The 144,179-nt window shown below is 45.5% G+C and overlaps 1 protein-coding gene across 1 annotated transcript; it reads left to right on the top strand.

Annotated features, from left to right (window-relative positions):
- Window positions 1-35,354: 35,354 nt before the first annotated feature.
- On the top strand, window positions 35,355-101,825 carry LOC142576859 (nose resistant to fluoxetine protein 6-like). Its single transcript, XM_075687054.1, has 15 exons — window positions 35,355-35,955; window positions 42,703-42,914; window positions 63,234-63,345; window positions 63,664-63,748; window positions 63,851-63,942; window positions 65,167-65,346; window positions 80,802-80,895; window positions 81,990-82,076; window positions 82,623-82,794; window positions 87,700-87,782; window positions 88,598-88,720; window positions 91,347-91,467; window positions 94,151-94,340; window positions 98,864-99,006; window positions 101,289-101,825. The coding sequence occupies exons 1-15, from the start codon at window positions 35,643-35,645 to the stop codon at window positions 101,583-101,585; spliced, it is 2,304 nt and encodes a 767-aa protein (XP_075543169.1). The 5' UTR covers window positions 35,355-35,642; the 3' UTR covers window positions 101,586-101,825.
- The last annotated feature ends 42,354 nt before the right edge of the window (window positions 101,826-144,179 follow it).

Below are 144,179 nucleotides of genomic sequence, written 5' to 3' on the forward strand. Positions count from 1 at the left end.
CCGTATGTAAAAATACTGAAAGATACCTATAGCAGCTCCACAGCCACCGTAGTCCTCCATAAAAAAAGCAACGAAATCCCAATAAAGAAAGGCGTCAAGCAGGGAGATACGATCTCTCCAATGCTATTCGCAGCGTGTTTACGGGAGGTATTCAGAGACCTGGATTGCGAAGAATTGGGGATAAGGGTTAATGGAGAATACCTTAGTAACTTGCGATTCGCTGATCACATTGCCTTGGTTAGTAACTCAGGGGATCAACTGCAATGCGTGCTCACTGACCTGGAGAGGCAAAGCCGAAGGGCGGGTCTAAAAATTAATCTGCACAAAACTAAAGTAATGTTTAACAGTCTCGGAAGAGAACAGCAATTTACAATAGGTAGCGAGGCACTGGAAGTGGTAAGGGAATACATCTACTTAGGGCAGGTAGTGACGGCGGATCTCGATCATGAAACGGAAATAATCAAAAGAATAAGACTGGGCTGGGTTGCGTTTGTCAGGCATTGTCAGATCATGAACAGCAGGTTGCCATTATCTCTCAAAAGAAAAGTTTATAACAGGTGTGTCTTACCAGTACTCACGTACGGGGAGAATCCTAGAGGCTTACGAAAATGGTTCTACTTAAATTGAGGACGACGCAACGAGCTATGGAAAGAAGAATGATAGGTGTAACGTTAAGGGATAAGAAAAGAACAGATTGGGTGAGGGAACAAACGCGAGTTAATGATATCTTAGTTGAAATCACGAAAAAGAAATGGGCATGGGCAGGACACGTAATGAGGAGGGAAGATAACCGATGGTCATTAAGAGTTACCGAATGGATTTCAAGGGAAGGGAAGCGTAGCAGAGGGCGACTGAAAGTTAGGTGGGCGGATGAGATTAAGAAGTTTGCAGGGACAACATGGCCACAATTAGTGCATGACCGGGGTAGTTGGAGAAGTATGGGAGAGGCCTTTGCCCTGCAGTGGGCGTAACCAGACTGATGATTATGGTGGCGGCGTGCAAAGGAAGGTTAAAAATTCCCCTAAAACGGATCCTCAGGGAAGAACAGTTGCCAAAGTGAAGTCTTATACATGCCTAAAGGGCTCGACAACGTTGCGCTTTCGCCGCAAAATTTCTAACATGCACAGAGAAATCTATACTCGCAGGAAGCTTTGAACAGACAGTGCCAGAGCGATCGGTGGGCAGCCGTCTTTTATTCCTTTCGGAACTGGACAGACTCAGGATTTTCCGAAAATTTTTCAGTTTTGTTAGGCATATTGATGGATCTTTAGTGCGTACCTATCATTTGACGTTGTGAGCTTTTGCGGTTTTGTGACGTCGCGTGACAGAAATCGGAAATGGGCGCAGCCCGAACATCTTGACCAGTAGCCTAGGGCTCATGGCGAAAGCGGCGTAGGATCGTAAATATTTATGTTTTCTTTTGTTCGGCATAATCATGCATAGTCAGTGTGTACACTTCGTATCAGACGGGGAGTTATCACGGTTTTCGTGGCGTGGCGTGACAGGAGAAGGGGGGCTAGCGTGAAAATTTTCTCACCAATCATGAAGGGATATATAGTGGCAGAATTGGAACAGAAACAGATTGGAATAACTTTACATCATAGCGGCGCAGCTTTGTGAATTCGGGCTGCTGTTAAGGCCGATCCACACGACGGACCAAGTCTGCGGGCCGATCAGTCACGTGATGCGACGTCACGGCCCGCCGCGGTCCGGTTCGGCGCAGAGCACATCCACACGGCGGATCGCCATAGCAGACGGCAGAGCAGACGGCAGAGCAGACCAACCAGCTACACTGTCGGCCAGAGTGTTATCATTGTTATCATTCCGGCTCGAGTCCCACAAAGCCGGGAACTGCTCAACTAGATATAAAATGAAAAAACCTACTCGTCACTCCAAGAGGACAGGGTGTACAAAAAATATACCATGCTGCACGCACGTGTAGGCGGAACGGCGGACATGAAACGACTGGCTTTACTGGCTTTTGCTGAGCCGAAAACTAGATTGGATTTGGCTGAAGACACTCTGTTGCCGGACAACATTCGTTGGCTAAGCCAAAATCGCTGCGGTTTGCATGCGGTCCGCCGCCAAAACGGCAGCGGGAAAAGCCTCGGCGATTTGTTGGACCGCGAGGGCCGTGGTCTTGCGCGGGCCAACGGCGGTACGCACGAACTGGTGGCGTCCTATCACGTGATGCGCGGACCGCGGTCCAAAAGAGCAATTTGGTCCGTCGTGTGGATCGGCCTTTACGATCGCCAGCGAATGCCCCCAATGCTGCGCGTTATTAGCGAGCCAGAGGGGAGTCTGACGTCAGAGGTCACAAGCGACGACTGCCCCGCGGCGGTAATAACCCTCGCATAAGCGGCAGTTTCTTTCCGGCGCGTCTCACAGCGCCCCTGGCGGTGAAGATGCGAGAGGAAACAAATAACCGCGAAAGCTCAAGAGGCGCGACCTTCGAATATAAAGGCGCAAATGCCCCTAATAAAGGCGAGCTGATTCCAGACGATTTTTCTTGTTCGAGGCGGTATTTGTGCGCGGCCTTTCCCCTCTGTCGCCTTTGGACATTGTGCAGGTGCGAGCATGCGTGCGCGTGTGTGTTTGTGTGTGTACGTGTGCTGGCGCGCGTGCGCGTTTGTTTTCCGGGTAGCAGTTTTACGTAGCCACGTGGCTCACTTCGAACACTGATTTTCCGAAGGAAGAAGTTGCTTCTAATGGAGCCGTTCTTCATTTGTGGTACGCTGCGCCGTTCAAAAAATAACTTCCTTGTTTGTTGCTTCACGCATTCGCTGCTGCGAATACGCCCCCAAGCCTTGACGACCTGCTATACAGCAGCATCTAGATTCCATATACTATCGGTGGTGGGGCGCTGACCGGCACTAAAGGAAGAAAACGTTCATGCGCTTAAACTGCACGGTACGGTAAGCAACGCGCTGTATCTATGGTACAAATACACGGTCGCGCGCCGCTGGGATATATAATACCTAAACAGTGCCGTACGTGCTCGAACATTCGTAGCCTCGAACAAGAACTATGCAGTTATAGAATGAAGGGGCAACGAACGCTTCATTGCAGATTGGCTGAGGAAGAGGAATTGGCAAATATTTGGTTTTGATTTGCATACAGCGGGACTTCCATCTGCTTTCTGCCCCTATAGACTTAGGTTAGTGAACCTCTCGGCCGTTTCCTGAATAATTCTCTCTCTCTCTATGCCAAGTGCTTGCGAATTCCACTACCGGTAAAGTTCACAACAAACAAGTAAATGATATTGTGTAAGTGTTTGTCAGCAGTTTGTTTCTTCGACGCTTGCGTTCCAACTCTTTCCAGCTTTTTCCAAATTTCTATCAACTTTATTCACATCGTATGTAACTTTACTTCCTATTAACGCATGTTACAAGAAAGTTGGTAGGCTCCGTTTTTACTCTCGTTCAAAGAAAGTTTGTTGAAAGAAAGGTTAAAGGAGGTTGGTAGGCTCTGTTCTTATTTTAGTTTGAAGAAAGTTTGTAAAGTAATAAAAGTTGGTAGGCTCTGTTTTACTTTAGTTTGAAGAAAGTTCGTTGAAAAAAAGTTGGTTGGGGTGTTTTTATATTTGTTTAAAGAAAATTTTAACAATTTTATTCATTCATTCATTTGCTGACATAACACTCCCATAAAGAAGCATAACACGCAAAATTGGTGAAACAATTAGTGTGAATTCTTGCAGTTTAAAAGAAATCAAGGAGACAGAATATTTTTTTCTCTTTCGCTGCGCATGCATATGTAATCATCAGAAGCAAAGGTAAGATATATTTGCCTGGTCCAGCGAAAGTGTCTATTTGTAACGTTTCTTCTTCCGTAAGAAAAGAGTATTTTATGCATTGAGAGTCGAACCCTTTACTTCTTCGTGTGAGGCGGAGACGCTACCTCTGCTCCACCTTTCTTGACCCTTTGGCGTATTGCAAGGCTGTTTATTTTTGTTCGCGACGCTTTCTTTTTTCTTTTTTGACCTCACTTCGTTAAGAAACCTGTCCTCTACTGTTCTATGCAAGCTATATACAAATCTCGGCTGTCTCACAAGTGCAGTATCCATGGTAGCTGTTTGAAGCATCTTTCTTTTCATAACTGCGGGTGATCGCTGTGTTTAAATTGGCGGTCGAAGAGAAGTACGGCAGCAGGAATACCGTGAATGCTTGCTTGGGCGTACAACTGAATTGATTCTCAGTTGGCTGAGTAGTAAATGTTGTGTACCTAGCACGGCTGTACCTGTTTGTCTACACGTGCGTGGAAACAGTACGCCTGTGGCACTTCAACCGAAGCTCCAGCTACTGTATCACGCCGGCCATCGCCACGTTTTGTCGGCTATTCCTGATGCTAAGAGGAAATATGGTCTCACCAGTTCAAGATGAGGGCACATATTCTCGAAAACACGACACTTGGCGCCATAGGAAGCGTGTATATGGGCGGCGATCATGAATGTGTGCTCGGTAGGTGTCAAAGAATCCCGTAGGCCGTCCGCCATTGCAAGGAGACGGAGCTGCGCGGCCAACGCGTTGATTGTCTCGTGTTCGCCAACTAAATTTTGCTCATGGTTCGGCTTAAATCCCTGTATAGGTTTTATAAATGAGGAAGCCTACGCAGGTACTGTAAGCCCAGCAAGTGGGGCCTAAATACCTGCCCTCCTCCAAACTTCCACTTCCTTTGAGTAACAAAAGCCAATCTCGAAGGCTATGCTTTGGCAAACTGCATGCGCCTGAGGCGAACGGGGATCTTGGAGTCAAGATCCGCTTCTTTAACCGTAGTGTGACGCTGCTGCGGTATTTTTTATCTGATAGAAACAGGCGGCTACGGTAGTAAGCATGCAGCTTCCAGGTTTGTTTTATGCGGATGACATTGTGTTCTGGCCAACAAGCAAAGTGATATGCAACGTCTGGCTAATATCTGTGGAAAGGAAGGCGGGAATTTAGGTCTGAAATCTATCGTTAGACAATCAGGTGTTATGATATATATATATATATATATATATATATATATATATATATATATATATATATATATATATATATATATATATATATATATATATATATAATCTTAAGAACAACATGTCAGCTCTTGCAATCATAGGTTAGGGCACTACCTTGCAGCACCGCCTAAAGAAGTCAGAACTGCGATTTTGTAGCGGCACTTACCACTGGATTCTATGCACCACTTATCTCTCACCGTTAACGGCCGGCTATTCCAGTACGTAACACGAGTCGGGGCGTCGGTCAGACCACTGACGAAGAGCGAAAATGAATAGCATCGCTACAGAATCGCGGCCGAACTCTAAGAATGCTTTTCATGTGCCCAATATTTTTTCTTCATCCAATGCTCTATGTTTTACTACATATATGCGTTTTGGTTATTATTGTCGTGGTAGTCTGATATTTGCTGCTGATTTTGTAACTTCTTGAAATTTTACTTGTAGCAGTGTAGCAGTGTAAGTAGTAGCATTGTAACCTCCTGAGATACAACGAAGAGACATTAGTAGCAATTAAGATGTAGATTGATGCAGTTGCCTCTGTGAGGATCTTTTTGCAATTCCACATGGCACTGGTAAATCACAAATTTCCAGATTTACAGCGCAATAAATTAAACATTTCTTACGGTTGAAGGCTATGCGGATACTGTGGGCATCCCTACATCCCGCAGGAAGCTGGACAGCGCAACGATAAGATACCATTTGCGTGCTTTCATAGGTGTGTAAAAAATTGTAGCTACCTTGCGAGTCTTAGGATATGTTTGTGCAATATGCAATAATTTTACTGTATGTGTTTACTTCAGGATTTCTAGTGGCAGATCACTTGAATTTTATCTTTTGGTGATCTGGAGTGGCCGTCACTTTAATCAACGTGCCTAATGTAGCCTCCTCTAAGTTAAATATAATCGGGGGCTTGAGTAATTATGTGTGTATTATACTCCATACAGACTCTATTGAGTATTATACTCCATACAGACTCTATTGGTCTAGCCAAATTGCCTGAAACCTCGTTGAGATGCATGAGGTGTCCAAACGTGTATCGTTTTTGTCTTTTTATTCTGCAGCCTTATGGAGTTCACTTCTCACACTTTTGCCTGTGTGCCTATATTGTTCCCTCCAATCGATCACAGTTATGCATTGCATACTATACTTCATCCCCTAAAAACATTTGCATAAAACAATAAATTTTGTCCCTTTATTAGGTAGCTTCTGAATTCCTAGTCACAGTATGAGAGTTCAATTCCTCAAGCTTATGACAAACAATTCACCTTCTATTGTGACAAGCTCACTATGAGTCCCAAGTGCAGGTTTGCTTCAGGCTGGAAACTGGTCTCCTTTATACATTACAGAAAGTGCACTTAGATTTAGGTGCACGTTAAAGAACCCCAGTTGGTCGAAATTTCCGGAGTCCTCTACTACGGCGTGCCTCGTAATCAGAGAGTGGTTTTGGCACGTAGAACCCCATAATTTTTCTAACATTACAGAAATTTGAGGTGGTAACGTGGTATAAGAAACTGCTGAATCATATAACAATCAGCTCAGTGCCCTAGTTCCTAGCCACACTATGACAGCGCAGCTGAACGCTGAGCATTCACTGAGCATTCACTGTTACATGGCCATTTTTTTCTCCCTTTCTTTGCCCTTTTCCAGTTGGCGTGGGATGAAGCTTGTTCCTTGTAGTCATTTATCTGAAATGCGGAGAATCTGTTTTACTTTCCCTCGGATTTACCGAGATGTCACAACGAGGCTTGCTTCGAGCTCAAGCTGCCCTGCACTTAATTTTTGAAATATTCACTTTTTAATGTACTGTAATTATTTGTTGCACTCTCAGCTAATTGAAGTTTCGTACTGTAATCTGTAATGCGCTCTGGAGCGCTTATAAAATGTGTTCTATCATCTAATTGCATGGTTTAGGTAAAAAGTACCTTAATGCCTTCGCGCAAAGATTCTATCATCGAGAGTTTGATGGAAGCCTGTCTGGTCGGGATGAAAGATGACAAACAAAGACATAGACCAACTAAATAAGACCCCAAAAGGAGACATTTCGGCTTCCATATAAAAGCCTTGTTCACAATGGGGCAAAAAAGTAGAAGTACCTATTTAAGCAGGTTTTCGCATATGACGCAAGAACCGCGCATAAGACGGGGGAAGAATACTTTCGTTTTGATGAGCGTGTGTCCTGTTGATTGTATCTTTAGAGGCTCGAGGCACAGGCGTGGCTTCCAGTTTCTTTCCTGGCCAATTATACTAGAGTTCATCCAGTCAGTATTGTACTTAATCGTTGCTGTGTGCTCTGCCAAAGCATTTGACACCACGAGTTGCCATTTGCTTCAAGCAAACTGCTCTTCAGCTGCCTGCATGCCATAATTCAAGCTAGCTGAGCAAAATGCAAAATTGCATGCGCATTGTACTTTTGAGTGTACGGCAAGTAATTGCGGAACATTGCTGTAAAAGTACATATATATTTCTTTCGTGGTGTATTTAATTACTTCAGTGTGCAAGTCAGAAGATATAGAATTTGGCAATTACTGTTTTCGAAATTTGTTCATAATTATATCTAATATAGAGCATTTTTTCGAAATACTTGTCCTGAGGTAATCTGTCAAATACAATGTAGAATGCTCTTTGTAAGACACTATTGGTATGGATATTCTATAGCTGAGCCGTCCAGGCAGTTGCATTTATTACTGATCAGTTTACTGTTGCTAAATACAAGAAAATTGTAGTAACAAGGACTGTTTGAAGGACGTTTCAAGTGTGACTGTAAAACTGTATACTGGAAAAGTGATGTCATCACATTTATTGACAAGCATGTCTGGCTGAAGAAGTTCTAAGAACTTTGAATATCCTTTCTGCCACTGACTTATGGCTACTTCACACAATTGTATGATTCCTACTTGTAACAGCTGCATATTCTGTCCAGCAGTACCACTTCATTCGCTTTTTGGGTGGTGTTCTATCGCCCACAAGGGTGTCGCCGAAAAAGAGGCCTTGGGCCCCAGATGTATGAACGCCATTCAAGCATATGTGGCAAGGCAGTCAGTTGAAATCATCGCTATCATTGTAGGGCACTCCAAGTTAAATTCTTTTGCTTGACGGCTACATGCTGTCTCGTCCACATACAGTGACACAATGCATCAGGCTATTCTATTTTTGCAGTCTTTCCGCCCTTAGGCCGCGGGGATATGAAGAGTTCATTATCGTCGTTGCATGCTTGTGGCTTCGAAGGACATATATGAAAGGGTTGCAAAATAAATATCAATGTGTGAAAATAGTGTTGTTTTCCTAAAAGATGTATTTATATCTACTCATGTTCAAAGTTACATCAGAACAGTACCAGAATATTTCAAAAAATTCTGGAGAAAGCGCGAAATGTCACCAGGATATTTCTGAAACGTACAAGAAAGTTGCAAGGGTGTTTCTAGGGTGAGTGACAGAAAGCTGGAAAAACGTTGCTATGATTTTTCTAGGTCCAGGAATAAAACGTTGGTAGAATGTTACTATAAAGTTTCTAAGAAGTATGAAGACGACTAGTAAAACCTACTTTTAATGTTTGAAACATGTTCATTTATCGTTTAAATAAGTTTGTAAATAAATTTCTTATTGAATAGCGGTGGCCAACACTCGACAGGATGTTGTTATGAAGTCTGTAGGAAGCTTAAGAACGGTTTGAATGCTTTTAATAAACTGTTGGTAGGTTCTAGTAACATTTGTATGAAAGAATTTTATTCAAAGTTACTAGAATTTTTTGTAAAGTTTATATAAACAACCGTGGGCCAGTTTAATGTAGCGCTTATCATCCACCGTTTGCGGCCAGCTGATCCCGCTGATTACGCTGTTGGAGCACCGCTCAAACCACGGACGAAGCGCGATGAGGAATGACCATTAACATTCAATCATTACATTATTCCGGCCCTGATCTCTACTAACAAGGCACTTCTAGTGGCGTCCTCAATGTGGTTGTCCCTTGAATATACAAGCACTGATGTTGTGTGATTGTTTCGAACACATAATTTTCACCATCCGCTTATTTCCTGTACATTGCAAGATGTTGGCCCTACCCAATAATCCCCAGTGACAACCTTGTCTTAGGTAAGCTGGTTCCACCCTATATGCCTGGAAATTTACTAATCTCATTAAAAAACTTAATCTCATACCGTCCTCGTGAGCATTTTCTTGCCCTCGGCACCAGTTCCACTGCTACAATGAACGACTTGTCTGCTCTACTCACTGCATGATTGGCCCTACTTCATTTCTTTCTCTTAATTGCAACAAAAATATCAGCTGCCCTCGTTTGCTCTCCAATCCCTGCATTAGTGCTCCTGTCCCTTTTACGCCTATCATTTTGCGTTATATCGCTTGCTGCGTGGTCCTTAGCTCCTTGTTAAATTTCCTTGTTATACTCAAACTTTCAGCCCCCGGGGCTAGTACTTGTACAGTGCACTGATTGCGCACTTACTTGTCAATCAGAATGGTAAGCCGCTATTCAGTTGACAGTGCCTGTCGCACGTGCTCCAATCAATTTTCAGACATTTGGAATTTTACTTCTGACGATCCGAGTCCTATATGACTATTTGGTGGGAGTCGAACCACGACCATTTTTGGCAGTCAAACCCATAGCATTTGGTGATAATGAAAGCGAAGTTAATTAAGATATATTTAGTTAAGGCACTCGAACCCGCTAATTTTGGTGGAAGTCGGAGCCATGAACTTTGGCGTTAATTGAGGCGACGTTAATTCAGGTGCAGTTAATTAAGGTAGAGATAAGGCACTCGAATCCACGACCTCTGGCGGGAATCTGAAAGGAAAAAGGAAGAACAAAGGAGGGTGCTTATGACAGCCGAAAAAACGGGAGGGGGCAGGTGTACATGAAAAATCGGCTCGTACCTTTGATATTGTTACGCGCTATGAACCTTCTCATCGGGCGAGGAGGAAAGGGCGCGCGGCGAGCCTGTCCTCCTCTCTGGCTTGGGCGATCCGGCGTGGCGCTGCTTGAAAGTATTGCTGTCGCGTGCTGCGGAACGATTTCGAGATGTTTAAGATCGTACTCTGGGAAGTTTACGCAATGTCCGTTCATATAAGATCACCAGGAAAGTCTTTCTACGCATCTTACCGATGCATAGTACGCGCAAATATCTCTTGGGAGCGCAAGCATGTGACGCGCATTATCAGCAATATCAGTGTAGGAGTTGGAGCGGTCGTAGTTGTCGGGAGGACCTTGGGACGACAGGGCTAGGCGAGCAGGATTTTTTTTTCATATTAACATTTTGAACAGGACATATATCGACAGTCTAGCGTGACTCCCATATGGAGCCCGCAAGACTAACATACAGCAAACAGCTCACGAGTACATTTCTAGCATGACAACGAGCACTCAGCTCCCGACGACGAACACACTAGCAGCCGGCAAACGCTGCTTATAAGCACTTGATCCCCCCTTGATTCCCAGTGGACGGAAACGTTCGTCCAGTCATCGTTCGACGTCACCGTTCGACGTCACCGTAGATGACCCGCCCTTTTGAAGGAGGGTTCACAAACACGTGTAGCACAGGTTTCAGTGCCGCACATACACACAGGTGTAAAGGTCCGGAGGCGACGTCAGAGGGGCTTCGTAGAACTCTGCTTCGTCCCGGGTGGCGCGGCCGAGTACCACATTCCTGAGCTGACCTCGCGCCACGTGGCTACCGGTTTATTCGCAGATCCCTGAAGTGCGCCCCGTCCGGTTGGATAGGAACACGTGCAGCGGGCACGTTGCCACCCCGTCCGGCCATTCCTAACATCAGCCGCGCTGTGTGTATGTGTTGGGAACCTTTTGGCGTATATCGGTTTTAATTCAACGAACAGAACCGGTGTGTCTGTATTACCAGCATGAAATGGTAAATCTGCTCACTATCTGGTCGCTTGGCGCAGGGACCAAAAACATGAAACATAAGAGCCATAATATATGAGAGCGATCGCATAAAAAGAATGCGATCACTATTTTGAGGACAACATTTCCGTAATACGTGTGAATGTTTAGTAGAGAACGGAACGAACAAAACCGAAAAAAAATTCGGTTATCATCCTCTTTCTCGAAAAAGAGGGAGAAAATGGGCTAACGTCGCAATATGAGCTCGCATGGTCACGCCGCACAACGTTTATAGATCTATAAACGTTGATGACGCATGCTTGGACCATGCGCTATATAGAACAAAGGTATTTGTAATCCAGAACCGACCACTTCTTAGGACGCTCGCGCAGTTTGTAAACGGTCGCTTTGCTGGACAAGTATTGTTCACCCTGTAATGCATGCCGTTTTTACTAACCAAAACTATCTTATTCTAACTTATATGAAATAAAAGCGCTTATCATTGCAAATAATTATCAGTAGATTGTTCCTCATGAAAACGAAGCGTATTGAGTGATGCTAGAGGTAGCTTAGCTAGAGGTTAGCCTCCCTTTTAACGAAGCTTCAAAAGGCATCTGCTTCGAACATGCTCATACCCTTTATTTGAGCACGCTTTCCATAAAACACATTCCCGCAGGATTCTTTCATTGTAGGCAGGTTTTTTTACCCCTGAAGTGGCCATCTCGTTGCTGATAAAAACAGCAGCTTTGTCTCCTTTTTCCGCTCTTTGTAATACCTGAAAAAGGACTGAATTTCGTTTTTGTTTTCATAAACTAAGAGGCGGTTTTTCATTTCTTCCCATTCGGACTGCAATTTTTTCAACTCTTCTCCTTGACGGGCAACTTTCTTTTTCAATCTCTTGACTGCTTGCTTTGACTGTTCTAGGACGTCCACATTATCTAATGTAGTTTGGAATGCCTGGTCAACAGAAAAACTGCGTTCAGAGCATGATTCCAAGGCAGTCTCTGGAACTAGAGCTTCCACCTCGTCGCTGAGAAACTGCAAGGCACTTTCGATGGTGGGGGCTTTCTCCTGAGCTGCCGCAATTATCGCTTGCCTCAACTACTGCGTGATGAGTAAAATTTCTTCGATGGCGTTTTTGGGCAGCACATTCTCTTTTTTCAGGTACTGTGGATATTTGCAAAACACGGTCGGTACCGCTTTCGGACGCAGGAGCCTAGGTTTCGTGTTCGTTTTATAGTCACTTTCTGTAAAGTGCAGGGAACATACCAGAGACCTATCGCTCGGTTCCCACTTGCTTCCTTTTCCCGACACTCCTTGGCGAGAAATATTTTTAGCCACGCTTCTCGACGCTCCAAGTGGCAGGGGAACTCGTGATATTTCACAGGCGGGTCCTTTTTGGCATTTGTGTCGTAGAGTGGCACACAACAGTTGCGCGGCATCGCGCCACATGAACGAGGCTGGCTACGGCACACACGCACACAGAAGAGCCTTAACAAAGCACAGCAAGCACAGGCGAACTTGCTCACAGACACGCACGCGAAAATGCACGAGATTAATGCATGTCGCATGAGGCGAACACGTTCTGACGCGAACCGACTTGCTCACACACACGCACGCGGAAAAGCACGAGATTAACGCATATAGCACGAGGCAAACACGCTCTGACGCGAACCAACTTGCTCACACACACGCACGCGAAAAAGCACGGGATTAGTGCATAGAGCACGAGGCAAACACGTTCTGACGCGAGAACCAACACCCGCTTAGCACCGGCGCGAAGTCGCGAAAGCATCCCCGAGCAGTGGCGCCCTCACCAAGAAAAGCGGTCGCAACTGTAAACTCGGCCGAGACGCGCCCGCCTATTGTCCGCGGCGCGACGTAGCTGGCCGCGCCTTGCTTTGCATCGAGCGGCCGTGGTCCTGCTCTTTGCTGTAGTAGCCTAAACTTGGTCACACAACAACAGCAAGACCAACTCCCTAACCTCAAACTGATTCAGTGTTATCGGAATGTATGGTACAACCCGTACGCAGCACATGCGTTTCTTAAGGAGTGTGAGGCGGCAGTTGCGAAGGCAACCACAGCGTGTGGAATCGTCCTGCTCTTTGCTGTAGTAGCCTAAACTGGGCCACACAACAACAGCAACACCAACTCCCTAACCTCAAACTGACTCAGTGTTACCGGAATGTATGGTACAACCCGTGCGCAGCACATGCGTTTGTTAAGGAGTGTGCAGCGGCAGTTGCGAAGGCAACCACACCGTGAGCATCGCTAGGTTGCATACATGCATACACGCCGTTGTAGTGTCAGCAATGTGTGCTGGTCTATTCGCGTTTTCCAGATACGCTAGCGCCGCTGCGCGGATTTTTTCGGAACCCGGGAGGGGGTGATGGATTTCGCGCTCACGCAGTTTCTGAAGATGTGTTGGCGTTTTGTTACTCTTCGATATGTAAAAAAAAAACAGTCGTCGAGCGAAGAGCAACCACATGGGCAGTGTGCCACAATGCACAAATCATGCAATATTGGGAAAAGTAAGCCTGCACCGCTTTACAAAATAAAAAAAAACGGAGGAAGTTGCGGGCGATCAATCTCCGCATCAGGAAGCAAGTGAGCTAAGAAATGGTCGTATGTAGCGAGCATTTCAACAAAGACTTCTTTTGGGGCCACCTTGGTGATTGTAATTGAATGTTGCTCAATGATTTCATATTATTTTTGTGGCGAGCCCTTACGACAGCGGCTGAAGAGAAACGCCGTGCCTTCACAAAAGATCCGGCTGCGGTCCCACGAAGCAAGAGTGAGACCTAGGGTTGGCCGAAGAACTCCCTCTAGATTCCCAAAGCAAATTTAGGTACGCTAGTGTCGCCGTTTATTAAGTTTTCTGCCTGCACTCGCGCTGTTTCGACAAATATTCTGCGACGGTGCCTGACGCTGCGTCGCGAGCATTGCAAACTAGAGAACGTATTTCGCAACTGTTCTTAGTCGTTTTGTGTGAGAATGAAACAGGCGGTCTATGCACAAGGCGCTCGCTGATTTTTTTGGCCGTAGTGAAAGGTGTGTACCGATAGGAGGTCGAGCGCATGCGTTTCTGATTTTGTATTTTTGTTTAGTCTTAAAGCATCTCTTCTGTAACAATGTTGCAAGAAACAAGGGCCAGGACTACGTACCTGAAGCGGCCATTGATGAAGATTGCGCATGCGAGCTTCCCTACAGCACGCGAAAACGCTAATCATGCTGGAAACGGGGCGCGCCGGCCCACCCCATCGTCTCGCTCATATATTGTAAATCGGCACTACTGAAATGTTTACATGTTATCTGGCATTATTAACAAGCATTCCGCATCTAAGCCGGTGCATGGAGCCACTTATCTCGTCGCGAATGCACACGTTTACTTTATGCAGCGGCATGGGGGGTACTGCGCTTTGTTTACATCCGAGCGCTACCGATTAACTGCTTGGTGTCAATTCTTGTACATCGCGTATATATTGTCACGTGGTGGTGACGTTGAAGAACACAGTAGCAATACTGTGAACGACAAAACTAACTTTTATTGGGCGAACCTGTGCCCCCAAAACAGGCTACACTTATAGCACAACAATAGCGGCGAACACGGTCGGCGATCGTCGAAAATCTGATCAGCGGGTCAAGTGCGTCCGCTTTTATACATCAATCGTCGAATGTTCCAGAGTAATCGCTGGGACCCGCGTGCCTTCTACAAAGTTCTACATTATTCGCGTCGCGCACACATGCGATCAGATTACACAAGGTTCGGTCACAGACAGCGAATGGAAGCATCGATAACATTCCAGAAACTTCCCGCACATGCAAGCGCGTCCTGCGCTGTGCGATAACATTTGTTAGGCAGTGAAACGTGTCGCCCGATGAAGACAAGTACATGTGTCAATATTATAAAACTTAAGGATAAATATAGTGACCTTTACGGCGCCGGCTACACTGCAGACTTGAACTTCTATAGTATGCGGCGGGCCTCTCACGACGCTTGTCTGCAGGCCTGCAGAATGACTCGACCTGGACAGCCGCGCTTGTTGTCACTCGTATTTCACACCATATTATATAGCCAGCGTTAAACGTAGCATCTCCCTCTACAACACATCTTTGCGTTCCCTTAGCAATTATGGCGGGGATAGAGGTGATGGAGGCAATACGAAAGCGTGCGCATCTCCAGAAGCAGGCGGCTTACCAGAGGCCCGTAAGCCGCCTGGCTCTGGTAAGCCGCCTGCTTCTGGAGATGCGCACGCTTTCCTATTGCCTCCATCACCTCTATCCCCGCCATAATTAAACGTTCTCCGCACCACGTATAGGCGCTCGAAAGTGCGAATACTTGCGGACAGCTTATCTCGGCTATGAAGTGAAAGGTACGGGGGCGGAGCTTCTGCACATGATTGTATTCGTACGCAATGTAGTCCGGGCGCGCTCGGCACCGGTTTCGGCTTCGCCAACCTCTCACAACCTCTTTACTTTAGTGAAGGCAGATACAAATAACTCGGCGTAAATCAATGTTTGTTCACATCCGATATGTACAAAGTTCTTAACAGCGAGCATCGCAGCCGGCGTCGGAGCTCCTAAGCATCCGTATGGCGTCGGTTAGGACTTGGACGCGCAGCCGACGTCGGTAAAACCGGCGCAGAAGTCGGCTCGTTCACTCGTTTGCTTATGCCGAAGGTTGCGACTTCCAGATGCGTTCGCTCGGTTTCCGCTTTTTTTGTGTGCTTCAACAGTTTTTGGTTGCTAAAGTTGGTCAAGAGCCTCTCAGGGGAGTTGATTGGCGGGACAGCAAGCGACGAAGACTCGCCAGAAGACACGGGCGTCATATTGCGTTTGACGAATGTGCAAAAGGTGCGATGGTCTCGGGAGTGCGAAAACTCGAAAGAGCAAGCTAAAAATACCATAAAATACCAATAGCTGACTGGTGAATATTACGTATCGTTTCAAATTAGGTGCTGTAAAAAGCAAAAAAAAAAACATATTGTTTTCTATTTCCCACGTAAGGAAACGTGAGCAAAACTGCGGGACTACTTTCAGCAGCGATGAAAGAGGCGCGCTTAGTTTCCCTAGCCGTAACACGCACCTATAAGGCGAGATATAAGAAGCAAGAAGAAGCATGTGCTTGCTGCGGTAAAGCTACGGAAACTATGGAGCATGGTTTATTAGAATGTGAAGACGTCTTCCCAGTGGTCGAATTAGGCACCGCTGGCCTCCTTGAAGCCCTTGGGTTCAGCGAGAGCAGTGGAAAAGCAAACATGTCCGCAATAGGGATTAGTGAGAGGCGTTTGGAGTATTGGTGGAAGAAAAGTAGGGAAACGACAAAACACGGAGACGTACAAAAGCAAAGTTCGCAATAGGGGATCATAAAATTTGGTTGTGGGATTTCATAGTGTTTTTTTTTCTTTTTTTCTTGTTTAGCCTAGGTAGGACATTAGGCAGTATAATAGCAAGAGCTTGGTAGCGCAACCAACCGCCCCGTTCCAACGTGGACGCTCATAATATCCATCCAGCCTTCGTTTCATAGCCAAGAAAAGTTCTCCGCGAGTATAGCAGATACCAAAGAATTGCATTGTGCACTTAATGCTGTGAAATTTCTGACACAACATTTTCCGTACTCAGTTGTAGCTTGTCCGCATAATGCAAATCATTCATGTAGAGAAATATAAAAGTTGTCTAGTCAGAGGTTATGTCGAGCCTACATTTATGATAAGTAAAACAAAGTATTTACTGGTGGGATACAAGACTGAAAGCAAAATAAAAATAAATATCTTTTAAAAGTGTCTTCTCCATGATTTCCTTGCTGCTGCTGTCGTCACCTAGATGCCCTGTGTGCCGTCGATGTCGCCTGCTGTTTTGTTTGTAGCCTTTTTTTTTCCTTACTGCTATCCCTGACAGGTATCGGCTCCCCTTATGCAGTGATGGACACTAGCGTTCGTGTCCTCGCTTTCTACTCGAGCAGAGAAGCTCACAACAGCCAAAATGCACAGTGCACGTCACACCTTCCACCGCCCCTCGAACGTGCTGTTAAACCCTCACCTTCTAGGTCCACGACTATTTTCCCTCGCAGCAACCGCAAAGTTTCTTCCTAGTGACGAATATGCTGTCAACTGGTCATCCAACATGTCAAACGCTGTGGCTCCTGTAAAGTGTTTTCACGCATGAGCAATTGATAGATTTCAACAAAGTGCCCTCGCTTATTTGCAAACAGTAGGAGCCAATAACTAGAATTTTACACAGTAATGATTTTACAGTGCATGCTAGCACTGTAAATGTAGTAGTGACATGTAAATAAAAGCATTAAACGAAACTGCAGCTTTCTTTATCATTTCCGCCTTCAATCTACAGCCCTTTTTTTAAAGTAAAACGAGTTTATGTACACATTACGTGTAATAGTCTCTATATTAAAGAACTGTGAAAACTATCAGGCTACAGTAATAGAGACATAAGCAACATATCAGAGAGACATGCTGCAATTAATATCACATCACCCTGTAGTTGCATCGAAAAAATCACAGGTAAATGCCGCATAAGTTATCACAGATAAATGCACGCGCTGTTTATGAACACTATTGTGTGCTCCACAGTTACACAGAAATAGCATCTGGTTTAAACGGTACCACAAAATATGTACATATGCATAAATCATCACGCACAAACAGAAAAATATTTCTCATAGCCAAATGTTTAGGTACATAACTACATGTGAAAGGTACATGCTGTCGTGGAGTTCCATACAGAAGGAAAAACCCATAACATCATACTTTGATATTCATAAAGAGAAACTTCTGCATAAACATTGCACACAGACTGCACCACGAGGGCTAAACATACAATGCATCACAACCTGTCAAACATCCCGATGAAAACACGATATGCTGTGAATGAGAGAGTTGCACAAGAAAATAGACGTTCAAGGTCTGTATAGCCGTAATAAAAAATTATAAAGATGCAAGGAAACAAACACAAAATAGGCAATACAAATGAACTGAACAGAGCATAGCCAAGGAATTTTCATCACTTTTTTGTGTTTGTTCATAGGTTACTTTCGACATTATATTAAGGTCCGGATTCCACCGCCACTCAACAAGCGATTGTTGCCATTTGATGAGAGAGGATGAAATAGTAGAACAATTGTGGTGTGGTCCTTAAGGGTTACGGACTGGATCCCAAGGGAAGGGAAGCGTAGCAGGGGGCGGCAGAAAGTTAGGTGGGCGGATGAGATTAAGAAGTTTGCAGGGACGGCATGGCCACAATTAGTACATGACCGGGGTAGTTGGAGAAGTATGGGAGAGGCCTTTGCCCTGCAGTGGGCGTAACCCGGCTGATGATGATGATGATGATGATGCTGATGATGCTGATGATGATGATGATGCGGTGTGGGCTCATGCTTACATTGACATGACAACAATCAGGCACCTGGAAATTTTAGTGTCACAGTCAGAATGCCCGAACCACCAGGCTTACTGGCACTTGCGCAGGTGAGCCTCATGGTGTGGATAAGGCTATTACGGCAGTATCACTTCAAGTGCAAAATCATGTTGCATCTGATATTCTATTTGTGGTTGCATTAAAGGGTAACATAAGCAATTATTTTTTGCAAACGAGCAATCGTCGGGCTTCATATCATGATTACATCAGCAACTTTCAAGTTAATAAAACAAATGAGATGGAAAATGCCTTGCCTGTGCTTGCTACAGTTATCATGAAGGGGATGAGAGGGCCTAGGGGCTTGGCTGCCACCATGAGCAAGTGCAGCCAGCAGCAGCTGCAAGAGGCATTATTTTGTCTACTGGGACTGGCGCTCCTGCTCGAGGCGCTGCTTCTGGGTGTCCGTTCAAGCTGCGCACTTCTTGCGTCAGCTGCCGCAGGCCGGCCATGTGCGCCCCATGATGCTGTTTGCAAAAAAAAAAATTAAATTAATTTTATTACAGAAGCTCAGTAACAAGGACGTGGTATGTTGTATTCGTCCGCATTCGGAGGCTTTGGAGTTACGGCCATAATGCTATCGTCATTCTATATTTAGGCACCGAAAATATATTTCTGGCCCGTCAAAATTGTGACGTCCCATTTCTTTACGATGCCTTACATGGCTATATCTGCTTCCTTGGACTTGACGCAACTTCTTTGTTTTAGTCCCCATAAGTGTCTAGATATTGCCAGTTATCATGTCATGCAAATGTGCACATCATCATCACAGCACTACGTGTAAATTTTTATCCTTGTTTACTGATCGACACAATCTATACAGAGGTAATATTCACTGCAATTCCATGCGCAAGAAATCCATCTGTGCCCTCACACATGCCTGCCGGTTTTGTTGAAGCAGCTTCTGGCGGAAACTCGGCTCCTCTTGGGCCCTCGCCTCCGACGACCGCCCTAGCCGAACATACTGGGCAGTCGCCCTGCTTACGGCGTCTATCAGCTGCTGCTACTTCGGCTGTCTGCTGGGCGCCTGCGAAGCTGGCAGTGCTTGGTGTGGCTTTGGCTGCTGGGGGGCCACCTCAGCAGATGGTTGGTCTTCGTGAAATATAACAGCAAAGATTGCTCATTTAATGTTATCCCACCCACAAAGCTTGATTATCCTAACAAGTAACTTTGAAACATCATTGTAGTCACATAGCTACAATAGTAATGCACAAAGCAGCCACGTAATTAGAACAAAAAGATGCCACAGAAAGTTGCTGGTAACAGTAACCTATAAGAAACGCAAGAAATCTCTGTTATAACATAATACCTTACAGCTAGTATCTACGCATCATGCTGAACGATACTGGCAGCTACATCTTGTGATTTCTAGGGTTGCATTTCTACTCCATGATTAAGTGCAGTAACTTATTCCAGACATGAAAGTGAGAGCAGATTCCCAGTGGAATACTTCATAACAAGATCATAGAGCAACTACAAACAATGCTATTACAATAGTTAGTTAACTGCCTTACGTGCAAGACCACTCGGCCCTGAAAGAGCACCATGGGCCCGACATCACAAAGAAGTTTGTCACTGGCATCTCTGTGAGGGAAGCGCTTGGTCCCGCTGCTTCTTCAGCGCTCGTGTCCTGCAGTCAGAATAGAGTTTAGACATTGTGAACAATGTGTACAGTGAACATCGTTTACACAAGTCGCTTCTGAGAGTACATAACCTTAGTATCAGTCGCACGAAAATGAAGGAAACACTTAAAACATTTTGCAATCTTGTGTTATAATCTACTGTGCAGATATACGATTTGTAAAGTCACAGGTAACACATACATTACTTTCTACATCCAAGTGTACGCACTTCGCTATCGGCTAAGAACTGGGGAGGAGACACGAGAACGCCACCCGTCCTCCCGAGCACTACGAGGACGCATCTCTCGATGCCAACCCCTTTCCCGCCTCCCGTAGCCCTGCGAACACGTCAACAACAACAACAACAACAACAACATGAAACGACGTTGCTCTCAGGATTGTTATACAGCTCACTTCCTTCCGCTCGGCACCCTGGCAGTCTCCTCCCTCGCTTTATGGGCCATTTTGGTTCAGCGATTGCGCCAGTGGCTGGTAGTTTTCACCTCTGGACCTTTTCATTCGAAACCCCCGCGATCTCCTCCGACAGCTCGTTTTTTCGAGAAGCACTCATACGCGGCGAGAGCTCTGTAAAAGGTCTCGTCATTTATGGGTGCTACTCGATAAACTGCAGCAGAATAGCGGCCTGTTCTTTAGACACACATGGGCCTTTTGCCGGCATTCTGCAGCCTTTCTAAAACCTCGCAATTTCAGCCGGGCTGCATCTCAGTAACAAAGCTAGAGGCAAACATTTTGTCTAAGCTCAGATCCCGTACTTCGATTTTATTACTTGATGTCTTACCTTTTTATACCATTATTGAAAATAGTTAAAGTAGCTGCTCACACTTACCGTTGTAACAGTTTCATTCTCGGAGCAGAACCGCCAGTACAGGCGCGTGTGACTGAGGAACGGTTACCATCACTGCGATCACTTTGACGAAGCTATTGTTCTGTTGTGGCGGTGCCCTATTGAAGCGTACCCAGTGCCTTGACAGTTCTCGATCCATTATGTCCCGAATTTCGTCCTCTGGTGTTATGAATAATTCTTGCTGGCTCTTTCTAAAAACAAGGATCACACGTAATACAATAGATGCAGCGAAAACCACAGAACAATGCCAGCACTACACGAGCAATATTTATTCAACTCACTCTTGTATCTCACGGCTTCCGGAAGAAGCGTCTTAAATACTTCTCAGACGAAAGTACAGCGCTGTGGGTCGCAATTAATTGCGCTGCAGTACGGACTACGATCCCCGAGACAGCTGATCCCCTAGCGTGCAGTACACGCTCAGGGATCAGCTGCACGGCTTCAACAGAGGCCACCATTTTGCCTGCGCTCGACAGCATGGATTGGATGCAGATTCGACAAATACTGCTTCAAAAATAGGAGCACTTGCGTTTGCGTTTATTTGAGCTGTCGCAGCTTTCGTGTTGTAAGGTCATAAAAGAAATTTGCTTTACGTAGCATGGAAGTATGCTCTTATGAAATATGGTTTTACAAAATAAATTTGTTTCACAGCCCCGAAAAAGAGAAGAGAACGCGAAAGAAACGTTCGGTCAACGAAGGTGGCTTTTCATTGGACTATTCAAAAAACGTCGTGCATACGCACCCATCATTTCCAAAAGCGTGGACGTCACGCGAAAAGGCATTGGCATGAAAACAGGCATTCCTACAAAATCGCCCCCCAGACAACATCGGACTCAGCAGGCCGCTGTGCAGAGAGGAGGACAAGCCGAAGCACACGCCGCAGCTCGACGTCGACGCCGGGTGGACAGTTCCGATAGTTCTCGTGAAAACAGCGCAAAGAGACTTCGCCGCGAAGACCCTCTGGTGTGTGGCGCTGAAAATGGAGCTCCTATAAGCCGCTCCTCCAGATTACGCTGTGACTGTGCTGTGTGTCTCGCGCAGGCCTGTGACTTTTTGTTACTCGCACACTGTCCGGCTGACCGGCTTTTCTAAAACCACAAATTCACGCTGCCTACGAAACCTTCGAAAGCTCCTTAACCTCTCGCTGCCCCAACAGCCCAAGCTTCCTATGTCCTTGTCTTTCCTATTCTCTCTTTTTCAACTTCTTTTTTTTCTGAGCCTTCCTACTCTTCCGCTTTTGTCCCCTCGTCTTAAAAACCACGCCTAGAGACTTCAAACGACAGAGCTCATTTTCTTTTCAGTATCTCCCTTTACAGCCAGTCGACACCGGCAACGACCGTACTTGACCTCATTCTACTAACCTGTTAAAACTAAGCTGCCGAGTATGACGAGGCCGCCTTTGACGAAGAGAGGTCCTTCTATCGAAACGTTGGTCAGCCTTTCTGACGCTGCTCATCCCTGTTTCAAACCTTTATATCACGTTTCTTCCTCTAGAAGTTCTAACGCGCCGTACAGGATTCTCGTATGCCGACCCAAACCCACCGTTATGTTTGGGAATCGCAATCGTGTCGGCCTCAGTGCACAGCGTGTAGGATATCTTTGGCGGTGACAACGCGGACGCTTTTATTCCGCTTGTTTGCGGCTGCTGCGGAGCTCGGCCAGTAGCTTCATCGACTGGTTAATACTCCTCTGATTAGTATAAAACACAGATTTAGGAGAACACAGTCGGTCGTTTCGGTGTCATTGTGTAGGTAGAGGTCACAGTAAGAAGTTCCATCTCACTTGTTTTGCCAGCGCCGCGTCATAACTCGGCAACCTTTGTAGCTGCTGTCAGTAATCGCCAGAGGTTGCCATGCGCGCGATCACTATCGCCGCTGCCGCCGCTGCCGCCGCTGACCCTCGCGCCTCATTTAAGGTTTTTTTCATTTAGTTTTGGAGCAGGGCAAGAATATCAGGGAATCAGCACTCCGAGAAGTAAGAAGAATAGCGTTGTCATGATGTATTCATAAGCACGATCAGCTTCCACGTCTTGCAGATGCCGTCTGGCATCGGGAATTCATCAATATAATTTCTCAGCGCTTTGTTAAGCTTATCAGATAAGGAGCTCGAAAGTTTGATACTTAACCTATATCGAACGTCGACGACGCACTGAATTCATATCGCATTTACATTTTATATTCTCTAGTTTATATTAGTGCAAAATAGGATACTTTAGAGTTATTGTCATTCTTGGTTCACACAATCAAAAAAGCGTACAAGAGCAAGATAACAGTATTGTAGATAGCTGTGTTCACAGAAACTGTCTTCGATTAAAACATTCACGCTGACAGATGCCTATTTTAAAGTATCTACAAATCATAATGACCTTGACGCTAACGACGCAGAGGGAGATGGCGCCTTTTGACATAAGTGAAATAAAAATAAAGCACAAAACTGGATTCAAACAAATAGCAGAGTCTAGTTGCACATTCATTCGAATTTCCACTAAGAAGTGCAGTACCCAAAACACAGGAAAGTAGGAATGCTTTTCCCAACAAACAGCCCAAAATAGAGTCCTGCTGTAAAGTGCCTAGCCGCACAGCATCGTTTTGAAGCGAATAGCGCCAGCGACGACCGCTTCTCAAAGGGAAACTGATGAATCGCCTAAAATGGTCATTCGGAACGATTACTAAGAAGTCGCGTTGTGCTCATCATTGCTGTTTATTGCAAACATACCGTGAGTGATGGCATATTCCTTTTTGCCCCGGCACCAAATGAGACAGTGCAAAAAAAAAAAAAAAATACGAGCGCACCCCAGCTAATGTACAAATGCAAGAGAACAAAAGACGTTGCGTCATCTGTTCAAGCGACGGACCGACAAGCTTAATGTTCTGTGACAGGCATCTTTCGCTACCTTAATTATCTCTCACGCTTTTCTTTTTTTTCCTTTTTCTCTCCCTTTGTGTCCCACCCTCTAAGACATTTCTTTGGGAAACCACAGCAATTTGGAGCGCGTCGAATGCAGTTTTGATGAAGCTGGCGGTCATAACGTCTGCACCCACTTCCGCTAAGTGAGCTGGCCACAGAGGCAGACAAGAAGTGGTGTTGAAATGGCTTCGTGTGTGTGTGTATATATATATATATATATATATATATATATATATATATATATATATATATATATATATATATATATATATATATATATATATATATATATATATATAGTGTATATATTAGTGTATAGTGTATTAGTGTATATATATATATATATATATATATATATATATATATATATATATATATATATATATATATATATATATACACACACTAATGAGCTTGATGCTAGCCACGCAGAAGTAGAAGGTGCCTGCCGTACACAGTCGGTTCGAAAAACACACAAGGACGCCAGCCTTTATAAACACATACTCAAAAATGGCCGCTTGCGATTCTCTGCATTTTCTTCATCATCTGTTCATCCCAGCAATCAGGTCGGGCCATGGAAAAGTCGTGGCTTTGTGTGATCCTGTAACAAAGCGAAGGCCACTTTACAAATAAACTGGAAATAAAAAGTAGTCGTTACGAAACACTGTCCCTAGAATTATACGTCCAAAATCCACAAAACGCGGTAGTGGGCGACTCCGGAATAACTTTCACTGTCTGATGGTTTTTAGTGCGCCCCAAATGCATAGTAGCGGAGCGTTTTCGCATACCACCCCGCGTTGAATGCAGCCGCCGCGGCCGGGACACTCAAAGCCAAGACCCTGTATTCAGCAGGACACGTTCTGGTGCCAAACGTCATGGGCAGTTAGCTAGTGCGGCGGTTTAAAAAATACTATATGCGCAAACAGTAACAAAGAATCGGTTAGAGCGGCGTACCCGTCTATCAGACATGCTTGCTTATAAACACGCGACCAGCAAAACAGTAATGCAGAAATTGTTTACGTTGTAATAAATATTTAGTACGCTGCACTAGGAAGCTGGACAGCCTGCTTGGCAATTCCTTTCCTTTCCTACAGGAGCAATATTAAGCATGAAATCCTACTTTTGTCATTCCAGGCAGATTGGGAGAAGACATAAGTAGTTTTGTGACGTGCAAACGAATTAAGTCAAGTATTCCGCTTGCTTTCACCTTTTGTTATTCGCCTCTCCATCGCCGAAAGACAGGGCAGCCTACTGGGATTAATTCTGCTCAGTTGCCACCTTTCTTTTTTCTCACCTCTTACTTTGTTATTTTTCTCTCGATAGAAGTCATCGGTTCACCATGCAGCAATGTAAGGCAAGGTTTCGTTCGCTAAAGTAGCTAGGTTCGATCCGACGGTTATGGATGCTAGGCGGAGCTCTCGGCCCAACCCGCTAAGCTATATTAAGCTATATGCAAGTTATCACCCAAGCGCACACTACGTCATTATAATAGGACAGCGTGGCGTGGGCAAATCACAGCTACAGCGAGGTACATTTCAGCCGTTTGAATTTCACATCCGACTTCCGTTAATTCAGCACCGGCACGAACGCACGAACGCAAAAAAAAAAAAAATCCGCGTGTTGATAAAATTGCACAAACAGGCCTGGAGTGTGGCCTGATCCCGGTGACCTTAACCGGTAACGCACTCACTCACCAGAGCAGGATTGGCCACCTTGGTGCAGTACTTGGCCACAACCTCCTATGAACACAACGAAAAGAAATGGGCATGGGCAGGACATGTAATGAGGAGGGAAGATAACCGATGGTCATTAAGGGTTACGGACTGGATCCCAAGGGAAGGGAAGCGTAGCAGGGGGCGGCAGAAAGTTAGGTGGGCGGATGAGATTAAGAAGTTTGCAGGGACGGTATGGCCACAATTAGTACATGACCGGGGTTGTTGGAGAAGTATGGGAGAGGCCTTTGCCCTGCAGTGGGCGTAACCAGGCTGATGATGATGATGATGACGAACGCACGACAAGTTGCTGGAGTAGGAATTAAGTGGCCAGGAAATACGAAAAGTGGCCAGGAGTATAAGTTAGGGGAAGCGAGGAAGCATCGTGGCGTCGGATACAGGGCGAGATTGGCACTGTAACAACTGCGTTAAATAAATTACAACTGCAAACTTCTTGTTTGTAGCAAAAAAAAAGAAAACGAATCCAGCGATTATTCAGGTCAGTTTTCTGCTTCTTTTTTTTTTAATTTAAGAGCGCGCGAGGACGTTGGCGCTTCTGAACAATAAACAAGGGCAATTCGTGCTAAACAATGCCACCGTCTTTCTTACGCATCTGCACGTGACGCGGAGTATGCGCTGGCTAAATGCGGACAACTTACCTAATTATTAGCATTTAGATTGTTCACATGTCCGCACTTTTTATTACTGCTTGCTCTCTTTGTATAATTACTCTTTCTATGTATCCATAGGCGGTTCATCTGTCAGTGTCTTTACTAATCTCTGAGGCCTCCTGCAGTAATACTTCATTCAGATGTGATTCCAACTACTACTACTGCTGCTACTGCTACTGCTACCGCTACTGCTACTACTAGTACTACTACGACTACTACCACCGCAGCCGCCATTGCTGCTCAGCCAAGAGCGGGCCAGAGGATGACAAAAAAATGTAAATTGTCCCGAGAACAGACTAAGACCAAGTGGTATGCCGGGCCGCTTCACCACCGACGCTTTCCTTCATTAATAATTTTAATGAATGTGGCCGTGGTCGCCTTCAGTTCACACAGTCATTTGCGATATTTTGCCTCGCTTCTCTTGTTTCACGACGCTTCTTGTTGTTGAATTTTAGAAGATAGACCGACAGTGGCCGGTTTGCATTCCCGCGGCAGCGCAGCGTGCTGACATGCGCCTCGGTGAAAAAGGAGGTGCACGAAAGTAAGAATGATGATAAGCGTGCCTGGACTCTAGCATGGACGCATCGCGCCCAGCGAACCCTACTACTACTGCTACTACTACTACTACTACCACTACTACTACTGCTACTACTACTGCTACTACTGCTACTACAAGGAAACAAAGTTGAAAGCACGCACATTGTGCTCCGGTAATTATTTGTATTCTGCCTGTAGGCGCCAAACTGACGTTAGATCATGACACGTAGGCAACATAGGTTTTTTCGTGCCATTTATAGCCGTGGTGGCTCGCACATTGCGAAGGTGACGGCATCCACTAGCAACCGCAGCGTTATGGTTACAAGAGGCTGTGCTACTGAACCTGGTGGTTTTCCCATTTTGCCTTCTCGAGGACATCTCCTTTCTGCCTCTCCGTGTATTCTGGCGTGTGGTTCACGTTTCTTTTTTTGTTCTAGTAACAGTAGCGAGCTGACCTCACCGCCGAATTGGGAGCTTCAACAGAAATGGTGATAGCGCGAAGACCCTGAAATAGTGTTTAGGCAGCGGAAGAAAACTGACATTGCTGAGTTCCAAATTGCAAGCGCATCCGGCTAGGTGGCAGCAGTTACCAGCAAATACCTATCGTCTATCCTTATTGTCGCACACAACGCAACTTGCGAGTCGTAACAATCTGCCAGTGGGGTATGCTGACTGAAGAAGTAAATATTTCAGAGAATCGCTTACCTATTGAGCACCCGTTTTCTGACCCCTATTTTATGATGCACGCAGGTTTTCACAACACCCTTAAAATAGCAATCAATCCAAAATAAACTTTTCTAACTTCATTACGTTTGATCCTTTTCAATCACAGCTAACGAAAAGGAAATGTGCGCAAAATTACACACGCTGGAAGTATTACACACGCTGGAAATGTGCAAACAGTTTACACACTGATAATGAATCAATGCATGCAGCGATAATTTTAGTATTACAAGCATTATTCGCTGCTGACTTGGCGTTCAATAAACACAAGCAGGATGAGAATAGCTTATCTATTAGCGCCCGCTGTCGCCCCATATGCTTGAACCTTTTCCTGCCAAACCGGCAGCCGTTATTAACTTTTTTTTTTAGTTTGTGTTCGGTTCGGATTCAGGCATGTTCGAAGAACATCAATTCGAGTTAGAGTTCAGTTCCGGCTAAAGATTTCGATTCGGGTAGGGATTCGCTTTGACGAATCCCTACCCGAATCAGCATAACGCCTTCGAATGAAGTCAACTGGTCGAAGAAAAGCAGGGTACCTTGCCTGCTTGTCTTCGATTGTGGTAGTTTCCATCCACCATGGTACAGAATGAAACCTGTCCTGAAAAAAAAAAAAAGGCACACACCCTGAAAAGGCGCAGCAAGGAGCCTCCGGCGAGCGAGTGCATTGACAGTGGGGCAGAGTCGCTGCTGTCCTGCAGCGTTACGGACGTACAAGGGGGATTTCCCCTTGCGATGCGCTGTCCCTCTTGCTTACGACGAGCAAATGGAGCGTGGAAGGCGCCTTTGGGATGGCGTATGCGGTCCGCTAACGAACGGATATAGTCTTCAGGAACAATATAGGCTTCAGGTGGCCTTGCTTATGATCTTGTGTTCGACATCGCGGTTTAAATTTATTGTCAACTTTAGCTTTGCACTGGAGGAACAAAGGACGTAGCTTTCATGAATACATCTAACAAGGAGCCAAAGAATAATGATAGTGCGCTCGGTGCGTTTAATATCAACGAGAACTGCACATGTAGTTGCTCGTCTCGTGCACGAGACGCAAGTTCCTTCCTTTTTTGCTACAGAGGCAATACGAATATAGAGAGGAGCCTACTACACTTCCCGGGATACTCCCGGCTCAAAACTCGTGTATGCAGATATTTAATATAACCGCTGAGAAGGAAGAAAGCAAGCATTTTTTCTTTTGATGCACGAAAGGAAAAAAAAACGTGGCCATGATCCAAAATAGCGAAACCTTGCCTGCGGCGTGCGCAAGGCATGGTGCCCCTTTTGGCAGCACAACTCCTGTGCGTTCTCACGCGCGCAATGTATTCATCGTCAGCACATCTCCCTTCTTCACTTCCAAATTTAGCACTTAAAGTTATACCATGCCTGTGAGCGGGCGTTATTGCATCAGTGCTCTTATGGGAGCGCGCGCCACTAAATAAACAAAAAAAAAACGCGCTTGACATGCCTGCACAGGTACAGTGGCCTCGACACCAAACACCACCGGACGCCAGCTGTCCACGTATCCGGCTTACAGACATCCAGCACGCCGTCCTTAGACGTCAGCATTCAACCCATACTTCGACCGCCGCGAAACAGTCGGCCCCGTCCTCTCGACTCCTACAGACTTCCCAGCCTGACTCTCCCTTCGACTTCGCGGACATCATGTGCACGGCGTTTATGTGCCATCACGCACTACATGTAGGTATACTGCACATAGCACACTTAGTATATACCCTCACGTTTAGCGAGTTTTTTTTTTCTATATTCCCTACACCACCGCAAATAATTTTGAATATAGCGCTGCGTGCAGGGCGAGAACAATTGGTGGTGGCGCTGCTATCACGTCAGCCAAGAGCGTGCCAGATGATGACGAAAAAAAATGAAGATGGTCCCTAGCACCGACCAAGGCCAAGTGAGGCGCCGGGGCGCTTCGCCACCGACGCATTCCATATTTAATTTATTTAATAAATGCGGCCGTGGTCGTCTTCAGTGGCGACCTTCACGCAGCTATTTGCCATATTTCGCCTCGCTTCTACTGTCTCACGACGACTCTCGTTGCTGCATTTTAGAAGTTAAAGCGGCAGTGGCCGGTTTGCATTCCCGCGGCAGCAGAAGCATGCTGGCATGCGCATCGGTGAAAAAGGAGGCGCACGAAAGTAAGAATGATGATAAGCGTGTCTGGACTCCAGCATGGATGTATCGCGCCAGCGAAACCACCCTTGTATACCATCCAGTTCGTTTGCAGAGACATGAAAACAGGGAAGGTCTCAAAGACAAATAAAATGCGTACATGTAGGCGGGAGCATAGGGGCCCATTTTAAAGCCGCCCATATAAACGTACACGCACGCGCGCATGCGCATGCAGGCCCATTCAAACCCACAGCACGAATACTCCAGCACACTCGGACATGAAATTCGCTAAGTTGCCGTTGCATCGAGTGGCGCGCTACCTGTCATCGTCAGCGCGGTGTTCAAAGCTGCCAACGTCGCCAGAGAAGCACGAATACAGACGTGCGTCACTACATCGCTTGGTCTTCTGTGAGTCACCGCCTGCGCTAACGAGACCGCTGCGTTCTCCCCACTGAAAGGCTGACAAATTTTCCTACTTACCGACAATGCCCGACAGGCGGCGCTTGATCACCGGCTAAAAGGTGGTAGTTTATACTGTAGAAGGATCACCGGTGGGGTAGTTCATAGTGTTTTCGTTTCTTTTTTATTGTCTAACCTAGGTAGGACATTACGCAATATAATAGCAAGAGCTTGGTGGCGCAATCCACTGCCCCGTTCCAAAGGGGACGCTCATAACTGCTATCCATCCACCCAAAGAAAAACAAGGCAACCACCAAGATTACGAAGGCCGCGAGCATCAATTTTGTGGAGAGACAACCCACTCCTTGTTTACGCGCCTCGTGGTCCTTCTCTCGTGACCCCCATTATCGTCCCTGCATTTTCGGTCAACAGCTGCGGCAATTATCTGCTTCGCTACATTTATGAATAAGAAGAAAGGGAACCGAGGGGGCCCGATTTTTAATTAATCGTATCGTAAGAAGCGAACAACCAAATACACCAAGGACAACGTAGGGGGAAATTACTCGTACTTTACTAATTGAAATAAAGAAATGATAATGCAAACTAAACTGTAAAAAGAAACAGCCGGCCGCAGGTTGGATACGAACCCACGTCTTGGCATTACGCGTGCGATGCTCTACCAATTGAGCTACCACGGCGCCGTTTTGCCATTCGCTTTCTGGGCTTTCTGTTTTCACTACGAGAACTAAACCTAGGAGTGCTAGCCAGCGCGACCACCGACAAACCTAGGCTGCCGATGTAGAACATCCGTTCTGCCGCAGGTGTCACGAGTACGCGATCTATTTGAGCTAAATCAGAGAACAAAAGGAGAGAAAGCTATGAAACTTGCGCTTTTATTCTTTTTCTGCAACAGCTTTATACAAAGTAAATTATTGCTTCGAATTAAAAACTTAACTCCATAATCATCATCTATAATATATACAGGGTGTTTCAGCGAACACTTTCAAATTTTTTTAAAGTTGCCTGTGGCAGATAGCTCAATTCAAGTTTATGGGCTGGTCTACTCGAAGCGGCGGACACTACTTGCACAAAAAATTGATATGCAAAATCTACTAATTAACAAGGAATTCACTAACTTTATTTTTAGCTAATTACATTATAAGCCATATTGCAAGTTACAAATTGTAGCAGTGGACTTCGCAAGGCGGATCCACTTGGAACGAATTCTGAGGACGACACAAGTTTCGAAATTTAAATTCCAGAACTTTGCGGAGAAATGCATTGGGGTTCCAGTTACCTGTGTGCTACTGAAGTACTAAAGCGCCAAGCAGACGACACAAGAAGAGACACGGACCTGTGTGATTCAGTGCATAAAACAGCGTTTTTTAACCAAATTAACTGGAACGACAAGGCATTTCTCCGCAAGGTTCGGAAATTGATATCTGGAAACTGGTGTCATCTTAAAAATTCGTTCCAAGTGGATCCGCCTTGCGAGCTCCACGGCTATAATTTGTACATTGCAATATGGGCCATAATGTAATTAGTTAAAATTTAATTAGTGAAGCTTTAATAATTATTCGATTTTGCGTCTCAATTTTTTTTTGTGCAAGTATTGTCCACCGCTTCGAGTAGACCAGCTCATGAACTAAAATTGTGATATCTGCCACAAGCAACTTTTTTTTAAGTGTTCGCTGAAACACCCTGTATATATATATGTGTGCGTATTTTTTTTACCTTGGTCGGCGTCCGTTTTATTTTCTGCCATGATTCTTCCCGACCTGACGAGATATCGTCACACACTCGAGATAATGATCATGTCAACAATTCAGTGCCATATAAAAAATTTCATTTTCGCAACCTACGGTGTACATTTTGCTTAAAAAAATTTGCACCGGTTCGAGAGTCGTCATCATCATCATCAGCCTGGTTACACCCACTGCAGGGCAAAGGCCTCTCCCATACTTCTCCAACTACCCCAGTCATGTACTAATGGTGGCCATGTTGTCCCTGCAAACTTCTTAATCTCATCCGCCCACCTAACTTTCTGCCGCCCTCTGCTACGCTTCCCTTCCCTTGGAATCAATTCTCTAACTCTTAATGACCATCGGTTATCCTCCCTCCTCATTACGTGTCCTGCCCATGCCGTTCGTGAGCGCCCTTCGACAATCAAACAGCAACGCTTCGCATTACGTGGTACTCAAGTGAACATGCCGCTGCGAAATTTTTTTTCCCGTAAATGGTATCACTCGAATTGTCACTGTTATCAGGTTATGGCTAGCGCAACGCGCGTTTCCTGTATCGGAAACTTGTGAACGTCTTTGACCATTTGACATCAAGACAGGCGTATCTTGCCAGGTTGCATGGGCTGCGCGAACAGTGTTGTGCGATCCCGATATTATGGGAGCGTCAGTGATTCCTGTGCAATATATGTGCGGTGACGTATGTGTGACCGACTGACTTCGATCAGTTGTACTATAGATTCGACGACCACCTATCTTGAGCTCCACTATCTTGTCGTCACTTGAGCGTTGTTTCTCTTTCTGGCCACAAGTTCCCCCACTAATGAGCTAGACCCTTAATTTACTATTCCTGATATAGATTGTTGTCTTTTCGCAGTCACTATCTCGTTAAAATCTCTGGTGTAGTTGCTATGCGGCACCTGGCCTTTAAAGATCTCCTTTGGCTGACAGCTGCTTCGATGCAGGAACAATAGCTTATTGTAGTCAGTAGCTGTACAGCGAGCGGGAGCTCTTTCTCTCTCGCTCTTGGCGGCGCTGGAGGTCGCGGTGGGTTGTGCCTGCTGAAACTGGTGGCTGCAGTCCTATGGTTTTGAAAAAAAAATATTCTCAAGTTCAAACAATAGGTCCGTTACGACCACGTAAATCAGGGGCGGGCGAAGTCTCGAAGTATGTTTGAAAACTAGTATGTGGAAAACTGATTAGCATTGGAAAAGTTTCGCCAGAAAACCGCAGTTTCTAATTGATGGGAAGCTGACGACCACGCTACGAGCGATGGGGTGATTAGAAAAGCGATAGCCGTAGCATTAAAAAAGCAAGTGACGTTACTGTGAATGAGAGATCTAAAGTGAGCAGTTAGTATTGCAGTTGATATTAGGAGAGTACTAATTAAGAGGTTAAGATTATGTCGAGAAGTTTCCGGCAATGTACCGAAAGGTGCTTGGTCACTACAGGAAGGAACGAAGGAAATATCCACAACCCCTCGGGCGGCTGGACAGGTCCCAGGCGGTCGACCTGAGACGGTTGCAGACAGGCACTTTCACCAAACCCTGCCACCTGCACCACCTGTGGCCCGCGCTGCACCCATCTCCCGGCTGCCCGTGGTGCGAGCACGAACGGATCTATATGTCCCATGTGCTTTTGTAATGTCAACGCCATGAGGAAGAAGGACCAGGAGAAAAGGGGAAGACAACAGCAGGACCTTCTGAAGCTGCGCGCCTCGCTGAGAGATGGCAAGCTGCCCTCCTCAGCGAGGCACCCGAAGACCAGAAGTAGGCCGTCCAGCGGGCCAAGGCCGTTGCCGAGGATCTCGGAAGATTTTCCTCGGGCGATGGACCCCTGGCAGCCTAGCCCCGGGCACCAACAGCAATGACCGTTGGACAAATAAAGTTTATTCTTGTCCTATCCTAATCTGTAGCAGTGAAGCAGAGTGTTTACCTATGGGCCATGTCGTTACAGGAACCTATGATCAAGCTGTGGAAAGCTTCAAGAGAATTGAAGTGAAAAAAGTTGATTTGGTATTCATGAAGACCAGCTTAGTAATAGCCTTGAAAAATAAAGTAAACAATCGCTGCATTCTGCCAATAGTGAACTAGGAGGCGGAAACTTGCAAAATAATCAATAATCCTGACGGGAAGCTGAGGGAACACACTACGAGCGATGGGGTGATTAGAAAAAGCGATAGCCGTAGCATTAAGAAAGCAAGTGACGTTACTATGAATGAGAGATCTAAAGTGAGCAGTTAGTATTACAGTCGATATTGGGAGTGTACTAATTAAGAGGTTAAGATTATGTTACGTGCTGAGGAAATAACCAATGGTGTATGACTGAAAGTAACACAATGGGTTCGTGGAAAAGGAACGCACTTGCGCGGCAAAGTGACGAAACTTTACCATTATGGTTCGGTTCTCGCAGAAAATAGGTGATCAAGTGATTGATTGATTGATTTATTTATTGATTGATTGACTCCACCTATCGCCCTTTTCAATTGATTGATTGAATTTCACGTCCGACAACGATGCAGAAGTTAAAATGATAATTGCAGATTTCAACGAAACTATAGGCTGCTGAGGATACACTGAATGTGAAAAATGCGATAAAATGTTAGGTGAATGTATTACACAATTACGAATACATTTCTTATTGCACCACACTGCCACTTCTTCACTAGAGGATATAAAAATTGTGCAATGAAAATGTTCAACAATACAGAAATATCACAGCCGTTTCTTCGGTACAAATTACCCGACTGAAACAGAGCGCCCATTAAGAATGAATGAATGAATGTATGAATGACGCGAAAAGATATTTTACAACTAAATGCCTAAGTCATTCTTCTACCATCCTCATGTTAGAATTATTGCAAAAAACATTGAATGAAAGACGTCGTATAGCAATGTTTTCAAAATGGCATATCTCAGTGCCACGTATTTTTTACCTGCACACATCGAATATCCAAGAGCGACGAAGTTCAAGGTCCCCCCCCCCCCCCCCCCATTGCAGACTTTGAATACTCAGTCCCTTTGACAGAACGATGGCGTCAGTAAATTCCAAATACAGTGTATAATATACATCAAGTGCAACGATGTTTACTCACGGTAAACGACGTCAGTCTGTCACCGAATCAACAGTGGCTCTTCTTCCATGGCTGAACAAACCTCTCATCTCGATGCATTCGCGTGCAGCGTAAATAAATGATAAAATTTCTCTCGAAGAGGTCATCGAAAAAGTGCATGATGCTGTTATTCGGCAAGGCAGCGCACCTTAGACGCGAAACGCAAAGCAAAAAAAAAAAAAGAAAGAAAGAAAGCAGCCGCTCAATCGAATTGCAAACTTTCGATGCCTGGCTATTGGTGACAGTGTGGAAATAGAAGGAGCAGATTGCAAACATTATGCGAACGGGCCATTTCGAGACTATGACCGCTGACGAGTTCTCGTTGAGTGAGTCAAGAGCTGTCAAAGCTGTCTTTGCTGGTTCATCGCTTTAATGCGAGCAGGCTCGGAGGACGGCGGACGCAAGACGCGAGCTATCTTGCGCTGCACGTGGTGAAGAAAACACGGCGGGGTTCAAGGCTTGGCACGCTAGGCACGAGCCAACGCCGTCTCGCAACCGCCGCCTCCAGAAGGTCACCACCGCGCGAAAGAAGGCGAGAGTGAGAAAAAAAATAAGGAGAAAGGTGATCGGTATGGCCTGTGTTTCCGTGTTTCACGTGGAAAGGCCATCTCGAGGGGATCGACGCACCTTCCTGGCGTCGTGACGACATGCGTGGTTATAAAAGAAGGTGGGCATCGAGTCCACGCGCTGCTTGCCATACGTGAAGTCGCTCTGTTCAAGGCGCCGGCTATTGAGAGGTCTGCTGGAGATGCGACGGGGCGTCTCTTTTACGCTCGGACTCGGAAATGCCATTATTATAGGTGGTAACGAGCGAACAATGTGCACTGTGCGGTTTAGTTCGACGAGCTAATATCACGTTTAAGAATTCAGCGACTTTATTAAACGCCCATGAATAAGCAGTGTGGTCTTTCGGCACCTTGATCCGGGCTTGGCGTGTTTGGCACACACTCTTTTTGGAGTCCGTCATGAGTTTTCAAAGGAGCGCCAGCTGTTCGTCGACGACGTCGGCCTTCTTTGCGCTAACTGTTTTTCTGTGCGCTTTGGCGACGTCCTGCCTCTGTGATGGCGTGACGGACTCGGACCTCACGACCGCAGCGACGGCGCAGCCGAACGTGAGCTACGTGGCCAAGCTCAGGGAGTTCATCGGCAATGCCATGGACGGGGCCTCCCCTCGACTCGCGCGCAAGGTCCTCGAGGCGGATTTATCGGCCGACTGCAGCATCGGCCTTTTCAAGTTGGTGCGTGGCATCCGGAACCTAGAACCATGGGCGATGCGATGTGAGTCCTTCAGCGTGCATGCCTGGCCTTCGAGATGAACGGAATCGCTGTGTAGTTTCTATATCGTGCTGACTGCACTGTTGGAGGATAAGGGCATCATTGCTAGACATGCCCTTATCCTCTGCTTTAGACGCACGACACCCAGCACATCATGTAGAATGGGACATGTGTACGTTATGCAAATTTGAAACGGGGTCGGGAAAATATAGCGACTCTAAGTGCTACTCTGTTTTCGCGCTTCGACAGCAGCTCGAGCGGCACTCCATCACCGGGATCTATCGGCGTATGTCGATGGTGATCGCGAGCAATGAATAGAGTCGAGCGAAAGGAATCCTCACAGTGTACAGGCCCTGAGGTGGTATTATGTGGCGATTTTCTCTTTGTTTTTTATTGTTTCTGACCTTCGCCATTAGTCGCAGGACGCCACGCCTACACGTTGTTGCTGATATCGGCCACTCGTAGCGATGGGTGATCAGAAAAAAAAATTGAATCAGCGTAAAACAATCCTTACATACAGCCCCCGGGCCAGCATAATGTAAAGAATCCTTTCACTCGATTTTATTCATTTGTTATCGCACACATTAGTCGATGCTGGGAATATCACAGGCGAGCTGCCTGCTGGGGGGCTCTGTGTGCATGCATGGCTATCGACAATTAAATATTTTGGTGCATATGCGAGCTACTAACGCTATCTTCTCAAGTATATCTAATGTTCTGAAGTGCCAGAACTACTCGCGGAGTGTAAACGTGGTGTGATTAACAATGTTTCTGTGTTCTATCATGATCAACCTATCGCTTGTCAGCTGCGGTATTATAAGTGTTCTCCTTCTTCGCTAACCATCACGACACGTATGCTCGTAAAGGTTCTCTAGTATTTGTGGCTAGTATTGAGGACGCCTGTCAGCCTTCATAGGGATGGGTGTCATAACGAGACGGCCGCCTCCTTATCAAGCCACCCACTATCATAATTTGTGGCCGCCTGGACGCCGGCCAATCAGAAAAGGCTCCTATAGTGAGAGAAGTTTGTGAATACGAGCATGCAGCTACCGCTCGCTACCAGCTTGAAAGTGAATGCCGTAGCCCCACTCTTTTTCGCACCTGAACTGTGCACTTTGCTCGGTGATGACACGCTTGACAGGGCTCCAACCGAGGCGTGCAACTGACATTGTGACGTTCTTTTTCTCTTTCTCGTGCTTTAAGGATTTCGCTTAGAACCCGGAAAATAGAACCGCTTTAGAAGTCTATATATAACCAGTCAGGAGGAAATAATTAGAATGCGTGTGAACGTGGTGTACAATTTTGTCGAGCGACAACTGTGCCCCTGAAAAAAAAAACATAAAAAATGTTAATCAAAAAGTTTGCGCAACTGATTGCCGCATTGTGCACATCGACTTTATCGCTACATTAGTGTTATTTCCTCCAGACGGTGGTCAACAACGTCTATTCGGCATCATCCGGCTACTCTGTAACATTTATTTTTTTTAACCTGGGAAGATCTTTACGTAATATATACTTCGGCCCTTACAACGTAAATATTCCTTTCGCTCAATTATATTCGTTCCTTATCATCCGTCATTCCCGACCGGCGGATCACGGTGATCAGGCGCGCGGAGTGCCACTCGGGCCACAGGGTAAATCCTGAAATGAAATAACTCGGAATGGAGTAGTTACGAATGGAATCCCAGCCCTGTATTCACTTCCCGGTACACGTAGTAGAGCTCGCGCGCCTCACTCTCTCTCTCTCTCTCTTTGTGGTTTCGAGCGCGCTGCTACATTAAATCAAATCGCGGTTTGTAACTTATGAAACTGCACAGTGAATTATGAGGGACGCCGTAGGGGAAGGCTTCGGATTAAATTTTGACCACCCGAGGTTCCTTAACGTGCACCAAAAGTATGGTGCACGAGTGTTCTCGCACTCCGCCGGCATATCAGTGCGGCCGGCACCGAACATGCGACCACGTGCTCGGCAGAGCAACTCCGTGTAAACCGCTCAGCCACCGCGGCGTGTATCAGCCTCTCAGACACCGCTAGCAAGTCCATACGTGTACTTATCGGTAAGCCGACACGCAATGGAGCTCACAAACAACTATGAGCAACAAACTTAGCATATCGTTATCCAGCGCGTGCATTTGTCCCCCCTCCACTGCCTACTCAAGCGAATGGGCAGTGCGGTGGGCCGCTGAGCTATAACGATACGAATGTCTTTAGCATAATAGTCAATGACGAATACAGAATGGAGCATTGCCAAACAGCAAAGAAGACGTAAAGAGAATAGTTTCTCTTTTGAGCATTAACAGCGAAAACACAGTAACGAATGATTCACTAAAGGCCTGCATCCCAACAATCAAACACGTTCTTTCCTCACTGCGGGGTATTTGACGGGTCCACCGCCACGCAAGGAAACGTTGTAGAGAAAAGCATGCGTGGGCACACGAAGCGTGAGCCGTGCACGCTCCGCAGGCGCGTCGTGTCGGCAAAAAAAAAATAAATAAAATAAACGCAGCGGTCTCGACTCGGTGACGCGCAGAGGCACAGAAAGAGGAAGAACCTCGACAGGCCGCAAAAATTAGAAAAGAGAGCGCATTGAACCGTAACACTTTTTTTTTCTCGACTTCACAGCGCGAAGCGCGCCAACGACTGCTCCGAGAAAAACACGTATTGTCACGGCGTGGTCACGGAATAGTGTAGCCACGACAATATTCGGGTGGTTTTACGTCCATTTGGTGCAGGTGTGCACGGGCAGAGCACGCGTACGGGACATTTGAGGAAGTCTGTGGGTAATCGAAGCGAGCCGGAAAATTAATCGGGCGATTCCGCGAGGTCCCCTACGTGCGCTCGCGGAGGCGACGTCGTGCTTGTGCCCCTCCGAGGGTCGTGTACGTATACGACCTTGGCCAAGTTACATTCGCCGGCATGCGGGAAAGGCCCCTGAAGCTTGACAGACTAATATATGCCACCCTATCTCAAATGAAGACGAAGACTACGGGCTTAATTTATTCGAAACCAAGAGTTTAATCGAAACAAACACGTATTTGAAAGCAAGTGATGAGGCCAGCCTGCGTGACGTGGCATTCTTTTATTCAATTTAAGCTTCTACGCTTTTTATAACTTTTGTTTTAATCCCTCGCTCTGGTTTGATTTTCTTTTCCTGACTTTCACCTGGACAAAGTGGTCTCGGTAAAAAACATTTGGTGCCTGTGCAGTTAGTACCGCTTGCTTTGAAACATTTTTTTTCGTAACCTTTCAGTAGCGAGTGAGGGTCTGTGGCGACATTATTTGTCGCGGTACCCGCATATCACCATGGATCTCAACCAGTTCGCCCAAATCTTTGTCTAATTTTGCTCGCCTCATAATCTGTTTTTTTTTCTTTTTTTTTCCTGTTTTGTCTCAAGTTGGGGCCCTTCGAGAACATGCCCTGTATTCGCGCGCCATAGGCGTTGACCTTCTTCTATGCGACTGTACTCCTTAAGATGCAAAGAGGCAATCACTCCGGCCCGTAATCACAAACGGACGATTGTTCTTCATCCCCAGACCGAAATTCTCAACGCATAACTAACCTTCTATGGACGCACAATGCTCAGGAGTCTCTATGGCGCTTTTTTTAATATCAGTGCACCTGTGTAGACGCCTCTGGCCAAATTACCCTATTACCTCGTGCGTGCATGTGTGCAGGAAATTCTCTCTTTCTCTATATCTCTGATCTTTACATTTTTTTCTCTCTATTATCCTGCGTATGATAGCCTATCGTACGCTGTTCTAGTTAGCCTCCCTAGCTTCCTCGTTTTCTATTATCTTTCTCTTATATAACAATTAATCATCAGAAGCCTATTTTGTGTCCACTACAGGACCAAGACCTCTCCCCACGATATATAATTACCCCTGTCCTGTGCCAACTGATTCCAAATAGCGCCCGCGAATTTCCTAATTTCAGCGCTCCACCTAGTCGTCTGGCGTCCTCGACTGCGGTTCCCTTCTGTTGGCACCCATTCTGTAACCCTAATGGGCCAACGGTTATCTAACCTGCGCATTACACGACCTGCCCAGCTCCATTTTTTTTTCTCTGAATGTCAATTAGAATATCGGATATATCCGCTGGCTCTCTGATCCAAACCGCTCTCTTTCTGTCTCTTAACGTTATACCTAGCATCCTTCGTTACATCGCTCTTTACGCGGTCCTTAACTTGTTCTCAAGCTTCTTTGTCAGTCTCCAAGTTTCTGCCCCATATGTCAGCACCGGTAAAATGCACTGATTGTACACCTTCTTTTTCAATCATAATGGTACGATTCCAGCCAGGAGCTCACGATGTTTGCCGTATGCGATCCAACCCATTATTATTCTTCTCTGAATTTCCTTCTCATGATCAGGGTTCCCTGGGATTAATTGACCCAGGTAAACGTACTCCTTCACCGACTCTAGAGGCTGACTGGCTATCCTGAACTCTCGTACCCTTGCCCGGCTATAACACATTATCTTTGTCTTCTGCATATTAATCTTCAACCTCACTCTTACACCCTTTCTTTTGAGGTTCTCAATAATTTGTTGTAACTCGTCTGCAGTGTTGCTGAATGGAACAAGGTCATCTGCAAACCGAAGGTTGCTGAGATATTCGCCGTTGATCCTTACTTCTAAGCCTTCCCACTTTAACAGCTTGAATACTTCTTCCAAGCACGCAGTGAATAGCATTGGATAGATTGTGTCTTCTTGTCTGTCCCCTTTCTTTATAGGGATCTTCCTACTTTTGCTTGTGGAGAATTAGGGTAGCTGCGGAATCTCTGTAGATATTATCCAAGACATTTACGCAAGCGGTCTGTACTTCTTGATTACATAATGTCTCTATGACGGCTGGCATCTCTGCTGAATCAAATGCCTTTTCGTAATCTATGAAAGCCATACAGAGAGGTTGATTGTACACTGCGGATTTCTCAATTACCTGATTAATGACATGGATGTGATCCATTTTAGAGTATGCCTTCCTGAAACCAGCCCGTTCCCTTGGTTGACTCAAGTCCAGTGTCCCTTATTGCAAATTATATTGGTTAATATTTTATTTGATACTGGAAGTAAGCTAATGGGACTATAATTTTTCTCATCTTCAACGTCTCCCTTTTTGTGGATTAGTATAATGTTTGCATTCTTCCAGTTTTCTGGGACCTTTGAAGTCAATAGACACTTCGTATAAGGAGCCGCCAGTTTTCCATGCATTATGCCTCCTCCATCTTTGATTAAATCGACTGTTATTCCATCCTCTCCTGCCGCGCTTCCTCATTTCATGTCTCACAAGGCTCTTCTGACCTCATCGCTAGTTATAGGAGGAGTTCCTTTATGCTGTTCATTACTGTTTCTAATTGAGGTATGCTGACTCCTCTGGGTACTGTACAAGTCAGTGTAGAATTCTTTTTCTGCTTTTACTATATCTTCGAGATTGCTGATGATATTACCCTGCTTATCTTTCAGTGCATACATCTTGGTTTGTCCTGTGCCAAGTTTCTTTCTCACGGATTACAGGCTGCGTCCATTATTTACGGCTTCTTCAGTCGTTCTCACGTTATAGTTTCGAATATCCCTTATTTTCGCTTTGTTGACCAGTTTTGACAGTTCTGCGAATTCTATTCTGTCTCTTGAGTTGGGCACTTTCATTTTTTGTCGTTTCTTTATAAGGCCCTTTGTTACTTGGGAAAGCTTGCCGATTGGTTGCCTTGATGCCTTGCCTCCCACTTCAATTGCTGCCTCTGAAGCCAGCCTAGTTACTATTTTATTCATTACCTCTTTGTCACCTCCATCTCTTTGTTCTAAGGCTGCTTATTTGTTTGCAAGTACCAGCCAGAATTTGTCTGCCTCTACAGTTACTGCATCTAGATTGGCCTGTTTCTTCTTGACCAATTTTACTCTTTCTCTCTTCAAATTGAGGGGAATCTTAGCCCTCACTAACCTATGATCACTGTAGTATACCTTACCTAACACTTCTACATCCTGCACTATGCTGGGATCGGCAGAAAGTATGAAATGAATTTCATTTCTTGTTTCCCCATTAGGCCTTTTCCATGTCCACTTTCTGTTGCTATGCTTCCTGAAGAAGGTGTTCATTAATCGCATCTTATTCCTTTCTGCGAATTTTACAAGCACCTCTCCTCTGGCGTTCCTAGGATCGACGCCATAGCTGCCAATTGCTTGTTAGCCAGCCTGCTTTTTTCCCACTTTTTTCACACTTTTGCACTGAAGTCACCCATTGCTACAGTATACTGATTTGCACTTTTCCCATCGCTAATTCAACATCTTCATAAAATTGATCTACTTCATTATCGTCGTGACTGGATGTTGGAGCCTAGGCTTGTACAACCTTTAATCTATACCTCTCATTAAGTATGAATACGACTACTGCTACCCTCTCAATAATGCTGTAGAATTCGTCAATGTTGCTTTCTATGTCCTTATGGATTAGGAATCCTATCCCGCATTGCTTCTTACCTGGAAGGCCTCTGTAGCAGAGGATATGGGCGTTAGTCAGCACTGTATAAGCCTCGCTAATCGATGCATAAATGCTTAGAAAAAGGATTTCATGGCACTTTTTACGACACACGAGGGTATAAAAGCCACACGACAAGCGTTGTAGCTTTTACAAAGAGCTTCTGTTCTGAACTTGTGCCTGTCGTTTTTTGATGAAGACCCCTCTTATGTGGTCTTGATAGTTTCAGCAGAGTAAAATCTTTATTATTATTATTATTTTTACGAGTCACCATTCCTCGCAGTGTTCGACGCCTCTGGAAAGTACCCGACCGGGGCCCTGACGACGACGCGAGTCGATCTAGGTGCTTTCGACGAGTGCGTCGAGACCGTGGTGCGTGACGACTACGGCCACGAAACGCTGCGCGCGCAGTACTGCAACCTAATGGTCTACGCCGGAAACAGGACGGACCTCGACGACCACATCGCAAAAGCCGTAACGCTATCGCACCCGCGGGTGAGCTGGCACTTCGGCCATTTTTGTTGCAGTTACTCTTGACCCCGAAAAAAAAAGGAAATAAGAAGGAAAATAGCTCTTACGCTAAAACTCTTCCTAAGAGCAGCATCGAGCCAATCATGGTGTTGGACGTATCATTAGAGGCGGCGACTGGCCAATGGCAAACAGTGCTTACGAACAAAAAGCTTTGTGGATTCAACCCCTTTTTTCTAAGGTAACATCGGCAGCCTACAGATCGCAAACGGGTCCTCGCGCAATGCGCTATGCTTGTTTTTGTTTTTACAGTGAAGCTATTAGCCTCTATACGCCCTTTCATACATAGCAGTCAACGCTGTGGAAGCTACGCAAAAAGTTCGGTCAAGAAAAGTTGTCATTCCGCGCGTTCCGTCCATGCTTCGCTGCGTGCCAATTGCGTTCGCTCGCGCAAGCATGCACGTGAGGCTCCTCGCAACGGGATGCAAATAAAAAGCCCGAAAAGAACAAAAAAATAAAAAATGATCTAAAACAACGCATTAGCAGCGGCATACCACAGTGTGTTTGTTTCTAAGGGTTGAAACTTGTTTCATTCAATACTGATCCTACATAAAAAACAGTTGCGCACAATTGCGGTCAAAAAGCGTCCAACCACATCCGAGTGCGAACGAAACCACTGCAAGAACTCTCTCTAGCCACCACAGCGTTAACTGCTATGTATGGAACGGAGCATAGTTGATCACAAATTTCTTGTCTGCCAGCAAAAAAAAAAGAAGTTAAACAAAAAAATTCGCATATCTCTTTTGGAATGAGGCCCATACAACACACAGCTCAGTATTCATTTCAATAAAGAAAAGCACTAAACAAGCGTCAGAACTGCATGATGGATGATAAGGCGGCTGTGAACAATGCGAGGCACGTTCCTTCTCCCTGCGTGTGTTTCCTGGTAAAAATTACTGTTGCAAAAGCTGCACCAGTGGGAAAGGCAGTCCAATAAAACATTTCATATGCCCATTGACGTCATTTGCGTGGTTTTCTAACAGCTTCGCTGGCCATCCACTTTCGCATGGTCGGGATGGCGAATCGATTTTTTTCAGTTAATCAGTATCGGTTGGCACAAAATACCGCTGAACAAAAAAAAATTCTGAGAGCCCATCGACGATGATTGTCCAAGTTATGACAGCACCACGGTGGCAGTGCCCTTTCGATGTCGCCAAATATCGTCTGTCCCGAGAAACATCTCGCACATTAGTGGCCTGAGAACATACAAAATGCGAACTTACTTTTGTCCTCTCTTCCTCTTTCTTAGAGCCTGACTACTACCGTGAGCGCACTGAAACTATACCAAGAAAAAAATATGCAGATCCAACGCACATCTTGGAATCTATGTGAAGCGAAGCTTTCGTGAAGTGGTTAATCAAATGCTATCCATTTGTCCCCTTCATTCCTGCATCAATGGAATAAGGGAAACAGGTGCGGGCACATGTGCGCATGTGCGCGAGAGCACAACGCCCACTAGCTCACAAAACGCTAGTGGGCGTTGGCACGGTTGACATGGTGGCCTAATAGTTAGAGCAACCGGCTGCTGTGCAGGGGCGCAGAAGCTCGCTCAAACCATCGGACACATAATTCATTTTAAATGTGTGAGCATTTCTATGCCTATCCAGTGAGGAAACCCGTCCGTCAGTACGTCACCTAAGACGATCGTTTTCAAGATGGGACACGCAGCAGCGAGCGAATTCACATTCGTGTTGCCTCTCGTTTCAAGGCTAACTAAGCGGCAAGATCACAGCGCGCAGGAAGCTATCAGCACTCGGCGCACTGCGTCCCATCGCCGATCGCTTTGAAGATACGGCCCACGCGTCCCGCTTCAACGCGAACTAAGCGGCGATAATACAGGCACGCATGGCCTCGCCATACGCAGCCGCCGCCGGAGTACAGTTGGTCACAGTTGATAATGGTTCGACGAGGATGGATAAGGCACGAAAGAGCGATAACGGCTTATATTGATGGGAACATCATCAGCACACCTTGCGCCACCACCTGCAGTAGTTTACTTGCGTCATCATTTCACCTTGCGCTGCCGTCAGCAGCCATTCGTGCCGCCACATCGCGCTCGTTTATACTCGTCGGATCAAGTTTCATAACATCGCTAATGAAATCTGGCTACGTAGAGATGAGGTAAAACTCTTGCTTGGGCTAGTTGGTTCATGCTTGAAGTAGTAAAGGCAAGCCGCAGAAGATCAGGACTCAGGAAGAAGTACACAAACGACAGGACCGGCGTCACCCACAACTAAGTTTATTTTCGCAACAAGCCTGCCTTATGTAGGTTATTCACGCCGAGTCACGCACAAAACTTTAGAAGCAAAAAACAGCAATCTATCGACCATTCAGGAATGTTATCGGCACATATTGTCGAATGAGCAAACGAGAACCACACGTGGATCAGCACAGGAGGCAATCGATCTAGTATAGTCTTTTTCCAAGCCAACGGGGACATAAAACCAGACATAAAAAGTACCGTCTACACTTCACTACCAACGATTGGTTGGTAGTGAAGTCCCCGTTGGCTTGGAAAAAGACTATACTAGATCAATTGCCTCCTGTGCTGATCCACGTGTGGTTCTTGTTTGCTCATTCGATAATATGTGCCGATAACATTCCTGAATGGTCGATACATTGCTGTTTTTTACTTCTAAAGCTTTGTGCGTGACTCGGCGTGAATAACCTACATAAGGCAGGCTTGTTGCGAAAATAAACTTAGTTGTGGGTGGCGCCGGTCCTGTCGTTTGTGTACTTCTTCCTGAGTAGAGATGAGCAAGTGGCGGAACGCTTACACATACTTAGACAACTCCTAGAGGAGTTACTGCGTGAAAAAGCATAATCCATGCCGCAAGGCAGCAGGAGCACACACTGTCAACAAAGTACGGGAGGGTTCGCAAAGGAAGGTTCGCTTTAAGTAAAAGAACATACCTCGGGTAGTGCATTTGTTTCTGTGCATCTACTTGTCTTCGTCAGGACCTCGACGAAGACAAGTAGACGCTCGTAGGGTCTTCGGTGTAAGGCAGAAAACAAACAATGTAAAAATGCCTTGGTGTGACTAAAAACACACCATTTTTGAGGTGGCTTCTCACGAATCATGTGAAGCGTGCTACGAAGAGCAGCAAGCTCCGTGGCTGTCGATGTCGTCTGATGAGATGTCTTGAACTTTACGGTGGTGGCTTTCTCAGGAAAAAAATCACTGATCCTGCAGACCCGTCTGGAGGTTGAAGCATCATTGTACAGATTGGTACGATCATTGTATTTTTCGTACAGTAAGAGCAGTGAAAGTTGCTTGGGAGCTTGTGATAAGAGTTGTGCCTTCGTTCGAGTTCCTGGTACTGTCAGTCGAACTTGTGGCTGAACCAACCACCAAGGCGGAAACAGAACTATTGCTGCAGCTGTGTAATCTTATGGAAGATATACACGATAAGGCAGTATCCTCTAACAAAAAAAAAAGCGCGTGGTTGGTCTTCTGGCGGTGACGCGAGATAGTGGAAAGGGGCGTGAGCAAGGCCTCTAAGTGTACTCTGAACGCTTCCGTAACAATGTGAATTATGGTTGGGTAGTCATGCGCAATAGCAATGGTCTCAGCTGTTGATGAACATCGTGATAACCCTACAGAAATCCTAAGCGCCTGGTCCTGAGCACTTCCGATTGTACGGATGTTAGTTCTGCAGGTATTGGTCAGCACTGGCAAGTTGTACCTCAGATACCCGAGAAAGAGCGTCCTGTAAACTTGTATCATGCCGTGTACTGAAATACACCAGGTTTTTTCTCCAAGAAACTTCAACAGATGAGATATGGCTGTCAGGCCTTTTTTAGGTAGGTCACGTGGGGACTCAAGCAGAGGTCACGGTCAACGATTACCCCTAAGAGTCTGTTTGTCCTGACATGGGAATTTTGTCCATCGTTGGATAATGACGTTCGAATTCACTGACTTCCGACTAAACGCGACCAATGCCCATTTTGCTGGGCAAATCTTGAGGCCTTGTTCGCTAAGGTACGTCGATATCAACGTCGCAGATTTCTGGAGGCTTGCACGTACCTGAGGAAGTGTCATGCCAGATGCCCAGACACAGATGTCATGAGCACAGATTGACAACTTCACCGTGCTGTACCGTCTGTGGCTAGGCGTTGCGTTTAGGAGCTCATATGCTTTCCTTATTATTATGGCCAACAGCCCCACGTGCGACACATGCAACAGCGATGAGACGCTCGCACATATTATCTGTGTCTGCCCGCGATATAGTGCCCAGAGACAAGTGATGTGCAGAGTACTGGACCAGCTGGACATTCGCCCAGCATCAGAATTCAAAGCTTTATGAGTACTCCAAAGGACATCCGCGCTGAAGGCCTTACTGGCGTTATTAAGGTTCCTGCGGTCTACGGGGATAAACGATAGACTTTAAGAACGCCGCCTCTACCGCTATATAGTCTACGTGGTTTGTTCGTGCTCATCTCCCTTTCTCTCTAGCTCTCCCTTCCGCTCTCTTTCTCTTTTTATCCCCCTTAACCCTTCACCCCGTGCAGGGTAGCCAGCCGGAACTACCTCTGGCTAACCTCCCTGCCTTTCTATGCATCCGTTTCTCTCTCTCTCTCGATACAAATGAGCACAAGCTTGAAAAGTGTGGGGCTCAAGACACCGCCATGCGGAACTCGATGGCGTGTGTAGCGTTAAGAAGTTGGAACGTCTTCGGTATTCACAAAGAGAGACAACATATGTAAATAAATGCGTGTCCAACAATAGAGTCGACTGCCGAGGCCAACCATTTACAGAGCCTCAAATATAGGCTCATGAAGAACTTTGTCGTATGCTCCTTTTATATCGAGAAACATGGCGACAGATAACAGCTTACACGACTTTTGATGTTGAACGTATGTAACAAAATCGATCACGTTGTCAATGGAGCATCGGTGACGTCGAAAACTAGACATAGCATCTGGGTAAACTTCGTAACGTTCCAGGTAGCATTCTATTCTAGCGAGGATCTATCGTTCCATCACCTTTCCAATGCAACTAGCCAGTGCAAGTGGGCCGTATAAAGTAATCTCTAGAGGAGACTTGCCAGGTATAAGGAGCGGTGCCAGGCGACTGGTATTTCATTCCTGAAGAGCATTTCAAACCTGCCAGGACTCATTGAAGATGTGCAGCAGTGCATTTCGCGCCTGTTTACCGAAGTGGCACAATATACGGTAAAAGGATGATGACTGATTAGGTGATGACGACTGATTACACAAGACAATAAGCGCCGTATCAAGCTCTTAAGTGGTGAATGGCAGATCCATGAGTGACTCCCTTGCTTCCGTAACGTAGCTAAAAGTAAAAGTAAACAGCAATGTAAGCCGAATCACAATTACTTATGGCCACTTTCTCTTCCTCCTCTTTTCTTTCTTTATTTTTTAACGTTTACTGTTTTCCTCAACTTTTTACGAATACAGCCACCATCTAAGGCACACATATTAAGGACGGACGCTGACAGGTAACTTCGTCTGCTTGCACGCCAAAAGTCACAAGCTTTCTGGAGTTCAAGTGCCTTCAATTGCCATTGCGTAAGCTGGACCTCTTGCTACGGCTACAGCGGCCATCTTGCCTTTCCCGCGGCGAAACAACCTTGCTATTCCGCTTGTGGCTGGGAGTGACGTTCACGGACGCTTACTCCTATCATATGGGAATGACCGATAGCTCTATGTGCGACTCCTGTAGGGGCCAGAAAACCATCCATCGCCTATTGTGTATCTATCCTCGCTACGATGCACAATGTCTCTCGCTCTCTCAGGACTCCTTTAAACCCACTGGAGTCGAGACCGTTCTCTGAGGGAAAGGTGCTCAAGCCCTGGCCGCACCCATGACTGGCACAAAAGGCAATTCCTGCGCTAGTACACTACTTCAAGTGCACCAGTTTAAGAGACCGCTTATAGTGTCCCTGTGCATCATCCCACCTGCACTCAGTGCTCACTTTCTCCCTATTTTCCTATTGCTATTCCCCTTTCCCTTGCCCACAATGTAGGGTAGCAAACCGAATGCTCATCTGATTGACCTCCCTGCATTTCCTCTTCTTGCTGTCTGTCTCTCTCAAGGCAAAAGTATATTATCCATGGAAAAACCTACCACGCTTTCGAACTAGGTAATTGCTTAGTGGAACATTACTGTTTCTTTTTTTTTCTAGCATTTTTGAAGACAACGCGACGATTACTTGAATTTTCTGTAAGACGGGTACCGTATATTCACCCGCTCTATAGTCTGATTATCATTGTTTCATTGATAAAAATAAAAGGGTCGCGAAGCACTGTGTCTTCTGTGAATTAAAAAAAACGAACAAGAAATAACCAAAAATTCAGGCACAACTAATTTACGACGACTACCCAAGCACGCGAATATCATTCTTTCGAGAAAAAAAAATAATTTCGGACAAAGTTTTGAGGATCGTTCTTTTATTTTTTTATTGAAAAGCTATATGAACCAGGTTAGGCCGACATATTTAGGCACATTATCTTCATTTGAGATCGGCCCGTTAACACGATTTGGAAGATAGCCGGAAAGAAAACTGGTCGTATAATGGAAAGACTGTTAATCGCATTAATTTCACCGACGATTACAATACTCCTTGGTGGGAATTTCTTGGGTGTTTTAAGTACGCGTTATATTATGGCAAGGAATTTGATTCTGACGGACAAGGCGCTCTCAGTAGCGACGCTGAGCCTCTGCTCGGGCATCTCGTTTAGCAGTAGAGGCAGACGAAGCATTTTGACCGGTTGCGTCGCCCATTGTTCAGAAAGAAAGCGCGTACACGGGAACGCGTGGCTCGCGGGAACGCATTCTCTAGCGGCGGTGGCGCCGCACGCGAAGCAGCGTATGTGCAATTGGTCCGAAGCCCATGCTAGCGCTTTGATTCGTCGCTGGCCGCATACCTGGTCGTGCCGGCTCTCCGTCTTCCCCCTCACCCTTTCGCCATACCCTCCTCTGCATTCCACCTCCTGGTTGCGCTGCACCGTCCTCTCCCCTTTCGTCCTCGCGTCTTTCATCCCCCCACGGCGCTCCGCGTTCGCTTTCATCTTTCGCTGTGCTCGTTCACTCGGTTACGCCGACGTCGAGGCCGACGCCGACGCTCGCAGCAGGAACGGGTGCCCCACAGTTACAAGAAAATTTCGCAATTACAAGAAAATAGCACGGAGAACAAGCAATATAAGGTGTAAGCAGGCCCAAAGGTTATAAAAAAGCATTCATTCATAAATTCATAAAATAGTGTAAACGCGCGCATACTATGCTTCCCGTGAATTAACAGTCGTTTTTGACCTCGTGCGACGCGTTGATGCGCATGGGTGCGAATGGGCCATAATTGGCTTTGTCCATGCGTTATTGAGGATGGACACCAACATCGTGTCGTGTGTACCGTTTACTTCGAGAAAACCTATACCGTCTCTATATTCAAAGTTTCGAGGTCACAGCGCCCATGACCGTAACGTCATGTTATCAGGCCCTGAAGTGCATGGCCGAGCTCATTCGATATTCGCGGCCTTCCGAAGGAGGCGTGAACTATTCCTCTCAGGCTCTGTTCCCTTAGGTCTCTAATGGGAAGCACTTATTGGCACACACAATTCTCGTCAGTGCGATCTCGCCCAAAGAAGCGTATTCATACAAATTAACGCTTATCTTGCCTTCTGTCTGTCCCTGGCTCAAATTTTTTGGGCTATAATCACACGCAGACTTCTCTATCATTTCATCGGTGACTGCTTTTCACCGGCTAACAAATGTTAAAGGTTATGGTTCGGCGCAAGGCGCGCCTGCGTGTATCAGGAGTTTCTCAAACGTTATCGATAGTTCTGGACAGTGGCTGTCGTCACCAAACCTTTTGTAACCTGATTGTATGCGCGACGCGAATTGTGTAGTACTTTCTGGAAGCCACGTGGGTACCAATTACGCTGAATCTTCTAGAAATTATGAGTAAAAGCCGACACGCTTGACCTGCTGATAAGATTTTCGACGGCCACCGACTTTCCTCACCGCTACCTTTGTGATTCAGTTTTACTTATTTTGCTGGCCACAACTTAGCCCAATAAAGAGGCAAATTTGTAACTCACAGTTTTGACATTTTCTCCACCGTCAGACAGCGTGACAATACACTAGAAAACCATGTCGTTTCAACAAGTTCAAAACTGTATCCTTGGAAAGTTTAGGTTCCAGAGACTATATTGCGTAGCCCTTATTATCTTGTACCAGCAAATGTTGGTTAAGGGAGCCACGACAACGAATATATGTTGACAATTGAATAGTGCCTTGCGTAAAGCAGCAAGGAAGAAAACAACAAGAATATATGCAGTGCAAGTATACACTTGCAACAAGGCAAGCAGCTATGATATAACAGTAAGTCCTGAACCTCTAGTAATGAAGAGATCATATAGCAGAGCGTAGCCCGCGCATGCATTCTGTAACACTGCCCAAACTAGTTTCACAAATTTTATTCTTCACATATGACGTATACTGCAGCGCCACGGACTGACAGCGAATATCTTTTTTTAATTTTTTTTCATTTCTTAAGTATGCATGGGGGGGGGGGGAGGCGTACCAGCTTACGGCGAAATTTGCTAGGTATACTTAGCTAAACAAACCACTTCGTTCAGTTATATTGGGTATCACCGTACGGCATCGTTATAACGTGTCCTATGTATACATACCTCTTAACTACTACGTCAAGGAACCCTTCAAACGCCCCCCAATGGTCTCCTAAATACCGCACACATTTTCTTTCCGCTATACGAATACATTATTAGGATGGTCGTGTCATTATGAATCCTTGTTGTATGCGTGTCTACCAAGTAGTTAAGAGGAGCTTTAGCTCGGGTGCTCTTATCTAAATACACGTAAAAGGAGAATTCGTTTTTCTCAGCAACCACTGCACTAAATTTGCCGAGGTTTGTTGCATTTAAAAGAAAAACTTAAAATCTATTGACTGTTGGTTCGAATTTGTTATTTAGGTCGTCAATTCTGTATTAAATATGGGTAAAAATCGAAAATTTCTCAGAAAACAAAACTATCAAGTTTACAACTCGTCAATTCAGCAATGAAAAATGATATCGCGATTCTGTGCAAGCATTGCACCTAATAGTAAACTTCAAGCGGAGAAAATTGATATGTTGGACATGAATCTCAAAAAATTTAGTGGTATGAAAATACAGCTTTTTCAGAACCCTTGTACAAAACGTAACAAGTTCACATAAGATATAAAATGACATACAGAATTTGTCCGCTTTATATGATCTAATGGGTGCAGTTTACAGAACCGGGATATCTATTCTTGATGCAGAGCTTTTAATTTCTAAACTTCGTGCTTCTATTATTTTCTAACTGGTGAACTTTTGAAAATCTTTTTGACAAAATTCAGGCCCTAAATCGAAATTCCGCTTCCATCTGTCCCTAGAAATTAACTTTCTCTCTCAAGTGCAACAAATATCGTTAAAATCTGTGCAGGTGTTATCTCGGAAAAAACATTCTTGCGTTTTACATGTATTTGATGAGGACGCAACGGAGTTGAGCCCAAACTGAAGCTTCCTCTTAAAGTGAATTCGGGCGGGAAGTTCTCTAGGAAAATGAGATTCTCGTTCTGCTTAATTTTGCTTTTTTTCTCTATTCAACGTAGTTTTTCGCTGGACTGGCATACAAAAGTTGTTTTTAAGGGGACGTCATTTGCATTCTTTTCGCCATACACGCCTTTCTTTGAGGGAAGTTCTTGCAGCCGCACGAAGCTCTTTATGGCGCGCCTAAGCACATGGGGGCACGTGTCTGTCGCTGTTTGGCTTCTCGGGAAATCTCATTCGCCCCTAAAGTAGCAGCGAAATTCGGCTCAATTCCGCTGGAATAGTTGGAGGTAATTGGGCAAACAACTATAAACGAATTCCCTCAGATACTATGTATCCTACAGGGAGAAACAGGTGCGTTACGCTCTCGTCTTTTAAAGGCCTCCGGCAATAAAGTTCAGGGCCGGAACGGTGAGAACCGCCGCTGCGCTTAAGCATGAGCACGACTTCCATGATTGGGCGACGACCGCGGCGTGCTCAAAATCTCAGAGGTGGTTGCATGCGATTCAGACCGTAGCCTCTAACCACCAGATACCCTGGTGGCCTGCTTATGTGCTATTTAAAGGCTGTTAATAAGAAAAGTAGACATTTAGCAGCCCAGCAGCCGGAATTGCTTCAATAGTATACGTTTACATTCGACTCCGGTTACTTCTAACTTTGCGGGGCTGCTAGTTTTGAGAGAATTAGCAAACGCTGGCAAAATTAACCAATTCGAGTGGTTATTTATTGCTTGAACTATGCCGTCATCGAAATACTACTGCAATACAGTATCATAATAAGCGTCATCGTTGATCAGTGGCCCACAGACCTCAACACTATGTCGTCCGCGCGGACAAAATCGTCATATGAGACATCGCCCACGGCATAGCACCGATCATCATCATCGCTGCGGAATGGTTGCTGATGTCACTGTTGTCGCTAAATTTCTTAAGCTTTCAAGCTTTTAGTATACCGCTCACATAAGGGGGCTCCAGCGGGTGGTCGAATTAGCCGACGCGATAAATTTTCGCATTTGAACTAAACGAGCTTTCCTTCCATGGCAATGTATCTCGCTGATACTTCCCAGTCCATTCGGATTGAGCAAATAGTCGAATTAATCGAGGTGGTATTAACCGGAGTCGATTGTACAGTACTCATTTTAAGATAATTTAGCCAAAGGGGCATTCTATTGCAGGGCGCCTTTACATGGACACTAAGGAGCAACACTGCATGAATTTATACTGGCAGAATAGTCTATAAAAACTCCATTGCTATTATTTAGCGGGAAAACGTCGGTTTTTACTCAAGAAAACAAAATCCATACTTTAGCCTATTTTCACGCTGCATGCTCCGCGCCGGTTCAAGTTCTTGAGACCCGCCGCACTGGTCGTGGCCGCGGGTTTGGACCCGGCCGAGGCGGTCTGATTCCGGTGGGGACGGAATAAAAAACAAAAGAAAAAAAGAACGAACAAGATACTCGTGTACTTAGATTTACGTGCATGTTAAAGAACGCCAGGTGATTAAAATTAATCCGGAGTACCCTATTACGGCGTGCCTCATAATGAGATCGTGGTTTTGGTCCCTAAAGCCCTAGAATTTAATTTAAGTTCCTGACATTGACTGGCCTACGTTGTAGATTCTAAGGACGCCTGCTGCTGCTGTTATATAGTGTGTGCAGTTTACTTCTTTCGGGGGGTGCTCGTCTGTCTTTCTCGTCCCCTACCCTTACTTTCTCGCTGTCATCAAACTGCCTTCCCTCCGTGTGAGGTAGCAATTGCGCCTCTCGCTAACCTTCTTGTTTTTCTATACATTCTTTCTCTCTCTCAATCACTCTCTCAGCACTCAGTGTGACCTCCCGGATTTCGGAATATTTCATCGTATTTAGGCCATTTTGGGCCAGTATAAGTTCTCGAAATCTGCCATGTTCCGTCTTCGGTTCCTTCCATATATAATTTAGTCCTTCTTTACCGATAAACAGTTAGCTAGATCCGAGTAGACGCCTACCCAATGACGTCACGATGAACTTGTGTGGCAACTTAAGGGCAGCGTCGCCACTTTTCCATCGTTACCATGTGTATTCTGGCCGACTAAGTATAATCTCACAGCAAGAGTCGCCCTTTGCTACTAATGTAGCTCGGGAGCGTAGATGTATGGGCGGGCAAGGAGCTATCAGTGTGGCAACCACTTGTAGCTACGCCCACTAATGCAGCTTAAGTTACTGTTCCTCGTTAGACTCCCCTTAACATGATAAAAAAAAGAATTGTTCTGTTATGATCACTTATTAAACATTTCCTCCTGCTCCACTGCGCGCAAGACCTTCATTACGTTAATGTTCGGTTATATATATTACATACAGAGTTATTCATGTTCGCTTCTTTTTTTCTTGCTATGCTACCTTCACAAAGCACGCATTTGTTGTTTTGAACGCACTGGTTTAGTACCTGTACGAGCATAAACGCTGATCACCCTTCCTACAGCCATTGCGTACCTTACTTTACGTATATTATCTCTGTAGAAGGCACTAAAGACGTGGACCTCTGTGGCTGGATGGTGGCATGCTCTGAGGGTACATACAGATATATTTTTTTCTCATTGTTGCCATACAGATTTGTATAAAAAGTTTATGAGCCTAGCCAACGTGCCCGCTCTTGCAGTTAAGTTGTTCAACTTCTTCGGCGAGGCGCACCTACTTTGCCGCTGATAACGTGAGCATCTGAAGACTAATTAACAAAATAAATAACGTTTTTATTTGAGCCTCGCAGACAGTTCTTTATGTGGCAAATTTGGAGCGAGTCACATTATAACGCACCGGTGTTTTTTTTTATTTCTAAAATTGCGCCTAATTTGAGATGTTCCGCGTGGAATTTCGAGGCTCAATCCGAGGAACATCGAAGCCGAGCACACCCCGCAGTTACGCCAAACGGAAATGCGCTGCGACGATATGGGTAATGAGGTCTGAATGATGGCATGTCGCGGCAAATGCGAATACAACGAGTGGCGGTGTCACGTGGTATCAGTATCTGCCGCGACTGGCCGTGACGTTGTTTCAAACATCGTCGCGCTTTTCGCCACGGGGCGTTTCCGTCTGATATGATAGCAAGGTCACATTTTCAGTGCTCATGGCACGCTCGGGTTTGATATTCGCTGGATTGTGGGCTCAAATTCGACCGTTATTTTTTTTTATTACGTGCGATTTTGAAGGTAAAGAAAATCGGGTGTTCTAAATGTGGATATCATCAAATTTCTTATATAGACAACTGCCCCCAAGGCTCTAATAAAAGAGTTAAACAATTTTTTTTGTTAATCAGTCTTTTGATACTCACTGACTTATCTGAGAAAACGAAGCGTTCGCTACACTATTAGCCTTTTAATAAAAAATCTGTACGGTATAAAAAAGAACAGCCTGTATAGGCATGGCTAGAGTAAAGTCGGACGTCTTTCAGCTATGGCAACGCACAAGTTTACGAACGAAAAGTTACGGTAAGAGAACTTACGAACGAAAAACTCCGTGACTTTCTACAAAGGTTTTCGTTCGCAGGTGCTACTAGCCATTGGCCAGCCGCCTTCGTTAATAATATGTCCAAGACCTGGATTCGCTGGAATGTGCTCTTCTGAACAATTCTAGCATATAAGAGCGCTTTATCAATGCGGGCCTTAGAGAAAAAAACATAAGTTCAGCAAGGTATCGGTTTATCTATACTCGATAAACAATAAACGCTCGGCTACCGCACACTCAACACTCGCTTAGCGTTTAGTTCGCAGCTGACGCCAAATAAGGCCGGAAGCTATGGAATAAATTCGAAATTTATTTTCACCACGGGAGATTTCAGGCCCAGTGCTGCTGTCCATATATATCTGCCCTACCACATACTGCCGGCAAGTTTCACTCAAGCAAACATACTTTTTTTGTGGATCCCCTAAACGTCAATTCAGCGGGTTATCATTGTAAAACAGCCAGTGTCTCTGTCGGTTTCCTGTGATAAGAGGGACAACCCAGGTCCGCCGACGTCAACTGTGCGGTATAACTGCCGAAACCGCGCCTTATATTGCTGAAACGGCCGAGGACTTTCCGCGGTGTAGGCGTTCACACGCGTATACGCACTAACAAAAATTTTTGTAGAAAATACATATAAAGTTTTTAGACAAGAGTCTGTGAAGTCAATAGACTTTCTGTAGATATTTATTTAGACTAGTCTATAGGGTATCTAAAGACTTACGGCCTTACACTTTTTGTAGACTAGTGTGCAAAAGGTCCGAGTCTATTCGACTCACTATATATGGTCTATAGATATGAAAATTGACTTTTATAGACAAATGTCTGCAAAATGTCTATAGACAAAAGTGCGTAGGCTTGTATGGTTTTACTTTTGTACACTGAAGTCTATGAAACCTCTATAAGCAAATGTCTAGACGGCTCATAGCTTTGTACGCGCCGTGTTCTCGCCGCTCTTGCGTCGAAGCGATAGATAAAGATCGCTTCGCTCGCTGCTGCTGCCACGCTTGCTCTCACCAGCGTTCTGACCGTGAGTGTTCGCGCTCATCGAGTGGGATGTGTTCATGTTTGCTGGCGCGCGATGACACCATGCTCCTTTATTGAGTTAGTAAGCGAGTGTCTCCAAGTGTATGCGACCGATAAAGCTGTCATCCTTACTTCGTGTAGTTGTCTACTAATTTGCTATCGCAATCAATGCTTCGATCGTCTTTCGGGCGAAACTGTGACTTTTCTGTCTCTCTAGCTCGATCTCTCTCTGCGTACCATACGCTCGAAACGGGTTGCTTTCTCTACCATTTTTAATTATTTTTTCTATGGAGAAAGGAAATGCGTTGGATCGCTGTATTACAAACGCTTTAGGCTATCATATGCAGCTGGAACGCACACTTGGATGAATGCACTGTTTGCAAAAGCTGTTGTAAGGCACGTCAGGCGCTTCTGTTATCGCCAACGACGATGAGTAATACAGTGCGTTTCTAACATATCTTCAAGTGTACCACCAAATTGGATACCAGCACACAGGTTAGTGCCCATTTGTCTGTTCCGCTGATTTCTCAAAGCAATCAATACAGTAATGGCGTGCGCACATGCTCGGCCACACAGGCATATCGCCTGCGAAGGACTGGGTGGACTCAGAGGATTTGGCACATATTTTAAGTGAACGAGAACCTTTGATAAGTTTAATATACCGCATATCCGTCTACGAAAACCACCCGATGTTAGTGATGCAGCCGAGATATGAAGACAACATGAAAAATATCTGAAACTCGGATGACACATTAGGCGCACACCACACAAGTGGCATCACTTCATCTCACACCTACAAATTCTGCGTTGTCAGCAACAAACATTACGAGTCTCTGTGCTGTTAGCTTGATGTCTGTTTGGAATGCACTTGTCGCTAAAGTTGGCGTTCATAACATCTATTATCACGATTGGATCGGTGTTTTTATTAAATTGAATGGCATCAACAACGCAATCACTGGCGGCTGTTCGTTGTACTGGACAGTGAAAAATATGCACCTGGTTATTTTCGCGTAGAATGGCCCATTCATTTAAAAAAAACCCGATGCATGATAGCTGCGACAGCCTGTGTATAATGCGACGGCGTGAGACTCACCGTGATAGAGTGGCAACAGTTGGACGTGTAGATGAACGCATTCCTCTGTGTGCCGAGTTGGTGGGTGACACCAAGTCATTTCGCTCGGCTGGCGCGCAGCCAACTTGTGGCACTAACGACTGTTGTCGAGGAAAGTGTGAGGCTGGTAGCCACGCAATATGTGGCGCGTGGGTGACTCTCTTGACATAACGAGAAGCAGAGAACGCGGCGGGCTCCGTGGCGGGAGCCCAAGGGAGCATTTCATGCGTGAACTGTAATGCGGTTCCACTCGTCGCACACCTGATATGCACCGCAGTTCGTTACACACTCAGGTCGCACGCAACGTCGTCAAATGGGGTCGTTATTGAGGCTCCGCTCAAAGAGATCGGCTGCCAGGGTGCCTGCATGGTGCCATGCTTCGAGCGTCGCGTTCTCGCACCGAGCGCAATGCTTATTGGACGGCAGATTGACGCATGAACTTTTCAAAACGGGTATCATGCAATTGTCGAAAAAGCTGTTCAATGAACAACATGGCCGTTTTGAAGCGCACGGGATGAAGGAGTCGGAGCACTGCGGCGTTGAGAGTCTGCAGGAGATGCACAGAGAGATACTATAGCTACCACTCTCCTACACACGTTATTCTGTCGTCGCGATGCCACAGAGGCTTCTGGTTTTAGAACGTCGAAACGAGAATAGCAGGAATATTATAAGCGTCAAACTAAAAGAGGACCGTTTGCGAGAATTTTAAGCCGAAATTTCGCCGTAACTATATAAATTATATTTCCATCGACCGCCTATCTTAATTACCGTGAACGACACCTTGGTCGAGTCACTGTGGGCTTCGACTGGGGATGTGCTGCGCTCCCGTTGTCAAAACGAGTACATTTGTGTTTGCACTAACAGATACTCCCACGTCTTCCCCGTTTATTCTCCTCCAATGACAGTGTCACACGCCGCATTCATTGGACAGTAGGTGTTTCGTTGTTTTGTTTTCTATCCGAGTGAACTGTGCTCTTCTCTGTATAAGCGGCAGTTGAACGAGGCAATCGGGAGGCGCGAGCCAGCCCACGTGAGGCATGCCATCACGCTGATTAGCGAGTCTGTTGAACGTCTTTTGATGAGGCCTTCAGAAATATTCCTCCAAGACAGGCACACATGATTTGTATAAGAAAGGTCTAGCTCTCTAACTCGTATAATGTGCCGACATATGTGTAGAGTGGGCCACTCCTGTACTATTTGTGTTCCTCGGGGCACTGTCGTTGTGCGTTTCTGTGCGTAAATTTCACGGCGCTCCCATCGCATCTTTTCTATTGCGAGTCTGTGAGTATCTTGTTGAATATTAGGTGAGGGGACGCGCTTCTTCATGTAGTTGGTACAATCATTTACTTATACACCTGTGTTGCCTTGTCCCCAAACATAAGCATACACAATTTCGTGCACACTTGCTTTCAAGTGCGTAAGCATTTCTATGCCTACCCAAGCAGGAAACAGGTGCGTCCGTCCCTCCGTCCGTCCGTCGCGTAAAATGATTGCTTTCAGGACAAGGCCCGCAGCAGCGAGTGATTTGGCCTCACTGACCTTCGTGCTGTCTCTCGCTTCAACGCGAACTAAGCGGCGAGAACACAGCGTGCACGAAGCTATCATCACTTACCGCACTATGTTTCCATCGCAGATCGCTTTCAAGATAGTGGCATGCGTGGCCTCGCCATACGCAGCCGCAGCCGAAGTACGGTTGGTCACGGTTGATAATGGTTCGACGCGGATGCATAAGGTGCAAAAGAGCGATAACGGCTTATGACGATCGGAACGTCATCAGCGCACCTGGCGCCGCCACCTGCAGTAGTTTGCTTACCTCATCAATTCACCGTGCGCTGCGAACACACGTCTCACGGCAATTTTGCTTGTATTTGCGAGCTTCTTTCACGCTCGAAAAAACGCTTTTATGCAGCGCGTATCAAGCAACGAAAAGCTGCATCGGCAGTTTTTGATGTTGCTCTACAATTTTCTCATTGGCACTTGTAATCGAAGTATAATATTTGAGAAATTGGTTAATTAATTAAGACTAATCATCTAATTAGGCTGAATGCAAAAAAATAATCTGAATATTTCTAAACGACGGCAAACAACATTACCTTGGTCCTGTCCAGCTACGTGGCATTTGCATATATTTAATGTTTGGCTCAAATTACGTGGGACACCCTGTATATTTACTGCTTCGTTACATAAAGAGGGAAGCGCTTATCCGTTTTGTAACACGTGCATTTGCCCTTATACTTAGCGGAGCAATATGGCTTAACTCGATCTTCATAAATCTTGTTCAGGGTGAAAAGGTGGGGAATTATAGGGGTTTGCCTGAAAACGAAGAATCCAAGCATATGTAGGTACTGGTGAATCGTTTACACTAGACCCGATAAATGCCTGAAACCTGTAATTATTTAACGAAGTTGTAAGGGACCTTTCAAGCCGTAGCGGTACATTCCGATGAGCTAACTTTCGGTTTATCCCACTCGGAGCGTCACCGGACGCGTATACAAAAACTTCTGGCCGCAGCAGGATAGATGGATCGAGGTGAAGCTTTGGAGGTTGGGAATATACCCGGTGCAGATGCCAGTAAGTGCAACGTAAGTTATCTGGTAAAATACTGAAGATTGACTATAACAACAACAAAATTATGCGGATTCCGCGCACTGCGGTAATGAATGTCAGCGACACTTTTTGTACTTTCAGGTGAATGTTTAAGCTCATCCTCGTTTAGTGCAATACTAGAGTGGTGAGGTGGTGTTAAACATTACCTGAGTGCACCGCGTGGTAAACAGAACACACAGCGAGACGTGTTTGCTCGAGGCGTTGTGCAACATTTTTCATAGCCCGCTAGAAGGCTAGCACGGTCACTGCCTCACAAGGTGCAACGCATCGTGTCAGAAGTGTTAAACATTCATTAAAATAGGGGACATTACATGCCAAGCCCACAATATGCTTATGGAGCATGCGGCAATGGGGGACTCCGTTTTAATTTTGACCGCCTGGGATTCCTTAATGTGTACCTAAATCTCAGTACACGAGCGTTTTTGCATTTTACCCCCGTAGAAATGCGGGTGTAGCGGTCGGGATTGAACCAGTGACCTCGAGCCACGCCATAACGACAAATCTACCAGGCGGGTACAGATTTGATGGGCAGTCGCTTCCGTAGTGGGGCATAATATAATTATAAAATGTGGGATTTTACGTGCCAAAACCACAATCTGATTGCGAGGCATGTCGTAGTGGGAGGCTCTAATAATTTGGACCACCTGGGGTTCTTTAATGTGCACCTAAATCAAGTTACACGGGCGTTTTCGCATTTCGCCTCCATAGAAATGCGGCGTCCGTTACCTCTGGCTTAGCAGCCCAACGCCATAGCCACTAAGCAACCACGGCTGTTCGTAGCGTCGTATAGATGCTGATGTGCTTCAATGCGGTTTTGCGTACGCATACCCATCAGTTGCCCGCGGTTGAGAAATTTGTACGGTGTTATACTTTTGATTTCGGTCGCCCAAAATTATCTTCGCATTAGCACGCGAAATACAACTTTTGAATGTACTGCAGTGCAGTGAACGCATCTCGCCAAGTAAACGACAGTCTTTGGATACTATGGGCCCTGTAAGGAAGCACTGCTGCTGCGATTGCGCAGTTCATATTTCGAGCTGCGCTGCCAGTGTATGTGCACTCTCAATGAAGTATACATTATCACTCACCGGTGAAACCAGCCTAGGCTGGAATACCAAAGAAACGGCACGGGCGAATCTGGATGCAAGCGGACATGTATACCTAGCGCCGAACTCGACAATGCTATTGTGGCGCTAAACCGCCAAATACGCACGTGCAGACTCAAATTTGCCCGGAACCACCCATAGGCAGAGCAACATTGGACAGAGTCCCACTGGTCGTGTGTTTGGGCGAGTTTTGATTTAGCCGCGCGTATCCGTGCTCCGCATATAAATTAGCCGCGCATATCCGTGCTCCACTGCAAATTATGTATTCGCACTTAAGTGTGGTTGTGCTACGTCAGTCCGCGACATTCAGAAAGTTTATGCTAATATCTTTTACATTGCTGTCGTGAAGTTACGCGCTGTTTTGACACCGTCCCATTCTGTAAGGGAAGTGCGGCGCTCATCTTCCTTACATTTCTTATAAAGTTTCGATAATCTTGGCCATTTGGTCTAGTTGCAAAACATCTTTGGACAACAAGAACGTATATACGTGCTGACGTCTTCATGCGTGAATGTAACTTCTAGCAGTAGGCTGTGTTGTTAGCGTGCCAATTTGTACAACATTATTTCCTCTTAAATCGAGTGTCTTCATAATTAGAATATTTTAATATGTACTTAAAGTAGACGTCAGCTATAAAATGTAGTGTCTATTTGCATCACACGCATAAGACTGTGATCACAGAAGACAGATTGATGCTGAAAACCAAATTTCGCAGAACTCTAGGGAAATCTAGGGAATCATTTTATCCGAGTTGAAGCAAAGCTGGCTTTGGAGGTGGGCAGCACTGCTTGTAATTGATGCTAGAAGACGGAGGACCCACGCTCTAATGGTTAAAATTGAAAGGCTACCCCGCATTTGTGTTGCGGTGTGGGCTAATGTAATCTATGCTGATGGAACTCACCATCGATGCATCCTTGTCTTCATCATGTTTGTTACTCTCACTTTTTTCATTTATTTTTTTTCTGTAAAGTACAGCAAAATGACGAAACTGATGTACAATTCCACAACAATCTCTTCAATGCAACCAATTTATTACCGAATAGAACAGCTCAAACGTTTTTTTTTTTTAATTAAGAAAATCGGAAAGTGCGTTAGATATTCTTTGGAAATCCTAGTGGGTCTTTAGCGGCTTACATTGAACAGCTAATACTAATCGTGATGTAAGCCTACAAAGAGATTGCGTAGAGCTGATAAAGGTTTTGTTGTTGTTGCTGTTGTTGTTGTTGTTTGTCTCTCTCTGGCTTACCGAACTGCCACATACGGTGTGTCGTGTTTTGTCTAGCAATAGAGTTGACCTAATAATTGCTTTTACGGTGATTTTAAGGAACGAGAATCTCTTCTATAACGCTTACATTGAAATGCTCTTGAACAAATGTTTCTGATTCAAATATATTTTTTGTTTCTTACACAGGTACCGAAATTTAGAGAGCACGTTTACGAGCAGAGGGTCCCGATACTTCGATTAGGAATCTGCGTGCTCGACGCCTGCAGCGAGCAAGAACTGAACTCCCTGTTAAAAGCAGGTGAGTTCCTTCAACCCTTCCCACCCTTGAATTTCATCTCTGGCTTCAGCGCACATACAGTATAAGAAACAATATGAGCCAAACGGTGGTATTTATTGTTAAAAATGAACAATAAATCCGGGGCTTTATGTGCTAAAACAACGATCAGGTTACCAGGTACACCGTACTGCGTAGACGGGCACTCCGAATTAATTTTGCCCACTTGGTTTGTTTAACGCGTATCTTCATTGTATTGGGGACATCATGCGTGCTCAACAAGAATCGAATCCTACAAGAACAATCGCCGCATTCACGCTGTGCATCGCTTTACTGTTTCAGTGCGTACTGGTCTTGTAGACTCCATTATCACAAACTGCGTCACATCTCTACCTCCTGTTATTACGAAGACACAACTTATAATTCTGTAAGTATGTGCAAAGGCCGTATGCACTGATGCTTACTGATAGGCGTGGTAAACGTCGAGCGACATTCTTCCGCCATTCTCGTGTGTTTTTCATTTTGGCAGAGCATGTCTCGGGGCTCTTACCTTGCTGATCGCGCTTGGAACAGCTGTGGACGTGTGCTGCTCCGGCAGCAAGGAGAAAGGGCCAGCCAAGAGTGAGTATAGCGAAGGTAGCGTAACTGATCTCGGGCTAGTTTGTAACGCATTATTCTTTGTCTAAAACGCGAGCGTTTAACAGAGAGCAACGAAGACGAATACGAACGAGGACGAGCGCTTGTCCTCGTGCATTCTTCTTCCTGACTCGCAGTTAAACTTTCTCGCTTTATACACAGTGCAAAGTAACGAGCGTCTCACTAATTACTGACCCCATAAACACGCGCTTTATTATTTATTCCTCTGTAAGACATTAGAGAGGCGGCTTTAATGTCCAAGTGCACGGACACGTAGCCTCGAAGTGGAGAGTGTTTATAAAAATATCATGACTGCATTCAGACACACACTTACGATTCTTCCTGTTCTGTTATTTTTTTATTTGTTGAAGCACGGTTTATCACTTTGATAAGACATTAGGTGCACTTAATCACGAAATGCCTAATTCCATCTTAATGCAATATTTCTACTTTGCTTTTCTTTTCCCTTTGAAAATCTGGATTCTTAATGTCTTTTGCACGCAAAAACGGTTTGTAAAAACGTGCTCCGGACAATAGCGTTATCGAGCGATGTTGTGCCGACGACGCTGGCCGATGACGCAGCTCCTCCGAGCGATAGGACTGGTAAGCTGACTGTTTGGAGGGCTGAAGAGGGGGAGGTGTAAGTGAGATATAAGCCAACATAAGCTTCATATTAAATTATATTCTATCTCATATCTATTTCTAGTGAAATTTCAGGCATGCGGGCTTCGTTCTTTGGAAACAAGCTTGAAAAAGCTGCAATCCAAATGCGCAAACTCGCAGTGATACTTTTTTCTTCATATTGTGCAGTCTTTTTTGAAAGCCACATAAAATAAAACGTAATAGACACAACCTATTTGATGTTTCTTAGCGCACACTACAACTTTTGAAATACTAAAGTTCTGCCTTCAAAGAAATATGTATAAAATTGTGTGTAATTAAACTTCTAGTTGTATTTCCAAATTATTGCATAGTCTGTGTAAACAACGCCGATTACAAATAATTTTCCGTTGGTCTCATTCCCGTAAGGTGCACAACATTGCTTTTTTTTTTAAATACCACGAAACCCCCGATATTGCTGCTCGTTTTTCTGCAATAACAATTTGCCGCAGCTCAGTGGTCGTCCTAAGCAATTTCATCTCTGTTCTCGCTGCTCGCGCTTTTGTTAACAAATATTCCCTCTCTCCCGTTTTTTCGTCTTGCTTTCAGATATGCTACTTTCAGTTCTGACGCCATTTTCTGTGGTGTCCAATACCCGAATGATGCTCCACATAGCGACAGACAAGACCTCCGACTCCTACAGCATGAAATTTCTGCATGGCATTCGTTTCTTCAGCATTGTCTGGATCCTTGTAGGACACAGCTATGGTGCTCCTTCGGATGTCTGGTGTACGTGAGTCTTCGATTATTTTAAGTCACTTCTTTGACAGGAACTGAAATACTAGAACACTGGAGTTGTTGTTCTTATCATTTCGCATGTAAATTTCAGTGGCAAAAATAAACAAGCACGAAACAGAGAGCTAGTAGAGATAGACTACGAACTGGGATTTAGGCCCAATCAGGAAACATGCTTTGTCTGTTTCGTTTTGCCTCATCTCGCCGGCATCATACATTTTTGTCTATGTACACATGTCACAATAAACAGTATTTATTAGTATTTATCATTATTAAGGCAAAGCGCTGGTGTCGTATTATCTTCCCTACAAAATATTGTCACGGGATCGAATCCCGGTCACGGCGGCCGCATTTCGATGGAGGCGAAATGCGAGGCCACCCGTGTGCTTATCTTTAGGTGCACGTTAAAGAACCCCAGATGGTCCACTTTTCCGGAGTCCCTCACTACGGCGTGCCTCATAATCAGGTAGTAGTTTAGGCACGTAAAACCGCATAATTTAACAAAAAATGCAGAAAAATGTTTGAAACGTTATTGGTCAACGTCAGCTAATGACATTGAAAGTGCACTGAGGTATTGTTATGGCATCATTGAGGAAGTTGCTGACAAGTGTTGATAATTGGCCCGCGAAATTTTGTCGAAACATCATTGACGCATTTCAATTTGAGAGGTCATTGGCGTATTATTGAAACCACCTTGAATCTCAATATTAAAAGCCCAATAAAGCATTGTTGCAGATGTGTTGATTGCCAACACTGAACTACCAGTAAAGGATTGTTGAATATGTTGCGCGTCAGTATTGAAAGCCTATTGAAGTATAGTTGGAGCTGTATTGTACGTCAACGTTGAAAGCCCATTGAAATATGCCTGCAATGTATATTGAGCAGTGTTGAAAACTGCATTTTTCTTAAAATACTGCTATGTTTCGTCACATAGAATTACCTTTGATGTCACGTTGATACAGTCCTTGTATATGAAAGGACAGGACAATTTTAAATACAGGCGCTTCTCTGTATAGCAAGCCTAGGTCACCCGCGGCTCAAGAACATGCTCTTAGATTGCCTATAATAAACTATATTCTAAAGCTGTTAGCAGAACAATCATGCCAGTTTTTTAATTGGCTTAATACAGCAAAGCCAATGCTCCTTCGCGAAATTAACATTGCAAAATTTATACGGACAAAAAACAATTTTCTAGGCGAAGTTTTTATTTTTAAACAACCTTTTGTGTAAATATACAACTATTTGTAGCTTGAGAATATCCAAAACTTCTTAAAAAGTATTGCAAAGTACAAGCTGGGGGGGGGGGGGCTGCAGCTTGACACCATAACAAAGTTGAATATTGACAAACGTAAAGTTTGTGTAGCCTTAAAGTAAAAAAAAAACATTTCGACATAGAAATAAGTAGCGAAAATAAGTAAATAAATAAATGATTAAAAATGAATAAATAAATGTGCTACCACACTGGCACGACAGCAAGCAAGAAGACTCATAAAAGGTGCTTGCTTTATTTATTAGGTCTCCAGTGATAGTAACCATGACACGATTCGCTCGAGACCACGGCAGGCACTTGTATACGGGGTGGTTATTTTAAAGTTTTATGGAATTTTTACAGATTGGCTGTTGCAGATTGCACAATTCTCGTCCTTGAGCTCGATTATTCAGAGAGGCAGACATTACTTGCACAAGAAATCAAAACCCATATTCATTTAATAAAGAAAAATACAAATTAACTTCTTAATTACTTTACGGCACCAAGTGCAATTTACCAATTATAGCCGGTGAGTTCAGAAGGCGTATGTACTTGGAATCAATTTCCAGAATGACACCAGTTTAGAGATACGCGCCATCAAACTGGTCGTAAAAATGCACTCGTTTTGCAAAATGCAAAAGGCTCTTTGATGCATTGAAGCATAAAAGTAACTGGAATCCTATGCATTTCATCCCATATGTTGGAAAATACCTGGAAACTGGTATCATCCTGGAAATTCAGTTCAAGTGGACAAGTCTTGCCAACTCACCGGCTATAATTTGTAAATTGCAATATGTACTAGGAAGTAATTAATTAGGCAAATTAGTAAACTTGCGAGAATTTGTTAATTATGTGTTTAGAATGTGCTAGTACTTTCCGCCTCTTTCAAGAACTCAGCTCAGGTACAAGAATTACGCTATCGGCCAGAGACGAATTTTAAAAATTTAGTAAATCTCAAAGATGTTCTCTCTGTATAATCCTCTTATTTATTGGTTCAATGGAATGTGCCAGTTTCACCAAACATCACCTACCTTTGAAACAAAATGGCAAATGGAATAAGTGATGCCATGGTATCAGTTTACTGTGCTGCATTGTTTGTTGCATGATCCAGCTGTATTTTCTGTCATAATTAGTAGGTTCCTGAGTGGATCATTCTCTACCAGGCGGTTTATTAATTTTGACTACTTCAGGCTTTTGTATGAAATACTGTGGCCATTAGTGACCAGCTGGAAGCATTTAAGAAATTATTCCTCATGCGAGTTCCATTTCAATCTTGTTAAGTGTGCCAAAAAGGTAGAATAAAAGAATTTGAAAAAAATCTGGTTTCATGCATACATGACCGGCACATCATTGACATTACAGCAAAGCTCTTGTCGCACTTTAATATCAAGCTAACTTATACCTCTTAATTCTTACTCATGTATTGGGACCACAAAATAAAGTATTTGTGCGAAGTTGTGTAATATAGTTTTTCTTGAACGGAACCATTCTAACAAATTCAGAGATGCATTTTCATATGTATGTATGAAACCAAAATTTTCGTGAAATTTTTCGTTCTACCTAGTTTTGTTTCATTATAAAAACATGAAATGGTATGCCATGTGGAACAGTTTCCTACAAAAGTGGGTTGCTTGGCATGAAATGACCCGACATACCAAAAAATAAATAGTAACAAAGCAACATCTTTGTTGGAACTACATCAACAATTAACATAAAAATGTAGTGAGAAATTACAAAGCACAACACTTGTATGTTGGTTTGAGCCATCCTACGTGGGCTTTTCAAGAGACTAGAATAATTTATTTAAATGAGATTACCATGAAAATATACAAAAATTACAAAGCATAACGCTTGTATTCTGGTTTGCGCTATCCAACACGGTCTCTTCAGGAGGCCTGCATAATTATCATCAATAAAGTTGAGACGAAAATGTCAAGAGTGACAAAAGCACAACATTCGTATGCTTGTTCGAGAAATCCTAATTAGGCTCTTCGAGAGACTAACATAACAAACATAATTGAAATAACTATAAAAATGTCGAGCGCTACAGAAGCACAGCACTTGTGCTTTGGCTTGAGCTGTCTAACTCGTGCTCTTCAGGAGACTTAATGTCTCATGCGAGAAGCGAGACAAGGATGTTCGTTACATAGGGCAGGTTAGTACCAGGAAATGTGCGACAGGGGAAGCCTGCAAAAAAAAAACACACAGAACGAGTTTTAAGAACCAAGTTCCACATGCAAGAGTGTGACTTACATTATACCATCATTTAACGAAATTGATTTATTTCTTTGGCTTTATATAAAGTTTTGGCAGGTAGAACTACAGAGCATGACCAGTTCATTTTGTCCAAAGTGGAGTGGCACTGGACTTCACTTAGTACGACAGACAGACAAACAAGAAACTTTAATTGGTCCAAAGGGACTACGTTGTCGTAGTCGCGGGCCGCACCCGCACCGCAACTTAGTACGACATGCAAAAGAGCGCAAAGAGAAACAGCGCACACCCTCGATGTCATAGATCTGGGGCGCTATAATGTAAATCTATTAGGAACTTTTCTATTCCAATTCTGCAATCAGCCCTTCGCGATTGGTCACTTTTTTGGACTACTGCCCCTTCGCCTGTCTGTCATTCGACGGCACAAAAACCGCGCAAGCTCCCAATCTGACATGACGTGTGGACACTGATGGTGCATAATTCGACCGAACAAAAGAAAATGAATTATTTATGATTCGATGCCGTTTCGCCATTGACCCTATGTTATTGGTAAAAAGGTTTCAGGCTGCACCCACTTCACCTGTCTGTCACTAGACGTCACAAAATCGCGTAAACTCATTGCGTCCAAGTGACGTGTACGCGATAAAGATGCATTAATATGCTGTACAAAACTGGATTTTTTGTTCTGAATAGCCAGAGGCTGCCCCGTTCCGAAATTAATAAAAGATGGCTACCGCCGATCACTCAGGCACTAGCTACTCGCACTTGCCGGAGAGCTTGGGTTTATTTTCGTATTTTAAGCGCGGCGGTATAACGTTATCGAGCACTTTCGGCACGTATACGACATCGCTCTGCCAACTCTTCCATGCTGAGGAACCACTTTAGCGGCATTTCTCACTGTCCGTTGCACGCCGCCCCTGATTTTAGACAAGCCACCCCAGTCTAAATAACGGAAAGCGGACCAATCGCAGAAGCCGGCACCTGCCTCCTCATCCGGTTATCGATCTTCAGTGCAGTGGCTCGGCCCTATCGAATCCCTCTCTACTTGAGCGTGCTCCTCATTTTTTGTCAGCCAATTAGATAAGGAAAACCGCTCAATGGAGCAATGGTATTCATTTTGAAAGCAAGCAAAAGTGACCTCCTATAAACGAGGGGAGAGTTTGATTGGGCTGAACTGTTCAGGCAACACTGCGGGTCACCGGCGGATGCTTGCGTCAGCGCTTACGTAAGTTTGACGTCAGGAGATTGTAATAAAAACATATTGGAATAGTTTTACTTTATAGGGCCCATGAACTTTGCTTGCTTAGAAACAAAATGATAAAAAAACGTCATGTCTTTCATGAAGAAACCTAAGGGGAGACAACTAACAAATAAAATAATTTATCGTAACTTCCATAATTACAGTGTGCAGCACTTTATTGCGTTTTTCCATGCTCCAAATACAATATTGTCATGTCCCCAGAATTAGGTGCGGCTTCATTGGAATTTACGTTTTACTAGCTGACATGCAGTTTGAGCGCACATTTCGCCTTACAATGACTCTTCTTAGGACTCTATTTAAACGAAAATACTGCCTATAATGAAGTGTATTTCCTGCCTCATTGACTCTGTTATACGGAGGATTCTCTGTAGCTGTGCGCCAAGCTGGTTAGACTAACACATGCAGAACCTTACAGCTATACGAAGAAATACTCCGTCTTCTAAGAGCCATATGCAAGTGGATTGGATTGGCCCTTTGAGGGTCACCGACAGGTGACGGAATATCTGAAAAAACGCGCCTTTTTAGAACCGAAGCGTCACCTTGCATTACTCTGGAGGTGCTGCAACCTTCTGGGGCTTTAAGAAAATATTTCTACTGTCCTGTCGCCCCTTGGCTTTCTCCAAAGCAGATTTTTCTCTTAGCTCCATGGTGGCTGTCACTGCAGTAGTTTGCGACTATTCCCGCTTCACCTAGTTTACTAAAATAAGTTTTGTAAATTTCATTACCTTAGAAACAGTATACTACTTTAACCTGCATACAGCAAGAAACCATGTTTACAACTGCAAACACTAAAAGGTTTTGTGAGTGTATTGTCACATAAAAAACTATTGGCCCATTTTTTCTAGAAAAGTAACCCCAAGGAACTCAACTCTGCAACTAAAATATTAGGGTTACGCGAATAGTGATTTTTGAGACCGAATAGATTATGAATCGAATAATGTCAGAAGCAAATCGAATAGAACATGGAGTATTTTTCGAATAGTTTTTGAAAAATTAACATTTGTTATCACAATTAATATAAAACGATGATCACATCCTAGTATTCTTGAAGTTAGCAAGATTATAGTACGTTATGAAGCGTTGTTTATTCAAAGCGCGAATGGAGCAGCAAACAAGTAGTTTCTTCACGTGCACAAGACTCTTCAGTAAGAGTGAATGATCGCTGTATAGACTATAAAGTAGGGCTTCCTAAACGATGTAGCCTGCTCTACTACGCAATTTCTCCTTTTTTATGGCTATACTAAGCCCACGAAGGTGAAAACTGACCGTGCTTTTGCTCGAATTTTATATTTAATAAGCGTTTTGAAATATTCAAGAATATTGGAACTTACGAATAGTGACTTTTCGATTCGAAGGTCAAATCAAGTAGAACACTATTCAGTTCTTTATTCGAAAGTTTCCAATATTCGCACACAACTAAAAATATGTTACTCCTAAATTGAGACGCATTTCCCCCCAAAAATGTGATCCTCAATAGGGTAAACTAGAGAAACTTGAAAGCCCATTCATCTGTTCCATAAATTCAAACCCATAAGCAGTTTGAACTATGGTTTGTAATAACCCTGTAAACACGCAAGTGCTCCCTTGAAGTAAGAAAGCAGCATACACTTCCAACGATTTCAGAATGCGAGGTGACATGTCCCATGGCCTGGAAAAAGCTCTAGATAGCAGCTGCCAAGAAACTAGCCAGTGCTGCTCAATTTATTTAATCATGTGAGAAAAAGTCGCATAAATGTATTTTGTTTTAGCATATCTTAGAATACAAAGCTATAAATTGCATGTTAAGAACAGCTTAGGTGCCTAGATTGAATTAATGTTCGCTAAACATAGTAATGTTGACAGCGATGCTGGCAACTCTGTCCCCATTGTTGTTTTTATCCAAATAACCAAACAAAAACGCCACGCAAAAGTTCCCTCTGCTGAAAGGCTGCTGCCTGGCACTTCTGTGGTCTGTTGAGATAGGTGAAACCCCACTGCGTTTTGTGTTACAGAACCTTGAGGGTCATTTTGATTGCTGAAATCTGGTGGGAGTACTGTCCCTCGACTTGAGCAGTAACTGCATTGATCATAGCTTCTCCATAACTCCTATATTACAGTAACACTTTCAGGTTACTTGAGCATGTCTTCCACGCTACTAGATTGCTAGCGGGCTTCACAGACAACTATCCATTGCAATCACAGTCAATTAGCATTACTAATGCGCAAATGCAGCTCATTTGCACTGGTGGAGCCTCCAAGGACTTCTGGATCTTGAGGCTTTTATCCAGCACAAACAAGAAAGATAGCAAGTAAGCCAAAGCACAAAAAGCATTCAGGATTTTTTAATGTGATTAGTATTCTTTGGATACTCAACATATTGTCGGGTGTTTGTCTCTAACCATTTTCCCGCGAACTTGTGTCACTGTGTAGTCCATGGTCTGATGGGTATAGTATGGGACTGCTATGTTGAGGGAGGCGGGTTCGTAAGCAACCATCGGAACAGCTTGGGTCACTGGGTACGTGACCTTGGCTTTGTGCCACTCTTCAATTAACCTCTTTCACACCATCTCCGTAGCTGCTGCTTCTGTTGGCAAGCAGCAGTAGGAGCTAGAAGAGGAAGATGACTGTGGACGTTAATGCGAGTACCACTGCAATCATTCTCGCTTGCAGTGCCCCAGAAGTAATCTGCGAGGTTCTACTCCGTTGTACGGTGTGTACATGAGCCACAAACGCAGAGTGCGCCTTCCGCCACTTCATCATTTAAATGAATCACCTAGCGAAGCACAGGCTGCACAAGGTAACAAAACGAACTCCGTAGTTTGCGGACAAACACTACTTTGAGAAGCACCAAACCCTTGCCGCCATCAACTTGGAGTCGCTCGATGTCCGCAGGCGTCACAAGTGGCCCCTGTGGCAGAAAGGATGTTCCACATCCGCCGCCAAGGTTTGGGAGTGGTGGCGCTGGTTAACACTCCCAAGGTTAGTTGAAGTAGTAAAACATAAATAGTCAAGAAAGTGGAAGGGAAAACGGTGCCGCGGTAGCTCAATTGGTTAGAGCATCGCACGCGTATTGTGAAGACGTGGGACCGTTCCCCACCTGTGGCAAGTTGTGTTTTCAGCCACTTTCATTTCCATTAATTTATAATTTCTTTAATTCAATTAGTAAGTATAAGTAATTTCCCCTATGTGGTCCTTGGCGTCTTTGTTGGCCCCCCTTCTCATGATATGATAAATAAAAACAACGAACACACTTGACTCAATAATAGGATAACACGCATCCCTGATTCTCATTAAGGTCGGATTGCCAGTATAGCAGGGGTCACGCATTGGGTGTCTAGGTGGGATCCCTGCTACCTCCTCCCCACCCCAAGTTCCAATTGTTTTTATGTGTCCATCGACCCGATTTCTGCATCTTAAGAGACACAATGCCAAGGAGATTCATGTCGAGCTGGTTGCTATATGTTGACCAACACTTCACACCGTCCAGCTCGGCGTGAGTCTCTTTAGAATTTTGTCCCTTGAAATGCAGAAATACCGGATCACTGCTCGTTCTTCAGCCAACTTTCTGAATTTACTTTGCTGTTCTTGGTTTGGCGCCTCCAGCGCTGAATTCGAGTGCTGCATATGACCTAATATTTATATTCTCTTAAAACTGCAAAGATGTGCACTCATGTTGATTCCTAATGTGTACACCTGTCCCAAATTTATAGTGCTGGTAATGCCAAGTTTATGAATGCCCCTCGTATATTAGGCATATACTCTGAAAAGGCACGTTCTGTGTTTAATTTGTTCGCAAGTGGCACCAAAATTTACTTTCAGTCGCAGTGCAGTTGCAAAGTCTCTGAGATGAATGAACAAAATTATCATGTATGTTACTTAAGGCACTGTGCACCAACTGATCAATAGAGGAAATGCTTGCGGTTGCGTAAGAATATTTTTCTTCTGCTTCCCGCAATGCATTCTCACGACATCACTGCATTTGATCATGGTGACGCTAGAACTCACCTTTCCCGTTCCGGCTGTGGCATCTCCAGACTGATTTTGTATTTGAAAACAGATTTCAGCATTAAAATGGGATGCCACGATGTGTCAAAAGCAACATTAAAAAGTGTTACATGGACCATTAAGCTGCCATAAATGGATGGGTATCAATGACTGATTGAAAACATTAAAGTGTGGCTGCTCTTGTGAGGTGGGTCAATTATTAATTTTTCCATTCCGTTCCTCATTTTAATTATTGTTTCTGCCCATCTACTGAACTGTTATGGCTGCCTCTTAAAGGCAGCTCCTTCATATAAACCATAGTTTTGCGTTTTTTGTTCCCCGTGTAGCTACTACTAGTCTCAATGTTTCCTTACTCTCAAAGAAAGTACTCCATAGAACCGCTCCACCAACAAAGAATTGTTCCAAACTTGTGGTAAAGCGTCATTTAGTTCACAAGGATGCGCTCCCCTTTCACTCTGTCCTCTTCATAGTGTGCGAATTCAAAGCAAAAATACCTTTTTGACATAACTATCTACTTCAATGGTAGAAAAAAAACACTGCTAATTTTTGACGTTTAAGCTGTCGATAACGCATGCGTGTCGTGTGGAAGCACAGTGGTGGGATGACACGACACACATGCCCAGGGATCTGCTGCCCTTGGTATTTTCGAATTTGGTTAAATCAAGGAGTTATTGAAGTGTCAAAAGCTGAAATTTCACACGATTACATCATTTTGAATGTTCTAACCCACTAAAGTAAAACCTAGAATGCTATGGAATCTGGCTTTTCCGTAAATGCTAACAGCGTCTTCGCAAAGCCATTTGCACGAAGCACTCGATGCCGTTGGATGGAGAACATGGGAAAAAAAAAGAAGTTGAACGCGCGCGATCTTGTGGAAAACAAAATCGGCACATGTTACACCCGTGTAACACGTGAAGGCGAAAGCGTGCTGCGCACGTGGTGATGCATTAAAGGGAAGCTGAAACACTTTTCGAAAAAAATGAGTTCTCTGCGGCATTCTACAGTTTTGAGTCCCCTGAACACGAATATCTGGTTCAAAAAGGGCGGAAACAAACGCAAGCGGCTGTTTTTCAAGAAAACGCGCACCAGCGCCTCAGGGCATCGCGCGAATGCCGCTGTTGCCCGGGATTGGTAGGGGCAGCTGTGACGTCGTTGGCGGTAGTCGCCGGTCGGCGCCGCCGCATGTCTCCGTTTCAGAGCGTAGCACCATTCCTTTCTCTCTGGTAGCACGCGGTTCTGCTGTTCTGGCTTCATAGCTGAGTTGTACGATGGAACGTTCTCGCTGTCTCCGACAGCTTGTATTTTCCCCGTACATGTTTGAACCCACAGCCGATACGGAAAACGATGGCGGCAACGGCGGCAACGACGATGTTGAGTGTGCCAACAGTGAGAGCGATGTGTGCACCTTCTCGCGCGCTGGAAATTTTAGCTGGTACGTATGTTTTTTTTTCATGTAGCTGCACGTTGCAAGGACGGGAGAAAAAATGCTCTAAAGTGTCACTGGGAACATGCTGCTGGAAGAATGCCGAAGCACTAACTTCTCATTAGATTCTAAACACGGGTGCAATTCCGCGATGTCAAGCACCTTGCCGCTGCTTGTCTAAAGTCCCGTGGTTTTTTCAGCGTTGATACACGATCGCGAACCCAAGTGCCGCGTTTCAAAGCGCGCACATGCAGCGCTGCGAGGTGCAGTCATGGAAGTTGCTTATCATACACATCCAGAGATGGCCAGAGGTATTATATGTGCAATATTCACACTATGGTTCGACGACTTTGCGAGTGTGGCTCGATCAAGAATCGGTATGCGTGCGCCATGCTAGTGTTCACATAAAGATATTAGGCAGTTTTAGCACCGCCGTGTGGTAAACACGATAACTGAACCGTACGTCGAATGTCACTAGGCAAGCCTACACTCCATTTGATACCTCAGATGCAACGCTGTGGAAGCTACGCTCGAAGTCCGGTCACCAAAATTTATTACTGCGCGCGTTTCCGTCTATGCTTCGCAGCGTGCCAGCGGCGTTTGCTCGCGCGAGCATGCACGTGAAGCTGCCGCGACGGGCTGCAATTAAAAAATACCGAAAAGAAATTTTTTTTTAAAAGAACGTGTTAGCAGCCGTATAAGTATAAATCTACGGAACGAAGTTTTTACACGCCGAGTTCAACTACTCTAACGCGTGCATGAAAATATTACCGTAACGCCTCATGTCGTGCGATTTGAACACGAATGCTGAACAGCTAAATCTGCGGGCACCGCGAGGTAGGACGAATAACAAATATCACTGAATGCTCAAGCGTACCCCCGGCCAGTTGTTTCACCGTATCAGAACAGCGCCGAACAAACAGCTGTAGTACAGTGTTCCGTCACAAAGCGGAGAGGCAAAACAGGATGAAAACGGCAAGCACTTTGCACGTAGGTGCATATTCCTGGCTGTGCCTCCACCTCGCTTCGTCGTAGACCGTTTATTCGACACTAAGGTGATCATCTGGTAAAAAATTGCCCGTGTGCACATTAAAACCCTTACCTCATGCTTTCTCCTCTTGGCGAAGGCCGTTTTTGGAGGTGGCGAGGTGTTTCTCTTGTAGGAGAATATAGACGGAACAACGCCGGGCTTCAGTCGCGCCGATTTAACTGGAATACCGATCAAATCGGAGGGGTCAGACTTCTTGCAAGACATAACGAGCCGCAGTGTGAAGTAAACGTATTGCGCTGCAGGTCGATCTCCTCAACGCCCCTTTAGAGAGCCTAAAGCACTATCTAAAGCTTCTTTCGTTCTTTCTCCCGTTCTATCTTTGTTTCTGTCTGTTCTCTTTTTTCTTTCATTCTTGCTTGTTTCTTATTTCTTTCTTTGTTATTTCGTTCGTTCTTTCTTTCGTTCTTTCGCTATTTCTTTCTTTTGTTTCATCTTTCATATTCAGCCGCTCGCTTACGGGGGTATGAGTCATTCCTGGTGTTGATATTTTCTTCCTTTCCTTTTCTTTTCTTTGTTCTTTTTTTACTTTCGTGTCTTCAAATTCAGTCATTGCACCTTTGCTTGATTGCGGTGGTATGAGCCATTCCAGATTATGTTATGTTTTTTCGAGTATGAATCATTGCTGCTGATGATGATTTTTGCACCACTCGTCAACTTTTTTGCATCACTGAATTTTTCTTCGGTGATATATTTCATTCCGATTTTACCGAAATCTGTGGACGACAAACTTTGGTTGCTGCCGACGCAAGCATCGGGTGATTACCCGCAACGTTGAACAGTCCAATCGAACGCTTTCCTCGTTTACCAGTGGTCACTTTTGTTCGCTTTGAGAGCGAATATTTGCCTACCTTGACAGGTGTTCCTTATCAAATTGGCTGACAACAGAGGAGCGCGTAGAAGTGGAGAGGGTTTCTATGTGTCCGAGCTAAAACAGTGAAAGGAGATAACCGGACGGGGAGGGCGGTGCTGGTGTCTGCGAGTGGCTCGCTTCCTCTTGCTTAGCTTGCGGTGGCTGGTAGAAAATCGCGGCGGCGTGCAAAGAAATGTTAAAGGTGTCGCTAAAACGGACCCTCAACGAAAAGAGTTTAATGAGCGACGTCGCATATGAGTTGAAACATTTCGACAACGTTATACATCTACGCAAAATTTTTATTATACGTAGAGAAACCATTATTCCCGAGAGATTCTATATAGTAACCGACGCCAGAGCGATTGGTCGGTAGCCACCTTTTATTGCTTTCGAAAAGGGCCCCAGTCTCCAGTTATTCCGAAAAAAAAAATTCAGTTTTGCTCAGCACATGAATTCATCTGTAGTCTGTACATGCCACTTTGACCTGGTGTTCTTTTTTTTTTTCTCGTTCTGAGACATCGCTTCATAGAGAAACGAAATGGCCGCAGCCCGAAAAATTTTGAATAGCGGAGAGCTAATGGCGGAGAAGCCGCATAATCGGAAATATTTATTTTCTTTTGCTTGGCTCAATCATGCATATTCAACGTGTGCACGTCGCTTCAGATAATGAGCGTGTGCACGTCACTTCACTTTTCGCGGTTTTCTTGACGTCGCGTGACAGACACGAGAAGTGGGGCAGGCATGAAACCTTTTTTACCAATCGTGGAGTGTGTTAGGAATGGCCGGACGGAGTGACAACGTGCCAGCTTTCAGCCCGCTGCACGTGTTCCTATCCAACCGGACGGGGCGCACTTCAGAGAACTGCGAATAAACCGGTAGCCACGTGGCGCGGGGTCAGCTCAGGAAGGTGGTACTCGGCCGTGCCACTCGGGACGAAGCAGAGTTCTACGAAGCGCCTCTGACGTCGGCTCCGGACCTTTACACCTGTGTGTGTGTGCGGCACTGAAACCTGTGCAACACGTGTTTGTGAGCCCTCCTCCAAAAGGGCGGCTCATCTACGGTGACGTCGAACGGTGACGTCGAACGATGACTGGACGAAAGTTTCCGTCCACTGGGAATCAAGGGGGGATCAAGTGCTTATAAGCAGCGTTTGCCGGCCGCCAGAGTGTGCTCGTATTCGGGAGCTGAGTGCTCGTTGTCGTGCTAGAAATGTACTCGTGAGCTGTGTGCTCGTAAGCTGTTTGCTGTATGCGTCGTCTTGCGTGCTCCATATGGGAGTCACGCTAGACTTTCGATGTATGTCTTGTTCAAAATGTCAAAATGTAAATAAATCCTGTTCTCCGAGTTCCTCTCTACGACCTTCAACTCCTTCAAATGGTGGCAGCGGTGAGGTCGTCCGACGACTCCTACATCTGGTTGACAGCGGTAGGATCGTCCGACAACTCTAACAAGTGCTAGCCGCAGAAATGGAAAAAAACATATTGGAATAGCTTTGTGTTATAGCGCCTCAGTACCGGGATTATGTTATGACATTATTCCAATGCTCTATACCTTTTCACGCTTCTTCAGTGGTCCAAATGCGGCTCCGCTCAGGTTATCCCCGGTATCGGCCGACTATGAGCGGTGGGTGAAAACAGCGGAACAGAATTGAGCGAAAGGAATACCGGCACAGCACCCGCAAAATGCTGGAAAGACAAAGAAAAACGTCGCTTTAAAATTTATCTGTTAACTTCCGCAGTGCTTTCCCTAGATTTATTGTGTTGTGGCTTCTTATGCCTTTTACTAAATGTCATGCCCCTTGGTGACACTGTTCTACTCGCTCTTCACGTAAAACCCGTACCCAAATATCTCGAGTGACTTCATTTTCGCGAGTGCCAAATTCTCCTGCTTCACGCCAACTACAGTTTGAAATTCGCCAAAATTTACCTCTCGAACAGTGACTGCTGAGATTACAATAGTTATCTAATCTTTCCATTTCACCAAATTGACTGCCCGTGAATTATTCGGAAGCCAAAGATTTGGTCCAAAACGCAAAATAGTGAAGCTCGCGAATAAAAAGCTCATCACAGCGCACGCCACTTTCACAAGGCATGAATGCTTTTTTTTTTCTTTCATGGGGGAAAGGGGGGGGGGCTTGCCTTAACTATGAATGTTCGAATTGAACATGAATATATTAGGTATCGTACTTATATTCGCATATACCACTTCTCATAGCGCTCTTTGGCCAAACCCGGCCCTTGCGCCACAATACACCACATACCATCATCATATTTGCATACACCTCTAATCCCTATAATTCTCTCAACGAGCATCATACATCGCGTTCGTCCTCGTGACGTCATTTCGTAACGCCTCAGACTGTACATCCGCATGATTTGGCGTTTGCATTTCGCATATCTTGGGAAAAGTGTAGTGCATAAATAAAACTGTCATGAGAATGAGGTTGTGACCTTCTCGGTGCATAAAAATTAACGTTGCATGAGTTTGCACTTGGCATAGTTTGAAATTGCTCATGAGCGTTAGTTGTATGACATTTATTTACCGCTTCAATAAACTCGCCTTCAATTTGCCTACTACACTGAAACATCTGCATTGGATCTGCATCTTTCTTTTTTTTTTACTGTCTAATTAAAAATTAAGGTTTGGTCAAGTTCTACAAAGAAAAAAACATGGGCGGCGAATGCTGCAAAAAGGTATGGTAAAAAAAGTTCATGCCATTTCATACCACAATGCCACTGCAACCCGCCGTGGTTGCTCAGTGGCTATTGTTGGGCTGCTGAGCACGATGTCGTGGGATCGAATCCCGGCCACGGCGGCCGCGTTTCGTTGGGGCGAAATGCAATAACACCCGTGTACTTAGATTTAGGTGCTCTTTAAAGAACCCCACGTGGTCGAAATTTCCGGAGTCCTCCACTACGGCGTGCATCATAATCAGAAAGTGGTTTTGGCACGTAAAACACCATACTTTTTTAGCAAAGGCATTTACCAGAGAACGGGAGTCAAAGTTTGCGCTTACTGGCGGCATGTAAAAGCGAAAGGTCCTCAGGTTTGCTGGATTATGAGAGTATTATTGATGTATTAGAGTACGAAGGCACGAATTCACATGAACCGCATCGGAAACGTATACCTCTGTGCATAGCTCTAACTCTTCTGTTATATTTACCATGTTACGAAACCTCTAAATTCTTGGTAAGTTCTAGGAATGGATTCCTTGAGGTTAAGAGCCACAGATGTACGTTCGTGCAACGTAGCCTTAGTCGCTCTTGTGTCATACAACAACAACAAAAGTAAATTAAAAAAAAAAGTACATGTGAACGTGTATTGCTTTGTTTTCGTAGAGCTTTAGTTGTTCCGTGTCTCCATGCGGGGACCAGCTAAGAACTTAAAGCCCTTTCTCTTTATTTCTACTTTCCTTAGCTCGCATGGTGAACGTCATAATATACGCCGAACAATGGCAAAATATATTTACAGCGGTTGGGTTCATGAGCGTCGACTGTTTCTTCTTCCTGAGGTGAGTACTGCCGCATTGTAAGCGTCGCTTCCCTCTTCAGCATAACTACACGTGACCACCTTTAAGACCCTGCGCATTAAACAATGCTTCGAAGTGGTTACGCGGGGTAAAGTGTACTTTATTCCCCATCGCGATAATTGTTTTGGTGTATTTTTTGCTAGGGAAATTTATGATGGTTAAAACTAGATAGTAGCTGCATGTACTTATATAGTATTTTGAAGGGTAACGTTAGTCGTTGTTTTCGTTATGTTATCGTACACAATTTCGTTATAACGAGGTTCTATAACTCAATCGCTTGACGAAGTAACTGTGCTTGGGAAAGTGCCATTCAAGTGCTATAATGTACTTGGGCGACGCATTGTTTGATAGAAATGAAAACATAGGCTTAACTTCTTCTATGGTTTCTCGGCACCTCTACCCCATGAGCATACTTTCTTTCCGCAATTATACTCTTGCCAAAATTTTATGCTTTTTGTACGCTATCATTGTTCAAACTTTACAATATTTAACAACCAGTATTTGACTATAAAAACAGGACCGTTTGAAAGTGCATATAATCTATTGCTTCAAGAAACTTGCATTTTTTACATTTGTTACTACATGTTCGCACAATGCGGTCTTTTACACAAAGCATCAAGTAGAAGGCGTCTAATAAATTATACCAACTGTACGTGACCATCTTCAATGCGGCAACAGCGCTGGAAACACGGACACATATGAGAAGGCGCATGGAAAACGATAGGTTCCGCTGTACTGCTTGAGCCTTCACCTGTGTCCGTGTTGTAGCGCTGTTCTCGCGTTCAAGACGGACAACCAGCTTGCCGATGCTTTCACTTTAATGTACTTGCCCACTTAATTTACACTGGCGCGATGCCTCCAAATGAGGAACGAGATAATTTTTTAAAGCACTTGCGACACAGAAGCCAACAGTTTGAATAAAAACATAAACATCAAACAGGCGCGAGAGCAGTGCTTAGGCCCTGACTAATAAACTCAGAAATATTCCAAACATTCGCATCAGCTAGTAAGCATGCGCTAGCATGTGCCCTTTCACAGACTTCACCCACTTCACCGATGCTCTCTCTCTCTTGCAGCGGATTTCTCCTCGCTTATGTCGTGTGCAAGCAAAAGAGGACCGGGTTCGTCTTGTTCGTGTTAGCTACGGTCAGAAGACTAATCAGGTAATTTTGTTACGGAACCGTGAGGAGCTGCAGATACGCAGTAGACACCAGGGTGTTTCAGCAGGACACCAAGCGGCACTTGTAGATAGCCATATTGCGATCCGCAGCGGCCGCGCGCCGTTGGCGCAGGTGCACCTGCCTTAGTGCGATGCGCGGCTGGGAGTGCCCGCGTGTGCACGAACACAACACTTTCGCTACGTGCAGCGAGATAACGGATTGGGACATTCTAACAAAACTATAGTTAAACAGTCGGGTATGGTATGCTCTATCAAAAGAATTCCCCCTCCGCACCTATTGACGTTTGAATCAACCGAAGCGCAATTGATTCGTTTTCGTTCGTCGGAATGGCTGGAACAGACGTGCGCTATGACCGCTATTACTGGGTCGAGTTTTATGAACAGAGCTTTTAACGGTTTTAGCCTGCCCAGTTTATAAACGCAAACTCAAAGCAATGATTTGTAATACTCGCTTGCTGGCTGTAATAAGGCATCCGCATGCTTAGCCTCAATTTCTGGGTCGCGCCTTCATATGAGTGTGCTCTTCCAGAACCATGGCTCCGGTCTTCTTTCTCATTATGGTCTTGCACCTTATGCCACTCATTACGTCCGGACCGGATGCAAAGACCTACTTCGACAAGGTGCACAGCGAATTCCAGAGGCAGTGGCTGCTTATACTGCTGCAAGTGCAGAACTACGACTTCGAGGTCAATGCCAACTCGGTACGTTTACAGTTTTTATATTGTAGTGGATGCGAAACGCACCTCATCTGGCGCTTCGTAAGACACGACATGCTTATGTGAAAGAGCCATGTGATAACGTAACAACATAGTTACGTGACGATATGATATTGCAACAGCATAGTTATAAGACAAACTATAACGAGTTTCTACATGTCCCCCTGCTCTATTTCCAGGCTCAGAACAATACCTACGAAGTATGAAAAACTTGAAAGCCTTACGCGCTTGCGCGTCCTGACTTTAGCGACCCTAAAGTGTATTTTAACAAAAAAAAAAAAAACTATGCTCTCATCGTGGGTATGAACATACATATTAAAGAATTTACAGCCTTTCTGTCGGCAATCTTATATTGCCATAGTTTATATCGCGCACCTATGACTTTTCGAGGCGATGTTTCTTACGTGGCTGTCTGGCCGATAGCACATGCCCTGTCCTTTTGCTTTTTTTCGGCCAGCGTGAAGGCTTCTTTATTAATGAATGCGCTCGAAAGATGTAAAATTCAAACTTGTACAAGCACGTAGTGGCGCCACGTTTTTGCCACCTCGAGAGCGTTCTTTACAGCAGCCATCCGCCGCGGCATAGCCACGTGGCCGTTGCGCAGCCGAGCGTGTCGTCCCGGCGGCCACATTTTGAAGGGGCGAAATGCAAAAACGCTCCTGGGGGCACTTTCGTGTCGGTGCACGTCGAAAAACCCCACGCGGCAAAAATTAATCTGGACTCCCCTCTCCTCCTCCCCCCCGCCCACCTGATGGCGTGTCTCATATATATATCGTGATTTTGGCACGCAATACCCTAGCAAATTATTCAATTTCATTTTTTCACAGTGCACAAAAAGATATCGAAGTTCGGAACAGTTCGTTGCATACAATATCAAATAACTTGGGATGCAGATACATCTACACCTTTGCGTGGCAATTTACTGTTGCAGTAGGCTTCCCTTATAGTAATAGATAATAAGATGGGGGGGGGGGGGCATTAGGAAAATATGTTCTTCGAGTTAATTATTGTTGCCAGCCACATGATGCTGGTCTTGTGTGACCGCAACGTACGAGCCTTCTATTATTATTATTATTATTATTATTATTATTATTATTATTGCAACTACTACTACTACTACTCCTACTACTACTACTACTACTACTACTACTACTACTACAAGAACTTGGAAATTGGTTCATGAAGGGCGGTATCACGTCGAACTAATCCCTTCCGATTTCATTCTAATCTCCTGACGGCAAATGTACATAAGCGCCGACGCAAGCATCGGGCGGTGACCCGCAGCATTGTTTGAACAACCCAATCAAACGCTCTCCTCGTTTATGGCAGGTCACTTGTTTGCTCTCAAAGCGACTAGAATTGCCTATCACTGACATGTTTCTCTTATATAATTAGCTGAAATGAGGCCAGGTGCATGTGAAACGGGAGAATTTTTCTGTGGGGCAGAGCTAGCGCAGTGAAAGCAGATAACCAGATGAGTATATAGGCGGTGATAGCGTAGGCGGTTGGCCCGCTTCCCCTGGCTTTAAGTATTTATATTCCGCTTAATTAGGTCATTAATTAAACACAATCATGCAAAATTTTCAATATTCTCCTTTGTGCCAAGTGCGGTTCATTACGTTGTAGAGGGTATTTAGAAACGACTGATCCAATTTTTTATGTCAACGTGCACCCGTGAGCAAAAGTATATACGGACCAGGGATTGCGCGATAAAACTGATTTTCTTCTCTGTCTGTGAATGCAACTTGAAATTAGAAACTGCAGTCTAAACTTGGCATTACGAATTTTCGGTCGCACTCGTCAGTTTCCATTTATGCGTGTTAATTGCGAAGAAATTTGTTTTTGTTTTCTTTTCGGCTACACTGGGGTCCGTATACTTTTGCTCACGGGTGTACATGCTGCGTGGTGACTTTTTTCGGCTTTTAAAGAAAGTCCGCGAACTAAGAAGTAAAACCACATGACTGCGCTCAGGCGCTATCGTATTGCAGCGCCCTCAACCGTTCATCGAGCGAAAGAACCGTACACGCGGACCGTGGCGAAGTGAGCGGCCCCGGCTCTAGTCATCGGGTTCACAGTGCGACAGCATCTTTGACTGTGGCCCACGGAAAGAAAGCGCCGTCGTCCATCATATGCGATAGGCTTGAATCACGGTTGAGAGCACTGCAATACGATAGTGCATGAGCGCAGTCACGTGGATTTATTCCTTATTTCGCGGGCTTTCATTAAACGCCGAAAAAAAGTTTACCACGCAGCACGTACGTTGCCACAAAAGATTGAATCGTTTAATTATGGGGTTTTACGTGCCAAAACTACTTGCTGATTATGAGGCACGCTGTAGTGGAGGATTCCGGAAATTTCGACCACCTGGGGTTCAACGTGCACCTTAATCTAAGTACACGGGTGTTTTCGCATTCCGCCCCGATCGAAATGCGGCCGCCGTGGCCGGGATTCGATCCCGTGACCGCGTGCTCAGCAGCTGAACACCATAGCCACTGAGCAACCGCGCAGGGTAAAAATTGAATCGTTCGTTTCGGAACTTCCTATACAACGCAACGAAACGCACTTGGTCCGAAATTGAATATTAAAAATATTGAATAATTGCATGAGCTCAGTTAGTTAACTAATTAGGCGGAATAAAAAAAATATATTGAGAAGCGCCACATGACGGCAAACCATTATTGCTGCCTTATTTGGGGCACCGCATCTGTTACAAATATTAACCGTTTACTTGTTATACAAAAGAAAATTGTTCGCGTAATTAGTGATATGCCCTCTGACTCCCCATCTGAGCCCCTATTTAAAAAACTTCGGGTACTTAAAGCCAGTGATATGTTTAACTACCGCCTTGCTCTTGGATACCTAAAAGAAACTAAACTTAAGCCTTGTTTCATCTCTGGCTAGATTAAAACACAACATCCCATGTTATAACACCAGGTCACCGGAATACTGGCATGTGCCGCATGTGCGTTCAACCTATGGTAACCAAATGACTTGTTACACTCTCCCCACTCTGCTGAATAATCTCAGATCTGCGTCCATCGATGTACCAAATTGTTCTGCCCGAGACCTGTATAATTTCTATTGCCCTAAGAATTGGGTTTAACCATGTACCAAATGTTTTTCTTTTTAAGAGTTTTGTGTATCTATATATCTATATTGTTTGTTTTTCCAGAGCTGTTTCATGTGTGCAGCAAATTGTTTAAGTGAGACCTATGTACTACATGCCATTACTCTTTCCTTTCTCCATTTTCGTTGTTCCTCTTTTCCTTTCATTTTCGTCTTTTCTTTTCTTTTCTTTTTTCTCGCTCCTTGCTGTCTGCTGCCTTTTGGACCCTCTGGTTATTAGGACCAGTCAAGTTGCTTTTGTAGCAACTTTTTTCCTAATGCCTTGGCACTTCGTACCACTTGTTTTTATGAATAAAGGTATATAATAATAATAATAATAATAATAATAATAATAATAATAATAATAATAATAATAATAATAATATGTCGTTGGTTTCACCCAGCTGCGATTAACCACTTTCTTAAAATCCTTGACTCAAATAACGTGAAACACCCTGTATGTAATTTGTAACACCCCCGTCATCAAGGTCCCAAACCACACGAGTGGCCATCCACCATTTAGGCTAATAGAACAATGCCGCTTTGACACCTTGTTGCACTCGTGAACGAGAGAAGCATCAAGCTGTAGCTGAGAATTCGATAAAGGGAATTCGCCTCCGTCAGGGCCTTCCCAGAAATCACGAAAGATGCACTCGCATTGTAAGAGGTCAGCTCTGTAAGAGATCGCAAGCACAGAATGAGTCAATTACCACCTCGTCGCAAAAGGTATATGAAATTTGAAATTGTGCAAGCACACGAGAGCGCTAAAGTTCAAGCACCAATGAGACGTACCACGAAATGTTTTATCTATTTATTTATTTATTTATTAGCAAACTGTTTCTGTGGCCTGAAGAAAATTTGGTTTTGTGCTAGAATATATATATATATATATATATATATATATATATATATATATATATATATATATATATATGTATATATATATATATATATATGTATATATATATATATATATATATATATATATTATTTTTGGTGATGTCGTGTTCTCCAAACTCTTGCTCGCGACTCTATATTTCGTACATTACCATGCATCGTCTCCTGCTAGGCAGCAAACAATGACATTGCCGGAACGACTCGATGTAGGATAAACACTTTATATACGTGTGCAGATGTTTCCGTAACAGTGTTAAGGTGGGTGAGTAAGTGAGTATAAACTTTATTGAACATAAATAAAATAAGGCACGATGGTTGAGGCCCCTATTCCAGGGCTCCATTGGCACGAGCGGCTCGCTGGGCTTGATCCAGAAGAGCCAATTGGCTCTCCCGACCCTCGTCCGCAAGCCATGCCTCCTACTGCCTATTCCTCATTAGTGCATGCTGGTGTAATATGCGGCTCTCTATGTGCGGAGGCCTCCTGCGGCACTCCCATGGGATGTGTTTTAGTGTGGATGTGTTTGTGCGCCACGGGCACTCGTCAGTGAACCTCGTGGGCTGTATTCTGTGTAGGTGGTGCAGGTTGGGGTATGTATTCGTCTGAATACGACACCAGTCCCTCTCCTTTTGGCTGTTCAAATCGGAGTGAGGATGTCCAAAACGTCTCCGCTCCTGCCTTACATATCACGAGTATTCGTTGGAATTTTCTCGCATGCACACCGGCAGCGTTCCATAGAGGGGTTCTGCGGAATTCGTCCCCTTCCTTTTTTCTAACAACGCACACATATCTTAAACGCACCACGGCCAGCAGCTTTGGCCTGGGTGTTTGTAAGCTTTTTTTATTATTTAAAAAAATAATGTTGAAACGACGTTTTTTTTTCTTTGCAGCCTGTGTTGGGTCACCTATGGTATCTGTCCCTGGACTTCCAATTCTTCCTCGTTAGCTTGCCAGTGCTCATCCTATTGAAAAGGTAAGTAAAGATCCACTTTAGGTGCATACATTAATGGAATTCCATAAACGGAGCAACTTTCAATATAGTATCCGAATTTCGCGACTTGGGCGTTATGGGATCCTTTTTTTTTTCGCAGCCTTTTTGTGGTTCGTGGTACACTTCTGAACCCGATATTTTGCAGCATGTTACAGCAATGACGCAACCATTTAATTTTAGTTACAGCCCGTGTTTATGCATCGCCATTGACCGTCGCGAAACGGTGCGCAATGGACAGTTGCATTGAGAGCTTAGAAGCAAGTGAGTGCCGGAGCCAGTGGCGAATAAAGCGTACACTCACCCACATTAGTCGTGTTCACCGATTGGTGCGTTATAGGTCGTCGTTGGCTACACGCTGTCCTTAAAAACTGGCTGTGCGGAGGCCATTCGTATATGGCGCTGATATCCCGTATGAACACATTTTTAGCAGATGCGCCAGCGGCGTGAAACAAAGACGAGGACAGGAGTGACCCGAAGCACACATACAGCAGAGGCGCATGGGCGCCAGCTGCCAGTTGTTTTTATTATACCCTGTTCCGTCACATGTTTGAAGTCTCACAACTTAACAACCACTCTAACCTTATCCGAACGCGCAATACACTCTCCTAGGAAATTGCCGTAGTTTTGGAAGGAATACAGCTACTAAGATAAGTGGAGCTTACGATGTAGTACTTTCGCCAGAAAATCTACTGCAGGCAAAGCAAAAAGGCATTCAAGACCTGCTCTGGTTTTCTACGGCGGCTGCTGCACATGCACGAAAATAAACAAGTTGAATAATTTTTTTTTAAATGCTACAGTCGCCCAAGGTTCGCCGTGGCTGCCTTTGGCCTGCTGTCCCTCATAACCTGTTCCGTGGCAACATGGCAGGTTGCTGGAAACGAAATGACACCGTTCATCATGCCAGTGACCGAGTCACTAACGTGAGTGACTTCATCTAATTCAACTACTTTGTTCTATAACCATGACGCGATAAAGAAAAAAGGGAAAAGGGGGTGGGGGCCGATCAGTATGTGACCGCTATGACGTCACTGTGCCAATGTGATACAAACCATACAAGCTTGCAAATCACCGCATCTTTTGCAAGCACTTTGCTTCAGTTGTCATATTAAATCTTTCTTGAGAATGACGCAAGAGGACAGCTAATTGCAGGTGCCAGCTGTTATTTCACCCTCTACGGGGGGGGGGGGTCAGACCTTTGCCCGACCGGTTGCGATTGTGAAATCCACCGATAGGTGACTTTCAGCGGGGCCTATACAGAGGCGGCACACCACCCGCGTCTCGGCTTCCTCGTTCTTCTTTCCATTCCTTGACACCTTTATGCGCCATTGTACTCATGAAAGGAAGCTAATCTGAAAAGCCGCAGTCATCTGAAGTGAAATTCCTTCCTACCTTTAAAGCCAATTACATTATATGAGAACTGCCGTGCAAAACTTCAGTGACCGAATTGTCGACATTCTTCGCTTGATACGAGCGATCGTTGGCTATTCATTTTCGCTAATGATAAGTTTGCTGGCACGACTGGCTGGCACTTGTTCTTCGATCCATTGTAACTTATGAACTACATTTTGTGAATACGAGTAGTGAACTTCATAACACACACATCACAAACATACGCGCGCGCGCACACACTCGAACGAGCGCATGTACACACAAGAACGCAGCTTAAGTTGGAAGGCCTTCATGCATAGATTCTTTCACAACCTTCCAGCTTCAAATGGAACTCTTGAAAACACGCTCCGTACATGATGTCATAAAACAAGTGCAAGAGCTCTGTTTGAACATTATAAAAGTCGATGCTCGAGTCGATGTTCGATGCTCGACGGCGCAGTGAAAAAAAAGCGAAAAAGAAAACGGCGGAGAATGGCACAAGTGGCGGTTGTAGGTGGTGGTGCTCTTGCTTACTTCTAATATAGAAAGGGTTCGCGTACCTAGGAAAGGGAAAGAAAACGAAAGAGGAAATAAAGCTGGCCGGGTAAGCTGGCGGCATAAGTCCAGGAGGCTCCTGGTAGAGGGGTTGGAGCTAATACATGTCAGGTAGGCTTCTGAGGTCCAGTGCTCGTTTCCCTGCCTACGAAAAACAGCGCAGGTGGTCCGCCCGCATTCGCCAACATGGCCAGATGAATTGGTGCACATCCACTTGGTCCGCTTAACCTGATCAATGTATACATGTTTGAGGGATTCGGCTTCGGGCTCCTCTCCATAATGGAAGGAAATCCGGAGTGACAGCGCATCCAGTGCGGATGCACCACAGCAGTACTTTCTCAAGCCGGTACAAACCAGGGGGAACCCCGATGGTGTAAGGTGGTAGCAAGGCTCGCGTGTTTGCCCGGATTCTAGTCCTCATGGTCATAAATGTTGCTCATTGGAAGAACATGACCTTGCAAATACTCAGACTGAGGGCGGCGTGCTTAGACGCGTAATAGGCGACTATGTGGCCTTGGGCAGAACCATGGGCCGTATAACGTAAAACTAGTTATTCCAATATGTTTTTATTCCAATCTCCTGACGTCAAATTTCCGTAACCGCCGACGCAACCATCGGGCGGTCACTTGCAGGGTTGTCTGAACAAACCAATCAATTGTTGCCGTCGTTCATAGGAGGTCACTTTTGTTTGCTTCAAGAACGAATAATATTGCCTGCACTGAGCGGCTTGTCTGATGTGATTGGCTCAAAAAAGGCGAGGAGCATGCTCAAATGGAGAGGGATTCGATGGGGCGGAGCCACTGCACTGAATATCGATAACCGGATGAATTGGGTGGTGCCGGCGTCTGCGATTGGTCCGCTTTCTCTTACTTAGCTTGCGGTGGCTCGTCGACAATCGCGGCGGCATGCAACGGAAGCTTAAGAATGACGCTAACACGGATCCTCATCAACGAAGAGTTGGCAGAACGAGGTCGTAAACGTGCCGAAAGTTCTCGAAAACGTTACACGGCCACGCAAAAAGTTTTATTACACGCAAATAAACCCATGCTCTCCGGCAGGGGTGAGTAGCCAGTGCCGGAGTGATCGGCGGCAGGCATCTTTTATTCCTTTCGGAACGGGGCAGTCTGCGGCTATTCAGAAGAAAATTCACTTTTGTTCGGCATATTAATGCATCTTTAACGCGTACGCGTCACTTCGACGCGGTAAGTTTTTGCGGTTTTGTGACGTCGCGTGAGAGGCAGGTGAAGTAGGTGCAGCCCGAAAGGTTTTGACCAATCGCCGAGGGCTAATGGCAAAGAGGCGTCGAATGAGAAATAACTATTTTTGTTTTGTTAGGTCAAATTATGCATAATCAGTGTGTAGACGTCATATCAAATGGGGAGCTATTGCGGTTTCCGTGACGTGACGTGCCAGACAGGTAAAGTGGGGGTGGTCCAAAAACGTTTTTGACCAATCGGGGTGGGCTGACTGCAGAGTTGGAATAGAAAAGTTTGGAATAGTTTTACGTTATAGCGCCCCATGACTTTGAACCCTGTCAGTTACGGCTGTGCCCTGGAAGTAGTTTCGGAGTGCGTGAACTTGCTGAACGACTACCTCATTGTGCTGTTTGTTTTCTCAAAACAGAACTTTCTTGAAGACTGGCTACCACTACTACTTCTATCCGTTCTACCACGCTGTGTGCTACTTCGCAGGCTGCATGACGTTTTTCTTCGTCGCAGAGCTTAGGCAGAAAAAGATTTCTAAGGTGAGTACATATTCGCGGGTTATTGGTTTGTCATATAATGTACATTTGCGTGTGATGTACCGCTACAGAAGGATTTCACTTCTTAAACTGCGGGCACTCTGATCGCCTGCCTGCATAGATCAAGTGAGATATGAGAGTTATAATAATAATGCAGATTCCACTATCAAATGGCTTATCTATGATGCACGGCGTCTAACTAGAATTTCTGGCTGCACTTTTTATTCATTTCAAGACTTAAAAAAAGCGTCATTCATATCGCGTCGCCTTGATCATGCGTATAAGGCATATATTCCTCCCTGCAAAACTGCAGCCCTCTCAAGTTCATTCCATCGTAAATCTTGCAATGACTGGAATAAGCACGCATATAGCATTGTGAATATTGCTGATGTGTGCCATTTTAAACATGATATAAATAATCTTATTACACCTGAGTAACTTAGCAAGGTAATCTTATGAGGGAACAGATTAGTCATTTTTTACAAACAGTACTTAAAACTTCCTGTTTTGTTGCACATTTATTGATGCATTAGCATTTTCAAAGTATACTTCATGCACTTTCCGAGGGCTATATGTATCTATGTATGTTTGTATCCAACTCTTTTCCCGCCTGCCTGTGTCACTGGGGTAGTCCGTGCTCGAATGGATAGCACCTCGAGCTGCTGTGCTGATTGAACAGGGTTCGATAACAACTATCGGACCAACTTGGGTCACTGAGTATGTGAAGATGTGTACATCCGTGCCATAGGCGCCGACTACGGAGGAGCTCCGTGGCCCGAACACCTTCCGGAGTTTACTGGGGGGGGGGGGGGGAGGTTGTTGCCCCTCGGCGATGCCGAAGCCTACCCCACCCCCGCCACCTAACGTGTCATTACCAGAGTTCTGTCATCCACATCATACGAGCTTCCTTTTCCCTTGCCTCAACCTTTTGACTTCAAATTTTATTGTAGCTAATAGCTTACTTCAGCATTGTTAGCGGATGTGCACGGATATTAATTCATACTTTGCTTTATTTCTGCAAATCCTGACAATAGGAGGACAAGCTCACTAGAAGTACCAGCAGCGGCTGCCTCATCCGTATTTTCTCACTTCAACATTGTTTTGAATTTCCACTGTAAACACCATGCACCTATACAATATATTTAGGTATATACACAGGACAAAGTTTAGTATATTTTTGAAGAGAAGGAGGTAGCCAATTATATTTCTAATGGTATGGATAGCTTATGCCTAGAGAATGAATATGTTGCTGTATGTTCACCTCGCTTCAAGATGATTTGCGTGTTTTTTAGACGCTGAGAAACCCTGTATATTTGAGTGACCCCTTCGGCAGGGTCAAGCGCGAGAGAGGAGCCCGGTTGCCGAATGACGCGTTTCTCAGCCTTCACACGCACTGGTGCGCCATGCATTTCGGACTCCACGCGCAGGCTTCATGGCGGGGCACCGAGTGTCCTTAGGGAAGGGCGAAAATGAAATCCCACTGCAGTACGTTCCTCATACATAGGTCATTTCGACGGTGGCAATATGTCCTGTCACTATGTTGATTCAATGCTAAACGCATTACCGTCGACAGTCATGGTGAGATAGATCTCGACGAATTTTATTATTCTGTTTATTTTGATGTCTTATACACTGTGATTTCTAACAGAAAATCTTTTCTGATGATTTATGTATATTTATGTTATTGCACGGCTAACGTGCCAGCCACTCTGTGTAATGCCGAATGGCTCTAAGGGTAATATGATTGAACGAATGAATGAATGAAGGACACATTCATAGATATAAAATTATTTCCAAATTTCCACAGTGCATGCGATAATACTCACGAGCAACAGCTATGCTTTATTCTGAGCCAGGGAAGCATCAGGGCCCCTATTCACAAAAGGCTTGTAAGTCAGAATTGTTGGTAAGAAAAATTCCAGTCAAGCCTGGTGCTGCAGATGTCAGCAGCGAACGCGACTGGCCAGAGCCTTTGCGAACGAAAAGTTTTGTGAATTCGGCCCCAGAACTACTTGCTAGTGAAAATTGGCAACCTACACCGTCTTTTTTTATTAAAATGGCGTTTTGTATTATTCTACGATTCTTTATTCAAATATCATTCTTTAAGCATAACTTCGTTTGCCCTAGGCCGCTACACCATGACACTATATGTAATGTACAATTATAACTTACGTTCTTCCTCTTGTAAGCTCTCTGGCAGCTTGGCGTTGAGTAAAACCTCGTCAAAACGAAGCGCAGTCATTGGTTTTTGTTTTCTTGCTGTGTGCGTGCAGGCGTGCGTTTCTGCAGCCTATCAGACAAGAGAAGTGGGACGGTGCATATTTCTGAACAAAAAGGGCCCGTATTCACGCTAACTATTTTGCGTAGGAGCCTTGCGACTGCGTTTGGTCATCGCTATAGAGGGCAAGTGCCTCAACCTCTATTGAGGGTTTCGGGTGGCTGAACGCCGGCCACTCTGGAAGCGTTGTTACTTCAGATAAGTTTTATCAATGCAGGTATCGGGCTTGTATTCACAAAGCTGTTCGTACGCAAGAGAGGTTCGTACAAACACGTCTTGGCCAATCACGAAAACAAACTCATTATTACAGCCGCAGTGTTCAACCTATAACAAAAGAGTAATAACAAACTCTCCTGTGAATTCGACCCATCTTCTTCACCTTCAATTTACACGGAACCGCATTCTCAGGCTTTCCAGACAGCTGCCTGGTGCGTCGCCATCGCCTGCGGCTTGTGCTGCATCTTTATGAAGGTTCCTTGGTACCAGGCAAAGGACCCAACCACAGAGTCCGGAAAGTTATCCATAGCGTTCTTCGACCGCATACTGTGGTCCTTATGCTGGGCTTGGATCACCTTCGCGTGCGCCACTGGGAGAGGAGGTAAGCGCCATTGTTTGCAACCCTTTATGCGAGGCGCCTATGCTGCCGTCATTTCATCATTTAGAAGGGTCATCCACGCCAAATCAACCAGCCTTTTTTCTTCACACCGCCACAGAAATAGTTGAAAAAATTTCTACGTGTTTCCTCAAGTTTAACACTCATTCTACTCGTTTCTTCCCAAAAATGTTCTAGTATTTTGGCGAAAACTTATAGTTCATACCCAGTTGAGCCGGAACGCATATCAATCAACATATTTTTTTTAAAAAAGCACACTGTATGATCCAGCCGTTCAAATGGTGTATATAGCAAGACAATGAAATGATGTGACTGCTAAAATAACGAATATATCACATATTTGAATACTTTGGGTGCCTTTGGCACCGGAAGAAGCCGGTAAAATTGCAAAGTGATTTTTTTTCTTGGAACGCTGCAAAATCCAGAAGGCACATATTAAATATAGAATGGTAGCCCGGTTGACATAATATAGACGAAAAATATTTGAAGCTTTGAAGGTTCAGCCGATCGCCTGAAAAATAACTTTAAAATTTGAATTTGTTTTAAAAAGCTTCGTGTTCAAGGTCAAAAAGTAGCTTTGGTGGTTGGCTTAATATTATATGTGATATATCATTAGATAGCTCCACATGTCTGCTATTCAAGTGAGAAGATTATATATATATATATATATATATATATATATATATATATATATATATATATATATATATATATATATATATATATATATATATATATATATATATACACGGGGTGTCCGGCCTAAATTTAGCCAAAGATTAAACGTATGAAAATGTCACGTAGCTGGATAGAACAAAGGTAACGTTGTTTGCTGTCGGTTGGGGATAAACTATTTTTTGTTCATTCCGCCTAGTTAGATAATTAGGCTTAATTAATTAATCAACTTCTCAAATATTATAGTTAAATTAAAGGTGTCAATGAGAAAATTGTAGAGCGACATGAAAAGCTCCTGATACAGCTTTCTGTTGCTCAATACGTGCTACATAAAAGTGTTTTTCCTTGCATGAATGAAGCCCAGCAATGCACACAAAATTACCGCGCTACTGGCCGCTCGAGGCACTTTGCGTGTATTCGCGAGGGCTTATTTCATGCTCGGAAAACACTTTTAAGTAGCACGTATTGAGCAACAGAAAGCTGTATCAGGAGTTTTACAGCGAAGCTGTTAACCTCTAATTGGACGGAATTTTTCGTGCCTGTCAGCAAAAAAAAAGAAAAAAACGAAAATAGGTGCATATCGCCTTTGCAATCAGGCATACAACACACCAGCGCAGTATTTATTTCAATGAAGAAGATCGTAAAACAGGCGTCAAAACCGCATGATGGATGACAAGGCGCCTGTGCACAGTGCGAGGCACGTTACTTCTCCCCGCGTGTGTTTTCCGGTAAAGATTACGGTTGCCTAAGCTGCTCCGGTGCGAAAGGAGCACGAGCAGCATACGAATCAGTGAGTGGCGTCGCAAAACTTAGTATATAAAAGGAAGACCTGCCTAGCAACTCATTCAGCTCATTGCAAGACCGCTATGGGTAGACCACGTAAAGCTAAGATTACCGAAGAGCAGCGTGAATGCGATGAGTGTTGAAGAGTGCGAAATCGTAATGCTCAACAACGGCGTCGTGCAAAGACTAGGCAGAACAATAAGACATTTCATATCCCCATGGACGGCATTTGAGTGGTTTGGAAACAGCTTCGCCGCCCATCCGCTTTCGCAGGGTCGGGTTGGCGCGTCAGTTTTTTTCAATATAAAATATGAAGACGCCAAACAAACAGACACATACAAGGGAAGAAAACGGGACAGGGCGCCACTCGCAACTGTTTTATTTACAGAACGCAGGCACATATATACTGTCAGTCAACACATGCGCAAAGAGGAAACATTCTTTCACGCATCTAATCAAACATTCATGACGCACCACGCTCAAGAAACCTCATCTCGGCCTTATATAATGATATCAAAGTATCGCTAACGCACAAGCAGCCTTTCTTGCCTATGTGATAGGTTTCAACCAGTTCCCTTGCTCCAGTATCTTTACTTCGGGCGAGAATCCGCATATCTGAAAAACGTGACGCACAAGAGCGTGGGGGACAGGTCCCGATGTGCTTAGGCAAATTTGGGCCCTCTTTCATTTGCTCAACATTTCTTTTTATGCTCCCTGATACGCTCATTACACAGCGCCCGGTCTGACCTATAAGGAACGACCGCACGAAAGGGGGGATCTCATAGACAACCCCTACGGCACACTTCATGAAAGGTCGCCCATGTTTGGTTCCACAGCCTTTTTCACTTCTTTTTTCGTTGCTTTTGGCGATTTTGGAGCAAAGGTTTCCGAGCTTCCTTGGGGCTGAAAACACTAGCGGGACGCCATGTCTTCTCGCGACCTTCTTCAGATTGTGGGCCACCTTGTGCACATACGGCACAGCCACCGGTTTCACCTCTTGCCGAGGGGCCTCTGCTCCGGCTCTTGCCCGGATTCTTGCCCGAAGTAAAGATACTAGAGCAAGGGAACTGGTTCAAGCCTATCACATAAGGAAGAAAGGCAGCTTGTGCGTTAGCGATACTTCGATATCATTATATAAGGCGGAGATGAGGTTTCGTGAGCGTGGTGCGTCATGAATGTTTGATTATATGCGTGAATGAATGTCTGCTCTGTGCGCAAGTGTTAACTGACAGTATATATGTGCCTGCGTTCTGTAAATAAAACAGTAGCGAGTAGAGCGCTGTCCCGTTTTCTTCTCTTGTGTGTGTCTGTTTATTCGGCGTCTTCATATTTTATAATGAATAGTTACCAACTAGCCCAACAAGAAGTGCTTTCAAGTTTTTTTTTCAAATCGCTCTACAATTTTCTTATTGGCCCTTTTCATGTAACTATAATATTTGAGAAGTTGATTAATTCGTTAGAACTATCTTTCTAATTAGGCGGAATAAAACACAGAATCTGAGTATCTCCAAGCGACGGCAAACATGACTTTTGTTCTTCTCCCGCTACGTGGCATTTGCCTACTTCTAACTATAGGGCTAAAGTTAGCTGGGACGTCCTATATATATATATATATATATATATATAATTGTGGCTAAGGAAATCACGCTGGCCTCGGCAGTAAAATGAAGAAAAAGAAAGGATGACGTACGATGAATCAGCACAGTGTATTTCACTGACATTTCGGCTGGTGGACTCGCCTTTGTCAAGTTACTTTAACAGAGGCTGGTCCACCAGCCGAAACGTCAGTGCGATATACTGCGCTAATTCAACGTACGTCGTACTCTCTTTTTTAATTATATATATATATATATATATATATATATATATATATATATATATATATATATATATATATATATATATATATAGAGAGAGAGAGAGAGAGAGAGAGAGAGAGAGAGAGAGAGAGAGATCAGAGTGCGAAGAACAATTTGGTATACCAACTTATGTATTATGCATAATACCAGTAATTATTGAATTGGCTATAATTAATTTCGGCTAATTAGTCAGTTAGAGACGATGGGGTAAGAAATAACTCAGCTGGTGGAAGACTTCGGTTCACAGAACAGCGTCGGTTCGGTGTTCTTATCTTGAACGACCTTTCTTTAATGGTTCGGCCCGTGTTGGGGGCACCTTTGAAGCGCGATACGGAAACACGGCGAATCCGCTGCAGAAAGTACGCCGTTCGAACGCGTTTCGCTAAATAATGGTACTGCATTGGGATATGATTTTCAATGTGTTCCTAAATTCGCAGTGCATGACAGGCTCAAGTTTACCACAGTTTGTATCAGTTCGCAAGATAGTAATGCTTAAAACCGTGATGTTCCAATTAAAGCTCCTGAGCAACATGGCAGCAGCAGCCATAAGATAAACAAATAGTTCTTGGCAGACATCATCTCCAGACTTAAATCCAGTTTACCATGTTACGGAGAAGTGAAAAAATACACAAACGAAGTAATAAATCCTCGCGTAGTCCAACTTAATGGTTTCTCCCCTGCTATCTTGCTCACCCTTCAGCCTAACTGAGAAACGAAAATAATAATTCTTACAAACGTCAAAATATTGTTCCGTCGGTCAATCCAACTAGGGGAGCGCAGGCTTTAACAAAGCAGATGTACCATGATTACAACGAGACAGAAAAAACATTAGGAAGGGTATAGGAGCGCGAAAGACATTGGTGGAAGAAATATGTAAGACATGGGCGCCGATGACACACACAGGCAATAACACATACCCTGTTAGCCATCGCCTGAATGTGTATGTGCAAGGTTTTGATCTTATTCATGCCTTTCGTGCCGCTTTATCGTTCCTAATGTTGAACCAATTAGCCAAAGCTTTTATGCTGCCGAAAAAAAAAACACCTGAGTATATATAACTAAAATTTCGAGCGCTGTTTGGAACTGAAGCGAGCACTTGAACAGCTGTAAAACATTCCAGCATTTTTCATTCTTCATCCAGTGCACAGAACAAGTGGATCACAGATTTTTATTTTTATTTTTGTTATGCAGGTTTTGTGAGCACGTTCCTTTCGTGGAGTGCCTTCACACCCCTCAGCAGGCTGACCTTCGGCGTGTACATCATCCACCTGCCCTTCCTGCAACTTTCGTTGCACATCGCTCGGGAGCGGTTATTCTTTTCGCATTTTTTCGTGGTAAGTTTTACAGCCGTCAATTTCCATACTGGTTGAATCAACATATTTGCGCGTAATGTACGAGCCACAAGGTTGTTAGGCTGTAACACAGCAACCTGATGACCAGGAATGCCACTTCAAAAATTTGCGCCACCAACATGTCAATTGTGATCAAACACCTTTGACGAGAACAGTTTGGTCTAGGGGTCGCTTGCTAAAACAGCCTGTAACGAAACCTTGTTATGCTATTATTGTTTATATCTTTGAAACCGTACTATGCGCGCGCCTTACTTTGGTACCGTTTTGTAGAGCAACGCAGCCATTACTCGCTCATGAATGTGCCGCGTGCAGAGACGGAGCGGTTGTCGCGCAACGCATGACGCAACCAGAACTCAATTTAGCCTCTCGCTACGCTTTTAGAGAGAAGTACCTCGGCAGTACGTTTGTCGATCACGGCGTGAGTGGTTGCGTTTGAGAGAGCTCACTCAATCACAGTAGGTATACTCCATCAAACTCAAGCATGTGCTCACCAGGAGTCATAAGGCCTACAAGTATAAAATTTATTGCAGGAGTTTGACGGTTTGGTCGGGTTTGACATCCCCGCGTTCGACACGTAGGGTTCATAAATGGTGTGGAGAGACAAGGACAGCAAGGCAAAGAGATGCCAATTGGCGCCCACCGCCTTTGACCATGGTGGGCCCGCTACGAATAGAGAGCGAGCACGATTGCAAAATCAGCTACTGAGAGTGGCGATGTGGACTTGGTTGATCATCATGGAACAGCGCAGCGAAAACAAGGACGCAGGAAAAAGCAGAACACAGACGCAAGCGCTTTTGTCCGTGTTCCGTTTCCTAAATTGAAGATTAAATGGTGGGATTTTACGTGCGAAAACCATGATATGATTATGAGGCAAGCGGTAGCGGAGGACTCCAGATTACTTTCGGCCACCTAGAGTTGTTTAACGTGCACCCTATACACGGCGTCTTTGCATTTAGCCCCAAACGAAATGCGGCCGCCGCAATCGGGATTTGATCCCGTGCCCTCGAGATGAACAGCGCCACTCCAAAGCCACTACACCACCAAGGCGGGTGTAGTGTTCCTTTTTTTGTCCTTGTTTTCGCTGTGCTACACTACATGTCATGCCAGTATAAAACCTTAGCATACCCTGTATCATAGTTTAAGCTGTAAGTTTCCTCTTGCGTGACAAAATGGCATGCCCCTTACTTTGGTATCCTTGTGTAAAGAAAAGGAGTCATAGCTCGATCATGGATGTGGCTCCGTACATCACGCAATCGAAACTAAATTTAGCCTCGCGCGCTGGATTCAGAAAGGCATAGCTCGGCAGTACGTTTGTCCATCCGAGCAGGCGTGATCGCGTTTGAGAGAGTTCGCTAGACAGACTAAGCATAATTCATCAAACTCAATTGAACAAGCGCTTATTAGGAGTGATAAGGTGTGAGTGAGTTATTTATTGCGATATGTGATTGGAAATATGGCCAACTGTTGTGTCGGCGTCTTCTCAGCAAACAATAGACCGATCAATGAGGAAAGGATGATAACATGAGATAATATAAAGAAACAACCAAAGGACGGTGCGGATAAAGCACATCTTTTAAAACATGCTTAACAACAACACCCAATATAAAAAAGAAAGCAGCACACAGATCAGTCTATAACCAACACAGAGTTCTGCGACAGAACAACAACACACAAAGGACGCACAAAGTGTTAATACATTGATACAATGCCACTTTCAGTAAAGAATGTTAATAAAGTTTTTAGAGCTGAGCGATATAATGATGTCTTATCCCATGGCCCAAGCAACGTTTCTAAGCTGAAAGGACGAATATCAAGGGTCACCAACGTTGCTTTCAAATCATGTCATTGCTGTTCAAACTTAGGGCCGCCTAATAGAACGTGTTCGCTGCATTGTAAGTGTGAACATTGACGGGAAACATTGTGGTTACATTCGCGTGAATGTATTGTTGTCGGAAGACTCCTCTCTTGAACTATTTACCGTAATGGTGATGATATTGAACCACTCTTCCATCTTGCGTTTCTAGTTTCATAAACCAGAAAGACAACCCGTACTGTGTTGTGACAACAGCTCTTGGTGGTAGTGCTTCCTGTCCTCTATGTCAAGGTGTATCTAGCTTCTACAGTTTTGAAAAGAAGTTGACAAAGTGATTCCCTCACATTACTTTTTTCACGCACTTATAAGCCAGTTATGTTGTCTGCCCTACTGCAAGATAGCAGAACAACAAGACTAACACAAAGAGTCTTCGTCCTTGCATTCCTTGCAGGTGTCCTTCTTCTTCACTCTGCTCGTTTGGAGCTACCTGCTGAGTTACCTGCTGTTTATATATTGCGAGGCACCGACAGGCAAGCTAGACAAGCTTATCTTCGAGCGTCGGCGGAAGAAGGCGGATAAGGAAGAAGGAAATGAGCTGCCAAAAGTCAGCGCAGCACAGGAAAAACTGTCGTCCGTCATTACAAGTCTCACAGATGCCAAATTTGCACTACCCGCTCAAAACAACAGTAGCAAGGAGGCATTTAATGAAATTCATTATAAAAATGGCAACGTGAGCTGCCAGCTATAGCAGTATCTATAGTTAGTGGCATGGTTTATTGTGGTGTCACACAAGGGGTGTAGACTTAAGGATGTAAGGCAAAAGAAATAATCACGAAAAGATGGGTAAATAGAACCTTAATCCAAAGTACAAGCCTGATACAGATGAAGGCAAGAGTGAGCCGAACTTTATATTTTCTTTTGTTCCTTATCACCAAGAGATCAACTAAATGTGCCATGCAAAAACACTAATAAAATCTTCTTATTAATATATGCATCTCAGAGGCCTCCTTTTCAAAAGGCTTCTACATTGTTCATAGTGGGAGAATAATGAAATTGTATTCAAGGAATTGCTAAAAAACTGCTTATGTCTTTCGTTTGACCCGACTGACATTACTTTTGAATCGTCACCTTTCATAGATGACGTGCTGAACACAAATTGTGTGGTACCTACTATGCATGCTCTTCCACTGACAACATGCTACTTTACGCATAAAGTTCCGTGCAGTCCTTTGAGATCGTGCATTATACTCGAGACCAGCTTTATATGGCAATGAAACTAAAACTAGAGCGGCAGAGCATTTGTAGATGTGCTACTGCGCCAAGTATTGTGGCTTTGTTTGGCAGCTCTTTCGGTTTCTTGGAACAGGTACTGGCGAATCAGCGTAGCTGCCACGTTCTACGGTTTCGCATTTGTCCAAATGGTAAAGGGAAAAACCGAAAAATGAGTCAGTTAACACTGAGTGCTGTATTTCGTCTTGTTTTGCTTTCGTAACTAAAGTGTTTGTTTTCTATTCGCCAGCTTAAAGTGAATGACACTGTTGGACTTTTCTTAGGGAGTAGTCTCACTTGCGCGCGCTTTGCCTCCATAGTCCTGCCTTCATTGCCATAGAAGGGGCTCCGCGACTATGGTATACAGAACATTTTAACGTTTCCTTCGAGCATATCTTATTTTGTTATAGCGCAAGCTTGACACGGACAACAGAAGGCACATCTGACACACACAGCGCTGTGTGTAAGATGTGCCTTCTGTTTTCCGTGTCAAGCTTGCGCTATAACAAAATAATATATGCCGTACCAACAAGCCCCTATTGCTATCCTCATCGCCTTCGAGCATATTGGCTTTACTACATCCGTCTCCTACATTTGTATAGGAGGGAATGCGGGTGCCGAGGCAGGCCTTCTTGGCATGCATCAACAAAGCACATTTTCTTCACAACATGTACTTGTGCTTGCAGAAGCTGTATTATTCTCTGTTAAACACGAAGACTCCAACATATATATTGTGGGCTCAGGGCCGTGGCTTCAGAGCCAATGGCCAGCTGAGGCTCTCAGAGACGACACAGAGTGCAAAAGCCATTCAAGAGACAACCTTTACTGCCCGAAGCCCCGGGCCAACTGAACCGCTTCCTGGTCGCCATTGCTCGCGCTCGGGCCCCAGGCTGGCTGCGAGTGGTACGGGCGCAGGAGCCAGGCCCAGATGGTGGAGATGGCGGCACAGCGGCGCAGCCATGCAGCTGGTCGTCCCTATAACAGCAAACGCTGTCTTGTCTGTATATTTATATACACATTTTCATGAGAACCTCATAAATACTGATTCATGCATGCAACTCTGAAAATAAAAAGTCTAATGCTGAATGTATTATTACGTTACATTATTACAGTACATTACTGAATGTAATGAAAACTCAGAACAGATTCTACTTTGAAGCTATTTCTTCTTCGTCAATCTTGTGAATGGCACCTTTCTTTTGAATTTTCGTATGAGGTCAACGACATGCCTCTTTACTTCATTACTGCACTATATTTACAGCGAAAGCAGGAAATAAAACTTAACTTCCTCCACCTAACATTTCTCGGTTCATCTTTACACATATGAAGGACGCGAAGGTAAAAGCAGCCGAGATGCAGCAGAAGCACCCTTGAACGTTGCACATTGCCAGCGAGTCATGTACAAAAAGCAATATACAACTGTACGAATTCGCACATCAATGTACAAGAAGGCCTTTCAGAAATACTTAAGCAGCAAGTCTACATAGTGGGATTAGAAAAAATCACACATACACTTGGTTAATTCCTGCTAGAACAAACATAAAGAATGGAGCACATATAAAATTAATAAAAATACAGACAAAAGATGAGAACTCTAAGTCGAACCTCATTAAAACAATGTCCCATCCGACACGTAAGACACCTTCGTTATATATGATATTCATTATAAGCACACATGCCGAGATCGGCGGGAAATATAACGCACATTAGCCAAGGCTAGAAAAGCTGCTCAGCATAACGTTCTCTAAAAGAAGGCAAAGTCGTATTAACGCCATCACTACTCGCCACAACAGACGAGGCCACCAACCCCACTCGTTCACATCAGCTGATAACAATACTTTCAAAAGCACTTCTTAAAAGATGCCTTCGGTCGGTTCTCTTATCAGTGTCTCTAACTGCTTTGGTTTCGTAACTAAAGTGTTTGTTTTCTATTCGCCAGCTTAAAGTGAATGACACTGTTGGACTTTTCTTAGGGAGTGGTCTCACTTGCGCGCGCTTTGCCTCCATAGTCCTGCCTTCATTGCCACGGAAGGGGCTCCGCGACTATGGTATACAGAACATTTTAACGTCATATTGCGAAAATTGCCATAGAACACTAGACGTACATCACTTGCTCTGGCCGTGTGGTCGGACCCACGCAAACAAGGATCAAGACTCCGCCAGGCTACAAGACGCATTACGCAGCACGGACCTGGCGGAGCAGCTCTGGGCCGTCCAGCGAGTCACGATGCGGCCAGGGAGTTACAACTCCCGGTCCCAACGTGGGAGTAGCCCGCTCTATGGGACCTTGCGCCCCGTAGCTCGCAGGACCTTTCTATAAAGTTACTCCATCCATCCATCCAAGTCGGAAATGTTACCTGCACGAGGACACCATAGACAGCTTCTTGAAGCAGTATTCAAAGAAGCCATCAGCACGTCTGTACTTTGCTCTAGAGAGAGCGAGAAAGGCAAAGGAAAGACAGGGAAAGTAACCAGAGATTATGTCCGGTTGGCCACCCTGTACCGGAGGAGAGGCAAAGGGATGCGATAGGTGAGAGAGAAAAATAATTTTTAGAAAATGAAAGGAAAAACTTACACACACACGCACACAAACAAATACACACGATACACACGAACTGTTTTTGTGGGCACTGTCACGCCGCCCGCAAAGACGTTCCTAGTGTTATGCAGTGTCACCGTACAATCCTGCGTCACACAATAAAGTCACAATCTGTCAGAAAGTCCAGTGTCTTTTAAATACCGCAGCAGCGCCTTCATAGCCGATCGCGCTGATTGTTCGCGTAGGCCAGTTTCCAGGGATCTTGTTTTCTGTCATTGGGCGCTTGTCCAGTTTGTCTAGGGTGGCAGAGAGGACTGCCCTTTGCGGGTCGAAACGAGAGCACTGACAAAGAAGGTGCGCGATTGTTTCATTGCACCCGCAGAAGTCACAAAGTGGACTATTGGACATTCCGATAAGAAAGGTGTACGCATTTGAAAATGCTACTCCAAGCCATAGACGGACTAGAAGGGTGCAGTTACGTCGTGGAAGGTCGGGCGGAATATGGAGCTGTAAATTAGGGTCCAGGATAAGAAGGCGTGCACTTGTGAACTCGGGTGAATTCCAATGAGCTAATGTGAGGTAACGCGCAAGTGCGGAAATTTTTTTCGCTGCGTCGGCTATCGAAAGAGGAATAGTAGCGCAGTAGACGCCGTCATGGGCAGATCGGGCATCTGCGTTCGCTCGATCATTGCTATGTATGCCATAGTGACTAGGCAACCGCTGATATATTATATTGTGTCATTCGTGAGCTATACGATGGTGTACTTCTCTGATCTCTGCGACGAACTGCTCATGTGATTCATAGCGCTGTGCAGGGAGTACACTCTGTAGGGCTCCATTGGAATCACAAAAGATTGACCATGCATGGGGTGGTTCCACCTGAAAGAAAGGAAGAACCGCACGCAGGGCCACCAGCTCGGCAGCTGTCGTTGATGATACATGTGACGTTTTTAGTTGTATTTTGACGGATCTTACTGGTACCCCCACAGCGGCAGCTGAACTTGTAGGTGTGACTGGGCCATCGATGTAAACGTGTACGCGGCCACTGTGCACCTCATGTAAAAGTTCTAATGTGGCCTGCTTCAGGGCAAACGACGGCATGTTAGCCTTCTTCGTGATTCCTGGGATGATGAGGCGTATTTCAGGTTTGTGCAGGCACCCTAAAGGCGAGGACGGTTTTGCTGCAGGCATGTAGTTCGATGGCAACGAAGTACGATTGGCAACAATGATACGACTGAAAATTGTGTGGGGCCTTTTGCGGGTAAAACAGCAAGATGGTGAAAAGGTAGTCGGGCAACGTGCCGAATATGCGCCCTGAGAGCGTCTGTGGCCAAGTACGTTGATAGTGGGTGATTTTGAGCTATGACAATCGTTGCCGCTGTAGACACACACTTCAGAAGACCGAGACACATCCTTAGGGCTTGAGCTTGTAGCCCCTGGAATACTCGCTGGTTTGTTTTACAGGCGTTACCAAGCGCAGGGAGGCTGTATCTTGCGAAACCGACGAACAAGGCGTCATAAAGCTGTAAAATAAAATAAAATAAAGCTAAATGCAAAGGTTGAACAATGACCAGAAAAAAACAATATTGACTGGAACCTTTCAAATTGTAAGCACATGGGCACTGCACCTCTCTTACATAAACCCGCCGCGGTGGCTTAGCGGCTATGGTGTTGCGCTGCTAAGCACGAGGCCGTGGGATGAAATCCAGGTTGTGGCGGCCACATTTCGATAGAAGCAGAAGGCAAAAAACGCCCGTGTCCCATGCATTGGGGGCAGGTTAAAGATCCCCTGATGGTCAAAATTAATCCGGAGTCCCCCACTACGGCGTGCCTCATAATCAAATCGTGGTTATGGCACGTAAAACTCCAGGACTCAATTTTCAATTCTCTCATAGAATGTAACAGTGAGCTACTTCAGGTTCCACATGGGGATTGTGTTTCTTTATACGTGATCGTCGTATCGAGGCCACATACACAAACCAAAATGCTGTGTAGGGTAGCCAAAGAAATACTCTCGATGCCTTGTGTAAAACCATTGTGTAAAACCATCATTGTAAAAGGTGTAGAATAAATTTCTCTTGCGTGCTGTGTACTGATCGCCATGTTTACGTATTTATACGTCATTTGCAACGATGCACGCTGATAGGTGGCCAATTTGTTTCCTCCACACCAAAACTCGTCCAACCATGTGGCCTCTGGGGCTCTGTGCAGAGTGACTTTGGTTACGGTTGGTTCCCCGTAAATATTAGTACATGCATGTATAGTCGGCAGCACAGTCGTGTTTGAGAATCCCAAGCACAGAAAACGCCAGCACAGATAGAGGCACAAATGGCAATAGCGCAGTTGGAGTGCTTCGTTAACGGACACAAGGCATCGAGAGAATTTCTTTGGCTGCCCTAGGCAGCATTTTTGTTTGTATATGTGACCTCGATACGACGATCACGTATAAAGAAACACAACGTCCATATGGGATGGAACCTAGGCCTGCAGTGTGGTAAGCAATTACCTATATATACTCGACGCCAACAGTTAAGGCCGCGCGGAATACGTATGACAGTACCGTGTGACAGCCCCGCCACCGTCATGCTACCGTGAAATGAACAAGCATGTGCGGTTTAACAGTAGAGGCTTAGAAACTATCCAGAATCACACAATACATTTGGCTGAAAACGCGACAAAGCCAAACGGACGCACTATCACGCTACATTCCATTAGTTGTAATGGAAGTTGCATAAGGTATGTGTGTTGTTTAAATGGGCTCTCGCATAACTAAGAAAATGAAAGTGGACTGGTTCTGCACGAATTTTATTTGTTTCTGCTGTTTCTGAGCTCACAAAGTCCTTTGATTCTGACAAATATAATTTTTCCCAAGATAAGTCTTGAACTCCCTAGATCTAGAAGAATTTTCTGAGAGACTGCAGCGCTGCACATTAAGTTTTGAGTCGTGGCTTTGCTTATGCCACCGATGAACATGATAGCAATGAGCATCCTAGAAATGGAGGAAGTGTGTGTGGATGTCTCAAATGTCAGGTGAAGTCATGAGGTGGCAGATGGTATCGGCGCGCCAAGACTGAAGATCAGTGAGTCAAGTTTCAAGAAAGAGGGGTCGTGTATCTCAGGTGTTTGCTGTCCATGCTGTGAAGTCTATGTTAGAAATGATAATGGATCTCTAAGGCAAAGTCGCGAGTGCTGAAAAAGTCCGGCTGCTGTCACATTCTTGTAACACATGAAGGCGAAAGCCTGCTGCACATTTGGTAGTACATGAAGTTATACAATCGGGGTTAGACTTGTTTTTAAGGCATTTTGGTAATGCATTAAGTTATACAATCGGCGCTAGCCTTCCTGCAAGACATAATGAGTCGCAAAGGTAAGTATGTGTGTGGCACTAAGGCGCAGCGGCACGCGCTTCTTCCGCAGTGGCGTACTCGCGCGGCCATCCTCGCGAGCCGCAAGAGCGTGCACGCTCCTCCATCGCTCGCCACCGATAACCGCCGCCGCTCCAACTGTGACGTCAATGCGCAGAGCGAGCGCGCCCGCTTTTCTGCACAGCAACGTCCGGCGCGACAGCAATTACTAAACTTCAAATTCGGCAGACACCAAAGACTGTTTAAGTGTGGGAATGCGAGAGCATTATGCCGTTTCTAGACCTCACAACGTCATCAACACGCTCATTTTTTACGCTCATGACGTGGCGCCACCTCCTCCGCACCTTCACGCACGCCGCCCAATGACGCACGCACTACTCAGCGAGATGGCTACAACATGACGTTTGCAATCAGGTACTGTTACGTTTCGCCTACGACGCGCGGTATAGCCGGCGCGGATGCAACGGACGCCGGGGCTTCCTTCAAAGCGGCGGACATTTTGGCCCGTTCAGCGCTGCCGCAACGCTTCCTGCCAAGCGCGTCCAGGCATGTTTCAATGCCACGTGTCTTCGTGTGTGTGTGTGTGTGTGTGTGTGTCTTCGTGTGTATGTGTGTGTGTGTGTGTGTGTGTGTGTGTGTGTGTGTGTGTGTGTGTGTGTGTGTGTGTGTGTGTGTGTGTGTGTGTGTGTGTGTGTGTGTGTGTGTGTTTGTGTGTACATGTTGGTGGCCACGCTTGTCAAAGCGCGGCAGCCGGGGAGAAGAGCTCCCCAACTGTGAAGCGAGGAGGTCTGACCGGCGCCGGCCCGGCGGATGCGTCACTTCTCGTATCAACGTGTCCGGGCGCCTCCGTCACGCGCGCCTCATCCCGAGCCGTTCCTTCTTGCCCTCGACTCCGAGAGTATAAAAGCAGCTGCCCCCGGACGCCAAGAGAGGCTTCGAATTCTTCCGTCGAGTAACGTGCTCTCCCGTCTCTCCACTTCGGTCGACCTGACCGGCCGCTCTTTTGCGATGCTAAAATAAACAAGTTGTTCTGTTAGCAGTCGACTCATCCTTTGCCAGGACCTTCGGATGCTCCCAGCTGTGCCCCAGGCCGCCAGGCCAACGCTACCCTTGGGGCTTGCGACCCATCTGCAACAACTGTTTGCCAGCGGTGAGATCGCGACAACGGAGGCCAGCAGCGAAGATATGCGGTTGACTGTATGCTGAGCAGCACAACGACCATCCGGGAGCAGTGCAACGAGCCCTGTGTGATGACTGGTTGCCTGCAGCGGAACGACTGCGCTGAATTCTTGGCTGCAAGGTTTGACGAGAGCGGGCCTTTCTTCTTCTGAGGTTTGCCAGGCTTTTCTTAGTGTCAGAAACATAGCTGGTAATTGTGGTTGTCGTTGCTGCCGGATTAGTTTGCGGCAAGACAATAGTAGGCAGTAGACAAAGCAGCATTCAGAGCAGCCATGGATTGGAAGTCGTTGCGCAAGCCGAAATTACTGGAGGTTGCAAGAGAGTGGGGTCTGGATGTCTCAGACAAACTCAGAAAACCTGAACTGCTAAAGGCTATTCTTGAGTTAGAAGCTGAGGATGACGAGCTGTCGGAATGCCTTGAGACCATTGAGGAAAGGGAGACGGCAAAAAGACAGGAGCGCGAACTTAAAGAACAGAAAGAAAAAGAAGAGCGTGAACGTAAAGAACAAAAAGAGCGAGAGCAACAAGAGAACAAAGAAGAGCGCGACCGTCAACACGCGTTGGAAATGAAGCGTCTCGAGATAGAGATGGAACGCGCTCGTAATGGAAGTCAGGCACACGGTGCAGGAGAACGAGTATTGTTTAAAATGACTGACCTGATGCGGCCGTTTAAGCTTGGAGAGGACATTGGTTTGTTCCTGGTTAACTTTGAGCGAACGTGCGAGAAGCAGGGGTTCTCTCGGGAAACGTGGCCACAGCGCTTGCTCACTTTGTTACCCGGCGAGGCGGCCGACGTAGTCGCTCGCTTGGATAGAGAGGAGGCAGAGGATTTCGACAAAGTGAAATCGAGTCTTCTAAAAAAGTACCGGCTGTCAGCGGAGGCGTTCCGTCGGAAGTTTCGGGAAAGTGAGAAAGGCAAGAATGAGTCATATACAGAGTTTGCCTACAAGCTAATGTCAAACATGCAGGAGTGGCTCAAAGAAGAGAAAGCGTTTGGTGACCACGATAAAGTTCTGCAGTGTTTCGGGCTAGAACAGTTTTATAGTCGGTTACCTGAGAACGTGAGGTACTGGGTCTTGGATAGGCCAGACGTTTGTACGGTGGCTAAAGCCGCTGAGCTAGCCGAGGAGTTTGTGACGCGTCGGGCTCGCGGAGCTAAGGACGGTCAAAAGGGTGAATTTGGCTCCAAGTTTGAGAGGTCGAAGTTCACGCCCATGAGAGGAAGGGGGGACACACGTAGTGCGGATGCGAGTGAAAGCAGTCTGACCAAACGTAAGGAGACGGCGGCAGCCGAAGCCGAACGCAGAAACCGGTTCGAGACGAGGCAAGCGCGCGTGTGTTATACGTGCCAGAAGCCGGGTCATTTTTCGGCGCAGTGTCCGACCGAACCTAAGGAGACGGCGGCAGCCGAAGCCGAACGCAGAAAGCGGTTCGAGACGAGGCAAGCGCGCGTGTGTTATACGTGCCAGAAGCCGGGTCACTTTTTGGCGCAGTGTCCAGAAACAAAAACAAAAGTCGTGTTTTTGTCATTATGCAGCACTGACGAGAACATGAAGCTTCTCGATCCTTACATGCGAGACCTCCTCGTGAACGGGAAAGAGTGCCGAGTGCTTCGTCATTCCGCAGCTACAATGGATGTAGTTCACCCCTCTTACGTAGAACCCGATATGTTCACGGGCGAGTGCGCATGGATCAAGTAAGCCGTGGAAGCTCATAGCGTGTGTCTGCCCGTAGCAAAAGTGCTTATTGAAGGACCTTTCGGAGCACTTGAAACGGAGGCCGCAGTGTCATCTCTGCTGCCCCCCCAGTACCCGTACCTATTTTCGAACAGGTCCGATCACCTCCTGCGCGAGAAGGGGCTTTTGTTTGGTGAGGCTAGCGTTCAGGCCTTAACCAGATCGAGAGTTCGGGAGCTAGCTGCAAAGGCGGTGGTTGCGGGGCCGACGTCGAACAATGAGAAAGGGTCGGAGGCGCAGCAAGCTGATATTCAGAGCACGTCCGAACTGAATAAAATTGAGTCTGTAATGTTAAAGGCACCAGATACTGGAGAGGAAATTCCCGATGCGGGAAAGTTAGAAGAGCTATCTGCAGATTTGCTCATCGCGCCTACGTCAGACGGACTGGATAGGTTGCTAAAAGTCAGCCGGTCGGCTTTGATAGCCGAGCAAAAGAAGGATGGCAGCCTAGAAAACATGCGCTGCAATGTCAAGGAAGGTATCGCCAAGAAAAACGCTCGTTTTGTGGAAAGAAGTGGGGTCCTGTACCGGAAGTATCTAGACCGCAGGGGTGTGGAGTTCGATCAGCTGATCGTGCCTCAGTGCTACCGTCAGGATCTGTTGCGCTTGTCGCATAGAGGTTCGTGGTCCGGACACCTAGGAGTTAAGAAGAATAAGGACCGTCTCTTGCAAGTCTCTTACTATTGGCCAGGGTGTTTTCGTGACGCAGAACACTTTGTGGGGACATGTGACACCTGTCAGCGGGTGGGAAAACCAGGGGACAAACCGAGGGCGCCGGTGAAGTTGGTACCTATCATTACGGAGCCTTTTAGACGGCTCGTTATTGATACAGTAGGACCTCTGCCGGTAACAGCCACGGGGTACAGACACATTTTGACTGTGATCTGCCCGGCGACAAAGTTCCCTGAAGCAGTGCCGCTTAAAGAACTAAGCTCAATTGAGATAGTGAATGCACTACTGTCCATATTTGCGCGAGTTGGTTTTCCTGCGGAAATCCAGTCAGATCAGGGCACGGTGTTTACTAGCGCTTTGACGACCGCCTTTCTCGAAAGGTGGGGGGTAAAGCTGTTACAGAGCTCAGTGTACCACCCACAGTCGAATTCCGTTGAGAAGCCACACTCCGTCATGAAGCGCGTGTTAAGAGCATTGTGTTTTGAACAACAAACTGACTGGGAGCTGTGTCTGCCTGGGGTGATGTTTGCATTAAGGACCGCGCCGCATGCGGCTACGGGGTTTTCGCCAGCTGAGCTGGTGTACGGTCGCTCGCTGCGGTCTCCGCTTCGCATGCTTCGAGACTCGTGGGAACGCAGGGGCGACGACCCAGTCGTGGTAGAGTACGTGCTTAGGCTCCTCGAACGCTTAAGAGGTCACAGGAGTTGTCACGTGAAGCAATGGCAAAGGCCCAGCAGAGGGCCAAGGTTTATTATGATCGGACAGCCAGGGCCCGTCGTTTCGAGGTGGGCGATGAAGTAATGATATTGCGCACATCGCTAAAGAACAAACTCGACGTGCAGTGGGAGGGCCCAGCACGGGTTGTTCAAGAACTGTCGGACGTTAACTACGTGGTGAGTCTGACAGGAAAACGGAAAGCACAGCAAGTTTACCACTGTAATCTGCTCAAACCCTATAGACAACGGGAAGCAGTGGTATGTATGCTGGTAAACGTTCCCGAAGAGCTTCCGGTCGAGCTTCCGGGACTAGGCTCAGTGACGAACAGGGAAGACACCGATCAAGTCATTAGTGACTTAATCAGTAAAGCACCGCTGTCGCCTGAGCAGAAAACCGAACTACACCAGCTCTTACAAGAGTTTCAAGGTCAGTGCTCTGAGAGGCCTCGTAGGACTTCTGTCCTTACTCATGAAATAGAACTTACCTCCCCAGAGCCAGTACGATCCAAGGCGTACCGGGTGTCACCCCGCCAGCGCGATATTATGGAACCTGAGGTAAAGAAAATGCTACAGCTCGGTGTTATTGAGGCGGGTGACAGTGATTATACCTCCCCTTTGATTTTAGTTGAGGTACCGGGCAAGGAACCTCGTCCTTGCGTCGACTACAGCAGGCTTAATTCCATCACTAAGGATCAAATTTATCCGATTCCTAACATCGAGGAGCGCCTTGAGAAAGTTAGTAGCGCTCAGTTTATTTCCACCCTAGATCTTGTCAGGGGTTATTGGCAGGTTCCACTTACAGAAGAGGCCAGTAGGTATGCGGCGTTCATTTCACCAATGGGAACATTCCGTCCTAAAGTTTTGAGTTTTGGTTTGAAGAACGCGCCATACTGCTTTTCAAGCCTCATGTGCAAAGTGTTGCGGGGACAGGAAGAATTCGCTTTACCGTATTACATGCATATCGCGGCATCTGCCCCTGGTGCGGCGACACACGCCCTACACTCTTTCACATCTCGTGGGGGTGCGAAGGCAAACCTCAACACTTAAAGACTCCTAGCACGTCATTTGAGCGGTGGGAGGTACAGCTGACCGGCGATACCCTGGCGGGACAAGAAGCTCTCGTCCAGCAAGTACGTCGAGCAGCCATGGCCAGTGGAGTCCTGGAATGAGGACACCACCCACTCGACCTCAAGAGCAACCACCTCGATGGTCCGAATAAATGTTTTTTCTCTCTCTCTCTTAGACGACGTAGCGATATTCTCCGCATCCTGGTCTGAACATATGGCACACTTGCGGGCAGTGCTAACCCGCCTGCGCGAAGCGGGCTTGACAGTCAAGGCTCCCAAGTACCACTTAGCACAGGCCGAGGTTGTCTACCTCGGTCACGTGATTGGACAGGGTCGTCGCCGCCCCTCTGAAATAAAGGTGGCCGCGTTGCGAGACTTCCCGCAACCGCGCACGAAGACCAATATTCGGTCGTTCTGATAGTGTCGCCGGCTACTATCAGAGGTACATCCCCAGGTGCTCTGATATCGCGGCTGCCCTGACGGATGCTCTGAGAAAAACAGAGCCCCAAACAGTCGTCTGGGACGAGACAAGGGAAAGAGCTTTTAGCGCCCTAAAGAGCGCCCTAACAAGCCAGCCTGCGCTACGATTGCCAGACTACACAAAAGGGTTCGTTGTTCAGTGCGATGCTAGTAAGCGAGGCATGGGCGTTGTACTGTGCCAACGGGAAAATGGAGAAGTGGAACACCCCGTCCTGTATGCTAGTCGTAAGCTGACCAGTCGTGAGCAGGCGTACAGCGCCACCGAGAAAGAGTGTGCGTGTCTCGTGTGGGCCGTTCAGAAATTGTCATGCTACCTAGCCGGCTCGAGGTTTATCATTGAGACGGATCACTGCCCTCTCCAATGGCTGCAGACCATCTCTTCCAAAAATGGCCGCCTCCTGCGCTGGAGCCTCGCTTTGCAACAATATTCCTTTGAGGTGCGTTACAAAAAGGGGAGTCTCAACGGTAACGCCGATGGCTTAAGTCGAGGCCCCTAACTTAGGAATCAGCCTCAAAGTTATTTGTTACTGATGTTTTTCTTCCTGAGGCAGGATTTTTAACATATTGCTTTTGTTTTATGTTTCAAAGTCATGACGTGCTTTCTAGTGCAATTTTCCAATTTGTGGACGCGTTTTGAGGGCTGCTAGGCTACTGTAAGGGACTAGGCAGTAGTATAAAAGGGGAAAGAGCCTGGCATGGCTTAGTGAGGGTTGTGTCGTGCTTGCTGACTGAGCGGTCGAGTTTCGGCGTAGTTCTAACGCTTGCTGGGAACGAGAAAAAAAAGGGCAACTCTCGCGAAGTCACTTTGCAGTGTCCTGTGTGAACCTGAACGTGAGAACGAGGCCTTCTCTGTGCGCTGCGTTCAAGAAAGCCGAGGGACGACCGACTTCGGTTATGAGCATCATCGAGCGACATCGCTCCGGACAGCGGATGCAGTCCCCTGACCATCGGGATCTCCTTCTCCCGGCGGGGCGGTCTGTTACGTTTCGCCTACGACGCGCGGTATAGACGGCGCGGATGCAATGGACGCCGGGGCTTCGTTCAAAGCGGCGCACATTTTGGCCCGTTCAGCGCTGCCGCAACGCTGCCTGCCAAGCGCGTCCAGGCATGTTTCATTGCCACGTGTCTTCGTGTGTGTGTGTGTGTGTGTGTGTGTGTGTGTGTGTGTGTGTGTGTGTGTGTGTGTGTGTCTATGTGTGTGTGTGTGTGTGTGTGTGTGTGTGTGTGTGTGTGCGTGTGTGTGTGTGTGTGTGTGTGTACATGTTGGTGCCCACGCTTGTCAAAGCGCGGCAGCCCGGGAGAGGAGCTCCCCAACTGTGAAGCGAGGAGGTCTGACCGGCGCCGGCCCGGCGGATGCGTCACTTCTCGTCTCAACGTGTCCGGGCGCCGCCGTCACGTGCGCCTCATCCCGAGACGTTCCTTCTTGCCCTCGACTCCGAGAGTATAAAAGCAGCTGCCCCCGGACGCCAAGAGAGGCTTCGAATTCTTCCGTCGAGTAACGTGCTCTCCCGTCTCTCCCCTTCGGTCGACCTGACCGGCCGCTCTTTTGCGATGCTAAAATAAACAAGTTGTTCTGTTAGCAAACGACTCATCCTTTGCCAGGGCCTTCGGATGCTTCCAGCTGTGCCCCAGGCCGCCAGGCCTACGCTACCCTTGGGGCTTGCGACCAATTTGCAACAGTACGCATAGACACTCCTTTAGTAAGCCAGAACCGTAGAGCAGCAGTGGCTTCAGGGAAGCGTGCTCGCCTCGCCCCCCGGATGTGTTGGTTCGACTCCTACCCAGACCATCATCATCATCATCATCATCATCATCATCATCATCATCATCATCATGAGCCTGGTTACGCCCACTGCAGGGCAAAGACCTCTCCCATACTTCTCCAACAACCCCGGTCATGTACTAATTGTGGCCCAGACCCAGACCAAAATGTGCCAAACCTTCTCGTCAAAGCCATTAATTTAATTTGTTCACAGGAACCTCACTGAGTAATGTGACATCAGTCCGAGCATATATAGACGTGTTTTTGCTCGCTGCGGCGTCGGCCACATTTAATCACGGTGCAGTTTCGCCAAGGGCACCGCCAAGATAGACTCCTAAGGCTTTTCGCTTCAATAAAAACAAACACGAAGTGATCACTCATTCACTACTCACCGAGTTTAGGCCGATCACATGTGTGTTAACGTGATGGAGGGAAAGCTCGGTTCTAGTGCCAATGCGAGTGAGTGCATATGGATCAACGAGGAGAGTGACTGTAGGCTCTTGTAAACAGTCTGCAGTTTATGACTTTGGACAGGTAGTGATAGTAGCCTCAGGTAAAATGTGAGGCATTTTAGTCGCCGGTTATTACCATCACCAGCGGTCACGCTTTACACAGAGCACCTTTCAAATTGAGTCAAAGTACCCAGCGCAGTTGTGTTGGGTGGCTGCAAATATAAAGCAAATAAGGGTATGCGAATAGCAGCATGATTTTTGCAAAGAGGGGCGCAGAAGCATTGCGGAAGAAAGGAGACCTGGACAGAGGAAAGATGCTCACTTGCATTTAAATATATTTTCAGAGACAAACCACCAGGAACATTATTGCGCATGCGCTGTCATCAAGAACTGGGGACAAAACTTGCAATTCTTTTAATAAAAAATAGCCTAACGGGGCATACATCACGAGATCAATAATGACAGCTTCTGTGGGTGATAGCAACAACGGCACGTTCAAGTGGCCTGACAGAAATCATTCCAAAAAAACCTTCGGGAGGAGGGGAAGAAAAGAGGGTGGCGTAGAAACTTCAGCCAAGGGCGACGAACGTAAATTCCTTGTTCATCAGATGCACTGACAGGGCACTAATGTAAAAGTTAGCATGAGCGTAACTCTGACCAGCCTTGAGGATTTCCCTTTCGAGTCTGCCTTCAGATCCGCTTATAATCTTGATTTTATTGAAAAGGGGTTTCCAGACCCAATCTCTGCACTGCGCAGCAAGGTGCGCAGAGTTTCTCAAGGCCTTTAAATATGAAGAATGCTCTCTTAGCCTGTCATTTAGACAGCGCACCATCTGCCCAATGTAAACATTCCCACAGTCGAGTGGTATTTTATATAGAACTTCCGGGGCACAGGGGACGAGGGGTTGCGTGTGCTTTTTTTCACAGGTCTTGTTCTTCTTTTGGTCGTTTGGAAGAACGCACATCCGAGAAAGCTGGAGCTGTGGAGACGGGTTCAATGCCGTGTTTTTGCCCGATCCATTTTAGTTTGTGTGAAATCGTGTAGACATATGGCCTCCCGACAAACTTATTTGGCCTCTTGCGTGGTATAGCATTGGATGAAGCCTGCAGCCTTTGTGAAAGCGTTGAACCCACTGCGACTAGCACCCTCAAAGCGCATCCCGAGGCTTTCAGACGAGACGCTTGTAGGTCAAAACTATGACCAACCCTGTGTACACAACAGGGTTGGTCATGGTTGGTGAGGAATGACTTGAGGCGCGAAGAAACTATACCACGTTTTACCAGTTTGGTGTGAGAGGAGTCAAAAGGTAGAATAGCTTAGAAAGTGGCAAATAATCCCAACAAAGTGTTCGTCAGAATTAAAATAGAGCACTAAATCTAAAAACTGGGGTGTGCCATTGTCAGGAAGTTAAATTGCGAAAGACAATGTGACCAAGCATTGTTTGAAAGAGAGCAACACTCGCTCAGATACTGCGGTGCTAATGTCATTATGTGGAACAGATCAAAAGACAAGAAAATCGTCCACATATTTATGAACTTTAAGAACAGCGTCCTTGTTCAATTCTTGTTGAAGCAAACAGTGAAATTTGGCTAAGAAAATTTCACACAGAATGGGTGCCACACACGTTCCAATACATATACCCTTCTTCCGTATCTGAATCTCACTGTAAACGTTAACAATGGGAGAGGTGAGGTAGCAGTCAAAAAGCTCAAGAAAACCCTCTGCCGGGATAAGGCAGTCGTTCTGAAAGAAAACCACACCGTATGAATAATTGCTTCCCGGAGAGTTGCAAAGAGTTCATCATGCCGTACAGAATAAAATAACTCCTCAATGTCCACAGGCATTGCAAAGTTCACCTCCGATACTTCGATCCTCAAATCCTGCATGAGACTGCCCGAATGCTTGAGCACAAATGGGTCCTCCGATGCGAGCGCTTTCAGGTGACGCTGAAGAAAACACTGACCTTGCGCTGCCAACTGTCTCTCTCTATTACTATGGCTCGAAAGAAACGTAGTGGCCAGTGGGTATTTGCAGGAAAAAATACTCTGAGGCACTTGCCTTTGCAAGACCTTACCATCTTGCACAGTGCATTCAGTTTCAAGTCATTCAGAAGAGTGATTGCCCTGGCCTTGACTTTCCCAGGTGTGGCATCCACTTCTTTGAAGTTTTTTTTAGAGCTGCAGTAGGGGGCCCTTCGCCTTGAACATAGACGTCGGGAGAACAACGAAGGCAATTTCCATGTCACGAAGCAATATTTCGAGGTCAGATTTCTTGAAGAATGCTGCGGTGCCACGAAGAAAGGAAAAGCCTACCGAAGTGCCTGGGGGGAGTGCGTCGTAAAACGTCGACACCATAGCAGAGACATCGATCCCGTTCGTCACCGGACCATTTGTCAGCGATCTTATGAACTGTCGCCAGCAAATCCTGCTTGAGCATTGACGCCGCCAAGCTAAATTTTGACCCGTTTTTTAGTACTTGTTGCACATTGTTAGGGACTCACGCTCCCCCCTTGAACACGACAGGTACAAAGCCTGACTCACGTTTGGTCTTTTTCGGTAGTTGAAGTAGGACCCGGCCCCATAGAAAATATGTTGCAGCCTCGGCATTTTTCTGTGACAGAGGCGAAGGAACGCAGCTGCCTTGCAGTCTCGACCTTCCAACTCGTAGCACGAAGTCCTGAGCCAAGTTTCCAAGAGTCTAAGTTGTTTCCACGTCTCCTATTTCAAAATTTTTAATATCCTTTTCCAATGCCCTTCGGATGGAGTGAAGCCCCACGAAGTAGGAAAACATCAAGAGGGCACAGACCTTTTTAAGATGAAATCAAGGAATCTTGCTCGGCAAGTCAGAGTCGCAATGAGGTGGCAGCACGCTGTGCATCGTTCCTTTGGTGGGAGGCTTGACAGAAAAGAGCCAGTTGTAGAAGAAATAAGCTTTAGGATAGTAAGCTGTTGGGCTAGTTGGTTTGACGTGATTTTTACAAGGTGGAGCGCAGAAGCGTTGCTGAGGAAAGGAGACCAGAATAGGAAAGACGCTCACTGCAATTAAGTATATTTTCATGCTGACTTCCTTTTTTCCGCAGGGCTTCTGTTCTCCCCTTTACAAAAATCATGTCAAACCAACTAGCCCAAGAGCTTACTATTGTAAAACGAATAGCAGCAGTATTTGAGGCTGAATCGCACAGAAATAGAATAATGCCGGAAGTGAACCGAATCGACTACAAATCAAAAATTGCCGTAACTAATATCGAACTTCCAATTTTTAATAGTTTGAAAATAATGTACAGCCTTCTCATTTTTAATATCAATTTTTACATTATGATATGATATATTGTGATACGTTATGATATATTATGTTATGATATATATTATGAACGGAAATTTGATCTAATTTCACTGCACATTAAAGGATGCTTCAATAAAAGTATAAAGGAATATTTACGAACAACTAAGATTGTTGGCAAAGTCAGGGATCTTCAGAGCATACGTAGTTATTCATTATCATATTGTTACGTAGGAAGACACCGACGAAAAGCTATTTACAAGTATATTTACAAGGCTACAAGGCAATATGCTGCGCTTGGCCAAGAGGCAACAGCCCGCGCTAGCTTCTAATCATCGTCGTCGTCTTCACACTGCTCGCCTTTCGTGATCGCACATATTGTGCCGTAGCACTACCCCCGGCGGCAAAAGCGCCGTCCCGGAGCGACTAAAGATCGGACTCGGAAGCAGTGTAGTAGGCCTCGAGCCTACTGACGTGTACGACATCACTAGATGCCAGAGGACAGGACGAGGTTGAACCCACAGGAGCAATTTCGTAAGTCACAGGCGTCACCTGGCGCAGCACGCGGTAGGGCCCTGTGTATCGCGAAAGGAGCTTCTCTGAAAGTCCGACGTGACGAGTGGGCGACCACAGGAGCACGAGCACACCAGGCGAAAACTGTACGTCACGATGGCGGGCGTTGTACTGGCACTGCTGAGTGGTTTCTGAGGCCGTCAGTCGAGCACGGGCAAGCTGGCGTGCATGGTCCGCGAGGGCGATGGCGTCGCGCGCATACTCGCTTGTTGAGGTCGCAGCAGGAGGAAGTGCCGTGTCTATGGGCAAGGTAGGTTCGCGACCGTACAGTAGATAAAAGGGAGAAAATCCAGCGGTGTCGTGCCGGGAAGAATTGTACGCAAATGTTACGTAAGGAAGGGCAATGTCCCAGTAGTGGTGGTCCTTGGAAACGTACTTGGCCAGCATATCGGTAAGAGTACGGTTTAACCACTCTGTCAGGTCATTGGTTTGAGGATGGTATGAGGTAGTCAGTTTGTGTTGAATGGAGCAGGAACGCACAATGTCAGCGATAACTTTCGAGAGAAAGTTTCGACCACGGTCAGTAAGGAGCTGTCGCGGGGCGCCATGAAGCAAGATAATGTCACGCAAGAGAAAGTCCGCGACGTCAGTGGCGCAACTGGTAGGGAGAGCCCGAGTGATAGCGTATCGGGTGGCGTAATCAGTCGCGGCGGCTACCCATTTGTTCCCAGAGGATGACGTGGGAAAGGGACCGAGCAGGTCTAATCCAACACGAAAGAACGGTTCCACAGGGACGGTGATCGGCTGGAGATGACCGGCAGGTAGCACCTGAGGTGTTTTCCGACGCTGGCAGGGATCACTGGCAGCAACATAGCGTCGAACGGAGCGAGCGAGACCAGGCCAATAGAAGCGGCGGCGGACGCGGTCGTACGTGCGGGTTACCCCAAGATGTCCTGCAGTGGGTGCGTCATGCATCTCAAAGAGCACAGTCTGTCGTAGCTGTTTTGGCACGACAAGAAGAAGGTCAGAGCCGTCAGGGAGGAAGTTCCTTCGATATAGAATGCCGCCCTGGAAGACATATCGGCGAACGGATTCGTCGGTAGGTGTAGAACGCAGACGCTCGATAAGTGCTCGCAGCGATAGGTCTCGGTACTGCTCATCGGCCATGTTAGCGAAGGCAGACACAGAGAAAATGCCGTTGGCGCTACTACTGTCGACGTCGTCAGGCTCGTCTACCGGGTAGCGAGACAGGCAGTCAGCGTCCTTGTGTAGTCGGCCAGATTTATAGGTGACAGTATACGAATATTCTTGGAGGCGTAAGGCACAGCGACCAAGTCTTCCGGTAGGATCTTTCAGTGAGCATAACCAGCAAAGCGCGTGATGTTCTGTGACAACGGAACAGGATCGGCCATATAAGTATGGGCGGAATTTCGCAACCGCCCCAACTAGGGCCAGACACTCACGCTCAGTGATGGAATAGTTGCGCTCCGCGGGTGAGAGGAGCCTGCTGGCGTAAGCGATAACCCGGTCGTGGCCACGATGGCGTTGTGCCAGTACCGCGCCAATTCCGTGACCGCTGGCATCAGTACGGACTTCGGTAGGCGCAGAAGGATCGAAATGGGCCAGAACGGGAGGCGTTGTGAGAATGTCGATTAGATGTGAGAATGCAGAGGCCGCGTTATCGCCCCACTGGAAAGGGGCGTCTTTTTTCGAAAGCTCGGTTAGTGGTCGTGCTATGGCGGCGAAATTTCTCACGAAACGGCGGAAGTACGAACAAAGGCCGATGAAGCTGCGCACATCCTTGACACACTTCGGAACAGGGAAGTGCGCAACAGCATGGAGCTTCCCTGGGTCCGGTTGCACTCCGTTCGCGTCAACGAGATGTCCAAGGACGGTAATCTGGCGACGGCCGAATTGGCACTTGGATGCGTTGAGTTGCAGACCGGCTCGACGAAAAACGTCCAGGACAGCTGAGAGGCGCTCGAGGTGCGTAGCGAACGTTGGGGAGAATACGATAACGTCGTCCAGGTAGCACAGGCACGTGGGCCATTTGAATCCGTGAAGAAGGGAGTCCATCATGCGTTTAAAAGTTGCAGGGGCGTTACATAGACCGAACGGCATCACTTTGAATTGATAAAGACCGTCGGGTGTGACAAAAGCAGTCTTCTCGCGGTCGAGATCGTCCACGGCAATCTGCCAGTAGCCGGAGCGAAGGTCAAGAGAGGAAAAATAGCGAGCACCGTGGAGGCAGTCAAGGGCGTCATCAATCCGAGGTAGGGGATACTCGTCCTTTTTGGTAACCCTATTAAGGTGCCGATAATCCACGCAAAAGCGCCATGAGCCATCCTTCTTTTTGACCAGTACTACAGGTGACGCCCATGGACTATATGATGGTTCAATAATGTTCTTGGCAAGCATTTTGCGAACTTCAGCGTGAATAACCTGACGCTCAGCTGGTGACACTCGATACGGGCGGCGATGAATAGGAGGGGCATCGCCGGTATTAATGCGATGTTTGACAGCTGTAGTTTGGGCCAAAGGACGATCGTTAAAGTCAAAAATATCGTGCTAGGAAAACAGAACGCGGTAGAGTTCACGAGCGTGCTCGGACGGCAAGTCGGGGGCAATCATTTTCTGGAAGTCAGCGATGGTACAATTTGCCGACTGCGATGGTAGAGGAGTATCGGATGAAGTGTCGTCAACTGCAATGGATGCTACTGAGTGATCCTCGAATGAGCAAAGGTGGGCCAGAGACATCCCACGTGGCAGCACTTGTGTCGTCAAGCCAAAGTTGACCACTGGCAGGCAAACGCAATTCGCCGTAATAGATAAAACTGTATGAGGTACTGTGATCCCGTGTGTAAGGAGGACGTCTTGCATAGGAGCCGCGATGTAGTGACCGTCGGGGACTGGTGGTGAGTGATGTAGATCGTCGAAGTGGCAGCAGGTGTCGGAGCCGGCGGAGTCGGGTTGTCGTCGCCGGGAGCCATGAAGGAAGGCTCGACGTACCGTCCACTGCGAAGCTCCGTGACGAGGTACAGGGAACGTCCACCTCCACCAGATATGTTACGTAGGAAGACACCGACGAAAAGCTATTTACAAGTATATTTACAAGGCTACAAGGCAATACGCTGCGCTTGGCCAAGAGGCAACAGCCCGCGCTAGCTTCTAATCGTCGTCGTCGTCTTCACACTGCTCGCCTTTCGTGATCGCACATATTGTGCCGTAGCAATATAAAGTAGAAAAAGCTAACCTTGTGGACCAATTATTATATTTGTATACCTTCGTGACCAAACCAGACATGCGCGTCGTCTGTGGCTGCAACAAAGGAGAAAAAAGTACTGTTTCTTTTTCTAATTCAGATCGTGCCGGTGGATGGTGCCACTATTGCATAAAGTCTGTTACAATAAAATGTATTCTGATTTAATCGATGAGAAGACATAGGTGCCGTTTCTCTAAATAGCATTAAACAATACCCACTTCATAATGCCGTGTCTAAACAACGTTTCATTGCGAGGGATCGTGTTTAGCCGGAATGGACTAACTGTCTTAGTGATGCAGAGCACTAGTACGTTCTTTCTGCATTAGGTGACGTTAACGTTAGTCCTGTCACCTGTCCTGTCTAGTCTCGACGCGCAATGCCCCGTCTGTCGCGCTTCACCGTACTTGAATACGCATCACCAACTGGCTCAAAATTCCACTCTTCTGAAGTTAGAGCTTTTTTGCTTTAATTTCATATTTGATTGGGCACAGTCGATCACGGTGTCCGGAAACATTCGAAAAACATTCGGATTTCAGAATAGTGACTATTTAATTCGACGACCTAATCAAATAGTGGATATTCGATTCGGGGACCGAACTGAATAAAACAGCATTCGACTTGTTATTCGAAAGTTTCCAATATTCGCACAGCGCTAAAAGCAATCATGATGACAGGCGCGACAAGTATTCAGTGGAGTGATTGCTAGGAGGAGCTCCAGGAAAACATGTGAAGCACCTTGGTTGTCAATGCATTCTATCCATAACGACTACATCAGAGCGTCAGACATGGATGAATACAAAAACCACAGGGCGGTAACGAACGTGAAACGCGAACGTTTAAGCGTAAGAGTAAGGGGGGGGGGGGGTGAGGCGTACTAGGTGTTCAAATTCGACGTAGAGTGAAGCGCACATAAGACGCGAATACAGAAAAGTAGACAGGACAGCGCTTGACTCTCAACTGATTTATTGTTTGACAGAAAAACATTTTCAAAAATGTTACAGTATTTTTTGCGCATGCGGAGCAAAGCAAGTTCAGCCATTCATGATAGCAGTGCCAAGACTTTAGACCCCTCAAAATTCTATCGCAATTCTTGCCTATTTAGATGCGCACACTCTTTATCATGCAGCGTAATGGTTGTCTGACTGACACAATCGCTACCCCTTTTTTCTAATACGGTATGCCTCGACTATTTGGTGAGTTACTTGATCTTTGTGTCGAAAAATTATCTGCGTGCCACTAAACTGTGGCATACACCCACCGTTTCTGCAGTGTCTGCAGTGCGTGGCTAGATGAGTATAGTTTGCGCATTTTAACGATGAGTTGTGTTCCCTAAGTCGATTGTTTGCTCATCTGCCTGACTGCCCCACATATGCTTTACCGAGAGGGAAGGGGATCAGGTAAACCACCCCCATTCTGGATTTGACAAACTTATTTTGATGATTAATGGAACATTGCCTTGGTTCTGTTACTTTGTTAACCCGCGGCCAGATACGCGCCAGCTTCTTTCATGCCATGAATTTCATGTCAACGTTGTACCTACTTCCAATATTTTTCAAATTATGTGCCAACTTGTAAACATAAGGGATGAATGCCGATTTTAGTATATGTAGGATAGATTGTAGGCAGTAATTGTATAACTCAGGAATAGCATGACATTTCCGTCTCCGACAAAGTACTTTCCAAAGCTGTCTGTATATTCTTAACTTTTGCTAAAAATTAGCTTTGTAACCTTCAGGGGAAAATGTTTACATGTCAAAGCCAGGCATATGTATCATTTCTTTTATTGCAACTGCCATGAGTCATACCCTCTTTATAGATATCAATGAGGCTTTAGAAAAGAAACTGGCGGGACTTCTAACTAGAGTTTTAGGTAAGTTGATGATAACTTTTTGTCACTTAGTATTGAATTTTTTGTGCAAGGACATAAAGAGTTGTTGGTTTGAGGAATACGGTCGAAGGTTTCATTCATGAAATTCTGTAAAATTGCCATAGTTTCTTCACCTACCCCACTCTTTTCAGTAAAGACATTTGTGCCAAGATCCCCAATATAAAAATATTTGTATTAGGCGTTCATACAGCCGCTCTAAGATAGTGACACAATGTAGATCTTCGGCTGTGTGAAGTAAAGCAACTTTGTTAGCATACGATGAGCAACTCTTTGGCATGCTGGATTCATAGACTACGTAAAGCTGGCGTGCCTGATAATGCCCTGGTTCCTGCCACAAAAAAAATGTTCTAAAATGGGTTGGGTATATGCATAGTGCGTGATGTGAAGAAAAAGGATGATATATTTAAGGTTAAAAATAATAGTTGAACGAAGAAAACCAGTCAAAAACACAAAGGACAAGAGGAGAGGTTCACACCACAACGACTGGACTATCAACTGAGGTTTATTAGAATCGGTGTAGTCCCGGCAAGGCCAGCAGAGGATGCGCAACTGCATCATCGCTAATCACATAGTGTGAAAAGACAAGAAACGCTTCTATCGTGACCGACTTAGAAATTCAAATTCTTTTTCAAGTAAGCGCACCGAGGTTGTACTAATGCAGTCATCACCTAATAAACTGATGTAGTACGCTTCCAAGATTTCCCGCTTTTCTTTGCCCTTGCCCCTACCAAGGATCGTCACATTGGTAAACAAAGGATAACAACCACACTCATTGCAATGGCGAGGCAAGTTGGCACTGTTATCTGACCCCAGGGAGGAGTGGTGCGCACGCAGGCGGTCATTAATACATCGACCGGTTTGGCCTATGTAAAATCTTTCGCACGTGAGAGGGAACTTATAGACAACCCCTGCAGCCCATGCCGTAAAACGGTTTTCATGCTGCGTTGTGCAAACGTGGTTCCTTGCCCTGCCTCGAGAAATGCGCGAGCACAGACCCAAAAGCTTACAAGGGGCAGAAAACACAACACTTACTCCCTGCTTGGCGGCAACCTTCTTGATATTGTAGCTCACTTTATGTACATACGGCATAACTTCAAGTTTCCTACGGTCAGTTGCCCCACCATCTGCCAGCTTCGTACATTCCTTCTTTAGCCTCTGAAGCAGCGATTCAGCCACCGCTTTCAAAAGAGGCGGAGGGAACCCTGCGGCCTCTAAACGTTGGGATTGTGCGTCAAAGCTACTTTTAATGGCGTGGTGACAGCTTCTTTCAAGTGCACTGCGGAAACAATTGATTGCAATCCCTCTTTTTACGATCTTTGAATGTGCAGATCCAAATGGTAAAAGAGCTTTCTTGCCCCTAGGTGAAAACATCCAGCACAAATGCCCGTCATCAAAGAATGTTAGTTGCAGTTCTAGGAACCTGATGGAATGATTGCTAGGAAGTTCGTGAGTGAAATTAAGAGTGCGTGAAGAAGCTTTAAAAGCAGTCAATACATCGTATACTGCTGTGGGCAGAGTGTCATTTGGTAAAAGCTCTAAAAGTGCTAAAAAATCGTCCACATACCTAAAAACTTCGCATACACGCTTGTTTAAAAGGAAGCCTTGAAGTTTCCTGTCAAATTTTGCTAAAAATATCTGCGAAAGCACTGGGGCAACACTAGAGCCAATACATATACCTTTTTTCTGAAGGAACAAGGAACCTTTGAATTCGACAACAGTGGATGACAGATAAAAGGACAGGAGCTCTAGAAAGGCATCCACCGACATACCACATGCATTCTTGAAGTTTACAGCACTGCAGTGATCAATAAGTTCACGCACAGCTACAAAGAGTTCATCATGGGGAATGCTGTAGAAGAGGTCTTCAATGTCAACTGAAAAGGCCATGTTGGCACCAGGAATGCCACTATTAATGACCTCTACCACCGCTTCCGAGCTAGCCACGCTGAATGGATCCTGCACTGGGAGGGCCGTCAACTGTCGCTGAAGAAACTGACTCACTAACTTCTGCCATGAACCTGTCTCCGTAATGATGGCTCTCAGAGGGCAACCCACCTTGTGTGTTTTTGCTGAAAAGAACACTTGCAGGCGGTTTCCCTTGCAATTCATGACACTTCGCGAAAGTTTTTCCAAGTTGTTTTCTTTCAGGAGCTTCACCGCTGCCGTCTTCAACCTTGAGGGCTTCCGATTTGTAGACTCGAAGTTCTTCGCTACAGCAGCCATTGCCTTCTCTCCAAAAGACCTTATCGGAAGGACCACGAAGCCACCATCCTTGTCCGCTTGGAGGAGGATCAGATCATTTTCGATGAAGTGGTCGACAGCCCGGTTGAGTACTCGGTTGCTGTTTCCTGACTGTTTGCTATCAACCTTCAGAAGAACGTCAACCCCTTCAAACAGACATCGCTGTTTTTCATCCTTGTATGCTTTATCAGCCAACCGATGTACGGTGGCGAGCAGTTCATGGCTCCTTAAGCTTGGAGTGAGGCTGTACTTGGGGCCATCTTGAAGCAGATCATCAACAACCTTGGGCACTGTCGCACCTTCCAAGTAAGTAACTGAACCTCTGTTTACATTTAGCCTTTCTTTTTTGGCAGATAAACCCTCAGCTGATTCCAGAACAATTCTGTTGCCTGGCCTGCCAAACGGCGATGATCCCGGAAACAGCGAACACCTGACAGTTCATCACGTCCCGCGAGGCACAACACTCGCAACCAATCGTGCAAAAGCCTCACCTGCCTCCAGCACTCCGATTTCCAAATCTTGACCATGCGTTTCCAATGGCCTTTCGAAGGCTCCAGCAACCCGAAGAAGGCGACAAGTTCTGGTGGAGCGATGTTGACCTTGAGGCAATGGGAAAGGGCGCGTGCTCGACAAGTGATGGAAGCAATTGCGCTACTACAAAGAGTAGCCTGACTGCCGGGAGAACGAACATTTAGAAAGACGCCCAGGGAAGAAGAAATGCTTTGCAGAAGGGTTGAAATCTGGGCCAGTTGGTACATACATCCATTCAGCGTGGCTAGCTCGGCAGCGGTGGTAGATGTCCTTAATATTGGGATCCTGGTGCCAACATGGCCTTTTCAGTTGACATTGAAGACCTCTTCTACAGCATTCCCCATGATGAACTCTTTGTAGCTGTGCGTGAACTTATTGATCACTGCAGTGCTGTAAACTTCCAGAATGCATGTGGTATGTCGGTGGATGCCTTTCTGGAGCTCCTGTCCTTTTATCTGTCATCCACTGTTGTCGAATTCAAAGGTTCCTTGTTCCTTCAGAAAAAAGGAATATGTATTGGCTCTAGTGTTGCCCCAGTGCTTTCGCAGATATTTTTAGCAAAATTTGACAGGAAACTTCAAGGCTTCCTCTTAGACAAGCGTGTATGCAAAGTTTTTAGGTATGTGGACGATTTTTTAGTACTTTTAGAGCTTTTACCAAATGACACTCTGCCCACAGCAGTATACGATGTATTGACTGCTTTTAAAGCTTCTTCACGCACTCTTAATTTCACTCACGAACTTCCTAGCAATCATTCCATCGGGTTCCTAGAACTGCAACTAACATTCTTTGATGACGGGCATTTGTGCTGGATGTTTTCACCTAGGGGCAAGAAAGCTCTTTTACCATTTGGATCTGCACATTCAAAGATTGTAAAAAGAGGGATTGCAATCAATTGTTTCCGCAATGCACTTGAAAGAAGCTGTCACCACGCCATTAAAAGTAGCTTTGACGCACAATCCCAACGTTTAGAGGCCGCAGGGTTCCCTCCGCCTCTTTTGAAAGCGGTGGCTGAATCGCTGCTTCAGAGGCTAAAGAAGGAATGTACGAAGCTGGCAGATGGTGGGGCAACTGAACGTAGGAAACTTGAAGTTATGCCGTATGTACATAAAGTGAGCCACAATATCAAGAAGGTTGCCGCCAAGCAGGGAGTAAGTGTTGTGTTTTCTGCCCCTTGTAAGCTTTCGGGTCTGTGCTCGCGCATTTCTCGAGGCAGGGCAAGGAACCACGTTTGCACAACGCAGCATGAAAACCGTTTTACGGCATGTGCTGCAGGGGTTGTCTATAAGTTCCCTCTCACGTGCGAAAGATTTTACATAGGCCAAACCGGTCGATGTATTAATGACCGCCTGCGTGCGCACCACTCCTCCCTGGGGTCAGATAACAGTGCCAACTTGCCTCGCCATTGCAATGAGTGTGGTTGTTATCCTTTGTTTACCAATGTGACGATCCTTGGTAGGGGCAAGGGCAAAGAAGAGCGGGAAATCTTGGAAGCGTACTACATCAGTTTATTAGGTGATGACTGCGTTAGTACAACCTCGGTGCGCTTACTTGAAAAAGAATTTGAATTTCTAAGTCGGTCACGATAGAAGCGTTTCCCGTCTTTTCACATTATGTGATTAGCGATGATGCAGTTGCGCATGCTCTGCTGGCCTTGCTGGGACTTCACCGATTCTAATGAACCTCAGTTGATAGTCCAGTCGTTGTGGTGTGAGTCTCTCCTCTTGTCCTTTGTGTTTTTGACTGGTTTTTTCGTTCAAGTATGTACCAACTGGCCCAGATTTCAACCCTTCTAAAAATAATAGCCAACGCACACAACAACATAATAATAATGAGGGAGGAAGAAATAGGATCGAGGAAAATACGGAAGTGTACTTTCAACAATCTATAACAGTAAGTAATTCCGATTATTACACTTTCTAAAGTTTGGGGAAGCTCTTTCTTGTTGCAAAGGTAGTATACTTACGCATATATCAGCCACTACTGTCAGCTTTGCAGATTCCAGTGTCACTTGATCGGCTGTCTTTCACTATTGCTTATCTCCAGCCGCATTGACTTAAGGGTCAGACCTGGACTTGTAATGGAAAGTCAGCAGAGCAAGAAATGGCGTCGACGGCTGAAGGATTGTTCCCGGAAGTTGTCACTATTGGGCCTATTCAATTTGATTGCACTTTCTTCACTAGTTAAGGAAGTTTGTGTAGCATTTTCTTGCTCGATTCAACACAGTCGCACGCAACATCTGCGCCACTCTTCTCAAATTGAAGCGCTGCAAGCCCCAAAAGTACACGAGTTCTTGGCCCTCTTCATCTGGCTGGTTTGGAAGTGCAGGCGATGCAAAAGCCTTGCACGCTTTTTATAGCAGACGACAACGTGTTGCGCATGTTCAATAGTAGCTAGAGGATGGCAATGTTTCCTGTTTTTCGATTAAAACACGCACTCTATTTGGCGGAAGGAACTAAGCACATGTTAGGTGCCTCGCAGGTTGTCAGGACATGTCTGCAAAAGATTATAGAGCATGCTGACTTCCTTTTATTCGAGCGTGATTGTTCTCGCGTGCTGCATTTTCTGTTGAGCAAGTTACTCAGGTCATGCTGCCGCTGCATTACCTCCATATCTGTTACAGCATCACTACAACGTAACTGTGCTTAGCATTCCTGCTTGCGTTCGTGAAAGATTTTCAGTCTTTCGCAGCAGGCAAAGCAGGTGACTTTCCGCTGCACCATTCTCCTCAATTTGCACATGTCGCGAGGCGTGCAGGTGCTACGTCACAGGCGTGTGGCGTGTACTCATGCGGCTCCACACATGGGAGTGTTGTAACCTCTTGAAGACAGTGCAATCAAAGAGAGAAGACTTAATGTATTGACTCGTTTGCTTTATTCATATCGTCATGTATGACATTAAGATGACAAAGGTAAAACCTCCTCGACAGAATAGAAAAGTCTCCCCTAAACTCGCTTCTGCAGAGCGATAATAGCTTGGCAGTTAGTGAGAATACCATTCAGATCTTTGCCGGTTTTGCCTTTATTAACCTGCGTAACAGGTTATTTGTATGGGCAATTGTTATGGCTATTTTTTTCTCTTTCTTTCCTACCCCGCTCTACTGTGCAGGTGTTCATTCAGATAATGCAGCTCTTTTATAAAATAGCTATGAGCGAAGCGAGCGTGGCGTTTTTGCGGACTCATTTCTGCGCGAGGCGGACATACTTCGCCACTTATAACGGGAGCTCCGAAAGACTAATTAACAAGAATTTATCAACATTTTTTACTGCTTTAGGTTCAGTTGTGTGAGTGCCCAATTTGAAGGCAGACACATTTTAATGCACACTCCCTTTTTTTTTAATCCTGAAAGTCGCCCCTAGTTCAACATATTGATCATTAAATTTCAAGGGAAAATCCAGGCAATATCTAAACCGAGCGCCATGAGAGCGCTAAAAAGGTGGCTCTGCCATCATATCAGGTCCAAACACCCCGTGACGACACGCATGTGAAAGTTTTAAACCGAACGTCTCGGCCCGTCGCGGCTGGTAAACTTGTGCGACCATGTCGGGACAGTATTTGACGCGCCATGCGATCATTCAAACTTCACCCCACACTTCTTTACGGCGCGTTGTCGTCCGACGCGTGTCTGGATGAGCTCAGTCACAATATTGCTTCAATTGAGCTTTGGAATTTGATGATGGATATTTTCATTAGGTGCGATTTTCAAGATTCCAAAAATGGAGGTCATATTATAAGAAGCCAACAAACAAAGACACTAAGGACAACACAGGGGAAATTACTTGTACTTACCATTTGAATTAAAGAAATGATAAATTAATGGAAATGAAAGTGGATGAAAAAGCAACTTGGCGCCGGTGGGGAACAATCCCACGTTTTCGCATTGCGTGTGCGATGCTACCACGGCGCCGTTTTTCCGTACACATTTCTGGGGATATTTATGTGTTGCTACTAGAACTAACCCTGGGAATGTTAGCCTGTGCGACCACTCACAAGCCTTGGCGGCGGATGTGGAACATCCTTTCTGCCGCAGGCGTCACGAGTGCGTGATCTTTTTGGGGGAAGGCAACTGGTCAATAAACCCACACATGCTACATGACGGCATCAATGTTGCTGGATTCGGGCCCCTCCGTTAACTCCCTTTCTTCTTGTTCACTAAAAATATAGGCGTGCATCGAAATTCCACTGCCTCCAAATCTGCCATTTAGACAAATGCCCCCAAGGCATTCATAAAAAGTTCAATAATTAATTTTTGTTGATCATTTTTCTGAAGCGCATCTTATCAGTGGCAAAGTGTGCCCGCCTTCGCTGCGCTCATTGTGTTTTTTATAACAAAAATCGGTATGATCTCAGAAACGCCATGTATAGCCTTCTCCCTGCACTTGCGTCACTGGTTACACAGGCTAGAAAGATAAATGAACGTTAGACGTAATCGTGGCTTCACCCTTCATTTGGTATTTGCACATATACCATACAATCGATGTAACCCTAATTAGAAAGAAGTCTTTCCATGCTCAGTAGCTAGCTTCTTGTCCGCTATGCCATCTTGACGTCAGGTGGTAAGTAACTATGGAAACAGCAAGATGCCCGAGTAAGCGCTTCTGGGAATACAATCCTCAGCGCGTACAACTCCTACTTGGTTTCCCGGTTTTTCATTAAAAGCGGTGTGGGTTTTTTTATTTTTCGTATTAGAGCGTGTTCCTTTGTGTGCAACGCACGAAGTGCAACTTAGTGCAGCACAGAGTGGGCAACACAAGAAACTGTTACACCCACGAAACACTGACCTCATTGCGCGGGAGTTCTTACAACAGCTATTGCCATTCTGTGAGAAGGATATTTGTAATCTGGTAATCATGTGATATTCATACAATTATTTGATGCTTCTTAAAGTGTTTATACATTTGTAGGTTATTAAAATAGTCTTTCTTTTTGCTTTGTTATTGTGTGAGACGTCATAAACAATATTTTTACGAATCCCATATAGCTGAAAATATAATAATTGATGGAATGTCCGCGATTCTACGTCACCTTTTGATGACTTCCAGCCGTTTCTATATGCCGGTATAATGTAATGCACTACAAGCTTCCCCAAGATTACACCTACCCTGCAACTTTTTTGAAGACCGCGGAAGTTGCGAATAAAGAAAAAGAGTAGCAAATATGTCATTTCAGCAGATCTCGCATCAAGAAAATATGTCATAAAATTAGCATAATGTAAAAAACATTCTTATGCACTGCAATGAGAAGAATTGAACACAATGTTACTACAGAAAAACTGTATTGAAATAATTTTCAACTGTACTTGTTACACAAAAAAGAAGTAAGAAAGACGAAGTACAAGAAACGAAGGACAACAAAGATAAGCAAACAACATATACAGGGCTACGGAGCACCAGATTGAACAGAATAGGTTTTGCAAAAGTTCAGTTGTGCAATTCAGTGCGTTGCTACACCAAAAGTACCTGATGTGTGTAGTTGGTATGTAACATAAGAAAGGAGAGGGCAATACGCATATAGTTTGCAGCCACAGCGTAAGAACAACAGATGCTATAAAAACCCCTCAATAAAAAAGTAACGACTTCCTCCAAACTATGCCGCTTTCTCTCTCGCCTGCCACACCTCCGGAGAGTCGACCCTCCTATTGGTCGAAGCGCCGCAGTCACGTGTTAGCACGCACTTTTTAGGTCCGTACACGGAGGAACGAAACTAAGGAGAGGCCCTGACGTCACTCTTTGTGAAGCTAAAGTGAAGCCGGAAGTTGGTGTTGCTCATGGCGTTGCTCCGCCTATCGGGCCAGCTCACCTCTCTCGTTTACATTTCTCGCGAAACCGCACCGCGCTGCGCGCAACCATGCTGCTCGGACCCGCGCGCTCCGCAGCAATACTAAGCAATCGTTAGCACGTTAGCATGATTCCGCGAAAAAGGGCAAAATGACCCGCGGATATTCCTTCGTCCGTTGCGGTTGCTGTGTCGCGGTACATTGCGTACAGCGTTGCATGCGCGTTCATTTCACGAATTTTAGTTCCTCCTGTCCCACCTGGCCACAGCAACATCCGGCAGAGTACGGTCCAGATAACGCAGCGCAACAAAACACGAAGACCAACGCAAACCTGCCCGCACGCGCCTTTGCCAGGGTATGATACCTACGGGGCAACACGTGTGACCGCACAGAACCAAAACAAAGCCGCCATTGTGGCCCGAAAAGCGTGGCCGCTACGGCAAAGAAATGAAAAATCAGCAAAAAAGAGGAGAACGTACGACGTCACTTCCTCCACTTTTCTCCTAGCACGCGGAGGGGGTAAGGCCTCTCCCTAGTTGCCTTCCTCCATGGGTCCGTAGCAGACGCCGGCGCCATTCCCGGGTATCGAAATGGCGTTTCTGTTGGTTTCTGGCAGCGGAGTTTTGGCGCCGTCTAGGGCGCCGTTTACTTGTTGGGGTGTTGGCTAGCATATATTGTGCTTATGGGTGCAACAACCGAGGAGGCTAGGGGAATAGACTTTTCGTTATTCCATCCGGAAGAAGCAACGCGTCTCACCGAAAGATTTGGCTGCACAGGATAGGCCGGGCAAACTTTGAAAATGCGCGTGACCCGCGCCTTTGAGCGGAAAGTGGCTGTTCATCAGAAGCCACTCGTATTTTTTCGGACGATTTGGTGAGAAGCGCGAGGGTCTGCAGCCCTTCTTCGCACTAAATAACGTTCGGCATGGTTCTAGTTGGAAACGTTCACTAGCTGCTACGAATGCCGTGCTTCATGTTGTTGTCTGAGCCTCGCCATTCACGCTTATAATTCGGCAGGCTTCATTATGATGGTACGCACATTGCTTGGCGCACTCGTTTCGTTGTAGTTGAAACCGTTCAGACACGAAAGTTGAGCGTCATATGTTAGTTCGATCCGTCGTTCAGTGACGCGTATTGCATACTGAAGTGACGCACATTGCTAGACGTATTTCTTTTTTGCTTGAGTTGGGCTTCGGTAACGAACTCGAGACTAAAACGGTGGTTCTCATCGTTTGAGGCCCCGCTGTTCATGCTACTCACGGTGCAGGTCTAGCTCTTATGTAGCACGCATTGATGCACGTATCCGTATTTCCGATGTTGTTACCAAAGTCGGCAGTTATTGTGCATAGACGCAGTAACGGCAGCTATATCTTGAGTATGCCATGTCTGCGCGCATAATAAATGAGAATGCAGACATCTGCTAAACACAGTCCAAATTATATTGGGTTCAAAGATGCCGTGCAAATCTAAGCTGGTCGAAGCATTTTTAACGCGGATAGGTCGGGTAGGTCGGCCCAGACCATTTTCAACGTTCGACGTTGATTAAATTGTTATGGCCGCGCACATGGCGGGCTGACATATCAACAGTTCTTATTTTCGAAATATTTTTGTAAAATGTAACGGCGTATATTTTCTTCCGTGCCTTGTATCATTTCTCAAAAAGTTGTGCCCTTCCAAATCTTAGTTTATTCATCTTAGGACCACTTCACCGAATACCAATTTGAAAGCCAAATCCTTCGGAATTATGGCATCAAGAAATTAAGGCCAGCTGCATTACCAAGCCTTTTTGTAGTACCAGCAAACGCGCCTTTGACAGAACATATTACGGAAGTAGTACACCACCGTCGGTTCATATAAAGCCTAGACCCCACGTCTGTGTTTTAAAAAAAGTAAAAGGTAAATATCCACATACAAAGCGTATGTTGTTCCAATTTCTCTGGGCAGTGTTCAAGTTCAAATGAAGCTGATCAAAAGGCACCGTTGGAGAAAACCACTCCGTTAGCTCATTTGCGCACACCACTTCCATCCATCGTTGACACCGCAATCCAAGTGGTCGCACTGGAAGAAGCTTCGGTAAAGCAGTGCAATGTGGATCCCGGCAGTCATTGAGGTAACTCATTTATGAACCTCTCCTGTCATAAGCGCAACAACCAAATCCTTGAGGCGCAGTCCACTGCGCGCCAATGTGGCTAGCGTTGGGAGCGTCTGCTAGCTGTACACGGCCTAGGTGCCACCACTGTCGGCGCCCGGGAGGAACCGAGAGAAGGAGCGCCGGCATAGGAGGAGGAGAGAGGAGACGTCGTTACTTTACAAGCATTTTACAAGTTCTCCCTCCATGCTTTTAGATCAATTAGGGGTTTTAGATGCTGCGACAACGCAGGGCCATCTGGGGTGAAAGCGCCAAACAAGTCGTGGTATTTCGCGTCAGCACCGCTGCGCGGCAGCACAAGTGAGAAGCCTGAATAAGTGGGAAATTTGAACAGCTGAATAATTACTGTTGGTTGTAAAGCGCGTTGAAAGATGTAAAATGCGTAATCATATTTGCTGTTTGAATCCTCCACTGTAAACATTCAGGTCCCTCAGGCGCTGTCACCAACAATAATGCCTCAGACAACGCAGTCGTGACGCTTGCTTTAGCAGATGAGGTGTGACCATGCCTGGAAGTGGTAGAGGAAGCGGGCAAACGACACGCTCTTTTTAAAGATGAAGACAATGTCTTTCTTGGCGAGTTACCGCCTCTTTACCCTATTTACCGAGTTACCGCCACATACCCGTATCGAGTATGTTTGCTTCAGACCGCTGCTTACAGCCCGTTCCTAGGCCGATCCCGAGGATAGTGCAATCTAAAAAGGTGACAGAGCTGATGATGATGACTGAGAATGATGATGAACATATAATTTATTCTGAGTGGCGCTGATGTTGATGGACAGGATGATGATTATGGCGGTAATGTTGATAGCGATAGTAATGATAATGCTGATAACTGATGGCAAGAATTTGGAAGGTGACTCAACTTCTAGTTGACGTCGATCAAAAATTGTCGCTTCAGCTCGGCTCTCTCAATAAATTATAGGGTTCATGCACCCCTATCCCACCCCCAACTCCCCCAAAAGACATTCCTTTTTATCGACTTCCACTAGTGGTTGAATCGCCTTTCAAAATTTTGCCGTAACGTTTGCTTGTCCATTGAGCAATGACTCTTCTTCGCTCTTGATAAGCATTTATTTGCGTGCGTATTCGATATAATCAATGAAATACGACGACTAGGCTTAATCGCAAGAGTAAAGAAGTTTCCTCTTGAGCGGTGACGTTGCCTGGCAGTGACTGATTGAGATGGACTATTGGCAAGAAGTCTTTTGTAGCAACCACCAATTATGGGTATGGTTCGTGTAAAGACTAAGATTTAATATTCGGTGTCCAAAACAAAGGAGTCAAGTGCAAGCTGGCAGGATGCCGTACAGCGTGAATACAGAGCACTGCTACAGGGATACCACTTTTGCGAGCCCTTCAACCTACCATACTTAACAACTTGGCACGGACGGCAGTGCAAAACAGAGTAGTTCTAGCCAGCACAATCCCAAGAGCGAATTTTAGAAAGCTGGCTAAACTAACATAAAACTCGGGCATTAGAATACCTCAAGGGGTCAGGGTACACATTTTCATCATGCATCGAGGGATATTTTTGTGGGGCTTACAATTTGATTTTGATAAAAAAGTAAGAAATATAAACAGTGCTTTCTGTGATGAAGATGAACGTAATGAAGACTTCACACACTGATCCCATAAATATACGCATGAAATGTGCAGCGTGGTTTAAATCAAATAGGTTATATATTTCGATTAGTGGCTTCTAAAACAATCTCACAAGTTGGTTGCAGCACTGCGAAAGCTGGTCAGATTTCAACTAATCAGGTAGGCGAGCTCTTCCGCGTCATGTTAGCCCGCACTCGCTTTCAGCCGTTCTCCCTCGCCTACCAACTGGAAATACCGTTCTCGATTCAGTTTTCCTGTATGCTGACACGGCAGGGCAGCCGTATCGGACCCCACACTTTGCGATGCGCTCCTTTCAGTGCTAAATGCAACTGATATCCTCGGCGCTGGACAATACCAGATGAGCTATTTGTGGTTAGTGACATGTGTTAATAGCATCGCGAAGCAGAAACTTGTCGACAAAGGCGAGTTGTTGGTGAAAGGCCTCTAGTGCCTTGTCGTAGACCCAGAATGCAAGAATATCAAGATGAAGCTTCTTTGGCTTCCCCCACATCTCGAACAGAGACGGATTGTTGAAGCGCTAGAGCCATATGGCACCGTGCAGTCTATCACGAGAGAAATGTGGCGGTGTGACGGCATGGAGGGCTGGCAAATGACTGATCGACACATGGCGTTTACATTGAAGGATGGAGTTTCTGCTAGTAATCTGCCTCGTATATTGAACATATACGGACACCAGTGCCTCATCAAGGTTCCTGGCCGACCATCACTTTGCCTCCGGTGCAACAGGGCTAGGCATATCCGGCGACAATGTAGAACACCGCGCTGCAGTAACTGTCACCGCTACTTTCACCTTGGATATAAATGGATCGGAACCTGCGCTGACAAGCTTTGTGGAAATAGACCGGCTGAGCATGAGACTCACCGATCATCTAATGGATGTTAGTGAAGTTGTGGATGCAATCGGTACGCGAACCACCCCCCGAGGCTCATCGACTACAGGAGATTAAGCCTTCATCGGCTGACAATAGCATTAGCCCGAAGCCTGCTAGTGAGGAGGAGACTAAGTTGTCTGACGACGAACCAACTATGTCATGGGCAGAAGTGCCGCCAGTTCAAGACTGCGGAATCAGTGGAATCTGGATCGATGTACGAGGCCGCTAAGAAGCATCCAGAGCCACCTGACAATCCATCGCCCTCGTGAAAGGAGGCCCGCGTTCCCAAAATGTCAAAGTTGGCAAAACCGCTCCGGGGTACGTCTACGTCTGCAGATGTCTCCCTTGTGTTAAAGTGCAACAAAAGGTCGCCAGCACATCACCTCATCAAGAAGGGAGTGGTGCACCTCTGGAGCAGCGTTTCAACGCTGTAGCAACATAGGTGATCATGGCGGGCGTTCTTCCCTTCCATTTTGGTACTTCAAATGTGCGTGGCTTACGCAGTAAGCGACGACAAGTACAGCTCCTTCGTTTGTTACGCAATAGATCCAAGAAACAAATATTAAATCTGGCGAAAACGCAGAAGTAGCTCTATCTCCATTCCTATTTGACTATATTGTTTGTGTAAGCCATGCATAGGCGTTTCCGCAGGTTGTATGTTATTTCTTAGAAAACATTAATAATGTGATTTGCTGCGTTTGTTTACAGATGGGGAAAGCGCCTAATAAGGTGCGATATTGATATAAGGGGTATGAGCTTTAGATTTGTGTGCGTTTATGCCTCGAGCAAGTTACAGAGACGAGAATGTTTCTTCTTATCTCTGGAACATCATTTCTGTACTGATCGTGCATTGTTCCTCTTTGGATACCTTAATTGTGTATGCAACAAGCAAGGCTATACGTCATTGAAGCTGAGACATGATCCAAGTAGTGATGTGTTGCAACGCCTGATATGTGATTATCGGCTTGTGGACATTGGGGAAAATGAAAAGGCGGGATGTCGCTGTATGCATTTCCAAGGTACCTCGCATGCAAAGCTTGATCGAATTTACGTTTCACTTAGCGCGCTTTCTCTTATTTATGGTTACACTGCGCCCCCTGTATTCTTCAGTGACCATTGCCTAGTCTTGGCATCATTTGGTAGCCCTCGGTACCAAAGACCGCGTATGTGCGGGAAGTTGTGGAAGCTTTCTAACCAATTACTTTCGCGTGAGTGCTTCCTAAAGCGTGTTACTGAACGTATGTAGTACGTAGTGTCTAGAAAGTGCCGGTACTCAGCACATATATTACCAGGCATGCATAGACGCCGCCGAACGCGAAAAATGAACGATTAGGCACACAAAAATTTTTCCCCCAACATTGAAAAGGTGGCACTGAGAATTCATTTTTGCGCCGAAAATTGAAGTGTCTCGAAAGCGCCGGTACTCAGCACATATATTGCCAGGCACGCATAGACGCCGCCGAACACGATAAATGATCGATTAGGCAAACAAATATTTTCCCCACAACATTGAAAAAGTGCCACTGAGAATTCATTTTTGCGACGAAAATTGAAGCGTCTCGAAAGCGCCGGTGCTCAGCACATATTGCCAGGCATGCATAGACGCCGCCGAACGCGAGAAATGAACAATTAGGCACACAAAAATTTTCCCCACAACATTGAAAAAGTGGCACTGAGAATTCATTTTTGCGACGAAAATTGAAGCGTCTCGAAAGCGCCGGTGCTCAGCACATATTGCCAGGCATGCATAGACGCCGCCGAACGCGAGAAATGAACAATTAGGCACACAAAAATTTTACCCACAACATTCAAAAAGTGGCACTGAGAATTCATTTTTGCGACGAAAATTGAAGCGTCTCGAAAGCGTCGGTACTCAGCACATATATTGCCAGGCATGCATAGACGACGCCTAACACGAAAAATGAACGATTAGGCACACAAAAATTTTCCCCACAACATTGAAAAACTGGAACTAAGAATTCATTTTTGCGACGAAAATTGAAGTTTCTCGAAAGCGCCGGTACTCAGCACATATATTGCCAGGCATGCATAGACGACGCCTAACACGAAAAATGAACGATTAGGCAAACAAAAATTTTCCCCACAACATTGAAAAAGTGGCACTGAGAATTCATTTTTGCGACGAAAATTGAAGCGTCTCGAAAGCGCCGGTGCTCAGCACATATTGCCAGGCACGCATAGACGCCGCCGAACGCGAGAAATGAACGATTAGGCACACAAAAATTTTCCCCACAACATTGAAAAACTGGAACTAAGAATTCATTTTTGCGACGAAAATTGAAGCGTCTCGAAAGCGCCGGTGCTCAGCACATATTGCCAGGCACGCATAGACGCCGCCGAACGCGAGAAATGAACGATTAGGCACACAAAAATTTTCCCCACAACATTCAAAAAGTGGCACTGAGAATTCATTTTTGCGACGAAAATTGAAGCGTCTCGAAAGCGCCGGTGCTCAGCACATATTGCCAGGCATGCATAGACACCGCCGAACGCGAAAAATGAACGATTAGGCATACAAAAATTTTACCCACAACGTTGAAAAAGTGGCACTGAGAATTCATTTTTGCGACGAAAATTGAAGCGTCTCGAAAGCGCCGGTGCTCAGCACATATTGCCAGGCACGCATAGACGCCGCCGAACGCGAGAAATGAACGATTAGGCACACAAAAATTTTCCCCACAACATTCAAAAGTGGCACTGAGAATTCATTTTTGCGACGAAAATTGAAGTGTCTCGAAAGCGTCGGTACTCAGCACATATATTGCCAGGCATGCATAGACGCCGCCGTACGCGAGAAATGGACGATTAGGCACACAAAAATTTTCCCCACAACATTCAAAAAGTGGCACTGAGAATTCATTTTTGCGACGAAAATTGAAGTGTCTCGAAAGCGTCGGTACTCAGCACATATATTGCCAGGCATGCATAGACGACGCCTAACACGAAAAATGAACGATTAGGCACACAAAAATTTTCCCCACAACATTGAAAAAGTGGCACTGACAATTCATTTTTGCGACTAAAATTGAAGTGTCTCGAAAGCGTCGGTACTCAGTACATATATTGCAAGGCATGCATAGACGCCGCCGAATGCGAAAAATGAACGATTAGGCACACAAATACTTTCCCCACAACATTGAAAAAGTGGCACTGAGAATTCAATTTTGCGACGAAAATTGGAGTGTCTCGAAAGCGCCGGTACTCGGCACATATATTGCCAGGCATGCATAGACGCCGCCGAAAGCGAAAAATGAACGATTAGGCGCACAACAGTTTTCCCCAATACATTGAAAAAGTGGCGCTGAGAATACATTTTTGCAACAAAAATTGAAGTGTCTCGAAAGCGTCGGTACTCAGCACATATATTGTCAGGCGTGCATAGACGCCGCCGAACGCGAAAAATGAACGATTAGGCACACAAAAATTTTCTCCACAACATTGAAAAAGTGGCACTAAGAATTCTTTTTTGCGACAAAAATTGAAGTGTCTCGAAAGCGTCGTTACTCAGCACAATATTGCCAGGCATGCATAGACGCCGGCGAACGCGAAAAATGAACGATTAGGCATACAAAAATTTTCCCAAAACATTGAAAAAGTGGCACTGAGAATGGCACTGATTCTTGTGACGAAAATTGAAGTGTCTCGACAGCGTCGGTACTCAGCACATATATTGCCAGGCATGCATAGACGCCGCCGCACGCGAAAAATGAACGATTAGGCGCACAAAAATTTTCCCCAATACATTGAAAAAGTGGCGCTGAGAATACATTTTTGCAACAAAAATTGAAGTGTCTCGAAAGCGTCGGTACTCGGCACATATATTGTCAGGCATGCATAGACGCCGCCGAACGCGAAAAATGAACGATTAGGCACACAAAAATTTTCCCCACAATATTGAAAAAGCGGCACTGAGAATTCATTTTTGCGACGAGAATTCAAGGGTCTCGAAAGTGTCGGTACTCAGCACATATATTGCTAGACATTCATAGACACCGCCGAACGCGAAAAAGGAATGATTAGGCAAACAAAAATTTTCCACACAACATTAAAAAAGTGGCACTGAGAATTCATTTTTGCGACGAAAACTGAAGTGTCTCGAAAGCGTCGGTACTCAGCACATATATTGCCAGGCATGCATAGACGCCGCCGAACGCGAAAAATGGACGATTAGGCACACAAAAATTATCCCCACAATATTGAAAAAGTGGCACTGAGAATTCATTTTTGCGACGAGAATTCAAAGGTCTCGAAAGTGTCGGTACTCAGGAGATATATTTCCAAGCATTCATAGACGCTGCCGAACGCGAAAAAGGAATGATTAGGCACACAAAAGTTTTCCCCACAACATTGAAAAAGTGGCACTGAGTATTCATTTTTGCCACAAAAATTGAAGTGTCTCGAAAGCGTCGTTACTCAGCACAATATTGCCAGGCGTGCATAGACGCCGCGGAACGCGAAAAATGAACGATTAGGCAAACAAAAATTTTCCCCACAACATTGAAAAAGTGGCACTGAGAATGGCACGGATTCTTGCGACGAAAATTGATGTGTCTCGAAAGCGTCGGTACTCAGCACATATATTGCCAGGCATGCATAGACGCCGCCGAACGCGAAAAATGGACGATTAGGCACACAAAAATTTTCCCCACAATATTGAAAAAGTGGCACTGAGAATTCATTTTTGCGACGAGAATTCAAGGGTCTCGAAAGTGTCGGTACTCAGCAGATATATTGCCAGGCATTCATAGACGCCGCCGAACGCGAAAAAGGAATGATTAGGCAAACAAAAATTTTCCCCACAACATTAAAAAAGGCGCACTGAGAATTCATTTTTGCGACGAAAATTGAAGTGTCCCGAAAGCGTCGGTACTCAGCACATATATATCCAAGCATGCATTGACGCCGCCGAACGCGAAAAATAGACGATTAGGCTCAAAAAAATTTGCCCCACAACATTAAAAAAGTGGCACTGAGAATTCATTTTTGCGACGAAAATTGAAGTGTCTCGAAAGCGTCGGTACTCAGCACATATATTGCCAGGCATGCACAGACGCCGCCGAACCCGAAAAAGGAATGATTAGGCAAACAAAAATTTTCCCCACAGCATTGAAAAAGTGGCACTGAGAATTCATTCTTGCGACGAAAATTGAAGTGTCTCGAAAGTGTCGGTACTCAGAACATATATTGCCAGACATTCATAGACACCGCCGAACGCGAAAAAGGAATGATTAGGCAAACAAAAATTTTCCACAGAACATTAAAAAAGTGGCACTGAGAATTCATTTTTGCGACGAAAACTGAAGTGTCTCGAAAGCGTCGGTACTCAGCACATATATTGCCAGGCATGCATAGACGCCGCCGAACGCGAAAAATGGACGATTAGGCACACAAAAATTTTCCCCACAATATTGAAAAAGTGGCACTGAGAATTCATTTTTGCGACGAGAATTCAAAGGTCTCGAAAGTGTCGGTACTCAGGAGATATATTTCCAAGCATTCATAGACGCTGCCGAACGCGAAAAAGGAATGATTAGGCAAACAAAAATTTTCCCCACAACATTAAAAAAGTGGCACTGAGAATTCATTTTTGCTACGAAAATTGATGTGTCTAGAAAGCGTCGGCACTCAGCACGTATATTGCCAGGCATGCATAGACGCCGCCAAACGCGAAAAATGAACGATTAGGCACACAAAAATTTTCACCACAACGTTGAAGAAGTGGCACTGAGAATTCATTTTTGCGACGAAAATTGAAGTGTCTCGAAAGCGTCGGTATCAGTACATATATTGTCAGGCATGCATAGACGCCGCCGAACGCCAAAAATGAACAATTAGGCACACAAAAGTTTTCCCCACAACATTGAAAAAGTGGCACTGAGTATTCATTTTTGCCACAAAAATTGAAGTGTCTCGAAAGCGTCGTTACTCAGCACAATATTGCCAGGCGT

Source organism: Dermacentor variabilis, chromosome 1, assembly GCF_050947875.1.
Source record: "Dermacentor variabilis isolate Ectoservices chromosome 1, ASM5094787v1, whole genome shotgun sequence".
Lineage (NCBI taxonomy): Eukaryota > Metazoa > Arthropoda > Arachnida > Ixodida > Ixodidae > Dermacentor > Dermacentor variabilis.

Excerpts from the sequence above, each read along its gene's own strand:
- LOC142576859 (XM_075687054.1), top strand. The coding sequence starts at position 35,643 with ATGAGTTTTCAAAGGAGCGCCAGCTGTTCGTCGACGACGTCGGCCTTC. Across the intron at positions 80,896-81,989 it reads GACTGTTTCTTCTTCCTGAG|CGGATTTCTCCTCGCTTATG; the intron begins GTGAGTACTGCC and ends TCTCTCTTGCAG. Across the intron at positions 99,007-101,288 it reads TCTTTTCGCATTTTTTCGTG|GTGTCCTTCTTCTTCACTCT; the intron begins GTAAGTTTTACA and ends CATTCCTTGCAG.